General features: G+C 40.4%; 5 protein-coding genes across 8 annotated transcripts; 3 read left to right on the top strand and 2 right to left on the bottom strand.

Annotated features, from left to right (window-relative positions):
• Positions 1-6463: 6463 nt before the first annotated feature.
• hrh2b (histamine receptor H2b) lies at positions 6464-14091 on the top strand. The gene is made up of 3 exons (XM_035178890.2): positions 6464-6580; positions 11678-12479; positions 12673-14091. The coding sequence occupies exons 2-3, from the start codon at positions 11769-11771 to the stop codon at positions 13150-13152; spliced, it is 1191 nt and encodes a 396-aa protein (XP_035034781.1). The 5' UTR covers positions 6464-6580; positions 11678-11768; the 3' UTR covers positions 13153-14091.
• A 10850-nt stretch (positions 14092-24941) lies between these two features.
• kcnip1b (Kv channel interacting protein 1 b) lies at positions 24942-48441 on the top strand. 2 transcript variants are annotated; one of them, XM_035177730.2, is made up of 8 exons: positions 24942-25792; positions 43477-43601; positions 45135-45204; positions 45295-45365; positions 45458-45565; positions 45649-45753; positions 46036-46098; positions 46974-48441. In XM_035177730.2, exons 1-8 carry the CDS (start codon positions 25705-25707, stop codon positions 47019-47021), a joined length of 678 nt encoding a protein of 225 aa, XP_035033621.1. In that variant the 5' UTR covers positions 24942-25704; the 3' UTR covers positions 47022-48441. The 2 variants fall into 2 exon arrangements, with proteins under 2 accessions (XP_035033621.1, XP_035033622.1); XM_035177731.2 differs by lacking the exon at positions 24942-25792 and adding an exon at positions 37144-37538.
• A 1033-nt stretch (positions 48442-49474) lies between these two features.
• npm1a (nucleophosmin 1a) lies at positions 49475-55935 on the top strand. Of its 2 annotated transcripts, none has more exons than XM_035178846.2 (11): positions 49475-49656; positions 50918-50997; positions 51746-51865; positions 51968-52061; positions 52162-52277; positions 52372-52427; positions 53723-53774; positions 53863-53949; positions 54026-54136; positions 54244-54318; positions 54767-55935. In XM_035178846.2, the coding sequence occupies exons 1-11, from the start codon at positions 49608-49610 to the stop codon at positions 54815-54817; spliced, it is 891 nt and encodes a 296-aa protein (XP_035034737.1). In that variant the 5' UTR covers positions 49475-49607; the 3' UTR covers positions 54818-55935. The 2 variants fall into 2 exon arrangements, with proteins under 2 accessions (XP_035034737.1, XP_035034736.1); XM_035178845.2 differs by having other exon boundaries at positions 49476-49656; positions 54023-54136.
• Positions 55936-60090: 4155 nt separating this feature from the next.
• Positions 60091-64728, bottom strand: LOC118122598 (claudin-7-A). 2 transcript variants are annotated; one of them, XM_035179423.2, is made up of 4 exons: positions 64235-64728; positions 61750-61914; positions 61578-61662; positions 60091-61091 (listed from the first exon to the last, which is right to left on the bottom strand). In XM_035179423.2, the coding sequence occupies exons 1-4, from the start codon at positions 64455-64457 to the stop codon at positions 60941-60943; spliced, it is 624 nt and encodes a 207-aa protein (XP_035035314.1). In that variant the 5' UTR covers positions 64458-64728; the 3' UTR covers positions 60091-60940. The 2 variants fall into 2 exon arrangements, with proteins under 2 accessions (XP_035035314.1, XP_035035313.1); XM_035179422.2 differs by having other exon boundaries at positions 61578-61914.
• A 10782-nt stretch (positions 64729-75510) lies between these two features.
• fgf11b (fibroblast growth factor 11b) lies at positions 75511-117571 on the bottom strand. The gene is made up of 5 exons (XM_035179258.2): positions 116573-117571; positions 96568-96678; positions 95475-95578; positions 83681-83879; positions 75511-83063 (listed from the first exon to the last, which is right to left on the bottom strand). Exons 1-5 carry the CDS (start codon positions 116763-116765, stop codon positions 82927-82929), a joined length of 744 nt encoding a protein of 247 aa, XP_035035149.1. The 5' UTR covers positions 116766-117571; the 3' UTR covers positions 75511-82926.
• Positions 117572-144179: the final 26608 nt, after the last annotated feature.

The following is a 144179-nucleotide window of genomic DNA, read 5'->3' as shown; positions in this document are numbered from 1 at the left end:
GCAAATGTATTATTTCATAGTAGCTGTTATTTTAAAGCTTTGTTTAAAGTTGCATTACAGGAAAAATCTAAACAAACTTAAGCCTTCTGATATGGTGTTGTCTTTATATTATTTGAAAAACTGCGTTAATACTGATTACCGTGATCATTTTTGTATCTGTTATCATGATATTGGCTGATGAAATAAACACAAGTAAGTTTTAAATACCAAATATGACTTTTCATTTTCACTCTTGTCGAGGTTTTAGTGTCTAACATGTTTTCTTTGTATCTAAATTAAAAATCTCGCCTCAATTACAACAGAACTTTATGCTTATTACCAGAAAAAGAATTACCACCAGATGATGACTCAACCACCTAATTATAAACTTCAAGTGAAAATGTCTGTTTGAAGTTATAGAAATGAAAGAATTTTTCATTCGCTACAGTCTGTTTTTATTTTTATTTTGATCTAGACGACAGCTTTGATGACAGGAGACAGGGCGGGTTCGGGGGTGCAGAAACACAAAGCAGGTCAGATCAGCAGCCTTGAAAACGGCGAGGAACAGCTTGTTAGTCAGAAACATCACTTGGGGCTCACTCACATCTTGTTAGCGCGCCCATGTGAAGGAGCATGATTGGCAGACGACGCAGCTGGAAGTTGGTTTTAATTCCTGTTATTGGCCAAGAGGAGTCTTATTCCTACGGCCGGGATAATCTAACACAGCTTGGTCTCCTCTGACGTGCACAGATGCACACGTTTGTCACCAGTAGCTTTACAGAGTATCGGTGGTGTACAAACAAGTGGGACGTGACGACAACAAGCGAGCGACGACACAGCACCATCCTCGTGAAGGTCATTTGAGTGAACTGTAGATAAAAGCTGGAGCCCTGGGTGGGTTCATATTGCCATATATTTTCCATATGAACGTATGTGGATGTAACACACTGTAAAACGATAGTTCTTTTAATTGTATTTTACCTGTAATGGGAACAAGTCTTAGGATCTAAAAGTAAAGTGAGGAGGCTCTCAGATATAATGCCATCGATATTTTTTATTTTTCAATTATTGGAAAAAATTCTAAACCACAGCTCACTGTCTTCTCACTACTATGCAATATTTTATTCAGAAATGTAGTGGAATTAAAGGGATGCACTCAAGTATAGAGCACAACTGATTAGTGCATTAACCCATTAGTCAAAAGACAGAAAATGTACTCACTGCAACTGTATAAAAAGAAATTCTAAATGTCTGTTAACTGAATATCTTTGGAGGATTGTTGGTCAAACAAAATCAAGCACAAACATACATAAAGTGAAGTTAATGACACCTACAATACTGTTTTAAAGTGCAGTTTCTGTATAATTCAGTTACTTATTATTTATTCTATAAGCACCTGGATTTTTGCCTCTTATTAAAAAGGTTGCTTGATGATCTCACTTATAGTTCAATAGCTGGGACCAAACTGCAGTATCCAAGTATGTCCAGCAGATGGAGGAAAAGAGTTGTTTTGATTTACTACAGTGTCACATTCAACAGTTTCCTCGGTGAAAACCATGGAAACTGTATCACGCTGTAATAATAATAATTTTTCATTACTAAGACAAACACCCACATATGTTTGTATCAGAACAATCCAATATGAGTTTTGATCAGATCTATTTGTGTCGGTTCTTGCGGTTGTGAGAAGTGATGTTTCTCTTTTGGATGATGATGTAAATACTGACTTTGAGATTAAACTTGTCGGCCACTTATCTGATTCATTGATTGAAATAAAAAGATTTTCACTATTGCTGCAGAAGGTTTGTTTATGTAGCGTAACAGCAAACACTTTCTTTCCATCGTCATATTGTTAATGCCCACGTCGCTCCTCGCTGAAGTCGTTTGTCTCCGTTGCCCTCGCTGATCAGGTCAGTTTTATGGGGCATATTGCACACTGCTATTTCTAGATAAACAAATATTCTGACCAGGCTCAGTGATTCTCTGGCCTTTCCCTCCTCCACAAACACACAGCTTTTATGGCTCCCAGTTGGATTCAGGATATTAACATTCCAATCAACATCCACACTGATCTTCCCGTCTGCCATCTTTTTATAACTCATTCATTTAGAGCAACAAGGTTTTTTTTTTGGTTTTTTTTAAAGGATGTTTAGTTTGAGAAACACATAACAAAAGTATGTGGCTACTGTGCATGTGACTTCAGAGCCAGATGCCCTTCACTGAACTGCCTGAGGAGACTTTTGAAGGGTGATGACTTTCTCCCACATAAATCCAAACATTAGCGCGGCTGAGTGACACAACCTCCGAGTTAGTCCTGTTATTGTTTAATCTCTTTAGTCTGCATGATGAAAACTTCATTTAATTCTTAACTCGTTCTCGTTCAAGGAGAGGGAGGTGTTTTTAGCTGCTCGGAAATGTTAACCGCACACACTTGAATTTAAAAGAAACCATTGACTCATAGTATTGTCACGTGACAAATATTTTGGAAGAGGCTTTTTGCTGCAATGGCGGAGGACACAAGGTAATATCTTGACCGAGTTGATGATCTATAGAGCCTCACAATAGTTGAGATATTAACCCTTGTGTTGTTCCTGGGTCGAATTGACCCAGAGTGTGTGTGTGTCTGTGTGTGTGTGTGTGTGTGCGTGCGTGAGTTCATGCGTGTGATCATACGCAAGCCCTGGCCGGTCAGGGTTAGGGTTAGGGTGACCCAAGGATTGTCATTATCCAATTCTCCTGGGGTAATTGAGACCAATGGATTGTCATTCTCGATTGTCATGGGAGGGGTCATTTAGACCCCCAGAGAGGGCGCTGTGGTGCTCTGTGGGGTCATTTAGACCCACACCTGATTCCAATTGAAATCAAGGGGGGGTAGACCGCGAGACAAGACGCACGAGACGAGCCACGGACAAATTGGCGGCCGTGCGAGAGGTCTGGGACGCGTGGGTGTCGCGGCTACCGCACCTCTACAACCCGGGGCCCGAAGTGACCGTGGACGAGCAACTGGTTAGTCTTTTTTTTTTCCGGGCTACTCGCGGTCAAGGGAAGAGAGGTGTTCTCATCCAAGTTCGCATTCACGCCCACTGCCACTCTTGTGTCCTACATCCCAAAGAAAAACAGGAATGTGGTGCTCCTGAGCACATGGCACCCTGAGGCCGACATCAGCGACCGCGAGGACGGGAAACCGGTCATCATCCTGGACTACAACCGCAACAAAGGTGGCGTGGACAACCTAGACAAGGTGATCGGAACGTACAGCTGCAGGAGGATGGCCGCGCGCTGGCCCCTGGTCGTCTTTCACAACATTCTCAACGTCTCTTCCTACAACGCCTTCGTGATATGGAGAGAGATCAACCCAGACTGGATGCCGGGCAAGCGGAACAAGCGGAGGGTGTTCCTAGAGCAGCTGGGAAAGGCTCTCGTGACTCCGTTCATCGCACGAAGGGAGCGCATCCCCCGCACGGACGCGTCCGCCGCGGTTGTGAAGGCTGTAAAAGCAGCCGCCGCCGCCGCACAGAGAGCTGTTGACTACGACGCTCGACCCGAGTGTCCGGCCTCCTCCATAGCCCTAGCAGCAGCCCCGCTCGGGGCGAGTAAGAGGAAGAGGTGTCAGATATGCCCCAGGAAAAAGGACTGTAAAACTCACACCATGTGCCACGGGTGTAACAAATACATCTGCAAGGGCTGCTCACTTGTCTATTGCGCTACGTGTGCGTCCTAATATGGGGTGGGCTATGTGAGGGGGCCAACAGCCGGGGGAAGCAGGGACAACACAAGGGTTAAAGCAATATTTCACACATGTTAGGGCAGTTTCTGTGGGTAATACACACTGATGTGGTTTGGAAAGTTCCTATTGTCTATGGGGGATGAGGTAGGAGTTTCACAGGCAAGTATCTTAAAGTGTGAATTGACCGAACGTGGCTGTAAACATGATGTGGACATCATCAAAATGGCAAGATGATTCTGTGTCCCATACTGTACGATATTGAAGTTGTGATCCGCTCTCTCTTGTTACGTGAGACTCTAAATAATAGCTGCATTTAAAATAAAACCATGAAAATAAAAATCTCTCTACAGCCTTCGGATTGTCCTTGTGCCCACATGACCCCTGAGGCTACTACAGCAACAGCATCAGCTGCAGCAGGTCAAGTTACAGCACCACAAGAAAAACGTTATGTAGATTAGATTTGATCAAACCAGCTCAAATCACTCTTCTTTGTAAGCTTCCACAACCTGCTTCAGTGTCTCTGGCATTGTTATTTAGGCGGTGTGGGGCTGGAAAGTTTGGCAATCTGTGACTTACACCAACCATGTACTCACTGTACATCAAATACAAGAGGCTACGAAAAACAACAGTGACAATGCTCATGCGGGTAATAGATGAATAAATGCACTGCAGCGGGACTAGGGAACCATTTTTCCTTTCAAGCCCCATTTCAACTTTTATAACATTCTTGGAGGGCCACACATGCATCACACTCACCCCCTCGACTGAGATGGCTGCAGCTGATTCTCTTTGGCAAGGCATGCAATGTCAGATGGTAGTGATGATGATGATGATGATGATGCTACTGGCTGATGGTTTTTCAGGTTTGGGTCAAGTGAACAAGTCTTTGCAAGAATCAGTTATGAGAGGAACTGCTCACGGCAGTGAAGGTAGTCCCAAGCAGAGAAGCAAACTTCAGTGTGTCCTCAGTTTGGAAAAATCCTATGTTTGTAAATACAGTTCATAGAAGTCCAGTAGGATGTTGTACCCAGTGTGGCTAAATGTAGTTTTAACATGTTGTAGGTTGTCAGGCTTCTTTTTCTTAGCTTTTAGCTCACTCACCATAAAACCTGCCTGTGTAACCTTGTTTCTGTTGTGTCTTGTGAAAGCTGCTTGTTGGACACAAAAACTCCCCTGAAGAGCTTTAACTTTAACCGAGACCATTTCTCCTTGTTACTTGTTGTTCAGCTGATTAAGAGGAAATTTAGCAAGCAGGCTAACACCAGAGGATAAGTCTTTACTTCCAGGAGTCAGGTGAGCATGTTGGTTCAACCAGGTGTCATCAGTGCCACCTACTGGTTTAATATATATACCATGCATGCGCCAGTCTATACCAAATATCTCATCCAGTTTATCAGCTGTAAAAACACTCACTGTGTGGGGGTCCTGCTAATTACACACACTGGCTTTTCATTTACTAAAAAAACAAAAAAGAACAATCCTTCTGTTTCTTAAAGCGTGACACTCTGCATCCACTTCCTGTTTCTCGACAGCTGCCATGTAACCGCGTGTTTCCTTCACCCTTCCCTTAACTGACAGGCCTGACCTACATGATTAATCTTGATTAGCAATTGGTTATTTTTAACATTCATAAATCAAGGTTTACTCACTCCTCCTCAAACTTTAATAATTGTATGAATGAATTTAATTTGTACATGGAAACAATAACCCTTATCGTAGCAAAAAGCGTACACACTGTTATTATTATTCATCATATTTAGATGTTTTATTTATTTATTCTTTTTTTTATTTAACTTGTTTGTTATTTGACTGATGTTGAATTACATTAGATTCATATTTTATTTGATTGATCTTGCATTGTTAATTTGACTGTTCTGTCTATTTTGGGTTGATTGTCTAAATATTCCGCATATTTAGTACTTTTGCAAATTAAACCAGTGAAAAAAATCATTCTAACTTTAGTGTGTTCATGTGCTTTGAAGCTGAATGTAGAAAAAATATTGACGCTGTATACAAATGTGTTGTATTCACAACATCTCGACACCTCTTTCTGACATTTGCATCATAACAAAGAGCAAACAGAAAGGAGCAGGTGTGACAGACGTATAAACAAATTAAAACGTACCTTTATCATAAAAGTGCCTCGTCTCAATTGGCTGTGGGGAGTTAGGCGCCTGTGAGGGAATGACAAAAGTGCAACATTTGACAAGTTGACATTAAAAGCTACTATTTAGAGCTTTCGTTTTTTTAACGTCATAAGTTAACAAATTTACTGTAATTATGTTGATTGGTTTATTAGTGATCACTTCAGGAACTCAATACAAATAGTCACAAATACTTATGGACTGACGATATATTTATACGTGTTGAGTGAAATTTTAAATTTTTAGAAGTTTGATTTATCTTTTTTTGTTAAGTATGTATTTGTTTTTAAATTGAATCATAATTATTCTCTTTGTTTTTCCAGTTACTTTGGATATGTATCCTTGGCAGAGACAATAATTGTCAGCTTTCCCCTTTTTCTGACTTGAGATGGGGTTAAAATGAATTTTCTCAGGCAGGAACAAATTTTCCAGATTATTTCCGACACCACGCGTCACACAAATAGTAAACAATGCTGTTATGAGTATTGTTTTAATAATGAGTACGTCAAGGCCATGGCTTCCCCACTCGTACACTAGAGGGGGTGATACGTGTGTGTGCCTGCATATGTCTGTGAGAGGAGGGAAGGAGGGAGGAGAGAAAGAAAGAGCGTGAGAAACACAGAAGTAAGTTCAGACACACATGAGGAGGCTCTGAGGAAACACAGGAAGACATCAGTGATGTGGGAATAATGTCAGGACCCTGATGCGCATTCAACACAAACCATGTGAGGTGAGTGCACATCTTTATTTTTAATGTGGAGAATTTAGAGTGAATATTTGAATTTCACTGAGATGAAGCTTCATACAAGAGCTGAGGTTCATTACATAAATGTGTGTATGTGTTGCTTGGAGATTCATCCCTGTGTTATTTCCTTTGGTTGCACATTCACAGAAGATTAGCAGGTAGGTAGGTGGGTTGTTTAGTCTGGACTGTGCAGCACCATGCTGCTCTATGCTGTGTGTATCGCATGTCTGAAAGTTTTTTGCACATTAATATACTTTTGGGTTTGAGATAAGATGTAGTTTAACTGTCGTCGTTGTGCATATTAGTATCTTATCATAAGTTTTAACCCAAAGTGAGGGTGCAAGGTTTGGACATACAGTAATGCTGGATGGAGAGTTTATCTTGATGGTAGGGTTTTCTTGTTTTCGTCTCATAAGGCAAATCTATTGTTTTATATATCTTTATTAATACGTATATTTAAATAATATTAGAATTGTGTTTATTTCCAAACCCAGTTCAGATAAAGGCCTTTCCTTTACTCCGTGTGTGTGTGTGGTATAGTACAAGAGCATAAGGCAAATATACGAGTACACTGTACACCAATCATGTAACTGGCCACAGAGGATTTACCATATATTGCTCTGAGCAGTTTCACTGTTCACTTTGTTACATAGTTCATTTACATTACTCGGTCACCTCCTTTTGTCCTCATGGGCCGGATGTATTGCCACAGTGTTATCTCACACTGTTGACTCATTCAACTCACCGGCCAAACTTAATTTGCTGCTCAATGCAGACCCCCTGACCGTCGTGGGCTGATAATTTCGTTTGATATTGCCGAGAGCTAAACAGAAACATGTTTTAGGATTAGATTAGATATACAGATGCACTTCTCATATACACAACTAAGACACCCATCTATGTTCACACCCCAGAGACTGTCTCCCATCTGTTCTGGTCTTGGGATCATACTCGAAGTCTGTATGTGGCAATGCATCAGTTGTTTTGTTTTGGATTATATTTATGATGCTTTTATATTTAAATCACAAATATATATATATGTAAGTGTATGGCCCATATGGAAAGTGCCAAATGAGTCTTTAAATATGCTGTGTATTACTAACACGTGACAACATACATTTTATAACACTTTCTCCTCATGCAAAATAAAGAGCTGATTATTTTATGTCTCTGGAAAACAAACATTGAATTAATTATACAATGGTCTCAGGTTCTCATCATGGTGCGACAGTGTCATGTTTCATCATCTGGTACCACACAGCAGCAACAGATTAAATTGATGTGCAGAGGATCATTTGCTTTGCTTTTGTTTGAGCTTCACATTATAAATAGTCTCTGGCTCTTTATGGCCTGCATGTGAAACCTGCCGCTTTGCCCTTGTAGCACCGAGCGAGAGCAGCAGGAGGACTGGGGACACGGCTCCATCTAAACTGTGAACAAAGTCGCCATGGAAACGAGAAGTGTTTAGCCCTGAGGTGGAATCTATTGACTTCATTAAAATGATCAAAACCTTGAAAATCTCACCCTGGATGGTCAGGTAGAGCTGAAACAATGGTTATACTTTGACTAATTAACAGATTGCTTTCGGAGTCGTCATTTGAGATGAGCTATTTAAACATTATACACAGCCACTGAATCAATATACACATTTGTTATCATTATTAGATGCATTGTAGCCATAGTTCATGTCGTGCAACATGGCAACATATTTGTCAGTCACAAATAAGAGAAGCAGGAATGTTGGAATGTTCTAATACTTCTTAAACTGTTATAAGTGTGTAGAAATACAAAATACTGCAGAAAATGGAGAACAGTTTCCAAGCAGCAATAATTAGAGCGATTGATTAGATTAACAAAGTAAATGGATTAGATTAACTCAGTAAATGAGCTTTGAAGTGTGCTTGCTGCGGTTGTCATAACAAATAGAAAGTTGTGGTTCTTTTTTACTCACACTTCATCAAACTTTTTAATTTTAGAAATGGTTATATTAACAAGTCCACTGTTTTCGACGTAACTCTAAATTGGTGGTTCTCAATGTTGTCATACTTCATACATTATTCGATCTGAGTCACAGTAATTGTCGGGAAACAAAAGATAAAGCAGATCCTGAAGGAAGCGGAAATCGATACCTTTGCTGCTGTTTACGGTTACTGTAAATTAGATTTTCTTTTTTTATTCTGGATTGAGGCACCATGGAGCGGCCTGGTGGTGCAGAGGGCAGGATCTGTTTCACCCCACAGCAAGAGGGTTACGTGTTCAATTCCCACTTTGGCCCTGGCTGTAGTTGGAAAGTCAAAATAATCTCATTTCCTAACAACTATTCCTGGAACCTGATTCAGTTAGGAAAGGAGACAATCTGACCCTACTTACACTCTGTGTTTGTGTTTATAACAGAAGAAGGTGAAGGGACAAACTGTGCTGTACGCCTACAATTCAGGAAAAGTTACAATTCATATACTAATGAAAGATGTTTTCAGTTCATACAAAGGAAACACTTTAACCATCAGTTACTCCTAAAAAAATATTTTATTTAGAATAAAAACAAAACTGAAATGTTGAAAAGATATAATAACATGAGGAATATACATGAAAAAAATGTATGTATGTGCATTTGACAATCAGGGGATGAAAATAACTTATATTTGTATTTAGTTCTAATGATGATATTTTGAACTATAAGTTCAATATGCTTCTTGTTCACTGTGACTCCTGACTGGACAGGTCAAGATGTCTGTTTGTCTGGTAGTTAGCAGGATTACGCAAAAACTACCGGACAGATTACGACAAAACTTGGTGGAAGGAAGGGTCAGGGAAGAACCCATTACAGGAGGCAGATCCAGGATTTTGAACATTGTGAGATAGAGCGTTTTTAACATTCACCTTCATTAAGTGAACTACTGAGCCTTGGTGAGAAGATCCACTAGAGGGGCATTCTAGTTTGTCTCTGTATGTTGTCCCTGCGATACGCTATCAACCTGTACAGGGTGTGCACGGCGTCATGTCAGCTGGGATTGGCTCCAGCTCCTCCCTCCTCAAAGGGAAACTGGTATTGACAATGGATGGATGGATGTGACGACATTTACAACATAATAATATATTGTGGTACACAGAGGTCTAATAATAACAGATGATATGGGTAAATCTGTTGACGTAATTTTTTATCATCTCAAATAAGCTGTTGTCTATGTATAGTTATAAAAGTCATGTCTGCTTCCTGTTATAAAGACGCAGAAAACAACACTCACTCAAACAAACCAAAATCAAACACACAATACAGCGTGTATACAAGCAACACGTGAGACATAGAATGACATCAGTGAATTATATAAGTGCATATTAGTTTAACTTGATTATTATTTAATCTGCATTTATCACTATATCCTTGGTGCAAGAAAGTTCAGCTGTGGCTTAGAAAGAGCATCTCACACAAAAATCCAGGTTATTCATATTGAAAATCTTTTTTTATATAATTATATACATTTAAGATTAGATTTGAGTGACATCCTAAGACTCAAATCCATCATTTGAAACAACTGGTGTTTTTGATTGTCTGTAACAATTGAGAAGTGGTCAAATGACATGTCGGGGTTGAATGCATGGGAACCTTTTTCTGGTTTTAGATTCATGGGTTTTCTTAAAGCGCTCAGTTCTGTTTACTTTACTCCTCTGACAGAATGTTTTATGTGTGTTTTTAAGATCTTGTCATGCCCACTAGGGCAGTCGTGCTTTTAGAGGTTGGTTTCTCAGTGGAGGTTGGACGTTCTCTATTTCTCTCTGTGTTGTTGACCATCTTGGTCAAGTGTCATGTGGACCTCGACACCACTTACTGCCAAAGTCCTTCAGGAAAATAGTTTAATGTATAACCTACGGAATATAAATGAACTGTGCCTCGTGAAAAACAAGAATAACCTGCTGGAATCAGGGAATGTCTATGAATCTGGTCCAAGTGTTTTCAATGAACATCAGTAGATGGATGTGTTTTCACCCCTGTCCATTTGTTTGTTGGTTGGTTGGTCAGCAGGTTTACACAAAAACTACACACCAGTTTTCCACAAACCTTGGTGGAAAGGTGACACATGTGCAAAGAAAGACAACATTTTGGACAGATGGACAATGTTGTTGTTTCTTTTCTTACATTTCCACGAAATTATTCAGGGATGATGAAAAATATCTGGCTTTTTTCATCTGCTCTACGTTCTTAAATAGGCAGAGAAACCTGTAACTACAACATATGTGTAGCTGAGGTAATGTGGATTCAGAGGGGAATCAACACTTTGTCTCAATAGTTTTAGAACTACGTCCAAACGAATGTGACTTGGTGCAGAAGTTAAAGGGGACTGTTGGGCCTAATCGGTGAAGGTATGCACTCTACTGAATACCATTCTATTTTTAACATGTAAACTGATTAGAGGGTTTATACTACATGGTAATGAGCTGGTAATGAAGGGCAAGAATGTCGCTGTTGTTTAACTTGGCAGATGTATTGAAACTTAATGGTATTGAGATGAGGTATGTCAGTATGTCCATAAGAGGGTGAAAGATGATGTGAGTGCTGATGTGAATATTAACTCCATGTTGCTTTGTTGTATTTTAATAGTTTCTGGTTGTATGTGTACGTATACAGTGACTCTGACTGTACATGTGCGTCAGCAGCTAATCTTAATAAAGCCATTGCAGCCTATTTCCTGTAAATTATTTCTGTTTGCTATTTATTATAGCAATTTATCATCATCTTTAACTTATATCTAAGTCTACAAGGACATTGCTGCCCTTCTCTGGTATTACCACTTTATTTTTCTGTAAGGCAAGGCAAGTTTATTTGGATAGTACATTTCAACAACAAGGCAATTCAAAGTGCTCCACATAAATCATCGGGCGGCTGCAGCTGCATTTAGGTAATTTCATTAAATGACAGGACGAGAAGTCCTATTCTTTTGAAACACACAGGTCACATGCCTTATGAAGCAAATTGTGATTTGTGAATGGGCTATAAAAATATTTGATTGGTTAAATGATAAAATGCTTTTTATTGGTAAAGTGTGAATTATTCAGATGATGACTGTTCTTCTCCTTCTTCACCAGGGACATCTTTGCCTCAGAGGCCAAAGAAAGAGATGGCTGGGAAGTGCTTTGACATCAGTGATCTACTTCTGAAAAGTTTGGAGATACTTGGATGAAGCAGTTGTTACTTCTTTCTTTTTACTGGGATTCGAACAGTAGCACTGTTTCTGTGGCTGAGGAGGAGCAGGAGGAGGAAGGCACCATGATCTCCACAGCCCTCCGCTGGCTCGTCCTGGTGTTGTTCATCATTCTGACCATCAGTGGGAACATGCTGGTGTGTTTGGCTGTCGGGCTCAGCCGTAGACTGTGGTGCATCGCCAACTGCTTCGTGGTGTCGCTGGCACTGACGGATCTGCTGCTGGGCCTGCTGGTGCTGCCCCTGACTGCTACCGTGGAGCTGCGTGGCGGGAAATGGCCCTTCGGGGGAGCCCTGTGTAACATCTACCTCTCGCTGGACGTCATGCTGTGTTCCTCCTCCATCCTGACCCTGATGGCAATCAGCGTGGACCGATACCTGGCCATTTCAGCTCCGCTCAGCTACTCCCGGAGGGTCACCCCTCTGAGGGTGACGCTGGCCCTCATCGCCATCTGGGCCTTGTCACTGGCCGTGTCCTTTGTGCCCATCCACCTGGGCTTGAACACGGTGGACTACAAAGTGCAGCACGTGGACTGGGGCTTGGGGGATGAGGACAAAGAGGGACGCTACTGCCAGTTTGAATGGAATAACAACTACGTTCTTATTTATGCCTTCGGCTCATTTTACCTGCCTCTGCTGCTTATGAGTGGAATGTATCTTTGCATATTCAGAGTGGCACGAAAACAGGTCAGTGTTTATTATTATTCTGTAAAACATGCTGAGGGGGGATGTGAAAGGTCATAACTCAATGCAGTGCATAACCTTTTTCATCAGTCTGAGGCTAAAATAAATTTGTGATTTCGTATCAGTGATAAAAACCTAAAAATATGATTCACATATTTTTTATGTTTCTTAACCTTTTCTCCATCGATCCGTCCAGGTGCGGCGTATTCGTGCTGCCATGCCGTCATATCCATGCACAGCGTCGACCGCAGCCATAGCCCACGAGCACAAAGCCACAGTGACCCTGGCAGCAGTACTGGGGGCCTTCATCATCTGCTGGTTCCCTTACTTCACTTTCTTAACCTGCATGGGAATAAAGGAAAAGACAAACCCCCCCAACACGCTTCACTCTGTGATCCTGTGGCTGGGCTACTTTAATTCTGCCCTGAACCCCATACTGTACCCAGCCTTCAACAGGGATTTCCGCAGGGCCTACGGAGACCTCCTTCGCTGCAGGGGACAGTCTCGCAGAAAACTAACGTTCACCTGCTTGTTCGTGCCTAAAAGACTGAGCTTTACGAACGGACAGAAGGTGACACAGCAGTCAGAGAAACGTACGGACAAAGTTATGAAAGAAAACGAGGGGAAGAGCCTCACGCTTCATGAGAGAAACGGTTTCCCTGATGAGCCGTGGTGAAATGCTGGACTGTAGACCTGCAGGAACTGTAAATACAAAGTCACTACTACTCACAGAACTAGCCTAGCTGAGCATTGTAGGTGATTAGTGTATAGTGCCAACGGTGACACAGTTCATGTAAAAACCCAATGCACAACATCATGAGTGTTTTCTAAGTGTATAAGCTGAATAAAAGCTTGTGCGTAATATAATAGGTGGCCATTATCTTCTTGATGACTTTTCCAGTAAAGAAAAGCCACAGTTCTGAAGTGTCTGTTTATTAGAATGTATAAAAAGCAAAGTGTGGACAGAGCACAGCAGAGTGGAATGAATGGATGACTCAGTAAATGGACCAGAAAACTGCACAGAGGTTAAAATGTTGCAAATTGTTTATTTTGCTCTGGTTCCCGCACTGCAGTTAAAGTGAATTCCTGGACTTTTCAACACATTAACTGCAACTAAATAGAACATCCATTTTTCAAAATAAAGGTGTATTTTTTTGTTATTTATGCGTGCAACATGGTCCAGGGTTGTTGCACTGATTAAAACACATAATATATAGTAAAGCTGCTCAAGTCTTTTTTCCAAATGGGCACACTGCACCTCATCAGATACATAATACCTTCAATACAAGTTCATTATTTGTATGTACATGTTACCAGGATTATTGTCAGACAGCCCATTGACACTTATATATAAGAAATCATGTAGAAAAGATGAGAATAAACCTGGAATCTCCTCAACAAACTCTGTTGACAAAAGACATACGCATAAAACAAATTTTGAATTATAAATCCCTGGGGTCCAATTTGTAATTTAAAGCTACCTACTGTGGTGAATGAGTGAACTTAATCCCACCTTGATCAGGCGGATAGTCAGGATGTACGGCTTGTGGCAACTTTTACAGAAACATATCATGTAAAGTTGAAAGTTAACTGAAAGTTAATAGCACACTCAATTTTAATCGCTTTTCATTTATTTTGCATGTTCATTTATAAATTCAGTATTGTCTTGCATGAGGCAGAATAATAAAATGTATTTATGTTTAGTTTACTTTGTAACTTTTTTCTTTTATTGATTGCATGTAATTTTATTTCTAAATTGTTTGTATCTATTGATAATTTATAAATTATTTAATAAACATTTTATACATTTGATTTGTACTCTTGAAATTGCACATTGGCACATCTAAATGTGGGTGAACATGTTATGTATATGGTAAAGACAGTGCTTTGAAAATAGATGAGGTTGGTTCAAAAATCACATTAATTGAATTGATTTGGGATGAACTGATAACTCCGCCCAATAGAAGAGAGGATGCTACTGAGATTATTATTCACTAGTAGAAGGTCTGAAACTGGATGTGATCAAACATTAGCATTAGCGACATATGCAGGACCATTGATACATATGATTAAAATGCAGCAGAATTATTTGAACTGAGGAGAATGGATCTTGTCATTTTTTTCTGAATCACGTTCAGTACCGACTTCAGACACTTACCTTTATAACATGAGCTGGAATCCATCAGAGGAGCCTCTGTGAGTGCTTTTATTTACATGCACCACGTCTGACTTTGTGCAGACATGGAAAACCAAAGTAAAAGAGATGGGATGTTTACACGCTGCTGTAACTACTGTACAGTGGGAAACATCACATCACTGTTTGCAAAGTGACTTTCCTGAGTCTCCATCGGTCGGTAATGTCAGGGACAAGACTCCAGGAAATCTCTCTGAGCCAAGAAGTAAGTGCAGCGCATGATTAACCACAACAGACTGTTGTCTCTGTGCTGACCTGGACCTTCTGCCTCATGGCTCCACAAACAAGAACTCAGAGTTATGAGAGTGGTTTTAATTTCCATGCAGGACAAATAGAAGATTAACTTCCGCAGCCGCACTGTGAATGTGCCTTATATCACGATGCCAAGCGATGCGATGCAATATATTGTAATATAAGTCCTTATTCTAACAGATAAGACACCATTTAAACCTGACTGTGCTTTTAGTGTTGTTTTTATATTGACACTACACACACAATATTCAATATTATTAATTTCACAACATTTGCACCCTATTTTCTGGATGTGCACATGTTACGATGAATTATAGAAGAGCATTCCCTTTCAAAAGAAGGACTGAATCAAACAGTATTTAAAAAGGTCTTTGTTGGTTGTCACAAAATAGAAAAAAACACATTTCCATATATTAAAGCTAAACGTTATCTATGTGCGTCGTGCATATAAAAACAATGCTTTTCACATAGTCTACATAAATTATTACATACTGAAAATAAAGTAAAAAATGATGTTAAGTTGAATGCATGTATAGGCTCTACCCATTTAAACCTTATCAAACTGGGTTGTGTGCTTATGTAAATGTTTGGTAATGAACAGAGCACTGCAGCTGAACCTGGACTGACAAAACAAAAACACCACATGATAAAGGTGATTTCCCCTAAGATAATCAAGCTATTACTTTGTTTTACACTGTCATAATGTATGAATAATAAAATAAAATGAAAACTATTACAAAAATAACCTGTTGACAGACGTGCAGATCCACAACGGGAACATTGACCGTGCGTCATCACACTGTTTACAAGTGTGTTAATCTAATACCATGATTTTTCCATTATGTAAAAGACCCAGGCTGCCGTCTGTGAGTCATTTTCATTCGGGTTATCTCAGTTTACTCTCACATTATCTATATTACCTATGTCACAATTCTTAAGCACAACAATAAACAACGTCCCACCTACTGCACAAAGAGCCGAATATTTTTATCTCAATGTCTCTGTCATTAAGATACTATTGTTTTGGTGAGAGTGTGTGTGTGTGTGTGTGTGTGTGTGTGTGTGTGTGTGTGTGTGTGTGTGTGTGTGTGTGTGTGTGTGTGTGTAATCGGTTATTTATGCCTGAGCACAGAGCCAGGTGTTTACAGTGCCAGCAGGGTCGAGCAAGCGTTGATACTGAATCAGTGTGATAACAGTATGAGGCTTTGTTCACCTTGTGGGTGGCTGTGGCGTTGTGTGTGGAGCGGGTTGTCCACTTGCCAAAGGGTTAGTGGTTTGATCCCTGGCTCCTCCATCCTTAGGCAGGACACTGAACCCCAAACCGCCCCTGATGGCTGTGTGAGGGATATGATAGAGCACAAAGTGGTAGCACATAGGTGCACTGTATAAATGGGTGTCTGAATGGGTGTATGGCAAAACTATGAAGCACTTTGAGTGGTAGTCAAGCATAGAAAGCAACATATATTAATATATATATACAGATTTTTTACCTTTTGTACACTATGTACCATTAACATAAGAATTGAATCAATAAGCATCATGCATCCATACTTCATCTCCACAGTTAGCTAAACTTAACAGATGTATTTATTCATTGAATACATTATATGTATAGCAAGGCCTTTGACCAGCCTTGTTTACTGAACATACTTATGTTTTTATATGTATCTTTAACATTTCAAAAAACGTTACTTTATATTCTACATATTCATGACTTTATTTAGGATGTACCCTGCAGGAAATAATGCATCATACTGTTGTTGGTGTCTGAGCCTTCAGCTGCAGGACACTGTTATATACAATGGATTGTAATATGATATATGCTTTTAAAAGCACCCTGATATAGGTATTAGACTATAGTAGTAGTAGCCATTGTGTATTTCTTTGTCTGTGAATGCAGAAAACAAAACAAAACAAAATTAATCCGTTGATGTACAAATGACAAAACAAAAACATATTGAATATTTTGTACTATTTATGTATTTAACTACTTTGTGGACATGTTGCAATGACACCAAGGAGACTACATTTTGGTTTGGGTTCAAGTCAGCCATGAATGAACACCAGCCTTTCCAACAACTTAGGATCTGGGAACCAAGAGGGGCAAGAATTAAAATATTTAATCATGAAAATGGTGAAGACATGCAGCCATGATGAGCCTGGTTTCCTTTGTCTGCCTTCAGAGGAAGGAGAAGGTGCACTGATGTGTGTCATACTCTGAACACAGAGGCAAATCACTGACAAAAAGCTCACTGCTGCCAACAAGTTCTGTAACAGTGGTTATAGACTACTACTGCTGGGCCAGAGGCACGTCGGGGAGACTCCTCGGCAACCAACTGGAGAAGCCTTTGAAATGGAAAAGTGGAGAAACAAAGGAGTATTTCTCCAGGGGCCACAGACCCCGAACAAACCCGGAGCTTTGGGTTGAGGTAGCTTGTGAGAGTCCTGTCTTGATGATCTGTCATTTGCAGTAGAGGAGACCCTGGGCCCACAGCCCCTGAGTGGGTATATCTGGCCAAGGTGGGGCTTAACTAAGCAGAACTCATAGATTTGAAGTGGTTCATTTCAACTGACTGATAGATCACATGAACATTTTTCAGTGAGTGTGTTCACAAAGATATGCGGCCCAGCCTGTGGTGTCCCTATGGGGTCGTACTGGAGCTCCCATCAAATAGAACAGGATGGTATTTGATGGTATCTATATTTCCACCAGATGGCAGTATAAAACTGGATTTGCACAGAAACGTTCTTCTCAAGGCCTTTTTTCCTCAGTCGACATAGAATGCATGGCCTCAAGGCAAAAGTAAACATGTTGACAGTAGTGGATTATTCTGATCATTCCGATTATAATACAGGATAAAAGGAAACAGAGAGAATTGGAGACAAGATCCACTGACATTATGTCTGGGTAATGACAACGATAAAGTCATTGTTGGAACATGTCATCAAATGTTTGGACTTGGAGTTTAAGAAGTCGTTATTGTTCATTAGAAACTAATCAAGTCGAAAAGAAACGGAAGCGAAGTAAGCTTTGACGTTTTGGAGATTTTAGAAAAAGTTCAACAGCTACTCAAAAGTAAAGTCCAAGTCTCTTGATCGCCCCCTTGTGGCTAGCTGCCATATAGATTGTAAACCCTGCTTCCTCCATGTGAGTGGAATGGACATGGACCAAACTAAAAAGTCAAAGTAGATGTTAAATACATTTTACTCAATGATGGTCTCTACTTATTTTATAGCTATTGTATCTCAAATTGCTAATTTTTCTGATAAATTTGGTTTTATTACATTGACTGATGCTTTGGAAATGGGCTGAAATGTAAAGATTGACCGAACGTATCGACAGGACCTCAATACTGCAGCTCCATCCTCCTTGGCTTCATTTCTGGAAAGTGGGAGGAAGTGGAAATGCGTCATCCATCTTTATGTGCAATGTATGGTTAGGCATGGCGGTGCAGTATGGCGGACTATGTATAAGAAGACGGACGGATGGATGGATGGATGGATATTCCATTTCTGTAAATATACGTAGATCCAGCCAATTCCTTCACTGTGGACCTTTAAGATGCATATATAGGGAAAGTGGAGATGTTTAAGCAGAGCAGGAGACTTTGGAGGAACTTGCTGATAAAATAAAATCACTTCAATAATTTTGATTTTTGGAAGATGTATACGTGTCAAATTTGTTTTAACAGAATTGATCAGAAATTACTCTTCTGTTCACTTGTCAGTGTCTGCTTGGTTTGTGCACCTAGACATTTATATAAGTATATATACTTCTTATCATAGGAATGTGATTAAAGTTCTCACATCAGCAGCTGAGTAGGAGGTGAGGTGGGCGGTGAGGTGAGGAGCTTTAAAAAATATTCTCTCCTTCTCTGGTTTTCTCCACAGCCATTTGCGCCTGCATTGAAGGGTCTTGAATATATCGCCTTTGAATGTAACTGACTGCTGGCTGGTGTCTGTGAAGTCACATGTCCTAATTGTACCCAGTGGACCTGAACAGGGGCAGCAGCTGCTATGGATAATTAAACAAATTTCTTCTGCAGACTGCACGGGGAGCGAGTTTTGTGGAGCTTTGCCAGTTGGTCGGAATAACAGGAGCGCGGTTAAATCAAGTTTCAAATTTGATTACTGTGGCTGGTGCCTTTTGAGTGTCCGGTCTCAGTTTTCTTGTCTTTTAGCTCAAACAGCTGTGGTGTAAATCTTTGGCTTTAACTCTGCTGCCACAAAGTCTTGCAAAAGTAACAGATACTTTGCAAAACTTTTCAGTTTGAGAGCAGAGCTCAACGGTTTCACTTTCATATTTTGAAATGCTTTGTCTCAAAACCCTGCGCTCGCACTCAAGTAACCCCTGCTTGTGCTTAGATTTGTTGTCTATCGCAGCGCTTGCACTCAGATTTCCTGCGCTCCCGCCTCAGCTCTTCTCCTCGTGCTCATGCCACTTCTCTGTGCGTGTGAAATGTCTGCTCTCAGATTTCTCCTCTGCTCTCAGATTTCTTCTCTGGTCTTGTATTTTGTTAAAGTGTCAAATTCCCCAACCAATAGAATGCCAGGTGTAGTGTTGATGAGTGAAGCTGCCCCTCCCTCGTTGTGGGTGTGTTAGCTTTACTAGAACGTGTTGTCTTTTTTTCCTCAAGAACACCAATGGGAAGCCTGGTTTTGAGTAAAATGTGCAAAATTGACTGACGCCACATCATCCACCAAGAACTCTGCTGCTCGCCTGCTCGCCTGCTCACCCACTCCCGCTCCCGTGATCACATCACCTCTGTTCTCCAGAATCTCCACTGGCTGCCCATCCCACAACGCATCCAATACAAAGTCCTTCTCCTCACTCACAAAGCCCTCCATAACCAGGTCCCCCTCCTACCTGACTGACTTGCTCCACCACCACACCGCATCCCGTCGGCTCCGCTCCTCTGATGCTAACCTCTGATGTTCAAATCACAAAACTCACCTTTTCAGAACTGCTTTTAATGTGTGATGTATGTTGTGTGCTCTATGTTTTTTAGTGTGTAGGTTTTTGTCGTTGTGTATTTTGAAAAGTGCTCTATAAATAAAATGTATTATTATTATTATTCATCTAACGTCATAACCCTGTTAATGTGTTGATAGACAGAGAAGTATTGCTGGATATGTTTTTTTTTACTTGGTGAAAGGGTGAGGTATGGGCCAAGGTATGTGCTTTGATAAGTGCCCTTCTATAGTTTCAATGTGTAATATTCAACATGAAAAAGATGTGTAGCCATGTTAGCTGAATATTACAGATAAACTTCCCTTTTACTTGACTTAATATTAATTAGCAGATTCCACAAAATACACGTTACTAACATTATGTTTGTGCCTCTTACGTTGCTATAATTTGTATTATTGTGTACTGACTGAAACCTGACATGTAGGTTTAGTCTCTTCCTACATTTAATTTAATCTTCTCTATTTAAAAAATGATATTTTGTGTTTTCAGCATGAACATGTCCCTGTGTGTGGGTTGAGAAATACTGTCACACAAAAGCGGCTGTTGGCACGGCGGCCTCACAGTGGCAGATACCTCAGCTCAGCGGCCTCCCCCTGTACTTGTCACCTCTCATCGTTCCATGTGCAGATGACTTTTCTAAAAAAGAAGCTGCAGGAGCAGGTTTGTGTGAGCGCGCTCAGTGCAGAGGCTGGATGAATGTGGGAGGCAACACATGAGCTGTGTGCTGAGTGTGTGTGTGGGGGGGGGGGGTCAGCTTTGTGGCTGCCTGTTTTCTTTCTAACAGCACTGAGCAGTCGACCCTGGAGAAATCTAAGGCTTTTCTCACCAGGCTTATGCAAATGAGTGACTGAACTGTGGGTATGGCTCCCAAAGCGAAGCAGTTACTATGATTAAAGACATGTAGCTTTTTCTTGATTAATTCTTAAAGCACTCCTTCTTGTTTCTTCTACTCAGCTTCACTATGGCAACAACAATTTCTGCAAGCAAGTGCCAAAGGATTTTTTTTTTTTCTAAATTCAAATACCATGGATACTGGACTTTTTCATGTTGGCTAACTGCGCTTTATTTTTTTTTTTTCTTTCTACTCACCTTGTTTGGCTTTTCCATTAATATAACGACAAGTGTGGCAGGATATTGATGCCAACATGATCATCACAAGTTATATTGCTATATAGTTTAATCCTTCTCCAATTCTATAAAAAACATTGGTTATTGGAGACTCAAACAAGTCATCATAAGTGGTTCGACGATAGAGTTGTTGTACTGATTATTTAGTTTTGATACTTTTTTGTTTTGTTTTGTTTGTCCAATCTCTCTAATTGTCGTGTATGTATGGATTTCATTTTCTCACGTTTATGTCTTTATATTGTTTCTAGTGGTCATTTGTTATTTGTGCTTTCCATATGCTACGTGCCTTTGTCTTTGCCTCTGCTTCTATTTTTATACATATGTTGATTTGTTATTTGATTATAAAACGTTTACCATCACCTGCTGGGACTTCAGAGGAAAAAGGAGCTTGTATGGATAATTCTGCCACATTTACATGTACGCATGTTCATTAATGTGCATTGCAGCAGTCGTCCTCCAACCAGAAGGTCGGTAGTTTGATCCCAGTCTTTCCCATCTGCATGCCGAAGTGTCCTTGGACAAGATGCTGAACCCTGAATTGCCCCTAATAGGGAAAAAAAGTGGTGCTAATAGATGAATGTGTGTGTCAATGACAAACTGTACTGTAAAGTGCTTTGAGTGATCATCAAGACTAGAAAAGCGCTATATAAATACAAACTAAACCATTTATCATTGTCCCTTTAAAAACATACATATATAATAAGAAACCTCTTTTTTGTCATCAAATCAACGTGGATCTGTCACGATGAAATATCCATTAGGATACACTAGGATATATGTGCTGATGGATGTATATTATGGTTGTAGGAGGCAAACAGGCTCAGGATCAATACGTAATATGCTTAATGATATAATGAGATGTAAATGCTTTGGGTGAAGCTTGCGACTGTACATGTGTGTTGACACGTACCATGCCTGCTAATGGTTTCTATAGAGAGTGGATATGGTTACATAGAGTAAGTGGTTGAGCAAATGGGAATGTCTGCTATTACAGGCTGGTGCGCAAAGTGTGAAACATGTGTCATATTCAAGTACAGTTTTAATGTACATGGACTTTACTTGAATTTGTAATGCAGCCGAGCAGTTCAGCTGTATTACATTCCAGGGAGATACAAACAAAGAGTATGAGCTACAATGCGTTGTGTTCGTTCACAGTTTAGACGTCTGTGATCTAAAAAACGTTGTTTGATCAAAATATTCAAATGTTCCAACATGTAGAAGAAATTAATTTGTTCTCCTTTTTTCTCGCAATAATCATCAAACCTCAGATTTATCGTGTGACCCTTTGGGAGGAGGCCCCTACTCCACTGTCCTAAACTATATTAAACTTAAAAACTAGCTCCATTATCAACAATCTAATAAAGTTATGCATTTGTTTGATACTTTTGACATCAAGTGCATTTTAAATGCAGGACTTTTCTTTATAAGTAAATACTTTCCATTAAGTTTGTTCTGGTAGTACTTCAATTTTATTCTAAAATACTTCGATAGAGATAAAAATGATAAATGTCTCTGTGTCTTTTCATTCTTCTTCCCTCATCCATACCCACATCTCTTCATTGTCTATCCATCATTCCTATACCACATCCCTTCATCCTCCTTTCCTTAGCCAGCCACATCCCTTCTTGCATGTCATTGTATGCACTGTCATGGAGGGGCCTGTCATAAGCTCCCTGCATCCTCCCAGATCAGTCACATCTTCACCTCAACCCTTTCCCTCAACATCCATTCAATATTCCTCAACATCCAATATACCAGTTTCCATTCAAACCTTTAAATCACATATTGTTGTGGTGTGGTCTCTGCTCTTAAGCCCTTAAAAAATTCTAAAAACTGAGTCAGTGTGCTGGCATGATGAAAAGCTGCTTTTTCACTGTTTCAATTCCCTCATTAACATTTATAATTTAACAGTAATTACTAATCCTGTACATATACATATATTGTTCTTGACAGTGAGGCCATGCTGCTATTTTTAACTCCACCACTTTGTGAGTAAAGTGCTCCTCCCCTGGGTTCTGAACAGGATTGTGCCAGCAACCACCTCAAGTCACGAAAGCTATAAGCTGCGTTATTCCTCTTGCTTTTTTTTTGTATACTTTGTTTAATGTAACAGATTCATGACATTTAGGAAAGAACTATACTGCGTATGACAATGGGACTTCCTAAAATCCCACGGCGGCTGTGAGGAGATGAGTCCTTGAGCATTAAATATGGACAGAGGGTGTGCAGGAGGAAATAGACAGGGGAAGCACTGTGTCATGCTCTCCTGGAGCATCTCCCCCAGTTCAGTGGAGTGAGAAACAAAAAACTCCGTCTCCTTGAGCAAACTGTGGGCTTATGTAACCTGATTTGACCTGCTCGTTTCGTGACGGAGCTGTCTTCAGATACTGTATGAGAATCTGACACAGCGCCTCCGGTTCTCTTTCAAACACGATACCCTCTCGGTTCTCTCATCTCCATAGCGACACAACTATTTGCTCAGGATAACAGATGTACTTACCCAGTAGAGATGCACTGATAATGGCAGCGATTAATATCACTAATGTGGACAGAGACTCATTCTAAATTCATTTTTGGAGTTACCTTCTTTTGTTTGCTTTTTTTTCTATTTATTTTCATGAATATATTACATTACATTTCATTTAGCTGACGCTTTTATCCAAAGCGACTTACAATAAGTGCATTCAGCCATGAGGGTACAAACCCAGAACAACAAGAATCAAGAAAGTACAATTTTCTTCAAGAAAGCCAAACTACAAAGTGCTATAAGTAAGTGCCATTTAAGTGCTACTAAATTGTTAGTTTAAACTTGTATTCAAGGTATAGTCGGAAGAGGTGTGTTTTTAAAAGTTAGCAATATACTCACATATAGATCCACATATAGGTCAACTTAATTTATAGTAGAGTATATATTGAAAAAAATGTATTCATCCATAAGTCAGTCACTTGATGCACTGCAAAATGAAAATGGTTGTATCAACTTAAAAGTTGACTGTACGTTGAAACTAACACAATTGCTAACTTTGTATTTGACATAACTTAAATCAGTTTTGTGTTACTGAGTGTTTTTTTTAAGTTGGTTTGCATTAATTTACAAAAACAAACAAAAATGAAACATGATAAACATAACAATAAAAAGAAAGACCAACTCATTCACTGGTTGACCATGCAAACAGCCAGATTTGATGACAGAAAAAAAAAACATACACTGAAATAGATAGATAAATAATTAATGGGTAAAGACATAGTTTCTGATGATTCACCATAACTTCTTGCAAGAGGAGATGGTGATTAATATTACTGCTGTAGACAGAGACGTATCTAATAATGTATTCCATAAGTATACTCAGATATGGATTTTCATAGGTTATTAATATATAGATATAGATATAGATATAAAGAGAGAGAGAGAGAGAGAGAGAGAGAGAGAGAGAGAGAGAGAGAGAGAACATTTATAACTAAACTACGTTGTATAAAAATGCATTTTCTAATCTTTTATTTGAACTCTATAAACTTACTGTAATTTGAGACAGAATATTGATGGGTATGCATTGATGGGTATGCATTAATGTACAATTGTAAAACTAGAAATCTTAATACCATCAGCAAAAATTGACCTTATACGAACAAAGTAATCTGTCTATGGATTGTACAGTAAAACGCTGCAGGTTCCATGAACTTAAGAAATACCTTTGCCACAAAGATGTGGGCTCCAGCTATAAACCATGAACCATCAACTTTAACCTACTCCTTTTTATCTCCTTTTCATGGTGCGTGGAATTGTGCAAAGGCTCTGGAATAAGGCAGAAGAAATAGCTTGAGACAGACTGAGAGTGAGGAGGCACCAATGTACGACAGGAGGAGGGAACAGAGAGGAGAGAGGGCGGGTACGCGGTGGTGGTTGCTCTCTGCAGTACAGATCTGCTGAGAGCGCCAGAGCAGAGCTTCTCCACAGACCACAGCCGCAGGGCTCCCACTGCAGAGAACAGGAGGACATATACATGCTGGGAGGAAGGGAACTGATACCTCTCAAGACTACAAGAGAGAAGAAGAGACAAAGAGCAGGCGAAGAAAAGGTTGATCAGAAGAAAAACACCAGAGGAGGAGGAGGAGAGAAAGAAGTGGACGAGGTTTTACTGCTTGTTTCTTGGACATTCAATAATTTATCGTCTGACTCATTTTGCTTTGTGGAACACAACTTTGCTTTTTTTTTTTTTGTTTGACGTACAGGACGGTATTTTTCCTCCAACCTCTCCAACTATCTGACTCCTTTTGGGCAGTTTCAGCAATACCTGCTTCTAAACTTCACCAATGTGCCTGTGATTTTGTTTCTTTGGGCGTGCGAGCATCTTATTCTGACTGAGTGAGAGAAACAAGTGACTTCACAGGTAGATGTGGAAGTGAATACACACTGTTTTGTTTTTCATCTCCAGTTGAAAGCTTCACTTTGATCAACTATCTCAATTCTTTTTCATCTTCACCTTCATCATGACGTATGTCACAAAAACTACTGAGACGGACTCCTCTTTGCTTTAAGGATTTTGCTCCACACTATAGCAACTTTACATCCTGAAGGAGCATCTGCAAATTCAACCCTTTTTTTTTTTTTAATACACTGGAGGAAGCATTTTTTTCTGTGGTGAAGCCTTGGCCCCATCTGCCCCATCGGCCTCTACCTCAGGATGGCTGGCTGTACCAGACGCTGCAGGCAGGGGGTGCTCAAGTTAATCCAGTCCCTGCAGAGATTGGTCTCAGGCACCCTCACAAAAGGTACTGTGGCTTTTTACCCTGACACCCTTTCACTCAGATCTTCATTTACACACTTCCCATCTTGTGATTTGATACAATATAGTGATGTGAGAGGACTACAGCTAACCTTAAATGAATTATTAGTCTCTGCTGGTACAATCTACTGGTGTTGTCATACAGCGCAAAAAACTGCAGGTCACTGGTGCAGCCGAGTGGACAAGGTCAGGACTCAATGAAGAAAATGTTGTAAAGTTTCCTTTGAGATTCTGCTGCACGTCGACATGATTGCGTCACTTCATTTCTCCAGATTTAGCTGATCTCCTGTTCTACCACATATCAACAGTGTTTTCACGGATTCAGATCTTGTGACTGGGAAAGTCACTGAAGTTCAGCTTGACACAACTATTGCTGTGATACAGTGTGTTATAATGCTGGGAATAGCCAGTAGAAGATGGATTAACTGTTGCCCAGACTTATAATGGGTCAGGGTTGTGGTTATTAGGATTGCTGACCGTGCAGGCCATAGGGTCAGCAACAACTCTCACATTGATCGGTTGTGAGAGGGCCAAACTGTGCCAAGAAAATATTTCCCGTCATCACCACCAACAGCTAGGTTGGGTCCGTGGATTCCTGCCGTTGATGCCAAATTCCTTACAGGTTCACAAGGATTGCAGACTTGGATTTTGGCTGAGAGGGAATAACTGCACATGCTTTTTTAAATTGTGAGTCAGTCTCCGTTTTTTAAAGCATCAAAGAAATAATTCAAACTAAAGTTATTGGAAAATGAGCCCTTGAACTAACATCAGTGTGATAAAAACAACCTAAAATGACAGAAACCGTTGTCTGGGAAATTGTATTTGCGGTGACACTGCAGCCAGAAAGTGGTGCCGACCAAAGACTGTATACAGAGGGACGGCACGACAGCTCCCCAAAAGTTAAGCCAAAGCATCAATGGCCCCCTGGTGGCAGGCTTGAGTATAGGTCATAAACCCTGCCTCCTCCATGTTAGTGGAGGAGGCATGGGCCAAAGTGAAATGTCAAAGTAATTTTTCACAAAGCTGGTAATTTAAGGCCGCTCTTATCACAATGATGTTTGTTTAAGTGTTAATTGTTCCAGTAAGTTTGGTTTTAATTAGTTATTTGATGCTTATAATATGGGCTGAAACATCAAGGATTCACGATTGGTCAAGCAAGAGCATGGGCGGGGCCTCGATGCCGCATCTTCATCCCCTGATCACTACTGCACAGACTCTGTCTCTAAATGACTTCCTATACGAGGAAACTGTATTTACAGTTCTGGTACAAACAAACTCGCATCTAACGCATCAACCTCTTAGTTTTGGGGGTAAAAGTTGCTTTATGCAGTAAGTTCTCGCAATTCATCAGGTCATGTACTGTCACATTTAAGATCTGGATGATAAGGACATGTCTGCATCATCTGTATGCATCTCTTAAACATCATTTGTGTCACACTCTCAGCCTCTCATCAGGTTCACTATGTTTGTGTTAATGGCCTGAAGCCCGACGTTCTCCTCTTGACCTCTTCACCCTGTGGTTGAAAGTCTCTTTTCACCTGAGCAGCAAAAGAATAACTGCTGAGTCAGAGTGCAGCTGAGTGTCAGTCTCGACTGATAAAACACTGTCACAGGCAGAAAACCCCATCATGTCTTAAAATGTGAAAATGTACACACACACATACACACACACACACACACTGTTCCAATACACATAGTCACCAGTTGCTTACTTCACATTCAGAAACATTTGGATCATGTCACTATATAGCTGCAAATCATTCAGCATCATTTGCAGTCATATCCACTGCCAGGAACTGATTTATTACAGGGCATAGCAGCCTAAGCAGAGAGGCGGGCAAACCACCTTCAACAGAGAAAACAGCCAGGAAAACACATACAACCAGGGCCGTCACATTGTTTATTCAAAGGCAGTTAGGTAAGGTGGGCAGGGAGGTGTCAGGTCCTGTTCCATTGGTGAATGAGGAGGAAGTGAAGGGAAAAGGCAGACAGGTGAGGCGATGGAAAGCAGGCAGGCAAAACGCTACAGGCTTAAAAGACAGTATATTACATTGTAAAAATCCTGCAGAGGTTAACTGAGAACTTAAATACACTATTCAAGAGGTCTACTCTAATGAGGTGAGCACATGATCTGGCCAGGAGTGGATGTAAGGGGCAGGGTTTAAATACACTGCAGGGTAGATTGTAGATGAGAAGCAGGTGCACGGCAAGGAGGAGGAGGAGGAGGAGGTGGAGGGGCTTAACCAGGTAATGAGGAGGCAGGACTGGAGACTGATCAGCTACGAGGTTGCCACCATGGCTGTAACATTATTTCCAGTGTAGCAAGCAATTTTGAAGAAGAAAGCTGAACCTGTTTTATTTTTAATGATCATATTCATGCATTGCCTAGTTCCTGTCAAAAACATGAAACGTGAATGCAACTTGACAGGAGCAGCAATATCACCGCTTCACGGATGAAGTTTTCCCCCGTTTCATCTTCATACTGATGAAAGGACCAGACTCAGACAATTTACACCTTGTTGTGACTGTTAAAATCTATGTAACCTATAAGACACTTCTGGTAATTGTCCAGTATTTATATTCTATTGCGTCATATTTTTGCATCTGTTATTTAAAAGAATAAAAACAACAGAGAGGAAAGTGCGGTGAAAGCAGCTGAGAGTGAAACTACAGTAGACACTCTGAACTGGAGAAGTTGTCTACTGTGCTATTCTGAAAATAATGCCTCCTACTCATGGCTGCACGGGTTGACAATCTAGGTCATGCAACGCATCTGTAATGTCTAAAAAACCGAGGGACTGTGCGCCCGCCATCCTTTTATATTACAAATTATAATCTTTCTTTACTTACTGCAAGGTGACTCGTTCTCAATCACACGGACTAATTACCAAAGTAAAATTCCTTTAGAAGGAGAAAGAGGGAAACTGCTCTTCACCGTGACCTCTGCGTCTCTGACGTTATTTGTGGATGGCTGCAGTTTTGTCCTCTGTGTTCTCAGAGGATGAGCAGTTTGTGAAATGAAGTGTGAATTTTTATTGAACGTCTGGTCTCTTCTCCCCCTAAATGTTTTTTGTGCTTTGCTGATCACAGTTCATGGGCCTGACCTTTTTTTACTTAAGGATAAGATGGATTTTGGCAGCACAGTGGCCCTTTCTTTATTTAACACTATAATTAAATTTCACTGAGTTTATATCCTCTTGTCAAAATACCAAGTTAGAAATAGTGTAAAATGGGGCCCATTGACATTCTTTAAAGCTTTACAATTCATAACGTGAAAAGAAATGTGTATAGTTTTATAACAAAGCAAAAGTACACAGTGTAATGTACAGTTTGTGTTGCAAAGTGTGAATTGTGCTATTGTAGCTTCCTGTTGTAATGTATCTCTGATATATCTCAGATTACCTTGCTCAAGCTTTTATTTTTATTTCATTTAAAATGGATTGACACACAAACAGGAAAGCTTACAATGCATTAAATATAAAAGTCCAAAAAGGCCTCAAGAAGCAACCTGAAAAAAGTCTCTCTGACATAGACTCAATAAAACCTGAACATAAATTAAAGATATTATATAGATATACATAAGATATAATATATTTATTTTAAGGCTTCGGTGTTTTATTGTGTCATAATGTACTCATGGCAGTGTGATTGTTTCCATAAATGGAAAGAAACCCATTAAAAAAACTAGAATTCCATTTGAAAAGTAAACTAATATGACAATTAGATGCATAATGTGAGGATATAAAGGCTCAAATAATAATTTCTGTTCCCCATGAACATAAGAAGTTTGAGTTAAACAGCAGCTTATTAGAAAATCAATATTTACATCTGATGTTTTTTAACCAAATGTTCAGGCCTGTTGATTAATGATGAACGACCCTGAGTCTAATGTAAAACAAAACATATCCAGAGTTTCAGACCCAAATTCTATGATGTTCGATAGCTAGTTCACATGCTGAAAGATCTGGGAGTCACTGTGCATAATGCAAGCTTGCAAGTTCTTGTTTATGTTTGGATCATATAGATTGAGCCCTTAACCCGTGTTAAAAGTACATTTTTACTATGTTCTTAACCAGAAAAAAACACAAAACCTATGCTTGATTTATGCTATAAACACTCTTCTATTTAATTGCAATGGTCTTGTGAAGTAATATGCACCATGGACACTGTTATGTAATCGTTGGGCACATAAAAGACAGATTCAAACTAGAAGGGCTCTCAGTAGAGCAGAGTGTGTACCTCCGCCAAGGCCAAACAGTCCCCTGAAATTCAATCAAACTTCACCGAGATTCACACACTCATAGATATCAGTCACCTAAATGTGCAGGATTTTTTTCTGATGATCTGTGAATCATCCTTGAAGAAATTGGTGAAAATATCAAACAACAAAAAGTCCAATCTTGCAGATTTTCATGGAAATTTTTGCATTATCTTGCCGACAAACAAATCAACAAACCAACGGACAGGGGGGGAAACATCACCTCCTTGGCTGAGGTAACAACAGAATAGAAAAGAGTTGATCTCACACTGTAGCAGTAGAGTTTGAGACATGGCCTTTGTTCTCTCAGTGTGCAGTGGTTGCATTCCTGATAAAAAAAACTTTCTTTGCACCATTTAATCCCAATCGTGTCTCCGAGCATCATCTCTGCACATTGCAGCAGCTATTGTATATGCATGGAAGAAGACATGAAAATATGCACACACATTCAGTTTCGCACACGCGAGCTTTGTCAGGTAAGCCCCTCATCTCCAGCACCGATGTACCTGCAGTAGTTTGGTTTGTCGTGCACACTTGCCCGCACACACTTACAGTACATGCATATACATGAAGAATGAAACTATGCTTGTTAACCTTAAAAAGGCTCTTCTTACAAACTCTGCAACATGCACTGCATATGCATATCCTATTAGTCATTATTCTGTCCTTTACACTTCTGTTTCACATTGTTGCTTTGAGAAATAGAGTTTTGTTAGTGGAAAGAGATTCGTTATGATCTGTAAGAATGTAACCAACTGAGATGTAATGAGAAACCATTTTTTGTGGGGTTGTCTATGTTAAACGAGACGGATCCCGGTTCAAATCCCAGCTCGGCCGTGGTCGCTCTGTGTGAAGTTTGCATGTTTTCTCCGGATGCTCCGGCTTCCTCCCACAGTCAAACACATGCAGATTGTGGCCTGGTTGATCGGAGACTCTAAACTGTATGTTGGTGTAATGTGAGAGGTAATGATTATTTGCCCTGTGATACACTCCCGCCCATTAAAGGATATACAGTAGATAATGGAGGGAGGGATGGAGGGATTGATGGAGGGAGGGAGGGACAATAGGACAAATTGGAAAAAGTGTTTCCCGGGACAACTGCAGCTTAACGTTTTAAACAAGGTTGTGACTGATGATTTGTCTGGCTGATAAGTTTTGAGGTAGATAGTGAGGTTTGGCTTAGATATAATGACTGAGAGTAAAGAGTCCCCTCAAATACTGTATATAGGCCGTTGGGAGCAGGACTCAGATTTTGAAATGCTTTCACTCAAAACCCTGCGCTCACACTCAGGTAGCTCCTGCTTGAGCTTAGATTTGCTCTGATTGTGCTCAACCTGTGCACTTGCACTCAGATATTTCTTCGCTTTAGCAGATTTCCAGCTTCATCTGTGCATGTTTGAAACATCTGCTTTTGGATTCCTCCCCTGCATTTGAATACTTTTCTTTTGTTCTCTGATTGTAAAATTCCCCAACAAACAGAACGCATTAGTGTGTAGCGTTAACGTAGTGTTGACCAATGAAATGATCTCGCCCCCAGAAAGAAAAAAAGTAAAAGCTCTATGAAAAGAAGCTTTTAGAGGCTAATCTTACTAAATGTGAGCCAGCTTTAGGTACATTGTGCTACATTACCACATGAATAACACACTGTGTAAGTGCATGGATTTTATCTTCTCCACATGTGCTGTCACAATAGCTTTGGATATTTAGCAAAAACGCTAGAAGCTAGTTAAGCGTTTAACTAGGGCTGGGCGATATGCAAAAAATCTTATCACGTATCACATTTCAGTCGGTATCGATATATACCACGTAATAAATCAAATAGTCATTTCTGCTTCATTTGGTAAAAAAAGACTAGTGGTGTTAACTGTCTTTGTGGGAACATGCTTTTGTCGGACTTTAAATAGCCACAGTATCTCCACACTACCCAATTCCTCAGACCCTTCTTCTCAACGATGACCTCGTCTTGGGCTGTGTCCGTTGGGTTGTCTTCTTCGGTTACGCTGTCGCCCAAGTTTTCGTTAACATTTCCTGTCATTTTCTCTTTTATCTCGCTCCCACTCCTGACGTACTGGTGTGCACGGCTGCTGTAGCCCAAACATTAGCATGTGTGCTGCTGCTGGGTGCTGCTCCTACACTCTGTGCTGTGTCCGTCAACCTAACCTGACGTGGCTGTAACTCTATTCCAGCCACATGACTGGTTCGGGGCGGCGCTGTTCTCATTATCATTGTCTGTTGGTGTTGTCTGTCCAAACATGGATGGAATTAATTCCTTCGACGTTGCATAGATCATGTCGAGGAAAAGTTATTTCGCGATAATTATCTTTATCATTTTATCGCCCAGCCCAGCCCTATGTTAAACTTTAAAATTGGGATTTGTCACCTTACCTTAATGTTTGTATGAACCAAAAGTTATTTTGCTCAATGCACCATCTTTCCTGTCGACTCATCGGAAACAGCAGGAGCGAAAGGTGAAGGCAGGAACCCAGTCATCCGGACTCGTGCTGCACCTGTCTCTCGCTATTACAAGTCACATGTGTCCTCTAAGTGCATAACCTTGCAGCAGGAGTCACAGCGTCCCACACTGCAGAGGCAGGTTCACAACTCAACTCCTGCACCACCACCATAAATTTACTGTTCTGACCGAAACTAAGGCAGAATTTGTCCCTTGCGCTATGCTGCACTTGTGAACTGTCCTTCCCCCAACTCTCTCCTTTCATTCTCTCTCTCTCTCTCTCCCCTTCTTTCTTTCTGCAGCTGTAAAAGCAGCACAAGGAGCTGACAGTATGTGTCCCTGCTTTTAATTTTTTACATCGCCTCACTACACTCTTTTATGTAACCGCCTCCTTCAAGATTTATTTTTACCTCTTGCCTCCTGTCTCTCCCTGTGTCTTATTCCACACAGTAACTCTTTCCAGCCTCATTGTTTTACTGTCTGACACAGAATCCCCTGTTGATGCGGTACAGGTGAGGCTATATGATGCAGTGGACACTGTGTTGACAGCTGAGTTGTGTGGTACTGAACTAAAGGTTCTGCCCGGATGTTCATGTTGTTGCACTTTGTTAATTTGTTCCCCATGTTGTATTTAATCCAGAGAAAAATGTGCTTAAAAGGCACAAACAGCTGGTTTATTAGCAAGACTATACTCTGCTGCCACCTGCTGTTCAAAGACTCACACTACAAGCTAATGATAAAGGAGTGAGAGCTGCATAAGTGCTCTGCAGCTTTGTCTGCACAGTAACTTCACAGTGTTTCCTCAGTTTGCTTACTCAGAACTTGCTTTCTTTTCCCTCTGTGCTCCTGGCGTCTGTGGAAAAGTAGGGGGGGGTTGTCCACAAACCAAAAGGTCGGTGGTTTGATCCCCTTCTCCTCCAGTCTGCATTGTATTGTTAAAAGCTTTCAGTGGTCGATAAGACTGAAAAGCAAAGTGCTATATAAATACTGTGCATTTATAATTTACCATTTAAACATAATCACATAGAGTCACTGGTATATTTTTTCTCAGAGTATATGTGTTGTTTTGAACATGTATGGGCAAACATTTGTACACAGTGTGGGAGATAACAGCACATTTAATATTGAATATTGAATATTTTTATATTTTTATGTAACATATTTGGGTTATTTTTAATAAAGAAAACTATGTCAAATTTGAGTTTTATTTTAAACGATCCTATTAACATAATCCACTACTGATAGAAATGTATTTGTGACAGTACATATTAATTTGCTTATTTTTGTCCAACCAAAAATGTCTAAAATAGTAACAATAGAAAACAAGGACAAGTAGCCCTAGATGGTGACTTATTTATTTCTTTTATCTGTTAATTTTATATATTTATCTATTTGTGATGGTGATGCAGTGGTTTGCACTGTCGCCTCACAAACAGATGTCTGAGTTTGAACCCTCGGCCCTCCATTTTCCTCCCACAGTCCAAAGACAAGCAGATTACATTATTTGGACATTCAAGGTCACGTTTATTACTGAGCTGCATGGACCCAAATGCAAACAAAACCAGGAAGTGCAGGAAACATATTTAATCAAAACAATGCAGACTTACAGTCAGTACACAGGCCAAATGGAATGCAGAAAATCCAAGAAGGTTAAACTCTGGTAAGAAAATAGGTCATCTGACGAAGGAGACTAAATACACAGTTAGAGATAAGCAGGCACAGGTGAAACACGCTAGAGAGGAGGCGGGAAAACCAGACAAAAACAGGAAAACACACAAGGAAAATCATTTCAAAGTAAGACAAATTAAATCAAAAACCAAACAACTGAAAAACATTTCTTTAGACTTTCGACACAGAAAAGTCTTAAAAAGTCATATACTGGAACAATCTAGGCCCTTTGTTGCTTGTAGCTGTCAGTGTGAATTGTCAGCCTTGTGATACGCTGGCGACCTGGACAAATGATACAGATGGATGAATTAATTTATTCGTTTTTTTAATGTTGATAGTAGCTTCAGTGATTCATCTGTGAGTTTCACTTATATGTTAAAACTAAGTGGGACAACTTTACAGGTAAATCCAGACTTGTCCCATGTCAGGGACCACATGTTGGGGAGAGATATAACATTTTCTAAACATGTAGCCTTCCGAGTTGATTCATCCTGCTGCCCCTCTCTCCTTCTCGTTCCATCTTTCCTCATGCAAATAGTTCTCATATGGAGTGTGCGGATGTTAGAGAAATGTCAAGGTGAAGAAGAGAGGTGTAGAGACCTAATGAATCTAATGCAAACTCTTGTATAAACCAAGAAACAATGCTCAGCCCTGAAAGAGCCAGCTCCTGTCAGAGAGGAAGGAGAGATCCTTTTCACTTTACTTCAAATTATAAACCTTTACTTCTTCAGACTTGAATATTTTCATCTTATTGAAAGAATGGTTTCAGTCAGTCAGTCACTGACTTGGTGGTTTAGGAAGTACTCAAACATTTTACTGAAGTAAATAAAAAATGTACTCAGATAAAAGTGCCACATTACCTTTTCTACTCGAGTAGAAGTAACTACTTGCTTGTAAATATATATTTTTAGAATTAAAAGTACTTGCTGAGCGTAGCCTATTCCCTAATGTCTGCATGTACTACATCATCTTGGCTGAGTCTCCTCCAAAAGGGGTTTCCTCAGTGATGCTGCTGCACGTGTGTTTTGCTCTCATTGAAGTGAGTGGGGTCTAATTTAACAAAATGCAAAACAAATATAAAAATCAACGTAGACGTAAAGTAATGATTTATAAAAATGTAGCGGCCTGTAAGTACAGATATTTGTTGTTATATGTAGTGGAGTGAAGGTAAAAAATGAAAATCTATCTACCTAAGTAAAGAAAAGATGCAAGAAAAATATACTTTAGTACAGCAACAAAATAAATGTACTACATCCCATCACAGATTTTTTTCACCTTTCAAATGAATGAAAGATGATCAAAGATGCAGGAGAGTGAAAGGATGTAAGAAATACAGATGTCAGTGAAAAAGAAAGTCGTGCAGCACGTCTGACACACTCTGGACTTGTCTGATGGGAGCTGACGTGTGAAGCTCAAGCGCTTGGGACAAGAAAATGAAGGGATTATGAAGTCAGATTGCAGCGCGGTGTCCTTGATGCATGTCACAGTGCAGAGTGATACGGCGCAGGAAGGCAGTTCCAGATGGCACACATCTGTCATATCTGGGATTACGTGGGGTTTCTTATTTGAATCCTGTGTGCGTGTATGTGTCTGTGTGTGTTTGTGTGTGTGTGAGTGTATATTTCTGTCATAGGGAGACAAATTTCCCCATGAGGTCCACTGGTCCTGACATGATCTGTGTTTATGCTGGAAAAGACTTAACAGGACATTACATTGATTTCATGGACACTACCTAACCTTAATCATTCTGGCATAACCATTTAACCTAAACATAACCCTAAACCTTAACTTAACCTGAAACTAAAACTTACTTAAACTAAACATGTCTTTACCTTGAAATGTAATGATTCACATTATGAGGACTTATTCTCTCCCTATTCAAACAGCATTCATTAGGCTTAACTATGAGGTAATAAATATTCAATTAATGAATGACTACAGAGTTCAAGCTCTTAAACCCATGATGTAACAAATCTTATGTCGGATTTTTCTTTACTGTACTGTTATGCCACTTTACTCCTTTGACACGGCTGCTCTTGTAACCGCTCATGCTAAGGGTTTGAACGCAATTTTTAAGCAACAAGAAAGCTGAAACAGCATTTTTGTTTTTTAAAAGGCAGCGCATTAATGTTTTAAACCAAGAGAGGAGCCGTCACTTACACACATATAGACGGAGCGATGCAGAGAGAGCATTTACATTTCTGGTCTGCAGCCAGTGGCATACTTAAAAAGACATCCCCATCTTCTTTGTGTTCCACTCCATGCACCTCACACAGACCATAGCGATTACTTTTATAGGAGCATCCCAGACACATTTTATCATCAGCTTCTGTTTACAGCTGTGAGTAATATTGTTTAAGCAGAAAACAACACTTATAAACACTTACCTCGGTTTCCAACAGCCCTGTCTGATTCTTACTACTGAGCACTCGCAGGGTAATAAACATTAGCCGCTCCCACTGCTTTCCTTCCCCCAATGCACACAGTCGCACCATGAATATTCATTGACACATAATGTTCTTGTTGCTACCACAGTAATTCTCCATTGGCCACATTAAGAGAGATGGTAGTAAAGATCGAGAGCACACACACACACACACACACACACACACACACACACACACACACACACACACACACACACACACACACACACACAAGTGGGCAGCCTAAACATATATCTACATGCTCATTATGGTACAGACCATGCTTGACAAGGCAGAGGACTAAATTGAAATGGTAATGGACTAAAGGCATCATTAACACATTGTGCCGGGTGTGTGTACTTGTATTGGTGGAAGTGAAAAGACAAGTCATGATTAGGAGCAGAATATAAGGAAGAAAGGTTGAATTGTGGAGCACTGAGAAGCTTTAAATGAATATCCTCTATCTGCTACCATTCACCTGTCACTGTTGTTATTACTGAATTAGTTACCAGCACTCCCCCATAACACGAGGGCATGAGCAGGAAGGGAGCTAGAAAGAGGGGGGGGAAAGGCTGACAGATGAGTAGAGTGAGGCACAGAAGAGAGGGAGTGGCGCAGAAAGGCAGGAGCAGCTCGTGTGTTTGGAGAGAGAGATCAGAAACCAAGAGGATCAGCTCAAAGACGAGAAGCGTCCTCCAGTGGAAGATCTGAAGCCAGTGAGGAGATCCAACCGGGGCAAAGCCCCTTTAAGATACAGAGCAGCGGAGGCAGATGAAGACGGGACGACAACAGGACAACTAAATCCTGAAAAAAACAGCGGACTGTTACTCTCTGGGTTGTTTGACCAGGGCTGGTTTCCACGGTGACAACATGGGTGCAGTGGTGGGCACTTTGACCATGCAAACCAAGCAGAGGACATCGTCCAGAGGTACGTCAACACTGGTCAGAGAGAGATGGAGAGAAGGCAAAAGAGCCACAGAAAGACAGATTCAACTGAGAGAAAGAGAAAGAAAAAAGAAAGAAAGAAAACAGCCTCAACATAATAATTAAGACCAATTGATGTGTGTTTTTCCTGTGTCTTTTTTTGAAAAAAACAAAACATTTACATGCATGTAACCAGTTGATACCAAACTGTATGTAAATGTAAAGTGCTGTAACCAACAGCATCAATGCAACATTTTATATCTAAAGTATGAAAAACACATCCTTTTTCACGATCACAAACATCTCCTCAAGGGAAGAAGCAGCAGGATTGTGATGAAGAGATTCAAGTCGTCCACTGACACTGAGCTGGGAGGTAGAGCGTGTGCTGTGGTCATGATGGAGAGATTACAGTGTGCCACGGAGTAGGATGTCCTTGAGAACCACAGCAAAATCACTGACCCTGACTATATCATTATGGGTGTGTGTGTGTGTGCGTGTGTGTGCGTGTGTCTGTGTGTGTCTGTGTGTGTGTGTGTGTTGTTTGCATGCGTGGGTGGGTGCCTTATGGACGTGAGTGGCAAGTGAGCGAACGAATGAGAAACGGGACGCGAACGGAGGGGTCCAGGCGAGAGCATCTAAATTAACACGCAGCTCACATATCATACCTCCCTGGCCTTATGCTTGAGGAGCCTGTTGTCATGGAGACTGGGTTGTCGGGGGGGGCATGATAGGAGAGTGTGAACAATACTCAGCCAGGATGAATGATGAATTTACAGCAGCGTGAGATAGAGATAAAATAGATGAGGCAGCAAACAAAGCAATTACTCTCTGACACCGTTGCAAGGGGAGGCCGATGCTTTGTGTTTGTTTTTACTCGTCCTTGCTTTGATAAAAGCGTCTCGAAAAGCTACCAGGGAAAAAAAAGATGGGCAGGGGTCAACTTGTTTCTTTTTTTATCTCCATTAATGTTTGTGTTACGGTGCCAAGCGTGGAGAGGTATATGGCAAGATTCCCAGGAGGAAAAATAAGTACGGCAGCGCAGGAAAGTGGTTAGAAGGGTAGATCAAAGCCTGATACAAGTAACAACGTGTCTGTTAGATTTAAAATATTATACTGCAAACCCTTATGTGAAGAACAAGCCTTAATCCTTTTTTTAAATGAAAAGATGTCTATCTGGAGGGCTTGCTGTGTGTGTCATTGGCCACCTGTACAGCCATTTCAGCGGATATGTCACCAGGTGAAGACTGCGGCTTGAGAATCACAACACAAGTTTGAATGTCACAGAATAAAGTCCCTGCCATGAGCTCAGGGAATATGTGACCTACATCTTTTGATGCCTTTAATATGCAGGGATGCTTATGTTTCTTATGTGTCTCGTGTTTTGGGTTGGAAGTTGCGATCATGTCTCTCGTAAACCTTGCGAGTTTGGGGGGCAGCCTGACATGATTTATGGTGACCTACACTGTTCTCTGTTCCCTCCCATTTCCTATAAACACTGAAATGCATCTATTGTACTTCAGGGTTTTGGGTTTGACTGCACGTTGGACCAAGATTCTTCACTGCCGACAGATCTATGTTGAAGTAAATCGAGTAAATTTTATTTATTCACCACTGAGCACTAATTAGAGATTCGGCCATCTTTCATTAAACATCTGCACTGAAGATATTGGGCAATGTAAGTAAGTAAAATTTGACATAGAAACGTCATCATTAAAGATCATTAAAGCCGTTACTGAGCTTTAATCATGCTTGAAGGTGGAGTTTGTTTCCTTATGACAGCGTCAGACCAGCTGTTCCCCCATTTGCAGTGTATCTGCTCAGCTAAGCAGGGAAGCTACAAGGTGTCACTTCACTATACAGTGAGTGTAAGGTCAATCTTAATTAACTCTCAACAAGAAAGCAGATAAGAGCCCAGTACTTCAAGGTGAGGTAGCAAATACATCTTTGACTGCATGGACACCAATATTCGACTATTGACCCTATTCTGAATAAGACATTATTTTGATTAGGGTGTTTACATAAGTTGCTTCTAGCATTGTGCGACTCTGACTCCCGTCATTGTGTCCACTATGTCATTACGTCCGTCAACATTCCCCAGGTTTTAAACCGCCAGCCTGAAATAGTTTAATGTAAGATGCCATCCCTTTTTATCTTTTAATCTTTTAATCTTTATAACACCCAGGACATGTGTCATCAAGCAGTTGGGAGCTGCTGTATGTTGATGTCGCAAAATGCAGTGAAAACTCCAATAGGACCTTCTTATACAGTTAAGACGTATATATGTCTAAGGTAGGAGTGTTCCACATCTTATTTTGATAATTGCTTATTCCAAGTATGAGCTTATTTGGGTTAAGGCGATCAGAAAATGCTGTTTACATGGCAGTGTCTTATTCAGTCTTAATCAGGTTCTTTTTTAAAGCTGAATTTTGCACCAACAAAGTTGTGTTGATGCAAGTTGGCGTCCACTACCACCCATTTTGTTAACTTCCCTCATGTCTGTGCTGTTCTGAAAACCAACATGTCGATAACAGTCGGAAAACACCTTGGCTCTGGCGTTGCTCGGGGCGGGCCCTCGCGGCCGCACACCAGATGAGCACGCTGAATCCAATCTGTTCCAGGAGCAGTTGGGCCCGCGGCGCTGGTGTTTTGTTGTCGCCAGAGCTATAACAGAGCTGTGGAAAAGCAGCACCTGACACACTCCTCTCATTATCTCCTTCATGTCATGGTGTGACACTTCCCTTCTGGCTCGTGTTGATGAGTGTTTGTGTGCAGAGCAGCTGTTGCGCCATTCACATCAGGACTCCTGCCTTCAACACTGGAGAGAATCTGTATCGTCCCTTAGTTTTGATTTGGTAATCAGAATGAGCTGGTGGGATCCAAAGCTTGTTGCCAATAGGGTATCAAATAAACCACGAATTCTTGTTTTTCACTTAATCCCACATAATATCCTATTTTCTCCAGACATATTGCAATCTATTTCTGTCCTATGTTGTTCTCCTCTCTTTTTTCTTCCCACTCTGTCACCTCCATATCTCACTCCTCCTCTGATCAACACCTCTGCCTCTTTCTTTTTCTCACCTCCATTTGATTTCATCTGTTTCTGATCACACTGCTGCGTTTGGAGGAAAGCAAAGCGTTCCGGGCACAAAGAATACACAGCACCTCTGTTTTTTGTTGTTTTCAGTCATGTGATGATGTTTTTATTCCCAGGGCCAAAAATAAATGTAGGAATTGTGTTTGACACCTTTTTTTCCCCCCTCCTCGTCGAGTTCACCTAATTTACTCACCACTGCTCTCATTTATCATGTCTACCTATCTCCATGACAACAACCGTCAAGGAGATTGCACCAGGAGCTCAGAGGAAGATGGAGGAGGGATTGAGAGAAAGCAATTGACGTATGATCAGATGATAAGTGTCAGTAAGCACTGTATTGAAAACAACATATCTCTATATCTGTTGGGATTTACTAATATTTTGATTAAAACGGCTGCTAAGGAATCTGTCTGTTTGCGTATTAACATACATTTGGAAGATATTAAATTATGTCATTATTTCTAAATAAGCATAAAGCTGCAGCTTCAGAGAGAACAAACATTGTTGAGACCAACTTACATGGATTGAATCTGAAACGTAATAAACCTCAAACAGGATGCAAATAATGATGGATTCAAAAAGAATAAAGCAATTTTTCTTATTGTAAAACGAAGCATGTGTACTTTTTAATTGCATCTTACTGTAAAGAAATGATTGCTGACTTAGTTTTACTGGTGCAGTGTCCGTTCTAAAACTGCCTGTTTGGAATGGGCTGTTTGCTTGTCCTGTATTAATGCTCTGGAGCTACACTTCAGAATTATATCTCGCCATTAAATGTTTTGTGCAGAGCTTTTTATAAACAGTCGATGTGTGGTTTATATACAAGTTTGAATGATTTACAACTGGTGTTTATTACTTGTCGGCTATTTCAGAGTTAAGCAACCAACACAAACATCAGACCCAAATTCACAACTTTTCAAAATAAAAATATACAGCATTGTCGCTACAAAACAAATGTTGAACTTTCACTTTGAAGACAAATTGCCAAACAGAAAGTGAATCTATGAATGTTGCTGCCATGACGCAGATCAGTGCTTGTGGTATGTCAGTGTCAGTATGATATTGTGAAATATAAAAAATGAAATCATCTAAATCTGGTGGGTCAGATATATTGACCTATTTTGCAGAATGTGGGCACACTGCCCTGACCCAGTCACTGCTATAGAGCTCTGGTCACTTGTTTAATCACATTTTATTTAAATTGAATGCATCACTTGCCTAAATCCAAAATTGCACTTCCAATGACCACAACCACACATGTTAAGTGTGAAGCTGATAAGATGAACGGTTCACGAGATACACATCCCACATAGAGACGTTTGTGGAATTAGTTGTATGGATAGTATCTGTCTACAGTCAAGTTTTTTTATATATGTGGAATATATCTATAATTATTCTAATTATGTCAAATTATCTCTAAATAATGGTAAAGCTATAGAGCAGCTTCAGAGAGAACAAAGCTGTGCTTCTGATACTTGAGACCAATGTGCATGGATTGAATGTTGAACAGTCAAAGTAATTATTCCCCCACAAGGAAACAAATGAATCTAATTGCATCTTACTGTACAGAAATGATTGTTGCATTAGGTTCCGGCTGCATTAGGGTTCTGGGAACTGCTAAAGAGCGGATGATGGATCCAAAATTCAGATTAAGATCGTCTCTGGCAGGTGATGCATGATTCAGGGGACAGTTTCAGTGTCAAGGATTAATCCTGACACCTGAATGAGTCATCGCCGACATCCAACTGGCAGGATTATTACATTATATTTAATCTGCAGCTTTTAGTTTTTTTACTTTTTAAGGTTGACTGAGCCGCGGCCATGCGGACACAGCTGGCCTTGCATGCGTGTGAACGTCTGTCAAGTCATCGATGCTTCGCTGGTCAGCTGGGACAGTGGAATTAATGGGGTTTTGATTTATTGTAAGAATTCGTCCAAGGATAAATCATAGTATATCATTTGTTCTCCAGGAGAAGAAGATATATTGCTTATATATCTCAGGGCCCAGTTCGGATTTAAAAGCGACCGCAGACCAAGTGTAAATCTGCAGCTCTGCCTAACCAATATAAGAGTTGACACTTTCATTTCATTTCTTCATCATCTGCGACCTGTGTGAGCACAACTAAGTGTTTTCCAGCGAGCGTCATTTGGCTGTTTCCTCTCAGACATTTGCTCATGTTTGTGAAATTAGTTGTGTGTGTGTGTGTGTGTGTGTGTGTGTGTGTGTGTGTGTGTGTGTGTGTGTGTGTGTGTGTGTGTGTGTGTGTGTGTGTGTGTGTGTGTGTGTGTCTGTGGTGTGTGTGTGTGTGTGTGTGTGTGTGTCTGTGTGTGTGTGTGTCTGTGTGTGGACTGTGTGCACGCAGCCGGATGTCAGTGATTTTTAGTGCTGCCCTGCAGCTGGAGACAGTCACAGTGACGAAACCTTGCCCACAGCACAACCATGACTCTTCACATCATTAACCATCATCTCTCTCCACAGCGCCCGACACTTAGCACTGTGTTGCCATTAATAAAGCCCCTCAACTCCTCCCGGGTGGGGGGATCTATTTGTCGAGCACACGCACTTCCTCTCGATTCCACTTTTGTCTCCCTATCTACCTTTTTTGGATTCTCTTATTCCTCTGCCGCTTCACTCGCCTGTGTTTCTGCTGCCTAATCAGTTTCTTGATACATGTTTCCTGCCGAGTTAACATTTTTTTAGCTTTGCTGAGTTTTCTCTTTCCTGCTTATTACAGTTTTTAAAGGTTGGGAAGAGCACATGTTTAACTAAGATTAAAGATGTTGTGACATGTTTCTAAGTTATTAATATCTCCTGCTATTTCTATTTCGCCCTCTCTCTCCTCTGTAGATAGCATCGATGATGAGCTGGAGATGACGATGGTGTCTCACAGACCAGAGGGTCTCGAGCAACTGGAGGCCCAGACCAACTTCTCCAAACAGGAGCTGCAGATCCTCTATCGTGGATTCAAGAATGTAATCGCACACTCTCGGATTTGATTATGAGATTATGTTTGAGATTAAACACAACACACAGTAAATAGTGGAGAATATATATATATATATATATATACTTTTAATCAAAGTAAAATTTTTTAGACAAATAAAAAAAAGTCGAGGGATCATCAAAGTCATAGAGATTAATCCTCTGTGCCCCAAGAATATCGGTATCAAAGTTAATGGCAAAACATATAATAGTTACAACCCTGTGGTATTAAATGAAAAGTCTGGTTATAACAAAGGTCATTGAGATTCATCCTCTAGCAACCATTAATGTCTGTACATCATTTTAATCCATCTAATACTTCAATCTAAACCGAGACAAACTATCCACAAAGCATTATTCGCCTCATATGACTGAAAATTCAGCATCAACATTTCTTACCTTAAATTGTAGCTGATGTATCTCTTTCACGTTCTAGCGAGGAGAGAACCAAGATTCGGATGCATCAGCAGGTTAGGGTTAAAATAACAGAGAGTTCAGCACACAAGAATCTGTCCAGCAGAGCAGAAGTATCCAAAACAACTGGCTAAAGACAAAAGGTCTCTGGAATTAAAGGTTTTACACATAGGCGGTAAACTAAAAGGATGCTGGAATGTAGTACTTCAAGTTACAAGACTAACTGCCAACACAAGAGGGAAACACAGAGACTAAATACTGAAGTAAGAGACAATGAGACAAAGGTGTGACACATTAGGCTGCAGGCATAGGAAGCAGGACACAAGTGAAAGACCAGAGGAGAGTTACAAAATACAGCAAACGAGCCAACAAACGAGGAATGAGAAGAAAGCATCTTAACTTAGCTCAAGGGAGTAAACAACCAAGACGCAAATCCCAAAAAACGAACTCAAGGAAAACAAAGTAAAAGTCCATAAACACAAAAAGCTATGTCTCATTTTGAAAACCTCTTCAAATGTCCCCAACAAATGTGTCCATCTATCCCCGAGAAACAGAGGCTCCAACGGGCGGATCCTTCCTGGCCCGACATATCCCAGGATTCATTGCATGTCAGTGATGACAATTTTATTTTAAAATGAAAAGAGCGCCAGCAAAAGCCTAGATGTCCGATGCTTGAGTATCACGCTTCAGCTCAACTCAAAAGTTAAAGATGAACAAGTTTAAAAAAACAAGGAGTATTAAAACTTTCTCGGTGTGTCTAATGTCTGCTCAGTTGCTAAGGAACAGTGACAAGGGCAGGACATTTCAGTTTGGCCTTCGCGGTCTATCCCTCCCACGACTGAAGGACGCAGCCCCTGAATTGAGACACAGCAGAAGAGTCCAACTAAATATCCAATGTCAGAATAAAAAACATGCTATGAATGAACACCAGAACTATTTATCTTTTGCAGCAGCTAAAAAAGGTTAATTTGTGTCAGAGTAACATTAAAAGGTAGTAGTCCAGTGCTGGCTAAAGGGTCAAGTCACTTGAAATAAATAATTGTGGTATACTAACAAACAGAAAAAAGTATAAAAGTCACTGAATAATCATTTTATCTTCTCCTCCACAGGAATGTCCGAGTGGAATGGTGAATGAGGAGACATTTAAACACATTTATGCACAGTTCTTCCCTCATGGAGGTAAAGTCCGATGCTCTTGATCTTTCATTGCTCTGTGAAGCTTTTTGAGAACAGAAAACCTCACACGTTTATGTTTCTTGTGGCTTTCAGACGCAAGCATGTATGCACATTATCTTTTCAATGCATTCGACACTACAAACAATGGCTCCATTAAATTTAAGGTGAGAAAAATTTGTTACCGTACGTCCGTGTGCTGTGATGTTTTGAGAAGCTGGTTCCATTCCGTTCCGCTGTCCTTTTCTGTCGCTGCCAGGACTTTGTAATGGGCTTGTCTATACTGCTGCGGGGGACTCTGAGGGAAAAGCTGGAGTGGACGTTTCACCTGTATGACATTAACAAAGATGGATACATAAACAGAGAGGTGAGACCGCGTTGTCACAGCTTATACAGGGTTTCGTCTCTGTGTCCCACACCGTTATGTCAACCATTCTGCTTTTCTTTCAGGAGATGACTGAGATCGTGAGGGCCATTTATAACATGATGGGAAAGTACACCTACCCTGCACTAAAAGGGGATGTCCCACAGCAGCACGTGGACGCCTTCTTTCAGGTTCAAAATAAAGTTCATCTTTGAAATATCATATATTTGTGAACAGTGACAGGTTATTGTCTCTCATCACACTCCAGTACCTTTCCGTTATGAACCTGTTTGCCTTTATTGAGACACTTTGCCTGGTTCTTAGATAAATCTTATGAAGTTTTATGTCATTATTATTCCGTAGTGTTTCGTTTGTGTAGCAAAATGACACACTGCCACAACAGCAGAATTACAACTTATTGAATTTACATTTGGAGAAGATTCACATTTTGTTCTGTCACATTGTTTTTCCAGAAAATGGACAAAAACAAAGATGGAGTGGTGACCTTAGAGGAGTTCGTTATAGTCTGTCAGGAGGTACGTATTGTCCTTCATCTGTGATTCCCTTCATTTCCTATGTAACAACAAGGAAAACACTATTTAACCATGTGCTGCCAACTTTACAGAGTCAATATTTAGTTACACTGAGGACTGTTCCCAGTACGACTCATTTGTTATGTAAAAAAAACATCACATCTAATAGACGTTCATTCTTGATCTTTGAGAAAAAGTATATGTGACAAAAAAGTCTACTAAACTCAAACATTCACTTCCCGGCTTTTGGAGCTGTCGAGCACATGTCATTGTCTTCATTAAGTGAATGGATCACACAGTACTTCCACTCATTTCAAATTGGAATTTAATGCACATTTACATTATAAAAACATTATGTACATGATAAAAATGTTGTAATATGTTTAAAATGTATATAATTATACAGTTCAAAAAACATTTAACTCACACACAATTAGCAACTAGTATTCAGCCCTGACTTTTATTGCATTATATATTTCTTTATTGTTATAATGTCATCGTAATTTGTGTTATTATTTTACTACTGTCTATTTCTATTGTAAATATTATTACTGCCTTATTCTATATTACTGTATAGACCATGTTCAATATGTATAACTGGTGGGACAACAAATCCTGTTGCATCTTTAATCTTGAATATATCATGTTCATATTTGCAAGTTTAAATGAAGGTCAAATGACGTGATACATCAACGAAAATGGACTTAAACATGAAAGCATTAACGCCTCCAGACACACTCCTGTCCGGGTAAAGAGAAATGAATCATTTTGTTGAATATATTTAAATCCGCTGTCTTCGTGCAGTATTGCAGTGTCAAAAGTGCAGTGTGAGTCAATTCCATCATTCTGTCATGATGACTCGTCTTCACTCTCTGCAGGATGAGACCATGATGAGATCCATGCAGCTGTTTGAGAACGTGATGTAAGCCGAGGCGATGGGAGACGCAGACGTGGCCAACGAAAAGGGCTCGGTGCGAGTGCGTGTGTGTGGATGCATATGTGCAATGCATCCGGTCCCTCCTCCTCTCCCCCCAACTCATCCGGCTGTCGTCTGGATACACACAGCCAGGGAAAAACCTTGCACAGACGTGAATAAAGGGACTGGACTGGAATGCTTTTAAACAACAGGCCTTCCTATGGAGTTCCACCACACAATACAATACAGAGTGGCTGAGAGCCTCGGACATACACAGATCACTCTTCGCGATCCTGTCTTGAAGATTGCCCTGTTGCAGATAAAGATGCATTACAAGGCTGCTCCCGACCAGCAAAAAGCTATTTGTTCAACCAGCAGAACTATTTGTTTCCTTTTTTTTTGTGGCCAAAAAATAAATGCATGCTTTTGCAAGAGCTTTTGATTTATCTTCAAATCTTTAGCCATGAGGACTTTAGCCATGAGTGATATCGCATATTTCTAATGTCACGTATTGGCTCCACTGCTGCAGTGACCTCCCTGTACTGTTTGTTTTGGCCTGGCTGTTGCTTGCCTGCTGAGTCAAATCAATGCTTGTTGTTCCGTGTCTGTCTAAAGCTTTCGGTAGAAAATCGTACAATTTCGAAAGCAGCACATTTCGTGGGGTCTTTTATTGTGCGTGAGTGTGTCTGTCCATCTCTGCTTGATCTAAGGTTTTAGTGAAAAAGAAGGAAAGAGGAAGGGGATCCATTCTTTTATATTTTCACCTGCTGTTTTGCTTCTTGTGAACAAATCGATGTGTTGTCTAATAAAAGGTATTGTGGAAAAATGTTTAAACATTCGATGACAATGTGCAATTCTAAGATGTTAAATAATAATGAAGAATTTTAAATCATAAAACCAATGACTTAGTTTTGCACTTGCAGACGGCAACAGGGATGTGAATAACATATATTTGTATGTCATACCGATCTCTCGATGTCGGTCGCTGGATGGAATCCTGCTTTGAGAAAAGTCGTGAGAAAGTTGCAGGGAAACACGACTGAATGTGAGCTTTGGAATGTGATATTTGGACGACGCTGAGGACGGCTCCATCTGTACATGTGAACAGGTTGCGCTGCTTCCCCCCCTCCGAACCGAATCTGTGATGTCACGCTGATGTATACAGGCGCCTGCAGACTGTTGCAGCTCCATGCAGATGGTTTGCTGTGAGTCACGGTGCATTTGAAAGCACGACTGTGATAGAAAACTCACGAGGCTGTAGTAGTTTAAGCTTTGAAATATTAATTGCTGTTCTTTTTGCCATCGGTGGAGCAGCTCTAACATCACAGCCCCCCCGCAGATCTCTGATACCTTGGTTTGGAGCAGAGTTGTTATATCTCACAATCTAAATGATGCTAAGCCATACAATAATAAATATGTAAATTCTCAAACTGAGTTCTTTCCTTTGTGCAAACGTGTATGGTTGTGTGTCCATTGGTTTATGTCCGCGTGCATTTATTCTGTGCGCTCTTAAGAAACCAGCATTTCTGACCCTACAACATATAAAGTGATGATAATCATCATAGGAAAAACCAAATAAATAAGTGGAGAAACATGAATGCTGATACTTCTGTAGAGGGATTACTTTTACTAGTCTGAATGGTTTGATAGATATGAAAATTGCGTGAATTATTGTAGTCCCCCGATCACAATTTATAAGGTCTCCACTGACAGGTTTTCCTTTAATTCAATTTAATCCATATTTCTGTACACATTAATGTCTGGTCAGCTATTCAAAGAGAAAGCCTGCCAAGCCATGACACCCCATATTAATGCAGCCTACGCACAGAGATTCAAACTGGATGAAGCAGTTGCATTTACTCTCTGAAAAACTACACCTTTTTCAGGTTATAAATTTCCTGCCATCAACAAGTGAGGAACAGAGCATATATCTGCCGAGGCCTATACAGGCCCCCTATGAAACCACATTTAAAGTCAAAAGATCTGGGTTTGTATTTGGATCTGTACCAAATTGCACACATTCATAAATATCAGCCCCTTAAACACTTTCATTAAGATCCATGAATCAAGGAAAATGTGTGTGTGTGTGTGTGTGCTTTTCGTTGAGCACAAATAGTGTGACTGATAGCAACTGCAGTAAAAAGTGGTCTATCTAATCTATCTATAGTATCTATCTATATATCTGTCTGTCAGTCTATCTATCTATCTATCTATCTATCTATCTATCTATATATCATATCTATCTATCTATCTATCTATCTATCTATCTATCTATCTATCTATCTATATTATATATATATATTAATCAATAATGGCATAGAGATTAAATATTGATAAAATTAATAGATAGATAGAATAATACAAAGCTATCAGATACTACAGTACATATATATAAGTTAACATGTGGTCTTTCCCACACCGTCGCACCGCAGGGTGTCGCTGTGAGTCTCCGGCCTCTGCACTCAGCGGGAGCAGAAGAAGAGAGGAGGCGGGACACGTGGGTTCGCTGATTAGCTAGTAACTAGCAGCGGTAGTAGTTAGTTAGTCCTCCACATCCGAAGAGCAGCACCGGACCGACTCCGCATCAACATCCACAATGAACGGTTTAGACGAGGAAACCATGGCGCCACAGACGTTCCTTTACGGTGAGAAAAACGTGTGTCTGTGTGTAGTGTTAGAGAGAGTGTGTCCTCATTTGACTTCTGCTGGTAACACACACACACACAATCAGGACACGTGGAATGTAGCTGCGCAGGTTTCTGTAACATGTCTGGCCCGGTTGTCATTTTAACACTTGTATCACATTCACACACGTGATAATAGTACGTGTCAGTAACGTGTGTGTCCGTGTAGCCGCAGGTTCGCCGAGTCCCGCTCAACAACGCGGTCGAACACGTGTTCGATATCAACATGGCGGCGCCCGTCTCTCTTCCTCACTGTTGATATTTCACACGTTCCTCTCCGCCAGACTCTAAAACGTCTGTGTGGTTTTACCTGCGTGTTAGTGGGATTGAGGTCGAGCTCTGGCTAAAGTATGAGCTGATGGTTTTTTGGCTCGTCGGGTTCAAATCGTCTCAACGTGGGTGAAACTCGCGAGGACCACGTTGACTTCTCCTCTAAAACGTCACTTTCTTTGGCTTTGACTCAATCCAGTCAGTGAAATCAGTGTTAAACCAACGAGTTAAATCACAATACAGCTGCAGGACCATTGGTTTGGTTGGATCATCTCCCAGTCTGACCTTACATGATGGGTTTTAACAAGAGGAGAAAAACAAGATTATAATACAATGTTTTTTTTAAAACATCTTCTATGTTATAAATCATTTCCCAGCCTTGTTTAAAATGTAGTATTTAATTTAAATAACAAGTAAATCCGGAAAATCACTTTGACAATTGTCTCCCAGGAGGAGTATAGAGTATTTTGAGACACGTGCTGCCACTGATGTACAGCAAAGTACTCTTTATACCTTTACTTATCTTATAATGTAATGTCCTTCCATTAGAAATATCTTAACTTTGATTTGAACTAGATACACATGTAACTGCGTAAGTAGAGTACAATTAAATGGTGATTATCTGCCATTGTTACAACAGTAAAAACGTATTTTTCACGAAGCATCTTCAGTCTAACAGTGTGGAATTTTCACCACACAGACATAGTTTGCTGTGAAATGATTTTAAAGATGTTTCTCCTAACTTCCTTTTGCCCGGGCCATGTGGAGATATTCATTATCAGCCGTTTGTATGGCGCCCCCCTGTGTGCACTGGCAATACAGCACCTTACACTCGCCTACAGAAACGTTTTTAAGACAGTGACTAATCCATTAGATTCATATGCCTCCACTTTCTGCTGTTGGGAAACTTTGTCTTCATTCATTAACTATTATTTGAAATCTTTTGTAACAGGCTGCGTGCTGGAAGCTGGAAAAGAGGTGGTGTTCAATCCTGAGGATGACGACTTTGAGCACCAGCTAGATCTGAGGATGGTAAGTACCCAGACATCCAATGTGTCCGTTTTATAAGAAGAACCAAACTAGAAAGACACTCGGTAGAGCGCATCCGTCTGCCAAGGTTCAACATGTATTAATTAAAACCACTAACTATTCCCTGGGAAAACTGAGAAGATAGAAAAACTCCCCATCTCACAATGATAAAGGAAGTTAAGAAAGATAAAACAGAATTTCTTCCCTTCCCATACCACATCCTTCCAAGTTTCATGATGACCTGTTTTTGTGTAATCTTGCTTACAAATCAACAAACAATTGGACAGGAGGTTATATAGTTTTTGAATGACTTTTGGAGCTACAATTATTAGTCGATTGGAATTTTAAGCTTGACCTGCAACTGTTTTGCAAATTGGTAAATTCTCTAAACAATTATTTAAGAAAAATACTGTTTCCAGCTATTTTCAAGCATTCTGAAGAATTTGCTGCTTTTCGTGATTTGATATGAAACATGTTTTCTTGGTTTTGACATGTTTAAGGTCAATGACCCTGTCTTGTCCTCTAGAATATTGCAGTGGGCCAGTCAAATAAATAGATAAAATGTTGTGTATGGTTGCACCTTTCTGTTTATTTTACCAAAAAACGCTCTGTTTTCTAATGTATCAACAATTGATGCCCATAATGCAAGATCCAAAATGAGAGGGTGGTACTTAAGAAGATTGCTTTAGCACTTGATGGTCATCAGATGGGCTCTGAACATAGAATCACAGTCCGTTCTTGTCGTCTTTAGGCCTGCGTGGACCCCGCCACAAAAGACGAACTTCACATGGTGGAGGTGGAAGGACAAGACACAGAGGGTCAGAAAATTAAGGCAGCACTGGTTTCACTGAAACCCTCGACCCTGCCCAGCGTGAGTAAACGCCTTCTTGGCTGCGTTTTATGTACAGACGCACTAAACAAACTGCGTTGGGGGGAATAAAGTATATTTTAAAAATCTGAATTCTCGTTGCAGGTTTGTCTCGGTGGCTTCACAATCACACCTCCAGCAGTTTTCCGTCTCAAGGCGGGTTCTGGTCCGATCCATATCAGTGGACAGCACCTCGTCAGTGAGTATTTGTGACAAGAGTGTCAGGGTGTTTGACGTGATTAGGAATGTGCACAACCAAACCATTCTTCACCACTCCATCTATTCTTTTGTGTCTAAAGTGATGGAATCTGAGCAGTCTTTTGATGAAGAAGATGATGATGAGGAGGAGGAGGAAGAAGAGGAAGTCGCAACATCGAAGAAGAGACCTGCTTCCTCTCCTGCGGTCAAGTCCCAGGTTTGTTTTACAGCCTTTACAACTTCATCATTGTAGCTTCAGTTTCAAATCTGTCTCAGTTGAAATGACCAACTCGTGTTTTACCTCCTTCCAGAAAAAGATGAAAATGGAAATTGTGGAGGATGACGATGACGACGATGATGATGATGAGTGAGTGTCAGGGTTTCACATATTGACACGATGGTCAAATCCATTACAAACACGGCGTGGTGCACTATCGAAGATCAAAAACTATCTTATGCAGTTTTCGCCTGTGATGATAACACTTAACATCAGAAATAGTTTTATCATCAAATATTTTATATATATATATATATATATATATATATATATATATATATATATATATATATATATATATATATATATATATATATATATATATATATATATATATATATATATATATATATATATATATATATATATATATATATATATATATATATATATATATATATATGTGCCTGAACAGCTTGACCCCTGGCATCAATTTAAGATTTGGGATCAAACACTCAAAGTTTCTAACTGCATGTTGAGGTCGCTCCTCCTGGAACATTCAGCTGATTCAGCTCCTCTTGAGGCCACCAGGCGTTACTGATATCAAGAGTTTCACTTTCATCAGTTTGTCGGTTTTATCTTTTTTGTTCATACTATTAGCAAATCCCTGCTGATGCATGTTGAGGGGATCGTGGAAGATCCACAGTTCTTCCTCCATTCCAACAAAAAAATTAAATAATTTCAACAGTTCATCAGAATCTATGATTGGTGTTCTGCATTCAGAATTGACGACTCAAGTGGACATCTCTATCTTAGTTTATTGGATTGATTTTATCATTGCACTACTTGTTCTCTTGATCCATTGCTTTGCCTTTGCTGTGATGGTAAAGCAAGGGATGGTAGAGAACTTTTGTTCTCTTCTTCCCTTGGAATCAGAAACCGAATCTGTCACTGGCCAGTGTGAACAGGAGCAATGATAACAGCAAGTAAAGCCTCTTTCAGTGTTTATAACAGCAGCTGACTGTTTTATGACTTTGGCACTAAACGTGGTCGTCTTTGTTCAAGACTGCATTAATGGGATTCTGATGTGTTTAACTTTCCATTGAATCTGTTAAGAAGGTGATTCTTTATAGATGTTCCTGTTTTCTCTCAATGAAAAAGACACGTAAATTTGAGTTATACCTGTGACAGGTTGTGGTGCAGCACTGGGGACAATAATTTGGACCGGTTTGGTTTTAAATTTTTTGGTTAAAGAAAACGGGTCACATTGAAGAGCATCTCGTCATGTGTACAGAGAATATTGTAGCCTCCTACATATGAACCACAACTGTTTTAGAAAACTTCTCAAACATACACTTTTTATAATGGGTCAGACATTTGAGTGCGACTGTCTTTTTGCAGGGGTTTTTGTTTTTGTTATCCTGATGGTTTTTTCTTTCTTTTAGGGATGGTGATGATGAGGAGGATGAGAGCGAGGAGGAAGAATCGCCTGTTAAGGTAAATTAACAGCTTTGACAGTCACTTAGTAGCAGCTGAATAAAGCGAAGTGTTCTCCCATTAAAAGTTGCATGTTGTCTTTTTACAGGCCAAGCCAACACCATCCAAACAAAAGACCCCTGCTCAGAATGGCAAGAGTCCCAAACCCAACACTCCAGCTAAAAAACAGGCAACGGTTCGTACAAATTAACTTCTTATTATCCACTGAATAGTTTGTGTCCTATGTAAGAAATGTTTTATGTTCTCAGCAGGAGAAGACCCCTAAAGGTAAAGGTACCAGGTCACCTAAAACTCCAACAACTCCCAAGGCAATTCTCACAGTTCCTGAGATTAAAGCCAAGATTATGGAGGCAGTTAACAAGGTTGGTGTCTTTGTCCTTTTTTATTAAAAAATGCCTATTTGTTTCAATACTGTTTGTAAAAGTGTTGAATTTAAATCCGCTGATGAATTGTAATTGTTTTCTTACAGGGAGTGACATTACCCAAAGCTCAGCCCAAGTTTGAGAACTTCGTGAAGCACGGTTACAAAGTCTCTGAAGCCAAGGTATAGTACTGAGTTAAAGTTGCTTTAAACTCTTAGGAACCCTTCTTCCCTACTTATTAGGAACCCACTTGTTAACATTAATATATTTGGCATATTTACTGCTCCTCACTCCTATCATTTAATTTTTTCACTAGAGTAATAATAAACTACTTCTATAGCACTATTCGCCACCAGAGTTACAAGGTTCGTCATAAAATCTAGGTGCAAAGATGGCCAATCATAGAAAAGCCACAGATCCCTCGGACACGGTTGTGGTTAAACGCTCCAGTGTGTTCTGCTTTACAGACCATGTAGTTCTTCTTACCACCAGGGACTGTGGAAGAAACATTAAATGAAATACCCTAAATTATTTAGTTGTGCAGATCTGGATTTGATTTAATATTGCCAACTCAACTCCATCAAGTTAACAGCCTTTTTAAAAATGTGTTTATTTTTATTTTTCCCTTAGGACGTTGCGGAGCTGTGGAAGTGGAGACAGGCGGTGACGGATGCTAAATAACAGCCTACACAACAGTTTTATTATCTCTTTTTATGACTCGTTTATATCATCGCATCTCTGTAGCCACACTCGGTTCCTTCCAGTCGTCATGAATCCATTCAAAGTCTTATCCAGCCTCCGTCTGCCCTCCTGCATGAAGAGACTGTACAGGTAGTGATGTGGCTGACGAGCGTGCACGATGATGTTGCATCATGTTTCCACCTCCATATTTCTCACTGGGGCAGAGATATTATTTGGTTTGTTGAATAAACCCTAGGAGAAAAGACGTACAAATTTGCATCTTTGTAGATGTGTAAATAAATTTCTCACTAGATTTTTAAATTTTTTTTTGGCAGCATTGAATGCAAAAACAATTAAAAAAAAAATACATTTCATTACACCTAAAATGACACAGACTTGAAACAGGGCAGTTCAAAATAACTTCTTTTCATTCAATAAAACATCCGCTTTGGTGAGTTGCCACCAAGCACTTCAAAGAACTGCACTTTTTGGAATGTGTTGACTTTTTATGCTGCTGAGATTCCTTCACATGCTTTTTTTCAGTTGGAAGATTTTGTCTGAATTCAAAGGTTCTTGCCATTTTCCTCCATTTTACCGTCCGTACATTGTCCACCATTTGGTTTAAAGCTCCCATCAACCTTTTAGAGCCAAGAGAAATAAGAGCAGCACCTTCCACCTCTGCTCTCTTGGTCTATCTGCTTTATGTTGCCACGACTGCTGATATCCAACAGGCTAGAGTTTAAGTATTTGCTCATCGGGTGACAGACTGCATGAAGGAATTTGAAGGTTTGTTGTTTTTTACGTTGCTAAATCTCTTCAAACCAGATATTGCAGGTGTGGAGATGTTCTATACAATAAAATCCCACCTGCTGTTATAATTCAGTCCATTTCTCTTGATCGTTTGAAGTTGAATTGATGGTGTAAATGTTTGTGCATTTGGCCTGTTAGAAGCAGCTCATTCCATGTTTGCAAGAAACTAATGCGTTTGTTTGATTTAAATATGCTTTGGGTGTAGGCTCGCCGTCAATGAGATTGATTCAATAAAGGATATGGCTTCATTACAACTGTTCTGTTTCTGTGCAGCGAGAATAAAAAGCTGTGGACATGTTGAAGACAAATCTGTTAATCATTTTACTAAATGCCTCCTTGTTAAAATTTCAGGATGTTCCAATTCAGTACGTTGATCTTTGGGTTATATATGGGAATGTCCACTTACATCTTTTGAGATACTATATACATAATTGTTGTCTATTTGCATGTAGGCTGAAGCCTGCAGAATTTGTAGTTTGAGAACCACGTGGACAATCGTGTAGATTATGTACTGATATTCCACAAAGTACACATGAAATTAGTCCATCTTAAATTCTTTGTTTAGACTTTGAGCTTGTATGATTTGTCATCTCTGAGTATGTTTAGGGCTTTAAAGGCTTCCAGTACTTATCCCTTATTAAGTAACATGTTCTCTCAGGTTTGTGTTAGCTGACTGCCGATCAAGGGAGAGTAGCAGAGTAGGTCAGTAAGAACCCAGTTAACCCAGTTTCCCTGAAGGCGTCGTGCTGTGTCACCTATAACTATAGCCCAGAAATGATGACTAATAAATAGACTGTTTCCTTATCAGTACTTAACAATATAACTATCAAAAGTTAAGAAACTACAAATCTACCAGGATTCTTATACAAACGTACAAGACTAACATTTTTTAGATTATACTGCACCATTTAATATTCCCGTACAGACATTTTCACAATCTATTACCAAGGATTTATTTAGTGTCAGAACATTAAAAACATTGTGACTGACAATGTTGGATAGTGGTCTGTTTCTTTTTATACCAACTGCATCTGCTTTGATTAGAGCAAGGGTCGCCTATTGCAGACTGGCACACAGTGTTTAATGTGCAGGTTGTTTGCACTATGTGACCCTTGATCAAATGTTTTTTATCGCCGTGCAGTCATGTGACAACTGAATGGTCCTGTACTGTGTTATAAAGAGATACAGAGAGAGTGCTTGAGGTGGGAGAGGTTTTTTTTTTTTTTAATGCTCAAACTGCAGGTGTTTACCCATTGAAGAAAAACTAAAGATGTTTGTTAGCAGGATTTCATTCATTTTAATACCCTTTTGGAAGTGTTTTTCCTCAGTAAAAATAATGTAACAAAGATAATGCCTTTATTTGCATAGGACTTTTAAAAACTGTTGTTACAAAGTGCTTCAAAAAGAAGACAAATACCCATTCAATTTTGGGGATTTCTCAGAGAATTAATTGATCTTGATTTAATACAAATCTGACATGTTGAGGGGAACGATATTTATGAGTTTGTGCAATTTGGTGCAGATCCAAATAAAAGTCAGAAGTCAGTACGTAAAATAATTGTCATAAAGGGACTGTTGGGCCTTGGAAGAAGTGTGCGCTCTCTGAGAGCCATTCTAGTTGACATCAAGGACCGCTTTTTTCCTAGACAGTATCTTTCCCTATTGCAATATTGTATATAGTATCTGTTTTTATATATGTATGTTTCCCTAACTAAAATCTATATATAGGCACAATTTTCAATTTTGTTGTATAACAATAGAGTTCCTGAATCTTGAAGTTATCACAATGTAGATACAACCTCAGTGTATAAAGAAAATAACATTCCCCTCTAAGTTTTTATGACAGTGGCAGAGACTTTGGGAAGAAACTATTAGCTCTACGACTTTTGTGATCCGGCCGGACAGGAGGAAAGAGTAATGATTCATGAGTGGCAGGCAGAATGAGAATAAAGGAAAGGCAGAACTAGAGCAAGACTTCGCTGAGTCTAATAAATCACGAGTGTCCTAACTTAACCTGAAGACACACAATGACAAATTGAGTGGAGATGAGACACTGAAAAGACAGGGGCATAAGGGGAATTCAAACACTGCTCTGTGATGAAATATTACTATAACCCACATTGTGCAAAATCTTTAAAATGCTTTTGAGAGCAACATGACACATACTATAGATAAAAGTGCATCATATTAATGAGTCCATGCGCTTCATACAGTCCTGCTCACCATTATTGGCACCCAAGAAGTTTAAGTACATAATGTGGAATATCTCCTGAAAAAAATGAATCAAGTGAAACAACTTTTTTCTGTAGATAATTCGTGTTTGATACAAAAGAGCAAATGATAAACAACAATTTAAAACAATAAACAATGGGGGATAGAAAAACTTAAAGCTTGCTGTGTCACTGATGTGTCCTTTGCTGTAAATCAGTATGGAAACACATTATGACTCACCTGTGGTAAATCACAAATGAGAATCACCTGATAAATTGTCTGTGCCCCTGTGACATTAATTAGCCAATGAATGATGACTTCCGTGTTTTAAAAAGCCACCTGTTATTCCCTGTTCCTTTGTCACAATGGTGAAGACAAAGGAGCTGTCTGAGGACATCAGAAGGGCTATTATTAGCATACACAACACCTCCAAAGGGTATAAGGCCATCTCCAAAGACCTTGGTATCCCTGTTTCAACAGTGCGTAATGTTATTAAGAAGTTTGCCAAGCATGGAACTGTCAAGAACCTCCCTGGACGTGGGGGGGAAGAGAAAAATTGATGAGAGAAGTCTTCCAAGGTTGGTGCAAATGGTGGAAAAAACACCACGTCAAACATCCAAAGACCTGAAGGCCAACCTGGAACAGTCTGGGGTCATGGTTTCAACAAGTACCATACGCCGCACACTAAACCAAACAGGGCTTTATGGGCGAAGGCCAAGGAAGACACCATTGCTGAGGAAAAGACATAAAAAGGAATGACTGATCTTTGCCAAAGAGTACCTGGACAAACCGCAGTCCTTCTGGGAAAATGTTCTGTGGACAGATGAAACAAAAATAGAGCTTTTTGGCAATGCACACCAACAGTTTGTTTACAGACGGCAAGATGAAGCCTACAAGGAAAAGAACACCCTACCAACAGTTAAGCATGGTGGAGGATCCATAATGCTGTGGGGCTGCTTTGCTGCATCTGGTACTGGAGGCCTTGACCGTATCACAGGAATCATGAAATCAGAGAATTATCAAGAGATTTTAGAGCGAAATGTCCTACCCAGTGTAAGAAAACTTGGTTTGAGTCGAAGATCATGGGTCCTCCAGCAAGACAAAGACCCAAAGCACACATCCAAAAGCACGCAGGAATGGTTGAAAAGGAAAAAATGGCCAGCAATGAGTCCTGATCTCAATCCGATTGGAAATCTTTGGGGTGAGCTGAAATCTGCTATTGGGGAAAAGAACCCTGCAAACGTTCAAGAGCTTGAACAAATTGCAAAGGAAGAGTGGGAGAAAATACCGATTGAGAAGTGCAAGAAGCTTATAGATGGCTACAAGAAACGTTTGGAGGCTGTCATCACTGCCAAAGGGTATGCAACCAAATATTAAAGAGGGGTGCCGTTATTGCTGCACATGATGTTTTTTCTGTTTCTTCTTTGAAATTACAATATGCAAGTTGAAAAAAACAATTTTCTTTGTTAAATTACTTTGGACCTCCAATTAAAAGATCCTGATGATATAAATTTGGTACATTTCCATTTATTTCTGAAGATATTGTACAGGTTATGCAAAAAATGAAGGGGTGCCAATAATGGTGAGCAGGACTGTATACAGTCACTTCATGTCCAACTAAAAACAGTAACCTGTATCTACCACAAGGTGGCAATAAAACCAAAGCAACTTTCATTTTGTCATTATAAAGCTGCGTCTCATTCACTCACAGGAACATGGCTTCCAGCCAGAGTGTGGCTGTGAGGATTTCAGACTCCTGCCTGAATAGGATTTGATGTCTGCTCAATTTCTAAACGCCAATAAACCTTTTGTTTGAAGAAAGTGTTTATGACAAAATGTTAAGACTATGTCAGCTGTTTGAGTTGCAGAATGAGTTGTTCGTGGATCTGTTTTCTTCAACGTTATGACATGGACCAAAATTACGTTATGTATGTAAGGGATTTCTGTGGAATGCATCAGACTGAGTGCAAAAAATAAATACCTCAAGTCTCCATAGCTTTTTGGTCACCAAAGGTGAAATTTGATGCATGTACTTATTGTAGCCTCTTATTTTACATTTTCAACTGCAACATAATAACTTAACATAATAACTCCATAATACCTTAATTTAGATTCTATGATTTGTTTATTGTAAATCAGGCCAGATTTAAATCATTTAAACTGTTTTGAGATTCTCATTTTTTAGTAAAGCTCCTTGAGTGGCATGGTGTATGAAACAAGGTTAACTCTTGAATTAAGGTCCAAAACCGAGAAACAGTGTATTTTTCACTTTTATTTTATGTACAACAAAGACAAGAAACACACAACAAATCACATGTTAAAAAGTTTTTTAAAACTGAGAATTTGATGAGTGCAGCGATATTTATGACAAATAAAATTCTAAAAAAAAACAAAACAAACACGAGCAAAGCCCATTTTACACAAACAGTAATCATTACAGAACGAGTTGAGAAATGGCTCTCAACATTTGTCACGCTGTTTGATATTGGCAATAATAAGGAATCAGTAAGTTGCGATTTATATATTTAAAGTTTCACTGCAGCCTTTTGATTAAAAAAAAAATTAGTCTGAACTGTTGAATGATTGTCTTGTTCATAAAAAGAGGGCACAAACATGGGAACAAATGGGAGCACATTGTTATGCACGTAGCCAACACAGGAATAAAATGGCTGTAGAGTTGACCACTGACGTATCTGATCTCTGTTCAGTGCATGCAGACTATTTTCCTAACACATTGCATTCTCCAATAATGCAGAGCACACTAGCATGCAGCATGTGAAAATATGTACTGCATACCAGTGGAACAACTTAGAGTGTTACAGGTGGCAGCTGGATTGTTTCACTCTGCAGTTCCAGATAAGGCAAAGACAGTGAGCGCATTCTTAGAAGTAAACTGCTAATATATTTAAAAACTTTAATGAGTCTGTTAAAATAATATTACAGTAACATCACAGGGCAGCCTTGAAGAAACTAAAATACAAAATAAAAAACAAACAGGTACTGATCGTCGCCTGCTGGATACATATTTTTCAACGTTGTTAAAATCTCCGAGTTGGACAAGCACAAATGTCAAAGTGTCCTTTCATTGAGTCCCAGTCCCATTCAAACGTATTCCTTGCTGCTGGGAGGTCTGGAGATGGGATACTTGGGTGAGGGTTTGCCCCGTGGGCAAGACGCTGAGAGCATGGCACCTCCCACTACGGCCAGGAAAGCGCCAGCCCATGCGATGAAGATGGCAGACCCAAACTCGTACCTTGAAAAAGAGATTTACAAGCATTAAAATAGTAGAAATAAGCTATCAGCGCTTGAATCATGGATGTAAATGTGGATGCAGATATTTAGATAGAAAGGATAGACTAGTATCTTATAAACCAGCATGTTTGGACACAATGCAGTCTGCTGAAAACGGCATCTGTCCCAGTTAAACTTAGCAAATTTCATTAAATTAAAAAAGACAAAACAGGACAAGCACTACGGTGTTCAAAGTGACCAATCGAAGGAGGGGAACATCAGCCACTGTCCCCAAGCGAACAACGTCAGTGTTCAGGGAAGTGCTCAGCACTTTGCTCCCAGAACCACTGTTGTTACCATAGAGCAGAAATGCTAACTCGTGAATATACCTTTCCGCTCACGGATTCTGTTCTGTGCAATCAATGATCGAGGTTTTTTATGTGGGCGAATTTTGAGACGAAATAACAGCACAGAGTACACAAGAACATACATGTTGCCATTGACTTACTTGGTATTGACAGGGGTGAAAGGGTCGTAGAAGGCCCTGATGATGTCGTGAGCGTACCAAGAGCAGGCCACAACGGAACACAAAGCTGTAAGAGAGTGAAGAACATTAGTAATGAAGCGCTTACAGATCCAGGGATAAAATAAAAACAGGAAATGATTAAATGCCTTCTTACATCCAATCAGGATGATGATGCCCCCAATCATGGCGATCTTGGACTTGCGCGCTTTGTCATCTCCTCCACAGTTGGTGCACTTCATTCCCATGCATGCTACACCCAGACCAGCCAGCGAAACGATGATGCTAACGATCATGAGGGCGCGGGTTGCCTGGAGGGCACCTGGAAAGGAGGGCGGGAGACGGTTATTCGGTTATTCTGACAAATATCAAACAAATAACAGTCAGAGCATTGTGCCGGGGTGTGGCAAGTCTTAACAGGTGTTACTAGACTAAAAAAGAAAAAAACAATTATTGGCATTAGAGTTCAAATCTACAATGATTTGATTTAGACACTTGTATCTAAAAGTCTTAATATTGTTGCAGAGTCGCTTTCATGCGCCTAAAAACAGTCACTGTTTGTGTGTAACAGACTGGCTTCTGTCTCTTGGGTCTCTTCGCCACTCCCTATAACAACGCACCACAGAAACTGGCTCTAACAGGAAGGCCAAAGAAACTGCAGCAGGAGGAGGAGGGGTTGAGGGGAGTGGGTGTGTGGGTGTGCAATGCGTGCAAGTCAGAAACAGGTTTAACCAGGTTTCAGGTTTCATTACAAGGAAGACACTCCCAATTTCAGGTGCACACAGGCCGCTTTTCAGCAGGTGGACGTTTCCGAAATCGAAGCTACGCTAGAATGTGAAGAATGTCCAAAAGTGGCTTTTAAATGCTGAAGCAGCAGTTCAGGGGTTTCGTTGTCGTAAACATTTTCCAACCATTGTCCCATGTTTTAAAAACTACACATGTGTGTTAGTAGATCCTGAGCAGGTATTTTCTGAGTAGTGAGTCATTATTTGTGCACTTGCGCCATATCTTAACCAAAGCTTTACTTACACAACGTTTATCAAAGTTGGTTTGTATTCATGTTTGAAGAGGCGATAAAGACGCATTGTGCTGTAGATATATTATCAAATGTTTTGATAAGCAAGAGAAAAAAACCATTTAAAAATACACTATTTGGGGGAAATGGCCATTTTGTGAGCTACGCCACCATAGCCAACATGTTCTTTAGAGCAGTAAATGTAGAAAAAAAAAAACATGTTGAATCAAGAGGAACCTGTATACAAAACGATAAAAAAGGCACATTATGCCTGAGGGCTCTCTACCAGTCAGCTGAATTTGAAACCAACCAACCATCGTGCTACTAGTGACCCATTTAACCACTGGTTTTACGATAGCAGACAGGAAGATAAAGAGTCATAAAAGACACCTGAAGTTCCGTGCGCTTTTTCTTTTTGGTTCCTGGCCCACACGATGACCAGTGAAACAACCAGTGTGCAGTTAAATTCTACTACTGCCCCTGAACCACCCACACCACCACATAAGCAGGAAGCAAGGCCGACTGAACTCGTTTAAACTTTACTTTATGTGTTGTGCTCAAACATTTGGATTAATTAAACTAAAAGCTACATGCAATATATTGTATTAAGACATTTTGAAAGAAAAAGTTGAATATTTTCAACTCCTGAACGAATGCAACGAACGCATGGTTTTGTGGCCAGCAGGCCGAAGACAAAGCAACTGTCTGTTGAGGGGGAGGCTGTGTTGAGGGGAGGCTGTTTAGAGGCTGTGTTGAGGGGGAGGCTGTGTTGACTATACAGTGATCCATACTGGTGTTGGTTAACCTCCACCTGTGTAATTTAAGTCCCACAATGAGGTTATCCACACATGCAGGAGGAGGAAGAGGAGGTGGAGGAGGGGTGTTGGCTTTACTGGCTACAGGATAATCATTGTCCAGGTGTAAGAGTAATACACCCATTTCCACATAAAAGAGGAAATGAGTTCAAATTGAACATTAGTCTATATTTAAAAGACGATATCCTGCAGTGACATGAAGGCGATCTGCGGCTCTGTGAAGGCGAGGCCCGACTGTGTGGCTTCAACAGTGTAAGCTGCACTTTCCGAGGGAATAAAAGGGGAGTTAATATGTGACAAAACCGGTTAGTCCGAGCCACAGTGATCTGGTAAGAGTTCACAACCAACTGTAGAAAATGGCCTCAAGAACAACACCTTACTGCAGTCTCCGCGCCCGGCCACACGTTAACTGAAAGCACAGTTTAAATAAATCGGAAAGCAAAATAAGAGATTTAAAACTACCTGAGCAAAAAGTAATAGATTAAGAGGCTTAAGGATAAATACAATTTAAAAAAAAGATAAAATCTGTATGAAAGCTGAAAACAATAAGTTGAGGGAGTGAAATAATTTGAATAAAAACGGTATGACTGTGTAGAATTAATACTACAATGAGAACTTTAGAGTTTGAACTATAGACTTTGGTCATTAAAAGAACTCTGCCATGATAAGTTTCTCTTAGATATGCAAGATAGCGAAGGCGCTCATTCAACAGGCCTGTCCACGACTAACAATCCGAACAGTCTCCATTTGGGACGTTCTGCTCCAGAGGACACAACTCATCGAAAACAACTTGAAAGAGCGGAGTTACTCACTGTTGAGCTGCAGTATGGAGTCGTACACCTTGCACTGGATCTGCCCGGTGCTCTGGAAGGCGCAGGTCATCCACAGCCCCTCGTACATGGACACCGCCGTGATGATGTTGTCCCCCACATAGGCGGACATCTTCCACTGCGGCAGAATGGTCCCAATGATCAGTCCAATGACTCCCAACAGAGCCAGGGCGAAGCCCAGGATCTGGAGCCCGGAATTGGCCATTTCCCTCTTCTTCCTCTGCTGCTTCTTCTTCTTCGAAAGAGAGTCGCTCACCTGCTGTGAAGGTACAAACCCCCCACTCCTCTCTGGCTGTAGTTAAAGTCGCTCGGCTGCTCACTGGCTCGCTTCTTTAGTTTAAATAGGTTGAGTTTCTCTTCGTGTCTCTGAATAAAGTTAAAAGTTAAAGATGTTTTTTATTCTCTTCTTCTCGGGAGCTCCTTGCGCACCTGTTCCTCTTCCGCACCTTGAATGGTGAGGAACCAGCGGGGACGAGCTTTTTTAGGCGGTTTCTGTTGCTGGTGGGCGGGGACGCGCACGTAGTTTCGACTCATCAGGTCGTGGCGTCGAACACCTGAAGTTTCATGATGTCAGGGTTTACTGAAACTGAACCACACGAGACACCGTACACACAGAGATACGTGTTCATCACATACAGTCTATGGTTCATCATAACAACAAGCAAAACTTCATTTATATATATACTACTATTTATAGTATGTACATACATTATAAAAACAATAACTTCAGTTAATATCTACTTAAATATAGTTAATAGTTAATTTGATTTTAAATGATTATGCTATACAGACAATAATATGTCATAATTATATTTATATATCTATATCTATATCTATATCTACATAGATATATATTTATTTGTTAAATATATAGTCATTAGTTAAATATTTAGTGCATTTTTCATTCTTTAATAACATATTAGTGTGTATATATTAATTATTAATTTGGTTTATAATGATTATGCTATACAGACAATAATATTTCATAATGTATATAGTTAAATAAATAGTCATTAGTTAAATATTTAGTAACATTTTTCTTTCTGTATTTATTAATTATTAATTAGGTTATTAATGATTATGCGATACAGACAATCCTATTTCATAATGCTTGTAAAAATGTGTGGAGTATTTTTTTAATGTATCACTAAACGTCATATTATTTCCAATAGGGCTGAGCAATAAAACAATATCAATAATTATCGCAGTATAATTTTCATCAAAATCAATAACAAAATGTATTGATATATAGTTATTTTGCACTGTGTAAGCAGAGTGGGGGGGTATAACACACAATTGATCGACCTCAGATTTGTAAAACGTTTCGCTGGTTGTCAAGTGTTTGTCAGTCTCTGTCCACAGATACGAGTTTAAAACCGCAACCTTCACTCAGGAGCAAACATCAGTATGTAAACGAAACAAAAATAATAATGTGGCATTTATTGTGATAATTATCGATATCAACTGATATAAAGGTTTTTATCTTTATCTTTTATCCTATCATGTTTGGTCAAACCGTCCTGGAATAATTTTAAATATTTCCAAAACAAAAGTTGACACTTGAGCCAGTATTAGTAATATACTGTAATGACTGTGAGATATATAGTAAGGAGAAAAAGTTTAAAAATTTTAAACTACACATTCTTTTTCAACAGTTAACAATTACAAAAAAAAACACCCAGTATATGCCAACAATATTAATGGCACAGTGCATATTATATATAGGCTATTATAACTTCAACCATAAGATAGAGACCAACAAGTGTTTTTAATGCTTTTATCTGTAGTACATGTATTTTCATAAATACAGCACCATCAACTATCCATGATTTCTTTGTTTAGCTGCAGGCCAGATATATTTCAGGTAAGCAAAGGCATATTACCCTGTTGCCCTAAAAAGAAGTGGAGCTGCACAGAAGAGCAACATTACAAATTGTGTAGAATGGGAAGTTGCATTAACATAAACGGAAGTGGGATATTGCTTTTCATATAAATACAACATAAAAATTAAGAAATTACATGAAAGGTTTTATTTCTGGGAGAAACACTGCATGACTGCAAAATAGTTTTAAGTAAACTAAGCATTGTACTCATGTGAACTACTGACCTCAGACTTATAGGCTACTTTTAGTTATACACAAACTGAGCAATAAGCATTTTAACATGTTACTAACAGGGTGACACAGGTATCCACTACATGTAAGCAAACTATTTACAAACAAAACCGAAAATGTATAGGCCGTTTTGATAAATGATGTATTCATGACAGCATATAATACATCCAATTAATAATTAGTACGAGTAGGAGTACCTTAGAGTACAAAACAAAACTGTCAACCATTAGTTACCATTATTACTTGGGAAGCAGATGCTGATCCCTGATACTCCATTCACTAGTGAATGTATGCCTAAAAACCTCCCTGCTAAAAATGAATGGAACACAGACCACTTCCTTATGCAAGTTCTTTCCATCACATTTGCTCTGTGGTCAGGACAATGGACAATGTGGCTGTAATAATCAGCTCCCACTTCATACTGTGTTTATTGTCCTTTACTCAACACTTCCCCAAACACTTGTATTGTCTATTGCAGTAAAACAAAGAAGAAAAAGAGCAGAACCTTTTCTCCTTCAATCTTTACTGTAAATAATAAATCGGTTTTGTTACCAATATTTTCCATATGTTCATATTCTGCCTTTACTTATTACTATTTATATGTGAGCCAATGAAGGCACCTCTATTCTCACTACAACAACATATTATGCCATCTACACAAGGTGGAGCTCCAAGAAGAATTCCCGGAAGCTCACACTTAGAGCTTTCATTTCAGGAGCACTGTAACCTGAGGGCGAAGTGTGATCAGATTACATCACTGAGCTATTCAACATGACAACACGAGAGCAAACCAGGAAAACTTGGCACTTTTGCACTTTTTAGTCAGATAGAGATAAAAAAAATTATCTTATTTCTGATTTGCTCTGATTTTGTGCCCTAGAATTGTCTTTTCAAATTAAGTATTTGTCAAATATTTAACTGTGTAACAAGGTTAATGTCAATCTACTTGTGTTGTGTATGGAAGAATAATTTATTCTGTGCTGTACAGGTACGTTATGGTGGCAATGTTAGCCTCTATTTTACAGTGGGAGTTGATTCAGTTATTTTAAGCCGACTGCTGCTGTCTTAGAAAACTTTAAATATGCCACAAAGAAAAAATTTGCACACACAAGCCTTGTAAACAAAGGCGTGTCAATTTCGGACACTCTATGGATTACTATGAGACTTGCGCAACAAGGATAATTTTTAGATTGATACCGACAGTCACTCTCTGAGTCATAATAGGTAGTACACTGGAATTACACTGGAAATATATTTTTTACTTGTCACATGTTTCTTGGCCAATCAGATGACTCATCTGAGGACGAAACAGACGACACTGTCAGTGTTTGTACCGCTTCCCAAGGCGTGTCCGCACAGGTATTTGTTTATACTTCTGTTAAAGGCAAATCTTAAGTGTCAATGAAACATTTACAGGAAACTTATTTTCACGGTCTGGACTGTAACACTTGAACTGACAGGGCCCACAATCAGAGGAGTAGTAGAGGATGGTAAAAGTACAAATAAATAGATACAAATTTACTCAAATACAGGGTAAAAGTACTTAAAAAAAAGTATTAAAGTAAAAAATACTAGCATACTGTAGCTTATTCCCTGATGCAACATCCAACTACATCATTACCTCTACCCACACCCCCTGTTTAATACAAGAATAGTACAGACTCTGTCATGTTAATAAAGAATTCTGCAGATGATGCTTCTGAAAACGCTCTGCATTCTCATTGTTGTAAATGGCTGAGTCTCGGTGGTGGCCTGTTCTGAATCTTTTTCAGGGGTTTCTTCTTCAGTTGTGATGCTGCTGCTGCAGGAGGCGGGGTCTAATGTTATTATATTTTTACCTGCCCACTCTGATTGGATCATTCAACCAACTCCCCTCTCATTATTTATTACTTTTAAAAATATAAAAAAACTAAAAACAATTTGAACATGTAGATGCAGTGTGTTGTAAAAAAATGTAGTGTTGTAAAAAGTACAGATATGTGCATATATATTTAATGGATTAAATATGATCAGTACCTAAAAACAATTACTAGGTACAGTAACAATGTAAATATACATTCCACTACTGCTAAAGAACATTTGTTTTCAGGGAGGATCATGTATGTGTATTGGCAATGTTACATTGTAAAATGATCAAGGTATTAATCAATCTTTTCCCCCTGAAAACGAAAGTTATTACCTACCTGAAAGTCCCCCCCCTAATTTCTTTGATATTTGAGTCATGTCTTTTAGCTTCATAGATTTTTTGCTCTGATCATGTTATTCAAACCTCAGCACTTCACTCTGGTAAAGTAATGAGTATCCTTTCCCCCTTTGTGCATGTGGTACCCATACCGTCTATGGTGGTACCGTCATTGTCAGAAGCAGGATATAAGAGGAAAGTTTACATTAGAGATGAAAGCAACTCTGAAATCCATTGCTGCCACCTACTGGTTAATGTGAACATGGGCCCAGGCAGCAAACAGCCATTTTAGCTCCTGCTCAGTGGCTGTAACAGAAGCCCCACCACTTTATGCTATTTACTCCTGTTATTTTATGCATTTATGTCAACAGTGTGAACAATGTGATACTGTATTGGAGGCAATATTGAAAAGGACTGAAGGTAATTTTTTTACGTATTATCAGTTAGCATAAAATAAAAAAATTAAAAGTTAACTTCACCAACCGATCCCAGATGATGGTTCCCAGGTTTGTTTTATGAGAAACATAGTCAACTACCTATTGTAGAAGATGATTAGAATCATGTACATGCTGGAACCCAGTGCAATTCAGAGCCTGCCGCCGTGCTTCATTAAGTGATTGATATTTAAAGTCTGTAACAATTCTTCATTAAAATGTCTAAAAATGACCAGACCTATGTTATTATTGTTATTATGTTGACTAGTGTACTTACATAATCCGAAATGTTACCAGCAATGTTCAAACCCAAAGAAATTCTGAATTTTATTAAAAGGTAATATGTTTATGTGTATGTTTCATTTCGGTGGCCTTTTAGTGTTCTGTTGTATCTGCTTCACCTTTGGCTTCGCTCGTCTCTGCAGTAACTCCAGAACGATGTATGACGGAGGAAAATCACACTGTTAGCCAATTGGTCAGTTGGTTGTTTTTTCCTTCAGCTGTTTCTATTGGTCACTCGTAATGGATCTGGAATATTCATTGTGGTTTGCTGCATAGATGTTCATTCACAATGGTGGTGAAGACAACAATTCCCAATGATCCCACGTTGCCTCACAACAAACTGTCTTTTATTATTGTTTTGATTAAGAGACTCCTTGTGGCCAAAGTTATATATTGAACGTTTAATAAGAAAATAATTATTTTAAATGGTCCTTTTCATGGTAAACATGTTTCTGTAGTTAGCCTAAGCCATGACAACGTGTAATCAATAACAAACGAATTCTGTTCCTTATATTTGTAAGTTGTTTTACTTAATATTACAATAGCTTTTCACTGTTATCTTTTCGTAGGAATTATTGATACTGAGGCAACATTTTTCATATTTCTTAACTTCCCTCACTTGCACTTCTGGTGACTTTGTTAATCGCATCACGGTTATTTCCCCACCATCTGATGCTGGTGTCAGTCAAAGAAAGACCCGTAGAATTGCGTGAAGCGAGGAGAACACTGGCAGTCAGTCATTGCTCAGAAAACCAAAATTAACATGCACATGCACATCAAACCTCCAAGGTTGAGATTTTCCCACATTTGTTCATATTTAGCATGTATAGACGCCTGTAACGGAAACATGCGCATGCTGAGGGTAATTGGCTCCTCAAGCTATCGTGAGAACAACATTTGGCTTAATGCTTTAATCCTTATTTGCTGCATTAAGAAATATAAAGCTCCATTCAGTCTGAGTGCCGACTGCTCCGCTCTGTGTGGGTTTACTGAGAATAATCTTATATAAATGCATGCGTCATGCTTCCATGAGATTTGAGATGCCCCAGTAAAGCTCAGGGAGGATCAGAGTGTGGGAGAGAGGGCTGTCTGACCCTGACTGGGGTCACGTCACACAGGGGAACGGGTTGTGAAAGTCAGTGACAGCCCACAGCGCACCATAATCTGCCAGATCAGATGCTGCTCGACTTAGCTTGTTCCAGAGTTCAACTCGTCGCTTAATTATCCCTTTTCTGTGGGATATGAGCCCTTATCCATTTACCATGGTTATCACTGAGATATTGTGATGCCTAATTGACTGCTGGGTTGTGTATGAGAAATAATTGCGACTATTTATCCATCTGATAGGTTTTGGTTAAAAATAATCTTGGATCTTTGAAAAGAGAAGCTGATTCTTTAGGAGATCAGACAGTTTGTCAGTTGGTTCTTCTCAGACCAGATAAATATATTCTGACTGTCTGTGCTGGATGTGTCTGAAGTTTGTTTTCATGTTTTTCAGCTCTGCATTTACGTCACCAACATAGTGTCCGCCTTATAAGATGTATGTATGTTTCGCAAAATGTCAAGTATGCATTTGCAGCTTTCACTTTCACTGTGACATGCTCAGGTATTTGAGCATTTTTTACCTCCACCAAGGAGGTTATGCTTTCACCCCTGTCCATTTCGTTTGTTTGTTGGTTGGTTTGTATTGATTGTAAGAAAGATTACATTAAGACTACTGGAAAGATTACTACTAAACAGAAGGATGCAGAATGAGTCGAGGAAGAACCCATTCAATTTTGGTGTGGAACCGGATCATGGGGGCAGATCCAGAATGATTTATGTCAATTTGTTTAACATTACGTTTTCCAATAATTTCAATGAGAATAACTGATGGATCCCAGAAAAAAAAATCTGGCATATTTAGTAAACTGATATCTAGTTGTATAATTTGGTGCAGCAGATTTTATCAACAGTGCTGTTAAAGGAACTTTGATTTCGGACTTTGTTTCATTTACCCAGTCAAAATCGGACAAACCAATACATGTGTTTTTTCTTATTCTCTTCTGGATGCTTCTACAACACATGATACATAAATCCCAAAATAATTAAGTTCTTTAATTCCATCACACTGCAGTGGCTTATAGAGAGGGTCCTCCACTAATCGGGTTTGATGGCTCCTTGGGCAAATGCTGAACCCCACATGGGCCCTGATTGCTGTGCTGACAGTGTAGAAATGGTATGTGAATGGGTGAATGCAACTTGTGGGCTGTAAAATTCTTTGAGTGGTTAATAAGAATTGAAAAGTGTTACATAAATAGAGTCCATTTTACCATTTCCATTCACACTCTCTCTTTCTCTCTCAACCAGATGTGCTCTCAGGAACCAACATTTAATTTCAAATGGAATCGGTACTCTGTAATGTCAAAGCTATTTAGTTCTGAGTTCGGTCCCAAACCTAATTTAACTTGTGAGCAGTAGTGTCAAAGGCCTATTAAAATTTAAAGAGACCTTATATTCATATGGCAGACGATTTTGACTCTGCTGCCTTTATTACTTCCAACATCTCTCGCTATTTGCTCCAAAGGCCCATTGGTCATTGTCCAGGAAGTTATAACCTCCTGCTCAATAAACATTTAAAACTCCCATTAGTTATATTTTGACATGTTTTCAAACTTGTCTGGAGATGTTTAAATGAGGGCGTTATCTTTTTTCATTTCATCTCAATTTATGAGTTTATCTACATTTATCTCTCTTTTTAACAATCATTTATCGAATCTTCACTGCGTTTGAAAAATACAGTTTTTATATCAGTCCACCAAAGATGACAGTCCTCATGAGGTGACAGGCAAAATCTATTAAAGTGCATATTTTGTAATTGTTTGCACGATTGTTATAAAAAACATGTTCAGTGTCAGAGGCTGCAGGCAGAGTTCCTCGTCTTAATGGTCTGGGGGGCAAAACTTTTTCTCTCCGTGTGGAACTTGTGACTAATGAGACGTTCGTGTGAGCGAGTGTAGACGGTGGAATAGTTCACTGCAGAGGTGGTGAGGATCCTTCATAATCCCACTGGCTCTGGTTCTGCTCGTTCTGATACCGAGGTCGGGCAGAGTGGTAGCATTCAGTTGGGGGTATAAGCCCATTACTGAGACGCTTGCACAGGACAGTGAATGCACACTCCTGCTTTGGCCTCCAGGCTTCTCCTGATTCCCAGGCAATTCGTACCAGACCAGGGTCTCTCACAACGTTCAGGGGCCTGTTTAAGGGGGTGTCACAAACAACTACTCACCTATTTTTCCTCCACATTTACATAGAAAGGAGAGGATGCTGCTGTTCTGTTGGAGGATGAAAAGCGCTGAGCTGCAGAGACGCCCCACTTCTCAGATGGTTACAGCCGTTATATACAGTCTATGGTTCCAGCACATAACCTCCTCGGATTGAGGAAGCTTACATCTGCATGCAAGCTTCTTTCTGTGCTGGCAGCCTGCATAGGACCCACACTGTCATATATATGTTAGCAATATTTCTTACATGAAGCTCAATGGAAGCCCTGCATATGTGTTAAGTGCCTAAAGTTTGCAGACTGACTCATCGAAGATTACATTCCTGTGGGACAGGTACTGTGGGCGTTTTTATTACCGCACTGATGAAGTTAATTCCTTAATTATACCAGCTACAAGCTTAGCTGAGCCAGGGTTTTCAATAGACTGTCTTCAACCTTCAAAATGAAATATGTTGTGCTTTTTTTAAAAGATCCTTTGCACCACACATTTGGAAAGAGCTGCAACATATTCTGAAATTTGATGGCCTGACTCCAAAGGGTAATGTTAAGAACCTAGTAAAAACCGTGACTAGTTTTAACTGTCATTGTTTTTAACTTGCATCACTAGTCTTTTTATTCTTATTGTGTTGTAAGGATGTACATCTACATTTAAATGATTTGTTCCATGATGGACTAATGTAATCAAGTCTTCCTTGAAAATGATCTCTTGATCTCAATGGGACTTATCTGTTTAAATAAAGGTTTAAATGGAAACAGCGCGGAAGTAGTTTGTTACTTGCGTCATCTGAGTAATTGTACATTGAACAGAAGCGTAGCGTGCCCTTACTGTCTTCGCCTCAGGGTGGCGCTCTCACACACCCCTGTATCCTGTCAGTCAGATTTCGGGGCTGCGGGGCTACCTGCCCTGAAGACGGTGGGAAAACGCAACAAAGACATAAACAGAGGAAGAACAAGGCAACTACAACCGAGGAGGATGGAGGAAGCACCTGGGGAACTTGAAGGCATGGAGCTTCTTTGACCCTGCTAACACATGGGGACACTGGAGAAGAAAGCAGCTAGCTTAACTTAACTCGAGTTCACCAAGTAAACTTCTCACTGCACAGAGGGAATGCAAAGAAGCAGCGGCTGGAGGGAGGTAAGACAGTTTCCTCTGCTGTCTGCTAACCTTTATGTCTTCACATACTGTCTTTGGCACATGTTGTATTAGCATTGCAACAGGTTGTTTGGCCAGTGTCAGATCGTGTCAGGCCTGTTGTGTCAGTGTATGAGTTGTTGATATAATTCAGGTTTGACAGAGGTGGATTGTTTGAATGCTAAACACCATTTTTATCTCAGCTGACATGATTCTCCCCTAAGAGCCCCTGTCCTGTCTTATTTTGAAATAAACCAGTCCCTTAGTAACAATACTAACAATAAATTTGACAATTTGTTTTATAACCTTTTTTTGATGCTCGCACAAGGAACAATTTTCAAAATATATTCAGTGATACAGTAAACAAGGAGTGACTTAAATGTGCACCTTACTGAATCAGGAAATGTGCATGGATGTTGGACATACAATTGGCAACTTAAAGTGGCCCTTTGTGGCCCCTGATTTAGAAGAACTCCTGACCACTAGCTCCTGTTAATTATTATTTTAAGAAATCCTTAAGAGGTGACAAAGAATTTTCACCCCACGTCCATGTAAACTCCCACTGTCTGCATGTAAAGTTTCAAGAGATTTTACTGTAGAAAATTCAAGGGAAAGTCAGGTCATTTTTCATTATAGCTCTCATATCTGGCTCATAAATATTAATTATTATTATTTATTTAAAATCTGTGGGGGTCCAGATACTGGGGTCACCGTGGAAATTCGGATTAACCTTTCAAGGATTATTTTAAAATATGAGCAGGTGTTATAATGCAAACGTAGCTGACCTTCGCTTTAATTCTCTTTAAAAAAGTTTTTCATCTGTCGTTGATCACCACCTCACCTCTCACATCCACCTCTAAGATGAAGTGCACATTAGAGGAGCTGAGGTTTGTGTGTTTCTGCTGTAGCTGTGTGTGGAAGCAGACCCTCCTCAGGTTTAAGTATCAGTGTTATAAGCCCAGAGGGTCTGTTTGGATTAGACTGATTAGCAAATACACTTTGTTGAGAGGAGCTATATGAGCATCAGTGTGTGTCACTGAGAGACTGGATTCGTTTGTAACAAGCATTGAGTATGGCAACGTCAACCTGTCCAATTTCAATACATCGAAATACATGAGTGTGACATCTTGAGTTATATGTTAATGGGGATATCCGGGTGACAGAGTGGTACAAAAATGGAGGACGCTAGCAAGCAAAGCAAACCTAAGCGGACAGTCATGGCGGCGTGTGGAAGTATTTTGGGGTCTACAGCGTACATGGCACAGTAACAATCAAAAGTGACGTATTAGTCGTCTTTGTACCATGCAACTGCCTCATCACAAATCTGTGGGTTCACCTGTTAGCAGCAGTTGGAGGCACCTCAGGCAAGCGGAGCAACGTCAAGTGGTCAACCTTGTGTGACTGCATTGTGTGTGTGTGTGGGAGGGGTTATTTGAATATATTCAAACTAGAAATTGTGTGTCAGTGAAAAACTCACAGCCCTATTATTCACACAATTCCACACGACAAAACTATTCCATCAAAGATGGAGAAAAGAGAGACTGGGCTGTAGGTTCAGTCTGCCACCACTGAGACCTGCCAAGCCACCGGTTAAATGGCTCCTCGAGTCATTTGGTTTAAAACACTGACATAGCAGTCATAGCTTCAACTTGGATAAAGTAACTTCTTAACAATACCTTCCCTTATATTCTTGAATATGTATTTTTGTGACATATATTTCCACCAGCATACAGATCATTAGGTGAGTGTTAAAGAAAGAGGATGGACAAATAGATGATTTATAGCATCCTGACATTAGAGGGAACTAATACAACATCTTTAAATAAAAAAGAAGACAAAAAATGGCCGCGGCTTACAATCATACAAATATATGTTATTTTATTGAATAATATTCCAGAATAAGACCTCTCCTTTCAATTCATGTAGGAGGTATCGTAGAAATGTACACAGGTCTGATGGCAAACACAGAGCGAGGGTGAATCGAGGGCTTGATACTGAGAGGGAGTCGTCCTTAAAGAGCCAAATGACGGTGACGTATGCATGCTTTGCAAAAAAATAAATCCCCATGTCAGTCCAGACGATTAGTAATTATTGCGGCCACTGATTGCCTTTGTAGCCTGCAAATCCTGATTGTAGTTCGTTAACCTTGCGGAATTTGTCTCCACTCCTTGAGCGCTGCAGGCCGTTAGCTCTCATTGCATATTGCAGGTCTTCTTTTCCTGCTGTGCTGCTGTGGTCAAAAAAAGTCATTATGTTCCTGCTGCTTCATTTGGCTCTTTCTGTAAGGAGTCCAACATACGTCCAAATCCCTGGTAACACTCGGGAGCTGCCTGAGGATTCAGGCCTTCTCTCTGTGGCTCGTCAGTGCCAGGGCCCATTTTTATTTATGGCTTTTTTTTTTTTTTTCAAAGTTTCTTTCTTTTCTTTTTTTCGGAAGACAAGAAGATTGGCTTGAAAGAAATCCAAGTCCTTAACAGTAAGAGAGAGAGGTTGGGGGAACTTTCTGGAAGACTTGCGTGACCGTAACTCGAGAGACCACCAAGGTCAGTGAGTGGGTACGAGAGGACACATGTTGGCTTTAGATGCTGCTGTTGTCCTGCCGTTTCCACTCCAACGCATCGCATCTTTCACAAACAAAAAAACTCAGGTGCACAGTGGGATTCCGTTTCGGGTGAAGTTCACTCGGGAGACCAGTGTGGATACAAATGTCCACCAAAGGAAAAAAAACCACACACACATCAAAGGGAGGAACATTCAGGGAGGAGGAGGCATGACATGGCAGAATTAAAATACAATACAAAAACATCAACAACGATTATTTAAGTACATTTCTGAGCAAAAGAAAATAGACCTGACATCAGATATACAGCATATTATTCACACAACATACATGTAAACTGGCAGCATTCCGAACATTTAGGTCATCCGGATAGGTTTTGATGTCTGTAGGTATACTGCCATGTTGCATGGCGATCAAGGGGAACACTCTTTTACATGTATCCACTCACATCAACAGGAGAAATATCAGCCTGCAGGAGCAAAACATACACATACAAAATAAATGGCTTCTGCGCTGTGCCCTTTAAAGGGAAGCGGCTGCTTATTTGATTAGACATATTCAAACAGTGTTGCACCCAAGACTCAACCTGGTCCATCAGTATTTAATCAGTATTTAATACTGAACAACAGTGAGCATTGCACATTTACATTTAGCAATGTGATTTAAGGACATATATATAATATTCAATTTTTTGATGGGGTTTGCAATAATCGGTTGTCATAGAATTAGATTTATATATTTTTTTACCGGATTAATCTTTCTTTCTTTTTTTTTTTGTACCCTTGACTAAGTGTGTTACCTTTTAGCTCCCAACTTCTTCCATTAGAGGGAGCTAGTTATACATAGATTTTCCCAGTTTTGATGGCACATCTCTCAGTAGACAGGTTTTAAGTACTAATAATAAAAATAGTGTTTTTTTAGACAGTGATAGAAAGCTGTTTAATCACATTGGTCTGCAGTTCAGCTCTTTTTTTTAATGTGAAATAATTCAAAATTCATTCATATTCCTAAGACAGAAACAAAAGGCTCCATAGAAAATAACTTGAGATGCATAGCTCAGAATGGTTGCATTTCACAGATGCTACTGTGTGGTATTGTTGCTGCGCTCAGTGCGATCAAAATGTGTTACTGGTTCTTAATAATACACCTGAAACCAAATGGTACCAATCTTTTTTTCCAGAGATTTCCCCTGGATGTTGGTTCCTTGTGCAGTGCAATGGAAGCTTAAACACAGGTGATGGCTGAACTGCAGTTGAATATTCATTATTGCCTGTTAGTCCCACTAACGGGGATGAATTGATTCCCTGGTTGTATACGACCATAACCTTTATAAGAACCTCCTAGTGATTTCCCTTTGAAATGCATTAGGCAATGCCCAGTGCTTGTAAGGTGCAACGTGCCTCCAGTTTTCCAATGAGTTAAGGTCTTTGCAGAACAAGTCCGTATTTTTCATGCATTTTTTTTAAATCTGTCATCCAATAAAGATCGTCATGCACAGGACAAAGACAATTTCATCTGCTGATCGTGGAGCTGTGAAATGATCCTGATCACTTCCAAGCTCCAACAGACTGCATATTAAAATGAAGAAAACTAATTTCTGTGATCGAATTGCTCCCGAACACCTCAACCAAACTCTCTGCAAACGCCTTTGACAGATGCGGAAATTCCAGCAAAGTCAATTAGTTGCAAAAACTTTAACGATAATGTATTTATTTTTGAATGTGCAACAAATTCCGACGAACAATTCTGACTTTATGTGCAAAGACCTTTACTCTCCTCGAAGTCTTATATTTGGGGAGATGGTTTATGTTTATGCACCTGCACTACCTTTATGGACCTGTATGGACAGTGTGGCTGCTGCAATTCACATTGTTTCAAGAGGAAGCTATTTGTCCAGGGCCCAGTGTCAAGGCCTCAAGAAATAAGCCAAACCCTTTCCTTCTGTTGTCGTCGAGTTGGCGTCTTCTTTTTTTCTTTTTCTTTCGAGTTTGCAGATCGAAATCAAACAACAGCTCTCCGAGTTCATTATGAAGAAATAGATTTCCCTGTCTCTGGCTGACCTTGGGGAGATTTCCACACCGATCCCAGGGTGGCTGTTCTCTCGTTTATGTTTTATTGAGTCTATCGATCACTGTTTCACTCTCATGCCCTTTCTTTTTCTCCTTGCCTCTGTCTTGTCTTACCTGACTCTTAATCACAGATACACACACACACACACAGACCTTATAAACACACTGTAAGTATACACCCACGCAGGCGACGACAGTGTTTTAAAAGAAAGTAGAAATAAAATATGGGGATGTGTGTAGGAAAGGGATTACGACTTTAAATCTCTTATGTGTGGGCACACATAATACATCTGCTTTTTTATGCTCCATGGTAACACCCCGCTGTCAAGACCTGACGTCACATACATGTATTCCCACTGGCAAAGTGGAGGACTTTCTGACTCCTTCAAACAGCAAAAACAAAGGTCATTTTAGTATCTGTTCTACTCTTTCGCTACCTCTCTCTCTGTGGACCTGCGGCTGCCATCTTCTCACATGACTTTTACATTCAAGAGCGTCACTTAACAACTGCATTCTGTTGCTTTCATTACACCTACTTGCTTTCTAAGTCTCTCTCACATTCATTGTCAAATCTCTGTTTACCACCTCCTGTTTACATTCTACCTCTACTTTACTTTTTCACATTCAATGTCAGACTACTTCTACTCATCAGACTACTTAACGTTACTCTCATCTCTGTTCTACTTGCAGTATCACTGTCCGACAACTTACTGTGAAATTCTTTAGCATCAGGACAGTAAAGACTTTTTTGGGGATTTAAGAGATCTATGGAGGAATTTTGATCTCTCTTATATTTAGACAAAACCAAGAGACAGATTTCTATTAAACGTGGTGGAAAGAGGGGGAATAGGTCAGGAAAGTATCCATTAATAGTTTTTCTTTAACATTGTAAGATAGGGCATTTTTCAATATTTTCTTTGACTTTGCAGAGAATAATTTTATGAATCTTGAGGGAAAACAATCAGGCATGTTTAGGGGACTGATATTTATGAATGTCCAGATATAGATTAACATATCGATCTAGTGAATTTAAATGTGTCTTCATTTAGACCAGGGTTACAGTTAATTATAAAAATATTCTTTAGATAAAAAACAAAAGTGAAAGTAAGAATAAGTCACAGCCCAAAGGAGAAAATGCCATGATGTCTTATTTTGGCTTGCAAAATTCCCTTGCTGTCACTTTGTCACTGCTTTGCACCGCCAAGTGCTTATGGAGTGAACTTATGATCAACTCCGAAGTGGCACGAAGGAGCTTCAGACGGAATACACAAACACTGAAGACTGTGGGAGTACTGGCTGCTAAAATAAGCCCATAACGTCGTATGCTACATGCTGTGCTCACGCTTTGATATCATACAGTAGTTAGTAACGCGCAGTTAGAAACCGTACCAGGATGTACCAAATCCACCGGGGAGAGGGTGAGTTGGCATCAAAAATAGATTTGTAATTCTACAATGCGAAATCAGCTACAAGGACAAAATATCTAAAATTGAAGCGAACGATTCTCCCCCTGGAAAAACCCAGAAAATTAAAAGGCGTAGTGGAAAAAAAATGCAAAGCCCTCCAACTAATTTCCTCCATAGACCCCCTTTCATAAATAGCGCACAGTGCCTTACATGCCCCTTTGTCTCGCGTTCATTATCATATCTTCATGCTGCATATAAAACCCTGCCAAGAATCTTGCTTACTTCACTGCAGAAATTCCTTATCAACATTCCTCAAGAATACACCTGCTAATCCCTCACTCTCACTAAATAACTGCCTCCGTGTGCTGACCTCTTTACGATTCAACGCACAATTTCAGACTTCTTTTTTTTTCGCCCTCGGTACAGCACATTCACGAAGCCACCGTTTCACCTCCTGTAACCCATCTGCACATTATTTCACCCTTAAAATGAGATAACCTCACTGCTGCATTGAAGCTGAGTTTGAGCTCCCATAATGAGCATTGCTCCGGCATCAACACTGCTTTTTCCTGACATAGCGAGGGACTGCTACTGCTGTTGTTGGTGGTATCCATGCGCATTCACTTTGACGGAACATTGTGGTGACATTTTTTTTCCCCTCAGTGGCTTAGCAGAGCCGACAGCACCCAGCAGCCGACAGCACTGAAATAACCTGACAGCTCCCATTTAGTAGCCTCGGCTTCCATCAGGCCATGGCTTATTTTGTCTAACAGTCGTCCCTGCTTGAAAAACCCAGTGCAAATAAAAACATTAGGTAAATGCATCTAAACAAAAATGTTAACGTAAGGAATTACTTCCTGTTGGTTCATCCCCATGAGATAAAATGGATGTTCCCCCACCATGTATATCCCACTCACAGACACATGTCAACGACAGTGTTGGGTCCTGATGCAAAACCATATACAGAAAGATGGACTACATGACCCTGGTGGCTGGCTGCAGTATAGGTCATAAACCCCACACCCTCCATATTAGTGGATGGGACATGTACCAAAATAAAAAGTCAAATTACACATTAAATACATTTTTCTTAAAGATGGTTTCTGTCAATTTAGGTCGGTCTTTTCACCCAGATTATTTTCCAATTTTTTAATTAGTTATTTAATGAAAATGTCATTATTGACAGCTTAGACTCACTCTCCATTGGTCAACAGTTTTTCCCATTAATTATTCAGACTGTCGAGGCCCGCCACTCCCTAATTTGCCTCGCCACAGTTTCATATTGACCCAAAACGTTTTTTACACTTCTCATAATAACACAAGAGATCTACCCTTTGCTCGTGTGCTACCTCAAGCTACAGTGTGCTCGTGCTATGGTTCATTACGTTTTTGCTGTCCACGCAGACAGTCAGACCTCATAGTTTCAGCTGCAGCTGTGGCATGCAATGCAGTTCTTTCTCAAACGTGAGGACTTATCTTTCAGTCTTTAGTCCGTGTACCTGTCACCTGGTATCATCTGTGCATGACCCCTGTCATGACCCCTGTTACCGTCATAGATTGAATAATTCTGTGAGAAACACTGGTCAAGTACGTTTATCTAACGTTTATCTATCCCCTGATTGCTACTGTGCAGTCTCTGGCTCCAAATGTGCTTGGGTACATGATGTTTTGGTTTCAGGATTGTGGCAGGAAGTGATAACCCTTCAGTCCATGTTTAAATACAGTCTGTGAAGCAAAAAGGCAGAGGTGACATCTGTATCTAACCTCTAAATGCTAGGGCTCATTCACACACAGAATCTCACAGGGGCGTCCACACCACAGAAGACATCCACACGCGGGGGTTAAAACACAATCACACAGAGACATTCGCTCAGACAACTGCATTTTTGAGGGAGATTCTTCCAAGGTGAATTGATAAAGCTAGTGCGTGGATAAGCTGCCAGACATCCTCGGAATAACAAGTGCTCCAGCGCAGAGGCTCCTCTGGCTTTGATGTTTGGCTTCAAACCTGGCTTTATGCTGACAGCAGATGCTGAGTGAAGTATACACTACAGCTCCTTCTTCAGGTGACTGAGTTCAGAAGCACCCTGGGTTTTAAAACATGACCCACTTGCTCATTTGTTGCCTTTGATGAGATGGTGCCTTGATAAGTGGCTCTCACTCATTCACACACTGACTATTATTTCTTTCCTAGTAGAATAATCTGTTGCCTTGTTGGTACAAATATTGCTCAGGCCTTTTGATCTTATTACTGTGAGTCTGGATTAAGAAGACCTAGACATTTAAAATATATTTTATGGCTCATCTTTCCTGGAAGAATAGTTATTTTATTTTATTTCATAATTTTGCAGGCAGCACCTCTCTTGTTAGCTTCATGAAATATTCACAACATAATTTCCAACCTTATCACCACTGTTCCGTTGTCTTGTTGTTTTTGTTCTTATCATGTTAATCGTGTTTTACAGTTACCATATCCATGACTTTTTCCATCTGGCTGACATTAATCAAAAAATAGTTTGAAAGGTTCAAACCCCAAAACAAAACAAAACAAAAATTACCTCTATTAGTTTGAATGTCATAATCTAAATTTTCTGTTCACAATCTCTCATCCACTCATCTTGCTCCGCTGACCCGACCGGACCCAGGCTTCCTGCACATATCTTTCCCCCCTCTGGGCTGTTTAATCTCACTGAGCTTTAGTTGACCTTGGTGATTAGCTTAGCTGGTCGGCAGATGGTGGGTGGAAAAGCTGGCGGCGCCACACTGTCACCAACTTTAGGGCTCAAGAGGGGGCCCATGGGTGAGGATTATGGTGCAGAGTCGGCGCTGGAAGTGCGCGAGCGGTGAATATACAGTACAATAGAGCCGACGGGTGGGTAGGCGTGTGTGTGTGAGAAAAGATGAAATTGTCAGCGGGACAAAGAAGCTGGAGTATGACAGAGAAATGAAGGAGACTGTGCATTAAGAAGTCATAGGGGGCAGAGAACAGTGGAAGGGGGAGGTGGTAGTAGTTCAGGCTGGGGCGCTGGACTTTTCTTTCTGTGGGGACAGGTGAGGGGGGGACTCCTCTCTCAGGCCTTCGCGGCTGCTGATGGACGGCTGACCCTTTTGTCCCTCAGCATCATGTAGTGCACTTCAGGAACGTGGTGGCCATTCCCTCAGCCACCCTCAGCATATTTTAGTGACTGTGTTCCAAGTGTCACTGCTCTCTGTCCCACCCTCAGTCTCCTGTGCTATGAGGCGTCAGCCTTGGGGGCTTCTTTTCGTCCATTCTTTAGAGAAGGCGAATCAGACGTCTTGACCGTCTTTCGAGGAGGGCTCACCGGTTCAGCGGCGAGCTCGTGTAGAGATGGCTCCTTATACATCGCAACTGTGAGACAAAGACAGACGCTGTTGGTTAATAATCAAGGAGTTGATTCAAGGAGACGTATTATGCTTTTTCAGTGTGTTATGGGTTTTTTGTGTAAGAGATCGGCAAAGTTTAAAGCCCAAAGTCTGTGTGATCCTCTACCCCTCAGAAAACTCTGCTAAATCTGTAGTGCAGCCGATACTTCCTGCACATCATGATGTCACGTTGCATCACGTTGACCTACATTTGCATAATGCACACCTAGCGGCTACTTTGGCCCCGCCGCATAACAATGCCAGGTAAAGCGAGAGCAGAGGCCAACATTTTCCACACGTGCAGGAAGGAGTTGACCAGTTACCACAGAGGGGGCCATTAGCCAATCAAAGCAGACTGGGCTTTATTGGGAGGGGGGGCATTAAAGAGACAGGCACTAAAATTAAGCTCTTCAGACAAAGGCTGAAAAGAGGAGCTGCAGAAATGAACAGTATGAGTAAAGTGATGCATTTTCTGAACATTAAAACATGTCAACTTTTTAAAGTAAAATTAAAATGATGAACCTGAAAATTAGTATAATCTGTCTCCTTTAATAACTGAGAAACAGATTAAAATTGTGCTCAAGTGGCATAAAGGACACTAACCCTCTATAACTTTAGGCAGGAAGTGTGCAGCTCCTTTGTTCTTCTTTACCCGGTTGCCTTTCATGACCTGGCCGTCACGATTGATACCGATATACCAGGAGCGGCCAGACTGGGTCTGGCGGTACAGCATGGAGGAGTATGTAACATAGTAGTTCTCAAACACGCTCTCCTTGAACTTACACTCTGGAGTGAAGTGCTCCTGGAAAGCAGAGGGGGGAGAGGTGCATTCGTATTACAAACAAACGAAGAATAATGTTCAAATGTCACAGGAAAACCTTTTTATGATTCTTTGAACATGAACTCCAGTGCCTGTCAGTCCATACAAGAAGAACAAGTACATGGACACAGGCAGTGAAATACATTAATGAGGTGACTTTTTCCTGAGGGAAAGGATGGATATAATTATATCTGGACTTGTGTGCCTTTAAAAGCATGAACATCCTGGTCCTTGGGGAACAACAAGACAGAGCATACAATATGATGAACAACAGAATTAACATCTCTGCTAAACATAACACATCCCCCAAGGAAAAGAGAAGGGAAGATGAAAGCACTGAAATAATGACACCTATACACTAACATGCTAATAAATAAAATCCACACACATACAGTGCATTACATACTGTACATACAAATGATTAATTCTGACATCAAACTGTTTACTGCTTCAGTGGCAGGTTCAGAAAATAGACCTGCCTACAATAAAGAAAATAAGAAATCCCTGAAGATGAACTATATAAGAACAATCTTTTATGTGCAACATGCATATGTGTAAGACTACATTTCTCAGTATTGACTTTAAGATTTTCATTTTTTTATTGTTTTTGCGTATAGGTAAACTGGTAGGTTAATTGTGTAGCGTTGCTAATCAAGCTGCATTCCCTGCTTAGGAAAATATTTTGGTCCTTATATTCCAAGTCAGGGAACTCAATCATTGTGGTTAAAGTAAGGTTATGGAACAATCATGGTCATGCTTAAAAAAAGTAATGCCAGTCGCTTCATAAACATGTTGTTTTGCGGCACTAACTCAAACACCCGATCCCATCCTATTGATCAATGAGATGGAAAATATTCCAAGATAAATATCTGAAATTGGTCTCCTGACCCTGAAACAAAAGAAGTTGCTTTTAGTGCACAGACGAAAGCTACATTAAAAGTACGGCTGATTATGAGTTATTCTGGTCGTCATTACCTCCCCAAGGAGACTATGTCTGTTTGATTGTAAACAAGATTTCACTAACACTAGTTCCAAAAAACTGAAGTGTAGGTCAGGAAATAACTTTTATTAAATAAACATTTTCAGGGGACGGGTCCAGGATTATTATTTTTTCACTTTCTTGAACATGTATGGAAATAAATCTATGAATTCTTTGATCTTTAAAATGTTACAAATGTGGAAAAAGCCCAGCGTGATTTCCCAAAGGCCACATGATGAGTCAGGTTTGCTAATTTTGCCCGACACACAGTGTGAACCATGATAATTACAATGCTATATAATATAGAGGAATAAGAAAACAATATTAGCCCTACATTGGAGCAGTTTAACAAGTTGCAACGAATAAATAAATATTCAATTAACAGATTTCTTATGGATCAATTTATTGTATTGTCAGCTGTTTCAGCTTGAGAAGATGACTGCAGTATCTAGTCGAGTGTATTGGTTAATAAACAAGATCTTAATCAGGGTGTAAAAAGGTTTATCGGAAAAATGTCTGTTGATGGAAAATGATTAGGGGTTTTAACTACATATAACTTTATTTTCAGGGGTCACGAGTAAAAAAGGGCGAGAACCATGCACTGAAAGAAAGAGAATGATCCCTTTTAATATAGACTACTCTCCCCTCCTGTCAATCGTCCACGACTGCCTAAATCAAAATAGACATTAGAAAATCTAATTATCCCAACTTGGATCAAATCCAGCAGTTCAGCTAGTAGCTGTAATTGATCACGTTCTCACAGCACGACCCCTCCCTCTCTGTCCTCAACATAAGGACTACTGAACCCTGCATAATGTTAACGGGTGATATTAACCAATACCGACAGATATACATCTCTCTTAGTCTCCATCAGGGTCTCGGCAGGGTCCTTCCCCTGTCAGAGAGCAAAGCCAATCTGCCGGATTGATTAAGTGGGAGCAGCAGGGCAGAAATGGCTGAGTGGAGGATTTCTCCGAGACTCGGGATGACAGAACAGGGCCAAAGGATCAAAACTTGGCATAGACGAGCTTTAATAAAGAGCCAAAGGTAGATTGAGAGGGTGTAGGAGACCTCTAGTTTCACACTTATCGCAGATCATCACCTTTCTCCTTCGCAGGGAGGCGTCATCTTTAGCTGAAACGACAATTACTCCCTCCCATCTTCCCTCCCCTCTGCTCCGCCACAGTTTATGCCTGTGTAACTGCGTTCTTAGAACTTGAAAAACAAACAAACAACAAGCCCCTACTTAACGCGACAAACTTTTCTTTCATCGCCACTACATCACAGAGCTATTTTAAGATCCTCTGACAGGTTTGATATCTTCTGCTGTGCTAACACAAAGAGGACGGATCGATAGATGATCCGCTTCATTCATTATTAATCAGGGCAGCGAGCAAGAGGGGTGGGAAGTGTGGGAGACAGAAGGAGAAAGGTAGGAGGGACAGGAAAGGAGAGCGGGAGATCACTCGGAGAGGACAGAGAGGTTGCTGGGTAATAAGGAGATTAGTGAGGAGGAGAGAGGGAGAGTCCTCCTTCTTTGCATCTCCCCCAGGACAAAAACACTGCATGGCCACGACCAGGGCTTTAGTTGCCGGCACCCCATGATCTGACACTCGCGTCCCTCTGGGAAGAGTAACCATCAATCCAGTAAAATACCCGTCAGCTCAACCTCTGAAATGACACCAGCGATAACCCCTCTCCCAAGTCCTCCTATAATTACCCTTCATAATCAGTCCCCTGGAATTAGCCTAATGATAGAATGTATAACTTCTGTATTTCATCCAAGCAGTCTCAAAAGGTCTGGAGTGAAAAATTTAACTGAGGCTAGACAATGAAATAAATGTCCTTATAATAAAGAGAGTTTTTGTAGTAACTAAACACAATGGCCAATGGACCTGCCCCTAACTTGATAGAACTATGATTATTTAACCAGCCTTTCCCAAAGAATTAATTTAATCGATGGCAACAACTGATAGAGTGACAGGTACACAGACTAAAGAGTGAAAGATAAGTTCTATTGTGAGAGATAGAACTGCATTGCATGCCACAACCGCGGAAACTATGAGGTCTGCCTGTCTGCATGGGCGGCGGGACAAATTAGAATATGGCGGACCATCATAGTCTAGATGATTAATAGGAAACATTGCTTTAACAATCCCCATCTCTGGACCTGACCTTGAGGTAACCTCCAGACCTCCTGCAGAACCACAGGGACAACCCAGCGTGCTCGCACTGAGGACATCACCCCAACCACCACATTTACCTGTGAAGTAGAATAATTGCTGGAGATGCGTTTGAGTGTCGCACATTTTTAAGAGTGATTTCACATCTCCACCTAAACGACGGTTGCTCAGACTTGAAATTAAATAAAAACCTCCTTCTCCATGACTTTTTGAAAGACCTGGGCAGCTTCCCTTCCATGGGTCTCAAGCCAAAAGTGAATTTAAATGAAAGCATACGAGAAAGGTAATAAGTAGCATCCGTGCCGAGAATCCTCAAGATGGGAAGAACCTTTTTATGATGCAGAGCGCCGTCCCAACTTCCCCCCCGCCCACACACACAGCGCCTCCCTCCCCTACCCTCGTGCCTGATTACATCTCTTCTACCTGCTTCAGGAAGCTCCTCCATGCCACCATATACTGGGATTGCACTCCATACCAAATAAGGACGGTGAAGTACTGATAACACACACTCTAGCACTCACCGGGCAGAGTTTCTCCAAATCTGACTAATGTCTCTCCCTGCATATAATTAGGATGTAAGAACAGGAATGATAGTTGTGACTAAAAGGATCGAGAATCCATGAATAAAATTTAATATCTTGTTTACTTTCATTTCATCATGCGTACACAAGCATGAAATCAGAAATAATGCCCCTGAAAATGTAGCTCTCTTTCTGAAATTCACAAAAAAATATTTTTAGCATTTCTGACATGCAGTTATTTGCAGTCCCCTGTTTGGACACCAGGGGTCACAGTGTCATCTATTGACTGTCCCATCAGCTCCTTGGGTAATCTGTGGGAAGATGTGAAATCTGCCCAGCTGCAGTAATCCCACCATATTCCCACTGTACTGCATTACTGCTGCAGCGAGCCGCCGAAATGTAAAGCCCATGCACAGCAATCCTCTGATGCACATGCACATAATCTGTGTGCATGAGTGTTTCCAGTGCAGGGCGACCATGTTGCTGATGTTGACGAGCCAGATGTAGATGCACAATGACACGCCGCGTTACGTAAGTCGATAGGGCACAGACGTGCTTATTAAGAGGGCTTTACGGAGGATGAGACTGGCAGTTAATACTGTCTAACACCACATGTGCATGGCATGTCTCTGATGCTTTATGATAGCCCGGGGGAAGCATGATACTCGCATGACAAGAGCATGAGTGGATGATAATGTGCTGGGACTCTTGCCCCTGCCGAGTTGATTGACAGCTTGAAGGCTCCTGTCAATATAAAGCAGCTGAGAGAGGAGTGGTGGCTGACGTCCCCTCTCTTCGACCCTCAGTGGCAGAGGTGACCGGCTGCACGCCGCCTCTGCTTTTAATTTTCTGGGACACCGAATAATAGTGATTGATTATGTGTCATCATCAGCACCACCATTATATCTGTGCATATCACAAGAGCTACACTCTAAAGCATCCCCAATTTTTTTAAAGGAGAGAGCTGGTTTGAGGTAGATGACGAGTCTGTGAGAATGAATAGGTTTTGCCTTTCCTAAGTGCTCCTTATTGGCTGCCCAGCAAAAAGTCTCTTTATATTCTTTAACATTTCTGCACCTCATCTCTTTTTTACTTGCTCTGTCCATTCTCTCAGCCACTCTTCCTAATGTCCAGGTTTCCTGCCGTCCGGTGATAAAAGGGATGTTATCTGGCCGCTGGTGTTGTCCTGCATCTCAATGCAATCCTCGGTCCTCGATGACAATCCCTTTCATACCCTCTATTCTCGCACGCACTCACACACAAGTGTCACAGGCCTACACAGATCACTATTCAATCCGTAAATTTTCCTATATACTCCAGAGTTGACAGCCGTGTGACAAACATTGTGAACCTATGTCCAATTGAAAAAAAGGTGGTTCTAGATTTCACTGTGAATGTTGGAGCCTTTGCTCCCTGTCTCCAGGACGTCATGGTTTACTTTTAAGTTCATCGAATAATAATTACTCAAATCTTTGTCTGTCTGTATGTGGTTCACAAATCTTGAGAACTGTTCATCTTATTGCATTCCCACTAAGGGCCCAAGGAAGTTCAATGTCAAATTTGGTGCAATTTGCACAAATGCGATACGTTCAATCTTAATAAACTTTGAATAAACTGGCGAGCAGCCCTCTGTAGCAGCGGTGGCTGGGAGTCATCAACGTCAGTGACGTTGTGATCAACAAGAGCTCGTTCACAAAGGCAGCAACAACGGATTCCCCAATTTGGGAATTTTGAACTTTCTATTCTAAACAGGCTGGTTTAGAACAGGCACTGCACTAATACACTTTTATTGTTTTATTATTTATTATTTTAAATTACAGATCTGAAATAAATGAAAACTTGTTAGGGAAAATGTAATTCAACACCATTAGCTAAGAGATCTCACTCGACTCGAGTTGTTTGAACTATAGTTGGGCTACGGGTAATGGTTATTACTTATAGGGATTCATATTTCTTTATTTGGTTGATTCATATTTTGTCAAATTAATCAAAAAACCCATCAAAGTTGTCTGTAAAACGGTGTCACCATATTGCCTGTATTGGATTTTAGTGTTTGTCAAAAACACTAAAATTCAATTATATTTTATTGAATTTCTCACAAGACACTGAATAGTAGTATATCCACACAAGTGACGAATTGGAACTAGATACTGTTTAAGATGTCTTTATTTTGCTGTTGATCGACAAATCAATTAATCATCCAACCATTGCAGCCAGGCACTACAGAAGCACTCCACTCGCAGTGGTAAGTACAACGGAGGGTCTGCTCTCACAAATAATCTTTGAACATTAATTAGTGACAGGTGATTTGATCTGCTGGCGGCAACGTTTATCATTTTAACCAGTGAAAGTGACGGACATCACCGAGTGAGAAATAAGAAGCTGCTACCAGAATGTTTTCTACACTGCTCTATGCTAATAAGAAAGATCCATTAGTGTACTTGTATCTTTACAATCTGTTTGTCTGAGCACAGTCACTCACTGGTGCACCCAAATTATTTTTTTCTCACGTCACACACTCTAATTTTCACTTGGGTATGCAGCGTAGTGCTCGATCTGTTGAGGCAGCTGTGGTAATGGAGAGCAGCTCTTAGGGGAGCAAAAAAAAAATACAGTAGATAAAGAAAGGACTAGATTTGATCAGCTTTGAACGTTAATCATGGTCACAGACATTTGGAGTATAAAATGATTGAAATAAGAAAAGCTCATGTCTAAACTTAAACTGGCACAAAAATGTGAAACTTGTCAATAGTCATGTCAGTCTCCTTCCACACACACACACACACACACACACACACACACACACACACACACACACACACACACACACACACGCACACGCACTGTGTCTGTTTCTATGAGGAGTTTTCCAGAGCACATAGATTATAAAATGGGGGCAGGAATGAGCCAAGCTCTATTTTTGTATCAGGATCAGCCATTTCCTGTTGTTACCTACAGGTGGTGAGGCTTGTGAGATTTATGTTTGAGACGAGGCAGCAGTGAACTTCCTCTGCTTGTTGCAGAGCCGGGCCCAACAACCCCATCACTTTGTGTGTGTGTGTGTGTGTGTGTGTGTGTGTGTGTGTGTGTGTGTGTGTGTGTGTGTGTGTGTGTGTGTGTGTGTGTGTGTGTGTGTGTGTGTGTGTGTGTGTGTGTGTGTGTGTGTGTGTGTGTGTGTGGGGGGAGGAGAGGGATTCAAGAGAAAAGTGTCAGCTTTCTTTCTTTCTTTATTAGGATCCCCATTAGCAGCAGCATATTTGTGTCTGTTCTTCAGAGGGGTCCACAACACATAAACAAGCAGTAACCACGAAAGACTCAACAAACAAAAACAGCTCATCTCATTGAACTAACAATGAAGGGAATATTACAGTGGCTGAGACGTCTCACACAAGCGCATTAATGGAAAAATACAAATAGCAAAAACAGAAACAACCACAAAGGAAGTAAGTGACAACGGATGTTGACAATGAAATGAGCAGAGTCACGTTATGTGGTCAAGTTACGGATGTTTGAGTCAAGCCAACATTTGTGAAAACCAGTCCAGTCGCCATTTAACATGAGATGCTTGTACATTTGAGGTGTCACGGTACAGGTGCTTGAAGCACCTCAAAAAGATAAGCATCAAACCACAGAAAGGAACCCTGCTCGTTTCATTGTCTGTTCTGTTGTTCACCTCCGTTGTGGTTGTGTGTCCGTCTTGCGGCTTTCACAGTTGTGTTATCAACCACGTAACACAAATTGTCATCCTTTCAACGGTCATGAAGTCAAACACAGAATTTTTGGGATCAATTTTAATTCTTAAAGAATTTATAACAATCTAGACTTTTCTTCATTCCAATTAATGAATAATAATTACAATCACAAATCTGTGTCTCAATGACCTTCTATTTATCCATCCTGCTCTTTCACTCCCAATCCCATGAAAACAACAGAAAACATGCTTTCATGAGAAAGCAACATAATAACCGTCAGTAAGCAGAAGCAGAGGCAGTAGATGCCAGAAGATGAGGAAATGGCTGGAGGGAAGCAATGAGTCTCTCTGTCAGTCACTTCGGTTTCTCTGAGAGTGACAGTGATGTGCTTATTTATCATAAGTGAAAACATCCCTAGTCGTTGACATGCACTCGCTTGGCTTGCCTTTAAATGTAACTGCGAATATGAACATGCGCTTACAGCGCAGACATATGGATAAAGGACCATATCACGCCATTTGCACTCCCTCGTACTCCAGCAAATTAGTACATCACACACACTATAGAGAATAACACAAGGCCATAAAACCAAACATCCATAATATTGTACAAGAAGGCAGCTGTTATACAGGACCTATTACAAATCCTTCCTGTAAATGTGTGTGTGTCATGGAGAGGAAACTCTGTGAAAGAGGTCAGCATGGGATTCAGTGCAGCTATTGACTGCTGCTGAGGAAATCCCTTTTCCTTGCTGTTCACAGAGGCGAGGCACCGGAGTCTAATGCATGCTAATCAAGGGCTCAGAAGATAATAGCAGATGGTGTATTTGCCATAAATCAAGATTTAACTCACATGTACAGACAGCGCTCGCTCCTTTATATCTCATATGCATAAAACCACACCTGCTTTTGCCGCTTTTGCATACAATTTTCCATACGTTCTGCTGAAAGCGACACACAAATATCCACAGAAGAGACTTATTTAAATCATATTTATCTCACAGCACTGACATTCATTTTTACATATGTGTGCAGTAAACTGTGCAATAGTGACATCCTCTTTGATATTTTATTTTTATTTATGAAAACTTTCAAATACACTTCATCCAACTTACAGGTACTCTGGTGTTTTAGAGGTATAAGGATATGCTGTTATTTATAGAACACATGTCTAACTTTATTACTCTTGTGCTGTTATCTTTTACAGAACTGGAAAGATAACAGTAAGATAAGAATAGTAAAATGTCCCTGTAATAACCACGTATTATTCACCATGTCATGTAGCCATGGTTTGGTGATTTGTTTCTGATAACGTGTAAACAGTGTGATGTGATCAGACTACATGGTTTGAGACGATGACACTAACTCTGTAAAGGCTGCTGATTGAACTGATCAACCTTGAAGTTTGGTTCTTGGTTTAAAAAGGAAAAACAAATATACACAGCTCTACAAATTCCACAAACATCTGTCTGTATCTGGAACGCATATCTCGAGAACCTTTCATCCTATGCAAAGTTTGGTGCGATTTGGACACACAATATTAATAAAAATGTAAAATAAAGGTCTGGGGGCGGGGCAGTGTGTCTTCAGTCTGTGGACCGAGTTGAATCTTCTTCTACGACCCTCAACCAAACCGCGGGTCTAAATCGGTGCAAGATGTTTTTTTACGATTTGATTTGTTTTTTATTTCAACAAAGCAGACTGATACAGACATTCACGGGTGGCGTGGGTCGTGGCAAATAAATTCCATTTTAGCAATGTGTCTTCAAAGTAAAAGGACATCATTCAGTTTTTTTTGGCAATACTTTGTATTGGGCTGAATTGCAGAGCTTTTATTTTGAAAAGCTGTGAACTTTACTCTGAAGACTGTGTTAATTCCTTAACAGACCTCTGAAATAGCTAATGTACAATGTATGTATATCTTCATGGTGGATAAACCAGGTAGGATGAACACAACATTTTCTAACTTCACTCTGCACTATAGACTGTTTATAAAAAGCTCTGCACACAACGTCCAGCACACAAACAATCAAAAGTGACAGTATATTGTAGAACTGTTTGAGGAGGACTCACTAATGACGAGGAATAATTCTGAAGTAGCTCCTGAGCGTTAACCCAGGACAAGAAAACAGTCCATTCCAAACCGGCAGGTTTAGAACGGACACTGAACTAGTAATTATAATACCGGCAACATGAGCATGCTAAAGAAATGTTAAAAAGCACTGTCCAAGGTGCTGATCAGGCTTGTCTCCCTCAAACTGCCACATGCTCTGTCCATGGTGCTGATTAGACTGCACACTAGAACTACCATGTGTCCAGGAGCTAATGGTTATTGAAGAGAATTCCTGCTGCTAATAAGGCAGCCTATCTCCCTGTTTAAGTTGTAGATTTCATCTAATTTGCAACTTAACTGAGTGAAGCCCTTATGGCTACTTACTAATACCCCTCTGACACTTTATTTGGCATAATTGAAATTATGCATAGGAGCTAATGAAGTGCTTTGCAGAATTAAATATATGAGAAAAAAACAAGTTGTGATACTAACACTGTGCCATGGGTATTACACTTCAAAGAGGCTCTCCATCTCTCTTTTCACCCTCCTGCTACTGCTTCAGCTGTGTTTTCTACCTTTGTAATATTATCTAATCGACCAAAAAGTCACCTGAGACTAATATATGTTGATCTAATAAATCAATCGGAACAGTTTTTATCTGCAACTGATTGCTTCTCTATTTGCCTGCAACATCAGAGACACATAATCTAACGCACTAATTAATGAATAACTGCAGAACTACAACCTGACCAGACACAGTCATTATGTCAACATGCTTTCTATCATCTAGTCTTGTTTTGCCTAAAAGCACCTCCCAGCTAAGTATTTAGCATATGCATTAAAGGTTAATGAAAGTGAAATAAATTTACAGGGCTGTAAAAACTTTAAATATACAAACCTAAACCATAAAACACAAGATAAAAACACCATAATGTGCATAACTGCCACTGTTAAAATTGTCTTCAACAAATTAATTAATATTATTAATAATTAATCCAGATTATGCTAAATCTTGATTGTTGGGCAGAAGTTATAGTACATGATATATTTTGTCCATATGTAAGAATAGTTAAAAGGAAAAGGTTCCCAACACATTCAGAACACGATCCAAAAAATACATCTTCAGGGCATTTAAGCAACACATATTTTTGCAGGACAACTATTTCCGATCTGTCCTGATCCCAAACAGTCAACCCTTCCTGCAGTCAGCGACCTCAGAACTGCCGCAGACATATTAATGTTTGAAACCCCTGCTGTCTCTATTCCTCCCTCCTCTCCTATACTAACTGGAAAAGTCATGCAGGTAGTCTATAACGTTGTCTATCTTTTACACCTCATCTCTATGGATCACCTTTCTCTTTCAAACTTTTCTCTCTCAAACATTCATGTACACCTGCATACAAAACCAAAATGCATGCACCGCTTTGCTTTGATAATAACTTCATCCATAGGTTTTAGCTGACGTGCCTCTCCCTGGAAATTCAAAAAATGTCAGATTGAAAATGAGCACATCTTTGTGTGTTATCCTTTCTAAATATATATAAATGTCATGATGTAGAAACATCCCAAACAGTTGAATCTTGGTAAGCATTGGCCCTCAGGGTCCAAGACAATTTAAAACCTTAGGTGGCGTCTTGAGCCATGTTTAACACATAAATGTGGATCTATTTACAAATTTGTTAATAAATTTGATATTAAAACCAACATTAATGTAATGACAGTGTGCAGTATTACTCTTACCTTCTTTATTTTCCCTTCTAGATTGTTAGTTTCAGATATATGTACACCACATACTGTATTTACACATAATACAAACTGTGTAGGTTATTTTATACAGGTTAAATACTCAAGTTATGGCAGTTATAGCAGTATGACACTTAGTCCGTACACTGTACTCAATATCACCCATAAATATGAGGAGCACTACTATACCCTTGAAATGAAGATGAAAAATGTCTCCTTCGTATATTCTCTGTACATTTCATTATCAGTGATGTGGACAGTTAACAGCTTCTCAATAGTGCGTAAACAGAAGGCTTCTGTCACAACCTGCATGCTTAGTTATGAGAGCAACCATATTTATGTTTTTGATCTGGTATCATGGTGGTTGATGAAATGACAATTAGCTTCTTGTTTATACACACACATACCGAGGTGTAGAGGTATCCTTCACTATTCATGGCGAGGTACAGCCCTGTCTTTGCCCCCTGGATCGCCACGATCCGCAGTCCCACTGGAATCAAGTTGAACTGTGCTAAATTGGGGAATAAAGTAGGAAGGAGAGAGATAGAGTACAGCAAGGAGAGAGAGAGAGAGCGGGACGGAGAGAAAAAATAGAGAGTCAAGAGAAGATTGTGAAATCAAATTGCAATACTGAAGCTGTAGCAGGCTGAACGGCTGCAGCATCCCTGCCGCATGCTATAGCTCTCTTAAAGCCAAACGCTGTGACCTCTCAGAGTTTATGTTTGTGTAAACACAACACCATGTCACCTTCACTGTGCTTTGCACTGCCTCTAAACCTGGGTAATAATGGAGATGCTCTGCCACACCAAACAGAGCCTAGAGCAAAGACAGTTGAAAGTGGGCAGGTGAAGGATAATGTAGGTTAGAATGGATAAAAAAATTTAAATTCTTTTAACTACAGTTTGAAAAAGGGCTTACGTCTGAGTGTGGAAGGTCAAATAGGAAACACAAAGAAATGATACTAGGAAAAGAACACTATTTTCTGGTCTGAAAACCAAATTTAGACAGCTAAAGGTCACGGTGAACATTCATCTCAGCTACTCAGAAGCACTTTAAACTCAAAGTTGTAGATTCAGTTACAGTTTAGATGGATCTTAGGGAGGAGAACCAAGCATTTCTGAGTGTGAGCAAGGACACATTAAATTTGCAGTTTTTCGGGCAGTTTGACGTGATGGTCCTTCCCATTAAACGACAAAAATAACATTACAAATTGGAGCAAATTTGACAGATGAGCTGACAAAACCCTAATTTCAGCTGCAGGGATATAGTACAGTGCGTCTGTTTAGCCCACTGAATACAGGCCAGCACTTTGCCAAAGCTGGAATTTGTGCTCCCAGTGAGGGTATCAGCTGCTCCAAACTCAAGCAGAAAACTGAGTGTTCCCCTGCTTAGTTCCTCTAACTGCTGCTATAGAGACTAGACTGTGAATAATTTGATTAAAATGTCAGAAAACGACCACAAGCAAAGACATGGAGCCTACAGACAGAAACACACACTCACAAAATGAGCTGCTTTCATCCCTTGTGCTGTCCATGGTGCCGTCAGGCTGCATCTGCAGGTAGTATCCGTGTTGGCTGTATAGCCGGGTAACAATGCCTTTCAGCTGCGGCTCTGCAAGGGAGCACAGGAGAACAACATTGTACTTGACAGGTTTTGCGGTGAGATGTCGAGAGCAGAAATTACGTTCACAGAACCTGGAAAAATAATGGGTTAGTCAAACATATCTGAGTTTAGAGCATAGACTGTATATTAAGATGGAGGACACGTCTGCAACTCCTCTCGTTGTCCAAAGATGAAGGCAAAATATACTGAATAGGGGTGGTTTGTGCTTTTGACATAATTTGGAGCCAGAGTCTTTGCAGTAGTGATCATGCAGTGGAACCGATACACATGCTCAGCGAGTCAGTGGATCATGATATTTCACCTTGTTTTTTATAGCATCAAATGACCAACTAAAGCCAAACTTACTGGAAAAATTAGAATTTGAACATTTATCAGTGTGATTAAAAATTACCTAAACTTATATAAACCGTCTTGAGCAAAAGTTATTTGATGGGTACGTTGACTTTTTGGTTTGGTCCATGTCCCGCCTGCTAACATGGAGGGCGGGGTTTATGACCTGCACTGCAGCCAACCACCAGGGGGCAGAAGAGGTTTGTTGAAGAGGTGAAGGTTGAAGTTAGATAATGTTTTATATGTATAAATGTAGGTTTATGTGTAACTATTGGATAGATTGTAGTGTAGTGTAAACATGCATGTTAGCGTTGTCATTGTGAGCATGTTAACAAGCTGATGCTCACATTTAGCACAGATCAGTGCAAAGCTTAAGTATAGCTAGCATGGCTGTGTTAAAGGGATAGTTCACCCAGAAATGACACCACACGAGCAGTATGGAGGCATGTTATGTTTTTTCTGTTGTTTTATTGCGTCTGAAGATAGGTCACTAATGTCTTCACTTGTATTGGATTCGGCTGCTACCCCTGAGACTCCAAAAGTGTTTTGTGGACTCAAACACTTCACCCACCCCTCCATCAGCATAGGGGTGAGTAGGTAATGAGGGAATTTTAGTCTCTGGGTGAACTATCCCTTTAAACAGGTCGAGATACATTACATATAAGGCTTTTTTAACTCACACTCTTCTGCTCTTTTATTTCAACCATATAAACAACAAAAGCAGAAATGACCTTGCACACTTTAAAGTCACGAGAAAAGCCTATTGGACGTAGGTCTAATGGCTCAAAGGAGAATGATGCCTGGCAAAACAGGTGATGATTGATCCCTGACATCAATACCATAATAGAGGAACACTTATCCCTTCTTATACACACTTCATGATTCTGCAGAAAAAACTGAACACATCCATTTATGTTGTGTATTTGTTGTGAGAATGAGAGAATGGCAAGCGGAGAGAAAATATAAAGATATTTATCACTAAAATGTGGGTTCGGGCTTTCATTATTCAATAACAATTTCCTAGCTAATAAGTGAATTGCCCATCGTTGGGCTAATTCATATAACACTGTGACTATATAGCGTACAGTGCATCTGAAATGCTGTAGCAGTCAGCAATTCAGCAAAGTGGTGAATAAAGAGCATGTATAACTTAAGCAAACACATCTGTCCACAGTCTTGTTACCAGTATTTTTAGTGAGCGATGGGGCCATCAGAGGGTGAAGTCAAGTGAAAGAGCAACTCCGTCTCCCGCTAAATAAAATATACATAATCAAGGGGCCTGTGTGGTGGTGGAAGAGAGGGGATGGAAGGTGAAGAGAACGGTTGAATGTTTCATGAGTGGAGTCCCTGCAGCCTACTTTGCGTTCATTTAAGAAACAGACAGAATCCTCGCATGCAGAAGCTCTCAGGCATCGCCAGTGCCCCACTTAGTCTGGTCAGGCCCAGCGAAGTGACCAGTCTCCTTCAATGCAGCATTAATGAGAGCGATGAGACATGGGTGGAGGAGCGGTTTATAAAGCGGGCCTCCCGGAGGAGCACGGGGCCATCGGGGAGTTCCCCCTCCGCTCAACTCCACCCATGCCCTCGCGCACGCCCTCCAGGGAGGGACTGAGGGCACTGCGCAATCTACCTGTCGTCTCCGGACTAGCACGGGGAGCAAGAGAGTGGCAGAGGATGCAGGAACAAGATCTGTAGGACAATTTCCCACAGGAAGTGTGCCAGGGTTGAAACATCAGTGGAAGTGTGACCTACTCCCATTGTTCCATGCATATACATCTGCAGCACTCACCCACCCTCTCTCTTTCAAAGCTGCTTGTCAAAACATTTCAGTATCTCTTGCTCTTGCAACTTCTTCCTCCTCTTCTTTTCTCCCGTTTTCCATTTCATATCCTTTGAGTTATGCACACTTTCATCCCACCTAATAACATCATACATCATCCAATCAGAGCGGGAAAGCCGTTCATTACTTGTCCCCACAGATGCGAAAGAGAGGGATGAGAGAGAGCGAGGGAGAGGGAAAGAAAGGGGGAATGGGTGAGCAGAGGGACAGCGAAGAAACAGTGACTGAGATGACACTGTCATTTCATTAAGAGCGACGGTTGTACGTGCTCGGGAAAAAAAAAACATTCGGGCAGAAATTCAATAGACAGCTTTTGCAATATGGCTGCAATCAAAACTCCCTTGCTCTGTGTCAGGGACAGTAAAACTAATGTTTCACTTAGCGGATCCGGCTCCGACTTCAAACGGCTCATCCCAACGCACGATAAATTCTGGTCCCAAATAATGAAAGTGTGCTCCGAGCAAAAACCATAACAGTCGAGTTTTACTGCAACTGCATCAGAGATAACAAGACCTTTCTTCTGTGGACTTTTGGCACCTTATTATCATACAAATATTCACATTTGAACTAATTAGGCACAAACTCATGTTTTTAAATTGTCACACTATAAAAGTCTGTGTGTTTATATTATTCTGCGAGTCTGGACTACACTTTTGTTTTGCCATGAACATTGGTTGATTGTTGATTGCAACAATTAGTCAACAGAAAATTAATCAGCAACTATTTTCACAATAGTTTTTTAAACCAAAGTGTCACATTTTCCTGATTAGAATCTTCTAAAAGTAAAGTTTTATATTTGCACCTAGCATTTCTTTTTTTATCAATTAATCTAGCGATTCTTTTTTCGATTAATCTAACAATACATTATTTATTACTCGATTAATGTATTAATATATTTAATATATATTATTAAAAAATAAAATTAAAAAACTTGTGTCGTGTAATTTATATTAATTGAATCATCTTCTCTTAAATATAAACAAATCTGACTAAAAACAAAGGATGTTTTATAGGCGTTATTCCACAACAAAAAATCGCCCAGTCTGAAGTGCTAATCAGCCTCCAAAATAAAATACAAGCAAATGCTTGTTTCAATCCAATAAAAGGAATATATCAATCTACATTTAGCTGAAGCATTTATTAACAAAATAAATGCAAACCAAAGTAAAATCCAAGTAACTTTCCAGAGGAATATCAAAACACTGTAAATTCAATACATTTAATGAATAAATAAATAAATAAAAGAGCTTTTGGAAAAGGTATCTTCAAAATAAAGTGCTTAATTATAGATCAAAAGATTTGGTTTTGTTGGTTTGAGTTTCCCCTTTTCCTTTAAAAAAAAAAAAAAAAAATAGCGGATATAACGCTTCGACGCACGTTGTGCAAATCAAAGTATTTACATAACCGATGACTTCGATGATGTCGATGATGTCGACGCGTCACCTCAGCCCTATCATAAACTCAAGATTTTGGGGTTTTAGACAGTTGGTTTGACAAAACAGGACGTTTGAAGATGTGACCTTGGGCTTCTGGTTTTGGGGGAAGGTCCGCATCTCGCACTAACATCAGTCACAATGGAGAGAAATGGATATAATAATATAGAAATGCCATAATCAAACAATTTGCTGAACTTGGAGATGTGCCAGTTTTGTTTGGCATATCGGGAACATGGGCGGACTCTTTCCACATCTTGCAAGAGCATATTGAGCATATTCATTTGGAAGGCTGTTAGGTGGTCACATTCTTTGTCTTCCCACAAACATAAACTCTGAGAGGTCACAGCATTTGGGTTTAAGAAAGCTATCGCATGTGGCAGTGACACTGCAGCCATTCAGCTTGCTACATCTTCAGCATTGCAGTTTGATTTCATAATCTGCTCTGACTCTATTTTTTCTCTCTCTCTGTCTTTGCCATACCTTATCTTTCTCTTTCCTACTTTATTCCTCACACATTTCATAGGCTACATATTGACATAATTATAATTTTTCACACAATTATTATTAGCACCCATATGATCAGCAGCTGCATTTGCCTGTACAACCAATAATACATGTACATGTAGTTTTGACTCTCCTGAGATAAATGATGACATCATCGGCTGTATGACTGATTTAACAAGAAGCTATTCTTGATGTTGGTTCTGGCAGCTTTGAAGAATTGTGATCTTATGTAAATAAGACGTGTAAAACTAAAATATTTAAATTCCAAAAGATATTTTATGCCTTTCTGTCCGTATTTGCGTCGGCCATAAACTTGTGAGGCTCCTCTTTTTTCCTCTAATAGTTCAGTGCTGCATCAAGGCTTTTAACAACATGCAAATTAACAAAACTGTGCATAATCATAACACTGACTCAACTCGGTGTCATCAAATAGCAGAGATGCACTACATCCCCATGTGTATTGTGCCAACTGCTCCCCTCTCACTGTTTTGACAGCACGTGTCTGCATAATGCAGTCGCACACACACACACACACACACAGAGAGAGAGACACTCACCAGACACCATTTCACTCTGCCTTTGTCGTTAATGTTGCAGTATGTAGGTATTGGGATATATACATCAGGGCTCTGATAAAGCATGTTACATTGTCACCTGTGTAACATATAGCTTTCATCATCTTCATTTATTCATCATCAAATACAAAGTGAAATGCAGTACACATCTCACCAAACACCAAGGTCAGATTAGTCTTTTGAAGGAGTTGGAGAATACATCTCTCCTACAAACAAGACCCACCGCTGAAGATTTGTGCAAACCTGGATATCCTTTGCCCTTTACAAATGTAAAAGGCACATTAATTACCTTTGCTAAGGAGGTTTTCACCCCTTAACTTTTTTGTTGTTGGTGTCTTGCAAGCTAAATTAAGGAATAACTACAAAACGGATTACCGAAAAACGTAGGGGAAGGATGTGGTAGAGGTCAGGGAAGAATTCATTAAATTTGTCTGTGTATCTGGATCAGGGGGCAGATTTTTTTGGCTGTTGGGCCTTGGCGTAAGAATGCACTCTGCTGAGCCAAGTTGCAGTTTACATCTGTCTAGACTAACAAGATATATGTAAATGTGATAAAGGAATTTAAGAAAAGGTATTGTGGATGGTTTCGTAGTAAGCAAAGGAGGGATTGAGTGATGGCTAAAACCATGTTTTGTAAGGTCACAGTGACCTTGAAAAAATTTAAGAAATTCCATCCAGGCATTATTGAGGTTTCACGTTCTTGAGATTAGGGCAGACGGATGGAAAGATGTACCAATTGAGTCATAACAATGTTTGATACCAGATACTTGGGTAGTATGTGGATTATAGCACTGAACACCACTTTTATAAAGTTGGGGAACTTGCAACAAAACCTTGACTTTTAGAAGAGTCTGTCTAGCAAGGAAAGCATATCTCGAGAACCGTTCATCTTAGGGTGCTGATCGCTGTCATGGCAACAACATTCATTGAATCATATCTTCTTTGGTAATTTGTCTACAAAGTCAATAATGTTCATTTTGTCGCAGCAATGCTTTATACTTTATATACTTTTTATTTTGACGAGTTGTGAACTTTGATCCGAAGATTGTGTCGGTTGCTTAACAGACCTCTGAAATAGCCGACATACAATGTATGAAAAATGACACCTGTTAAATAAATCATTCAGACGTACATATATCGTACATGCAAAAAATGTGATTGATAATAGGTCACTTTTACAATTTCATGAAGAAATCTTCAACCAACATCACCACAGGCCAAGCAAACAGCCCATTCCAAACAGACAGGTTTAGAATGTACATTAGTATGGATGCATTAGTAATTCTAAACAACACTAGTAACACTAACAACACTTAACTAAATTTCATGCCTAAAAGTGCTGCAGTGCCAGTGGCCCCTTTTAAACTTATCTGCTTGTGTCCGTGCTTCATAAGAGTGAGCATGCATTACAAAGCATGCCAACTTCCCCCTGTCCTTCATAAGCCCTGGAGAAGTACACTGACAGATACTGACACACTGTGACAGCAGTCTACCTCTGGTTGGATTAGCAAAGCACACAGAGTTGTTCACGAGCAGAAAGCCTGTGTTTGTATCATGAGGCTGCGCCGAGTGCGCATGTAGCCTCGGCTGCTCCACAGGGGTAAACAGAAAAAGAAAAACTCTCCAGACTCAAAGGTCATGTTTGCAGATTTGGTTATGTTAAGGCGTGCTTGTATTCAAACAGTATCTCGCAAGGGGCCAAAAGCAATCATAGGTTTAAATAATGTATAAATGCATTGTTTGAAGTGGAGCATAAATTCACTGGTTGAAAGTACCTGAGTACTTCTACTTAAGTTGTGTACTACAGTTGAGTATTAACATTTCATTTGTTCTTCTAATGCACAACACCAGAGGGAAATATTGTACTGCATTTATCTGACAGCTGTAGTTACTTTTCAGATTAACGTTTCACAAAAAAACAAAAAAAACCCATAATAAGCTTAGAAAATTAAATGCTTTGATACAGATTAAATCAGCGGCTCAATCTTTTTTTAGCTTGTGACCCATTACAAAAAAGCATGTGTGTCTAGCTGAGGCCTATTATCACATTTCAGATGTCTGAGATCTAAGTGGTTCCACTTAAACGACTGTTAAAGGCACACAAAAGTAAAACTCTCTGATACTTTACAAAGATCAGAGAAAATCCAAAGAATAAAATAAATGCATTTAGAAGAACTTTATTTTTTCTTAATTTTTTTTATCAACTCATGAGCCCCCCAGATCTATTTGGCAGTCTTTGAAGTGACTCCGTTGGGAGCCAGTGGCCTAAAGTTTCAACTTCTACACAAAGAAGTAACTGACTGGGGTAAATCTAGCACTTCCAACAGAGAAATGCTATTCACATTTACATCGTTGCATCAGTATCAACAATAATAATGTCACATAATGATTTATATCAGTCATAGAGGACATTTCTCTATTGAACAAATACTTTTACTTCAGATACTTTTAGATTTATTTGATAATACCTTCCACACAGTGCAAATCATTCTTATTAATGATTTATCTGTAAGGTGCTTTCTCGAGATATGTTTGCTGCAGAGAACATGATATACCCTCATGTAGTGCATGTGGTAAAAATAGACTTTGTTCATTAGTGCATTGTTTGTACTTGTGTATTGTGTTACTTATTTTCAATTTTGTCTTTATTATATTAACTACTTGGTTTGGTTTAATGAAAGCTAAAGGAAGAAATATAAATATCTACTGTCTAGTACTGATAACTTTGGCATACTTTGAATTCTGATCTAGTCCTGGACCACTGCTGCAACCAAAGCTCAAAATCGTTTCTGATTTCCCCCCCCAAAAAACTGTCATACCTGTGCCCATTAATCCACACCCTACCCTACATATTCTTTACCTGCTACAAAACTTTTTGCAGGTCAGAAACTTTTCTGCGGGTGAGCACTGGGGGCCGGACCTTAGTCCAAGTGATATTGAACATAATTTAATGCAGTGATGTTAAATTTAGAGACAAACTTGTAATAAGACCTAGCAGTGCTAACCAAACGTAGAGAAATGGGTATATAGCCTCCATCGTTATTGTTTCTGGTGCATGCTCATTACACAGAGCAACTGTGGGCATACGTGAAGTAAACTGTGAAGTCATCATTTTACCATTTTACAAGCACACACAGATACAGCCAAAGTTTTAGAATATCTGCTATTTCAAAGACGTTTGTAAAAAATCTCAGTTTAAGTGACTTAAAATGCCTTTTGCATGTGGACGAGAGGCACTAACATCAAGAAAAAATGTTGTTTTGCTAAATCTGTGGTCAGATCGTATGACTGTGTATCATCATGATTATTACCGTTTGTATTCTCTCATCTCTCTGGTGAGGTGCATCCCAAGCTCAGCACAGCCTGTACATTATCTCTCGGGCTGAGCACACCTAAATCTGCCCTGGCAGAACTTTTCGATAAATATGCCAGAAACGCAACCTGCAGCCTCGACTGTCCTGGGTATTTCCCGTGGAGAGGAGGCGTGTGCCTACACTCATCACTCTGGGGACACATGTGGGCTTGAGTGACAGAAAACATTCCCTGATCCAGGTCAGTGGAGTGTGGGTCAAAGGGAGCTCGCTGTCTGTGTATGTACATCAGCACACAGGTGTTGTCAGCACAGCCAACAACATGTCGACTCATCAGCAGGCCTTTTCATTCCCAGTGACCTCTCCACACATGAACCAAGAACAAAGCAGGTGTGTAGATATGGAGGGCTTTAAGGCTTTAATAGATGGCGTATGTGTTGTGAGCTGTTAGTTACATTTTCTTCGTATCTGACGCTGAAAATTGCCAGTCGCTCAAAGATGCATAAAGTTAAATTCAATACCAAGCCCTTATTCGATGAACCAATACGAGGAGGTGTTTCTTTTGGTTCTGTAAGTGTTACACATTTTGCAAAAGCATCAGGCAGAGTCACAGGAGCATTTTGTTTATTAAATTGGGTTCGTCTCTAATCCCAGCCGTAGCCGCAGCTCGGTCTTCACAGGGATGCCCCTCATCAATTTACATTTGGTGCTGATAATCATTTTGAAAATACCATGGGGGAGTCCGCAGCCTAGACCTACAGTAAAACCATTCACACAGCAATTATGTATGTGTCTGTATAAATGAGGTCAGTGCACATAAGAACCCAAGGTAATCACTTCATGCATCACGGCTGCTATCAAGGACATTTAAACCCTTAGCTGCGGTGTAATTGCTCTGGAAAAATAAGCGTTGGTTGAGGTTTATCGCTAATCAGCGTAGTGTATAGCTATAGGTGTTGGTTATCATTACACTAATGTATTTATCTGGCCTGATTTGAGCTCAGTATGTCGCTTGCCGATCCTGCCGCGCTGCTCTTGATAAGGGTGGAGGTAATTACTGGGGGCCTGCATGACTGAGCAGCCAAGGGCATTTCTTCTCCGGCTCCGACCAAACCAAACAACAGGGGTTTTCCTCATCTTATATTTTCAGGACTCCCTGACTCCCCCCGTTCTCTCCCATCATGCTCGCTTTCACTTTCAGCCGCTCTTTCTATGTCTCCCCTCTCGCTCTTTGTGTATGCATGCATACATGCGCCTAGATGCATGTGCACTGCATGCATGCATGCAAGAAAGTGGGATTCTGTCTCTTGTGTGGTGTTTGACTCTGCTTCTAATAAAAGGAGAACATGGTTCCTTTTTTTTCTCCTTTCCTAAACTGGGCCATGTGCTCCACAGTGCTGCAAGTAATTATCAATCTTGTGGGAAGATAGAGGGCGAGAGGAGAAGAGTGAGGCAGGAAGAAAGTCATAAACGCTGGTTAACAACATGGAGGCAAGACTGAAGAAGGCTTCACGTTTTTCCAGTAATAAAGGAGGAAAGGATGGGGAGAGCAAAAGAAAAGGGCAACGTTAGAACGAGAGAAGGACACAAAGATATAGAGTGTGACAAGCATGAGAGGGAGGGAGAGGAGATAGGGGCAGACAGCTTGAAAAAGGATGATGTAGAGGAGGAAGAAGAGGGATCGCAGGACAGGGGGCGAGGTTAAAAAAGGAATGAGAGCGAATGAGGTGCATCATGTCTCCTGCAACTCCAACAACGGCCTCTTCATTTACATCCAAGGCTTCATAAATCATTTCTCGTGACAATGGCAGCGGTTCACCTAAGTGAAAGCGAGTTAGTGCCGCTTATTAACGGCGCTGACAGGAGCATGTCAAACACGGGCAGAAGCAAATAAGACTCGCACTGCCACCCTGGCACACATTCAATATTCACATATGTGAATCATTAACATATGACAGGAACATATCAGTGGCAGTTAACAACATGCTAAGCACAGGGGGATTGAGAGTGATGTGGTGTGGCCTCGCAGCCTCATCAATAACATAGTGTACTATACAGAGGCACAGGATCAGGACCACTGTGCCGAGCAGCTCCCCAACACACCTCACCTATCCTTTTTTTTCTCATGGACCCTCCAGCAAGGACACAAATAGGCCCTTTAATATATTCAGAACAAACAAACACAAACATTCCTCTACACTCCCAAAGGGGTCCGGACCTCTGTCAGATCGTGTGATGATCACACAAGTAAACACACAACTGAGCTTAAACTGCACAGCAGACGGAACAAGAGAGGACTCGGTATTTGAACCTGCATTGATTTCTCTCGCTGAAACTCTTTTCATATAGTCCTCACACGGAGCGATTTTTTTCCCACACAGAAGAGGAGGAAGAAGGAGACAGAGGAAGTAAACCTCGAGTAGAGACGCTTAAGAGCAGCCTGGCACCAGAGGAGGGAATCCATTGAAGGATTGAAGCCAAACATTGTCTGAGATTAAGTTTAGCTGACACAGTTTCAATACTCATGCAGCTGTATTTGAATAGATACAGCCAGCAAAAGCCCGGACGATATGTTTCATCAAACTCAACAGGATTACACAAAGATTATTTTTTAAATGATACACTGTTTTACAAGCAAAAATACGGTAGACCTTTTCCTAAACTGGAACTTTGAGAAGTAGAGATTTTAAGGCTGATTTATGCTCCGTGTTAGAGCCTTCTATTCGTAGTCTGCATCCTTTTTTTCACCTATTTGTGCACGTCTGAACAGATAATACGAACCAGTACTACTGAAAATGATGGGGGGCAGTATCGTCAATTATTCGAGCAAGACGGTCATGGAATAAATTTCAACAATAGCCTAACTTCGAGAGGCGTGGAAGTATGTCGGCAGTGTCGGTTGCATCTTTTTAAACATCTGCATTTCTTCACGTACGTGAAGGCAGCATTAATGAGCCTTCAGAATGTTTTGCTTTTGTCTCCAGGGACTTCTCTCTGCTTTCTGAGTCAATTCCTAAACTGAAATTCTGAGTACTGATTAAGATAATGTAGGTCAGGACGTGTGATTAAATAAGCCCTGAAAGGAAAATTTAGGTGGCTTTCTGATTCAAAATATACGACATGTGTTGCTTTGTAATACACTTGTCCATTTAAACTGTAGATTGTGTTCACAATGCCGGGGAGTTTGTTGTTTGTAGTAGTTTATGTACATTTCCCTCTCAGAAGTATATGTTCATAGTCATGTGTCTTTCTGAGTGAGTTATTTTCTCTCCTGTAATAGTGCAGTGTAAACAAACTGCTTTCATTTCTCCAGATGAATAAGTTGCTCAGAGACAAGATGGTCAACATTACAGCTTCCCAAAAGGCCCGCCAAATCATCTTGACCGCCCTCCCCATGTTAGTGGATGGGACATGGAGTAGACTTAAAAAGTCAAAATACATAGTATGAAAAAATTGTTTTTTTTCGAAGATTTTCTTTGTTGTTATAGGTAGTCATTATCACCCTGCTGGACACTCAAGTGTTGATTTATCCATTAAGTTTGGTTTTAATTCATTATTTGATGCTATAAAAATGGGGTTAAACATCCTGATTGACAGCCAACAATGACTCATGATTGGACAAGCATGTGTTTCGACCCGGATAAAAGGGACCTTCCCGACGCCATTGCGCAATATGGCAGCGTTTGTATTCAGGATAATTTGGCTTCATTTTTGGATGGCGGGAGGAAGCTGAGACGCATCTTCCATCTTAATTTACAATCTAAGTTTCAGAAATATTTCAGACTGTCTGATTCTCTCCATCACTTTCTGTTGTCAGATTCAGGACGGAATTGAGCAGCATGATGACTTTTTCTTTTACCTGTGGTACGGAGAGAGAACAGGACCGGCAGCTGCAGGTGTTCCGGATGATGTGGACCTCCAACTACAGGTGAGGGTATTTATATCGATTTAACAAATCTTATTTCTAAAAGTCATCACATGTAAATGTTTAAGGAAATTTATAGTAGCAACATTTTTCAGCTGTCGCCTGTTTGATCAAAATTGGCCGATATGAACCTTTAACAGACACATGGTGTTTATGTTCGCTGATATGCACCAAAATAAAAACTTTTATTCTACACAATAAACAATCTGTGCAAAGATTACATTTCGATTACATTTCTTTGTCATGAGGGTTAGATAATGACATCTTGGGAATGATTGGCAATTTAAAAAAAAAAAATCTATATTTTACACTCTAATTTTGTTATTGCTATTTGCCCCCAAAAATCCACAATCCGTTCAGGCTCTTCTTCCTTTTAAACAAGGAATGTTCTGAAAAGGTGAAAACTAGAATTGTGTAATGTGAGATTTTAATTAGGTATTTCATAAATGTAATGATTAGATTTTCATAGTAAAGCCTTTTTTTTTTGTCCATGTGCACTCATATATCTTTTTGCTATTAAAAGTAGTCTGTGCTTCCTGCTTCTCTCACAGCCGTTTTGCCATTCATGACCCTCTCCCTCTCTTTGTCTTGTCATCGTTACCTCTCGTCCTCCGTCCTCGCTCTCTTCCTCTTGTTAGAGGTAAATTCAATCTGTCCTTGTCTGCGTTAATCAAAGCGCCCGCAGATTCAATTTAGCAGGTATGTGTGGGAGATTAAGGTGCCACCCTCCGGACGACAAGAAACAAAAGGGTGCTCTTTGTACACACGTTCCTCCGCCGCCCGGCTCTGAGTAAGACTTAAGGCCATTGTCAACAGCCTCTCTACGGCTGAATATCTTTTCACAGGCCAACTCTAAACTCTGACTGCAGTAATACTCGCAGAGAAAGAAACTGATCCCCCTGATCCCCTCGTGTCTACCGTCTTTATTTGCAGAGTGTCTGAGGAGCTTCTCCAGCCCAGAGACACAAAGTCAGATAAACCTTTAAAACTAAAATAATATATAAGTGCGTACCTTAATCTTGAATGGATTTTTGCATCATATAACAGACTTTAGGAGATTAGAGCCAAAACTTTGATGTTTCACTGTGGTTTAATCTGATGGGTATATCTTGGACAAAGTTTAAGCAATAAACTAGATCGCCTACTTCTTAACGCGTGAACAGCTGCCTCGCCATCCTGCCGTCCCCATCAACACCATTTGGTACCAGACATTTTAAATCCGGCCGATGAAACGAGGGTTGTTCAAGACGCCCAGACATCACTGACCCCAGCAGCAGTCGAGCACTAATCTTTTGTTTGTCCTGACTAGATGTAAACAAAACAGAAATCTGTTATTTGGAAATTGTTCAGATTTCGTTTAACACTGGATATCATTTGAACATTTTTTAGTACTTGTGCTTTTATAATAACCTATTTCATCACAGTTACCATAAAGATAATTTTTCAGTATTTTACGAAAAGGTTTACACTCAACACTCAAAAACTCGGCTTATTCTCCTCATTGGGACTGTATGGGTGTGGTTTGATCAGGGTTCATTGACTTCCTACACACTAAGCCCTGCCCACTACAAACCAGTGCTCAGACAGAAAACGATTATGGGTGTTCGTTTGTTATGAGGCAGTGCATGTAATTCTGGGACTCCTTCATATCCGTCGTACTTGACATAGGTTTTACGTTTCACTCTTTACAGTCTTGAAAAGGCCTTAAACCTGCAGTAACCATGATAAATCTCTTATGTGAAGCCAACAAAACCTCTGCGGGAAGTCGTAGGAGCCTATTTCTTACTATAAGAAGGTAAATGAGATTATGTGTTTCAGGGCCTATAATGCAAACGCTAGGTCTCAAGTGTTAAGAGTCCTTAAAGAGAACGCAACACTTCCTGGCCTCCGATAAACAAACCAAAAAAACATAGCTCAAATTTGTAACTAGAAGGACACCATGAGTTTATACCTCCACCAAGGCCTGACATTCCTCTCACAGAACCCCATTCAAATTCACCAGATACAGATATTTATTTGGATCTGCAACAAATCACACACACTCATATATATCAGTCCCCTAAACATGCTTGATTTCTTTTTTATAAAGTCCATGAATTTTCCTCAAATTCAGTAACAAAGTTTAAAAACGCCTTACAATATTAAAGAAAGTGGGAAAAAAGTGCTGGATCTGCCCCATTGACAAGCATCTGCACCAAATTGGAGTGGAGTGGAAATCTGCTCAGTACTTATTGCATAATCCTAGGAAATAACAAACAAACGAATGCAGACAAAAAACACAACCTTCCCGGTTAATGTAATCAAAATCACACTAAAGGTACTTTCTAAGTTTTCATTTCTAGTGATGTTTATTCAAGCATCTGCAAGCAAAATATCAATCCCTGACTTAACCCACTCACCCGACTTTATTCAACTTAAACAGAAGCGTCATTCTCGACCCTCAGTTAAGGACTATCCGTGTTCTTGGACAGATTGTTAAACAAGAGAAGTTCATGTCTGGAGGAAGCTGTTTAAAAGTGCCGCTTCACATCCATCCCCACGGTTTCACATCTCATCTTCTTCTCCACATGCTGCCTCCATGACGGGCTGACTCACAGCTCTCTTCAATTCCACCCATCGTCCCTTTAATCTCCGACGGTATCTCTCAACGCTTTGCTCTCTGCATTTCTGATTATCTCTTCATCTGTGTCCACCCCCGTGATTGCCACCCGCCTCCACCTTATGATACAGTTTTCTCTGACATCAGTGTGATATCTTTACTTTTCTCCTTAAGCCTGTGTTTACCTTCACTAACTCCCTCCCTCCCTCTTTCCCTCTCCCCCTCTCCCCCTCTCCTCTCTCTCTCTCTCCCTCCGTCGCTCTCCCTGACCCCTGTCACAGTCAATGAAGTTCTGATGAGAAGCTACCTAACACTGCATTGTCTGATCAGGTGTTGTCGAGTAAGCAAGTTAGCGGCCCCGATCTCTCGGGGTCAGCTTAATGCTATCCCCTGTTGGATCTCGCCTTGTAACCTGGTCTGCTATTCCTCAGCCGGGGGCCTACCCTAGTGCTCCGAAAGTGGACTGGCCCCTCGGATGCTTACACCTACAACATACTACAGTGCACCTCCACGCCAAACAGCCCACTCGATGCTACAAGGTGTCTAGGTCTGCACTATATTTGAACACACTCGTTTCTAATGAGTCAGCCCTCTTAGGTCTGTTCTATGGTATTACTACCATGAGTGGCATTTCCAGACAGCTCTTAAAATGATGTACTCACATATGTGGCAAATTTTAAATCCAAATATCTGCTGTGTATTTTTCAGTGGTGGACAGTAACTTGCTCTTTATTACACATTTTGTACTTTACATTTGTATTGGCATTTGTGCATCTTTCTACTTCTACTCCACTACATCTCAGAAGGAAATGTTTAACATTTTACTCCACTACATTTGTCAGGCACCTTTAGTTCCCTTACAGACGCCAGTGTAAGCCATGGTATAGTATCGTAGTAAAAAAAGCTTTTGCAATAGCTGGGAAATTCACCATCACAAAAATGAAAACAGGTTCTGCTCATGAAAATTGAAGATACATGGTTCTCACAGAGATATGACAATCTTATAGAATATGATGCATTGCTTTAGATTAATCTATCCAACAGTATATAAATGAGCTCGATGTTAAACATCAGCAGCAGTAAAATGCAACATAATGCAGCAGTTATATTAATCTAAAAAATATCAGATAGAATAGTAAAAGTTTACAGTTTACTACACTATAAGAACTTTTACCTGACTAAGTACATTTTGTTAAAAATACTGACATACTTTTACTTTAAAGTTTGAATGCAATTCTTTTGATATTAATACTTTTACTTGAGTAAATGATCTGAATACTTCTTCTACCACTGATACTTTAATGTTTCTTCAGTTCCATGTACTCATGAGTTGTGTTTAAGACTCCATTGCTCTAACCTAGAGAAAGGTATTAAAGGTGATACACAGGGCAGGCGGCTCGATATCGCTCCCTTTTCAAGTCAGATTCCACCTTGAACAAACCGAGAGGGTGATTATTGATTAATCGCTATACATTAATTAGCTGAATTGATCTGAAAAGAGGGCAACAGTGCAGATTACTGACAGTGGGAGAGGTTTTTTTTCCCACCGGTCAGGTCAGCTCTTGAAGGGGTCACTGGTAAGGTAGGCTGATGAAGGGGAGAACGAGGCAGGTTGAAATGCTGCGGTTTGCTGTGGAACGCGTCCAGTGTGAGATTTGCGCCGGCCACATGTTTAAGCAGCATGGCTTATGTCCATCTCTATCGCTCGAGTAGGCTTTATGACAGTTGTAAATATAGCTTATGTGTGCGGGTGTGGTGTTAATTCGACAGCTGAGAACTCTCCTCTCAAAAACCTCACATCTACAGAATCCTGCGACGATGTTGAAATGGAAATGTATCTGCTTCCCGCTAACAAGGCATTAACTCGAGCAAATGACAAACTGCAATGTGCACATATTGAAAAAAAGTATGCCCTTGTGATGAATACATGTGGAGGTATAATCTCTAATCTCTAAGCCTGTATCAAACCCACAGACCTTTTCAAAGTAAATATCTTCTCAAAGTCTGAGAAAGTCTTTCAGACGATACTGTAAAAAAAAAAAGTATAATAATAAAAGACGATTAAAATGGATTTTTCTTTCGTCCCAATTTGAAACCAAATAAGAAGAATAACACTCACCGCCGGTATTTAAACTGCAGCAGGTATTCATTTACATGCCTATAGGTGGCAGCATTAACAGCTCTACATTACAACTGTACGATAAATGACGAAAATACAATTTTTTGATTTAATTATTTTGAGATAATGATGCATATCGGGATAAAGCAAACATTTTATGTCAAGTTTACTGCAGCAGTTATCTCCTTCCATCTTAGAAATCCATCTTAAAAGCTTCTTTCAACGTTTGACTTTAGGATTTTTTTCAAGCACTCGATTGTTCTGTGGTGGTGCCGACTCTCCTGTTTGACATAATTATTACCTCCAGATTATGATTTTGTCTGTGTTTGGCATTTAGCACGATTACGAAAAATCAAATCAATCGATTTCCATTAAATGTTGTGGAGGGATAGAGCTTGACCTCATGAAGAACCCATTACATTTTGGTGCAGATGTCGATCAGGAGGTGGATCAAAGATTCCCCCCCCCCCACTTACTTCAACATTGCAAGACTGGCAGGCGTTTTTCAAAATTTTTCACAGGGGAATAATTCAGAGGTTCATGAAAAAAATCTGGCATATTTAGGGGATTTATATTTGTGGGTTGGTGCAGATTATAATATAATTCGGATCTAGTGGAGTTAAATGTTGATTCATACTGTGCAATTCTAGCTCCATATGTGGTAGAAGGGGATGGTTGTGTTTGACTCGGTTGTGGGGACTGGTCTGCAGCATCATTTTTAAGGTTTTGACCTTGTATGTAAAGTGCCTTGAGATAATGTATATTATGATTTGGCGCTATACAAATACAATTTTATTTAATTAATATGTGAAGTACAATTTTCTGATCTGCCTCAGCTATTTGTGTCACGTTCACGCTCCTACATGGTTATTTGTGCTGCAAAAATCCCTGAATGCAAAGCGACATCCAAATGAAGAAAAAATATTGCCGTAGAGAGTTGTGTAGCAAATTTGCATATGTAGAAGAGGATTGACAGTAACTGAAAATCACTCCTCCTTGTGGAGAGAGTACAGACTGCCTAGAGTGAGTAAGAAGATTTGTGAGTTTGCGAGTTGTTGAGCCTTACAGAGCCTTATGGCTCAGGCAACAAATCTCAGGGCAGGCCGAGTCACTGATACCATTCTCATGATAATAATGATAATACTGTGAACACAGGGCCCATCATCCACCCCCTCGCTAGTGCAACCCCAGACCAACATCTGGTATCATTATGTAAACAACCTAACTTTCATGAAAAAAAAAACATACGTGGACTAAACACAACAGATGCAAAATAATGGCTCTGCACGTTTTTTCCAAGAAATAAAGCTGCGGTTACACAGTATGTTGTCATTGTTATGTCACATTATTGAAGTCACCAAATCCGGGTGTCTGCAACAGAGAGATGGAGGTTTCTGTACCACTGACATGCAGGAACCTGATTGGCAGGAAGCGATTCTCCTTTTAATGACAGAGGAACTTAAATGCACTGAGCCAATCATTCTTTAAATGAGAGTCTATTCTGTTACTTCTCTACAAACTGCCACTTAGCACGCTGTCAGGACTTGAAGCAGTCACCGACAGAGCAGATTCAGTTGATGAATAGTCGACAGTATCATCTTCTGGCCATGTGGTGTATCTAAATTCAAAGTTTTTTGTACTTACAGAGTGTTATGGAGTGGTGCAGAAGGAAATTGAAAGTCCTCATAAAGCACAAAGCTCTGCTCATCACTCATCATTCTCACGTTCAATCTGCTCAGATGCAGTCTTTACCCCCCGCAGGGAACAACAACAACAACAAAAAACAACTCTAAATAAACTGTTCCTGCCTCAATCAGCCATGAAAGTATTTGGCCTCTGGTTTGTTCAGTGGCATTTCAGTTATATGCATAATTTAACCAAAGCATTACTACACTTATCAATTGTGCATGAATAAAGCAAAACACTTCTCATCGTGAATTAAATAATGAAGCAGTCACACCAAAGGAGAGAAGATTAATGATGAAAAAAAAAAAAATTGGGGGGAATTACTCTGTTCTGTCTCCTGAATTAGTTCATTTAGAAACAAAAGAGCAGTTATGAGAAACAACACAGGGGCTTTTACATGTCAAGAAGTTTTGATGAGAGAGAGAGAGAGTTTTGGCAACACATCACATACTTCTCTTTTCAGAGGCTCCGGGTTGAAGTTATGCTTTCAAAGAGAAACACATCAGAGAAGCTGACATAGTTACACAGCACAGCACTTGTTTACACACATTTAGTTGTGTTGCAGGTGTGGATGTATTATTTGACTTTGAGATGTTGTCCAGTCCACCAGAGTCAAAAGATTTAGTCAAATTTGATCCAATATTACAGGTATGTCATTCCACAACAGTATCTTCATTAATTTCCAAATCAGAATCTTATTAACCAATGGATTTTCTCCCTCATCCACATGTTGTGCTTGTGTTAGTGTGGCTGCTCAATGAATACATTCAAAGCAGAAATCTGTACATGTGCACCTCTATATGTCCAACTGCTGACATTTACTTAACATTTCAAGTTTGTGAACCCATGCATGAGAATATTCTTCGCTGTGAAACTGCACGTCATGTGTGCATGATAACATGAAATTGCAAATTCTGCTGCATGTGGAAAAAAATGGTATAATTGATTTTGCATGCATCTGCAGTTATGCATACAACTGCAGGAAGTACTTAAAGAATAAAACCGCAATTGTGTTTTTTTAAGCTAATTGCACAGTTGATTGTTTCTGCAGACTTCTGCATAATTATAAATTCAGGAATGCAAAAGCTCCACGAGGTGCATCTAAAGTCACGTCAGCTCAATTTTTCATTTGTTCAACTGCAAGATTGAGCTGCACTGAAAACAACTGCTAATAGGGAAATATTAGGGTTTATGATAATATGGCAGCAAGAGATTATTTAATATATGTTTTAAATTGTGAAATTAATGATTGAAAAAAACACATTTCATAAGCTTTTGATGGACTAAATAAACCAAATTAAATTTGGCTTAAGAGGAAAATTGACTTTTTACTCCAATAAAATGCAATAATTTAAAAAATTTATTGAATTATGGAAATGTCTAATGTAGATAAATGTTCTTTTATTTAGTTAATTGAGAAAATGTTCAAAAAGTGGTTGGATATTCACTACAACATGAACATTACCATAGTTTAGTTCAGCTTTCATTTCAGACCAAATGTCCCAACATAGGATCAAGAGAAGGAACAAGCAGAGAAAGATGACAGCGGTGACTCACCCGGTCTTTTGTCGGTTCGACTCTTTCGACCCCCGCATAGTCGAACTTTGGAGATCAGGACCAGGATCTGTTTCTGGCACAGGGACTTGTTGCTCTTGGGACAGGGCTTGCGCTTGTTGGCTACCGGTCGGTTGCCTGGGTCCTCCTTGACCGCCCGTTTCTGTCTAATGAGAGAGCTGGCGAGAGCTGCCATCTTCCCCCCCTCTCACCTTGGGAGGGGGGTGCCTTCCTTCCCTGTGCCCCCTTTTTGCTGGTTTAGCTCTTGTGTTCCTCAGAAGAAAAATTAAAAAATTAAAAAGAACTAGAGTAGGACGGTTGTTTCAGAGAAGCCCCCACAGGGGAGATTGAGCGTCTAAGTGGGTTAACTGGGAAGAGTTTAGTTTGCGGGTCCCCTTTGGAGAGGGACGGACTGGTAGAGGTGCAAGTTCACCTGCAGTCCACCATGGAGCCTCCACTCTGACCAAAAATAAAGAAATCGGGCACTAACAGAGCACACAGAGAAAAGTGCTACAGTCACATTTTCAGTTTTAAGAAAGGATGTTTCTACACCTCTTCCCCACTCATCTTACACATCAAAACGTGCCTGAAGAGCCAATTTTCAAAATGTTCTATTGCAAAATAAGTCACCTACTTTATATAGACAGCACCGACGAGGAGGAGCTCAAACGGTTTTACATATAAAAACACTTTCACTGAAGAAAAGTGAAATCATTTGGAACGCTAAGGATCTTCTAAAAGCAGGAGAGGAATCAAACTGATTGTCACCATTTTTCGTGCAGTCCACAGAGGTCCAACTTTGCCTCCCATTTAAATGTGGCAGGGTGGAATAATGAGCGGAGGGTCCGGGCGGTAATCCAGCCGACTCAGATCCAGAGGTGGAGCAGCGAGTGGGACGCTGGCCGTCTCTGCGGGGAGGCAGCCGGGAACACAGCGGAGACATGGACACAGACGGACAGACATTCTTCATCTGCCTCCGAAGGCACGCTCCTTTCCCACAGTCCTCACCGAACCCCCTCCTCCTCCTCCTCCTCCTCCTCCTCCTCCTCCTCCTCCTACTCCTCACCCTCCACCTCCACCACCTCCCCCTCCTCCTCCTCCCATCCAAAGTCAGCGAGCGGTTGTGAGAGTGTGTGCGCGTGAATTCCAGCAGCCACCATCAGTAGAGGTGACATTCATGGGAGAGAGAGAGAAAGAGAGAGAGAGAGAGAGAGGGAGAGAGAGGGAGCGGGTGGTGGGGGAGCAAAAAAAAAAAAGAGCGAGGGAGACAGGAGGGAGGGAGGCACAGGGGCTGTGATGTGTGAGAATGAGCTTGGTTGGAGAGAAAGGGAGGAAAATGTGCGAGAGATGGGTAACAGCCACTTCACAGAGGATATAGTTTTGTTATTTTTGTTTTTTTTACAGCAACATCTCCCCCTCTCAAAAAACCAAAAAGAGAAAGCTCAATCATTTTGACTGCGATAGAGAGACAGAGCCAGAGGGAGGGAGAGAGAGAGAGTGCTTAAGATGCAGATTATGACAGTTCTCTGTCTCCTCCAGAGGGAGAGCATCACCCATGTGCTACCTTCCAGTCACACACACACTTGTACATCTATCTAAGTGAGGACACAAATTGGTAAAATGCATTCCCTAGCCACTTACCCTGACCTTAACCAACTAAATGCCTAAACCTAATTCTAACCCAACCCTAAAACCAAGTCTTAACCTTCAAACAAGCCTTTGAATGGTCCTCCCAATGAAGGTATTGAACCTAAATTGGCCCTCATAACTATTGATAGACATACACACACAGCACATCAGCATATTTTCTACTCTTCCCCACTCTAATTGTGCGTCTCCAGTCGGTCCTCCTCTTCGTCTCCCTCCCTGACATCCCCCCCGCACAGTCGTAACCTCCACAGTCTCTCCCTGATCTGTTTCCTTCAGCTCTTGAACATATGAAATGAAAACAAATTTTAAAAAATGTGACTTTGTTCCCAACCCAAAAATGGCATTTAGCGTCTGACATAGCTGACTTCTGGCTTAACGCTAAACCTGACAGAAACATGAGGTCGGACAGATTGAGTTAGACAGCTTAACCTGCCAACACACACACACACACACACACACACACACACACACACACACACACACACACACACACACACACACACACACACACACACACACACACACACACACACACACACACACACACACACACACACACACACACACACACACACACACCTGCTCTCTCCTCACCTGCATCCTTCTGGAAGTGCATGCAGTCTTTTTGCCTCCATTTGGATACTTGTTCAAGGGCTGACATAAGAGATTTTTCAATATTTGGGAAAAACAAACCAAACTTCCACAAGTATCAATGGAGAGCACGAATTATGCCAGCGTACTTTTGCAAAGTGGGCGCTGGTAAATGACAGTGCCCTGCAGTCAAGCATTTCGGATCCTGTCGAGTTGCAACTAAAGCAAGGTTTGTGCTTACCTTACTCATTCTGTGACGTCCTCATGTAAAAACAAACGGGGCATCTGGAGGAGAAGAAAATGAGGCAGGTCTAAAACAATCACATTTGATTCTGTAGAATGAAACGAACGGCCTGTGCTCTTTTGGCTTTGTGTGTTCGCTTGCACTCGATGTTAAAGTCCACCAGTCCATTACAGGGCATTAACATGATAAATCACGGCCATTATGTGAAAGGCTTGTTATTTTTTCCACCTCGAATCTGTAATACAACTGCTCATACAGTAAAAAACACTATCATCTGTCATCTGGTCCCGCCGACTCAAAGCTAATGAATCAACTTATCTGAGAGCCAATCAATCCAATTTTATTTGGCGTGGCACCTCTTTTACAGGCCAATTTCCAGGGAAAACCAGCAGCGGAAGCAACTTGAAAATGCAAGGTCGATTCAAATCGTTTCTAACAATGCCGAGCAAGGTCACTGTCTGTCAGGGCTTGATTGACAGGTGACAGCCGGATGTTTGGTCTCCGTGGAGGGACAGGAGGGGAGGGGGGGGGGCATGCGGCGGAGGCGGAGGAGAAGGGAAACACAGATGAGATAATGCACTTTGTATTGACGAGAAAACAGAAAAGAGATTCTTTTTTTTTCTTCTAGTGGTTCGTCCCTCCGCCGCAATCGTCATCATGCTCGTAACGAATCGGCCTCCTGACGAACAGGAACATTACACACGCTTGCCAAAGGTTGTTCTACGTTTTGCTTTGTCCAATCACAAGCACGTGCCAAGTTCTACCAAAAGAGAGATTAGTGGGGATTCATGGGACATTACAGTGTCTCAAGGTCAAGAAATATTTTCCATCATTATAATGAAATTTCCTGCCCAAAAAAAAGTGGACTCATTCAGACGAGAACAATTTGATTTCTTTATAAGAGCTCTCACCTGTATTAACAGCACAACTAGCAACTAGACACCCACTATGTCAGGAATCCCAGTTATGTCCAATATATTACCATATAAATTCAATTTTTTGCTTAATATAGAGATTAAGCACACCCATAGCTTCACTTCTCAACAAGGCTCTTTCACTCACATCTAATCATATCCAGGATTTAGTGTGCGAGCTACCTCGGTGCCAGTGTCCTTATTGACATATCTTTGGTAAAGTGGAGGGAAATTGTAACGCTGCATGAAAATCAAAGTAAGAGAATTAAAAATAGCAAAGAAGCCTATACTGTCACGTAACCGTATATGAATTCTCATCATCTGAACACGGCACAAAAGGGGATTAAATGCAGATGTTTTGCTGAAAACAATCCATAGCACACAATCCCTGCATGCGCATCAATTTACATGTGAGCCGAGGGCATTAACAGCACATCTGGTAAAGTGCTTTAGGTTAAAATGTTTTTTCTTGGGTCCCCAGGATAATGGTTCTCAGGTTGGATTGCATTCTGTGTTACCTAAGAAAGTCGCTGGATAATCTTTACGAGATGAGATGAGTTTATGACTTTAGGTTAGAGGTTGAAATTTGAGGGCTTTTTGCTTTAAGGATTATACGTCTCTATTTCTGTCAGTGGTGGGAAGTAACTATAAGTACATTTACTCAAGTATGATGCAATTTGAGGTACTTGTACTTTGTGCAGTTCATGCTGCTAACGTCTATATATTAACTTCTATATATTATACCTTTTCTCTCCATTAGGTTTATGAAGTTATTTTTTTCAGAATAAGATATTACATTTAAAAATAGTAATGTAGCAATATATTGTACATTCAAATTTTTTTTAAATAAAAAATAGAATACATCTTTGCAATTAAACTAGTGGCAACTTTGACTTTTGACCACCTACATAAATTCTGTTTTTTAATATCACCTTTGTTTTAGACGTCAATAAGTAATTTTCCATTTCAATTTCAAAAGATCTTTTTGTAATTATTTGAGTTATTAGAAAATAAACTGATCTAATATTTCACAAAGCAAAATTAAGAGAAATCAGTTTAATTAATTATGTTACAATCTTTATTTGTGACCCTTTGGATGGACCCTGACCCACAGGTTGTGAAGCCAAAGATTAAACTTCCAAACTGTATAAAATAAGTTCTAGCAGTAAAATGCTACTTCTGCAACAATAATCTAATTGTGTTATATAAAATGCACCTTTGCTCATGTAGACTTTCAAATCCAGGACTTTTACTTTATATAAAACCCCTACAAGGAACCTCTCATTTTTGTTGATTTTGGCAGCTCTGTGGACAGAACTGGTACTGTTTCCACTGTCTCCTGTCTTAGATATAAAAGCATGTACATTTGTTTTGGAAGGAGTGAAGAAAAGACACCCGGTTGTTTGCAGGATGCACAGCGATGAGTTAATATATCTTTTTGTTGCTGTATGATTGATAACTGTAATATGACAACATTATTATCTTGTTTTAGTCCCGTTACAATAACCCTAACCCTGCTGTGAAACATTTCGCCTGACGACTGGTGGTCCGACACAACCACAGACATTTAGAATAGTTAATAGAAAAACACAATTTTCTCCCTGATCGTCTTATTTGCTTTTGTAGGTCATAAAGAGGCATAAATATTTAAATTAGACAGTTCCATAACCAGTTAAATACTCATTCATAATATATCAATAATTCAAAGTCTCAATTTCAGCAAAAACAATTTTAATAATTGCTGGTCCAAGCCCTACAGATACAAATATGTTCAGCTTTTGACAGATTTATACGATAAATGATTGAATATCATTATTGGCTCGTTATTTGGACAAGACAAGATATTTCGGTTTTACCACAAAGGTACTTCGGGCCTTTGGGAAAATGAGGATCATTGTTATTGTTATATATTGTTGTCAGAAAGAGTAACAGACTAACTTGTAATGCAAATGGCTGTTGTTTACAGCCCAAATAAATACAATACCAATTAGCCAGAATGTCTCTTCACCTTTGTCATCCTCCCTCACTACAAGCAGTGATGTAGCAGTGTGATTAGATGTCTTGCAGCATGTCAGCCCAGACTGCAATGATGCAGAGTGGCTATGCTGAATAGTCACAGACTTACGGGCATGTGTACACAAACACACAAAGCCAGGAAGAGTTAAGCACATCACAACAATTGGCCTAGTTCTGTCTCTTTCTCCCTCTTCTTTTATCTCTCTCTCTCTCTCTCTCTCTCTCTCTCTCTCTCTCTCTCTCTCTCTCTCTCTCTCTCCTTCAATCCCCCGCTCAGCTCATCACGCTGTCCACAGATGACAGGAGGTATTCTTCGTTAATCCACCCCCCCCTCCCCTCCTCCATTATGCGACCATGTGCAATCTGAAGCCAGCTCCTTGCACACAGAAGTAATATTTCCAATGTCCATGACCCGTGGGTGAGTTGCTCATTAGCTTTGAGTAGCACATATCATTCCGAGCTCCATTCTTTATTTAGCCCCGTTCAGATCAGTCCCTGGTAATTAGGTTTTAATCGTGAGAATTAGCTGGTGGCTGAGACAGATGCAGATTCTGCTGTTTCCTGTGTACACTATCTCCTGATTCCCTCTTGCTGGGAGTCTGGCTTTTCTACAACAATGCACGGCTGAAATGCTTTCGCTTTTAAGCGTTGCATTGAGTTATGCTGAGTTTTCCAACTTAATGCAGTAGATATTCAATGTATTGTTGTGTTGTCTGGTGAATCAGAAACGTGAATCTATTACCAGTATTTTACCCATTTTATTGATACTAATTATTCAATTTACACACATCGCCCTGTGGTCGTAAGGGCTGCCGGCCCCCACTGCTAAAAGAAATCCTAGAAGAAAAATTAAGTGTGCTTAATATTACAATGTTAACTTCATATTACAAGGGAACAAAATGCTACATTCAGTCATCACTAAAGTAGAAATACAAATATGCACTTCATTAGACAAAAAATATCCCAGCTTTAATAGTTCAACATGTTTCCAACACAGACCTTGTCAAAGTACTATGAGAGCAATGTTAAACATGTAACATAAGGCAAAAAAAAGTTTGAGATCATAGTGATATTGATTTGAAGTCATATTTCCGAGCCCTAAATACAAATGCATATGCACAAACAGAAAAGAGCCTGACTCTGCAAAAAGTTAACTTTGTTGAACATGTATTTGCTGATATAACCTGCCTGTAACTAGACTTGTACCACGATTTCTTCCTGGTTTTTAAACAGAGTCGTGCGGTCTCTGTTCTCAACCTGCCTGTTTCGAATGGGCTGTTTTCTTGGCCTGTGGTAATGCTGGTTGCAGCTTTCTCTCTGAAAAGTGGCCTGCATTAACTGAGTCAGGTCAAGTAAAGACAATCAGTTGCCAGTGTCGACCATGCATGTTGTCATGAATGCGTGTGATCAACAACGTCACTTGAGTCCCAAGCACCACTTCTACAAAGCCCTGGTCGCCGGTTTATTCAAAGTTTATTAATATTGAACATATCAAGTTTCCAAATCGCACTAAATTCAACACTGTGGGCTCTTAACAATACAAGAAGTGTGTAGCTGATAAGATGAACTGTTCTCCGGATGCGAGCCACAGAGCCAGAAAACTTATTTAAAATTGACAGATGCCAGATTTTCATGAAAATGTTCGAAGAGATTGAATATATAAGAGCCTGTCAGCAACGTGCTATTCTGTTTAAACCAACTTTCTGCTGTGAGCCACTTCCCAAATCTCACCTGAGATTTAAAACTCAAGAGTTTGATGACAGAGACACATCAGTGCTCCTCTACCGCTTCCTGAATAATTCAGCTCCAGAACTTGTGGCAGGGATCGTCCACTATGACATCAGAGCTCAGCCGTGTGCGTCTGTGTGCTCTGCAGGCCGCCGAGGGTGTTCGCTTCTCCAAATATTTACCATAACTTACAGAAGTCCCAAAAGGTCAACTCTATATGAGTCATGAGCCTCTATGGCGTCATGAGCCATGTTCAGCCCATAAATGTAGATTTTATTTTTAATTTGGCAAGTGATATTAAGACCAGCATTAATGTATTTCACTAAAGAATCGTCAAACTCATTTGACTGTCTCGTGGTGTCACTGAAGATTCTTTTGACGTTTTATGTTTTGCATGTTAGTTACAATATGTGGAGTTAAAATGATCATTTGAGATTTATAAAACACGTTGGTGGGGATTCATTCTGTAACACCTTGTGCCCATTGTCTATAACCGAATCTATACTCTGCGCATCACGTAAACAAGAACATTTATAACAATAGTGATTTTTTGATTCCCAGTTTTGTTTGTTTTCCCGATTTTCGAGGGCAGTGCCTGAAATCTCTTCCCACTGTTTACATAGTGCGCTTCACTCACTGTTAGATGAGTGGGTGTTTTTATCCACTATGTAGTACAGACAAAGATTACACAACGGAATGAGAAAAATAAAATCACGCATGCACACACTACTTTCTGCTCACAATCCCACAATGCAATGCTTTGCCTTATATAGATGCAACAATTACTGTTGTTCTTTTTGGTTTTCTTTGAAATACAAATGTTTTGTTTCATTGTTCTATATATAACTACACCCACGATGTCTCTGGAGTGAAAGGTTGTGGCAGTTTACTGTTTACTTTTCTTTTATCTGCTTGTAAATGAATTATTTCCCAGGCTTTGATGTGTGTCTGTCGAGAATCCATCCTTCATGGAACCCGTGCTTCACCACATCATTGATGTTTTTCAAGTTATCTACAGAGTAAATTACGCGCTGTTGCTGCATATCAGTGACGGGGATGCACGTTTTATCTGTGCCGGTGCTTTTATTTTGACATGAATAATGTTATCGTTGCTGTCACGGCTATGTTTTTCAGAGCAAGTGTTTCAAATGATGGAAGTTCGCCTAATTTGTTAAATAAGCAATATGCTCGTATACGCTTTCTGCTTCTCCAATGTTTCTGTCAGTGAGTGAGGCTTCATCAAAAGTGTGTGTGTGTGTGTGTGTGTGTGTGTGTGTGTGTGTGTGTGTGTGTGTGTGTGTGTGTGTGTGTGTGTGTGTGTGTGTGTGTGTGTGTGTGTGTGTGTGTGTGTGTGTGTGTGTGTGTGTGTGTGTGTGTGTGTGTGAGCAAAGACCTGAATTCACCACTTACCCCGCTGCTGCACATAGAGCTGTTCAACCTCCAATAAAGGAGGCTTTTTTTCATCAGCATTTGTTGGCAGGATTATGCAAGAACGACTGAACAAGTTCCTATGACATTTTATGAAGTGTTACAGCGCTGCACACAACTATTCAATAGCGGAGCAAAACCACAAGTTTGAGATCTCTTACGTTATTATGAGAAGTGTCCGTTTTTTTGGTTCATTATGAAACTATGGCAGGACAAATTAAAATATGGAAGACCGCCACAGTCTGGATAATAAATGGGAATCACAGCTTTTACATGGCAAGATCGGGCATTAGCCTCGGCGGAGGTATGTGCTCTCAGAGCGCCCTTCTATTTCAAAGTTCAAAGTTTGGTTAAGCTTGGATGTGTATGCAAACAACCTGAACTGGGGAATCGATCTCCTTTGCTGTGATCGATGAAATCATTTAAAGTTGCCACTACACCTGTTTATTTAAAAGTTATTAATGTTGAACATTTTGCTGGTCCAAATTCACCAGTGATTTGCCCATCAACATACCTGCCAAGTTTGAAGTAGACTCAATGAGCGGTTTCGAGATACAGACATAGAGAGATTCCTTGCATTCTAATAAGATATATTTAAAATTATATTAAAAGTTTAACTTTTCTCAGATTTTTTCTACAAACCCAAAAAATGTAACCCAACTCTTCCAGTTTCTATTTGTATGCAGGATATTGTCTTGTCTCTCTGCCTTTATCTTCATCATTGCCTCAGGTAATGTCTCAACAGGTAAATCCAGAGGATTAGACCTTCCTCTCGATCAGTACGTTCAGATGAAACTTGATGAGTGCAGATTCTAGAAGGCCTCTGTGTCTGTACTCTTAAAACCCACTGTCACCCGAGCTGCTTCAGCTACCACCACCCTAACATTCTCACTCTCTCCCGTGTGATCTGAACTGTGTTCACTTTTATTTATTCACCGGCTTCCTTAAACTTTTACTCTCACCTTGTTTTGCAAAAGTTATTTTCACATCTTGTGTTGTATGAATGACTATAAACCAACACACTCTAAACTAATGTGAAATTCGAGTAAAACATAAATTTGAATAATTTCAAAAGCACCAGCGGTCACCAGCGGCGGATGTGGAAAATATGAGTTTGCCTAAACAACATGGTCAGCATGAAATAAGTTATTGCATTCTTTTATCCTCTAAATGTAACTGTCTGTCACTTGGCATTTGATGTTGAATTATGATATTAATTTCACTCCTCTTGGCATCTCGCATAAAAAGCTGCAGCTAACCTTCCAAATGCTTTCAAATGTTTTGTTTCATGTCACCGGCTGCAGGTAGAGGAGACGTTTAACTGTCAAGTCAGACGCAGCAGTAATATTTTAGTCTGATTAATGCGAGCCGGGATCTCTGCTGTTCAATCCTCAATCTCTTTTGCACCGCTCCACAATCTTCATCCCCCTTCAATTTAGGAAGCTGAATAAAAACAGAAATAGGCCTATATGTCAGATTAGGATGACCTTTCATTCCGTGGATTAGAAATGGAGATGAAATGTTTGGTTGGCAAATAATGACTCCTGATTTATGAACTAATCTCGCTAGAGCCGAATCGCATCATCCCTCTTAGAATACTCGCAGTAAACACAAACAGTGCAGAGAAACGTAGAAAATCAAAGTGTGTTTACGTGTGTGCGTATGTTAATACTGCAGGTTTCATTATTTACTGTGGTGTATTCATGCATATATGAAGAGGATCCACAGAGAATCAGAGCTCAGCTGGAATGCAGGAACAAGAGAGTTTTGTGCTACAAAATCAGGTCACATAAGTGAGTTTTGAGATTGGCTATGTATTCAGTATAAATATTGATCTTGTGTTTCCGGAGGTCTCACATGTGTCCCAACTGTCTTTTCAGCATCTCACCGCTCGACATCTTATTGCAGATTATAAGAATTATTCATTCAGAGTAACTTGTTTTTTGTCACCGTGACACTTTCGGAAAAAATTCAGAATTTGATGACGCCTACCAACTTCAAAATAAGTGAGCGTATAAAAAAAACCCCATGTCATTCTGTAAGTGGATGTTGCCAGTAGTTATTTACACCCAGTGATATAACTGACATGATTTCACTTCAGGGAGGAGAGTCGGATGCAGAATTGCAGGGTTGGATGATGGGGGAGAGAAGCGGTGGGTGAAAGCTTGTATGTGTCCTTGGGGTTATCAGATGCGTTCCTCCCATCACAGATGTTCTGCTGAATTAGGATCATAACACCTCAGCTCAGAAATATCTTCTAGCACCTAAACCACTCCACCTGCTCTCAACACTGAGCAGTTTCTGTACATTTTTACCATTTGTTTTATGTATTTTGCAAATATGTCCAGAAATCTAGCATGAGCGTGTGCAATGTGGTGCAGCTTGATTGAATTTAAGAGGACTGTTGGGCCTTGAGTGCTGTTCTGGTTTATATTGAAACAATGCCATTTGAAAATGATGTGGCCATGATGTAATTTATACAATATGATGATGAATGATTGGTTCATCTAAATTGTGTCTCTAATCTTATTAGCTGCAAAAGTTAATGCATGATTACACAATGTGATTTTTTTTTTCTGACTTCATAGTGACAGGATGATGTAATTCCTACCATATAATGTTCCATAGGCCTAAGCTTTAAGTGAAGAGATAATTTGATTATTGTATTTTTAAAATATGCATGCACCTATTCATGTCATTTATCATATGACATCATGTGATGGAAAAATCATTTTCTGATCAATATTCCTCTCTATTATTTGCGTATATATCTTGTAAAATTTGTTTTTCGGGACATGTTTTTTTCGGTGACCTTGACCTTTGAGGGATCAGCACCAAATATTGCACTTTAGAGCAAAATTCCTATCAAAGAAACAGATGTATATGGTAATTACAGATGTTCTGCTGAATAAGGTTCAAAACACCTCTTGAAGGCTCAGAAGTAACTTCTGGCATCAAAACCACTCGCAGTTTCAGTAGGGTTTTACCATTTGTTTTATTTTTGTCAATCTAGCACCAGGTTATCCCCGAATGTTTCTCAGTGAACGTACCTTTTTCATGGGTAAGTCCTCTTTCATGTGTGGACAGACATGTTCTCCATTGGGAACGCCTTTGTACTCATTAGCCTAGTATTAATGTTTTTTAAGCAAAAGCTTCCCTGCGTACATGCCAAGTCTATGACAAGATTCTGAGGCTTAGTGAAACAACAAACAGGCCCGACTGAGGAGCACAGCAAACTCCCCCTCATAACAAGTAAGATCAGCAATTTAAAACATGTTTTTCTCTTGAAGCTGTTTACCTCAGAATACAAATAATACTAAACAGATTTGAAGGAACAAATGTTTGTACAAAATACCTCTTAGCCTGGAGGTTTGACTTTAAGGAAATAATTGCTGGTGTTTCAGGCAGGTGGTCTACCTCTTTTGTCCACACTGTAATATTTCAAATACAGCCCCATGGAGCAGTGTGCACGGATATAGCGTTGCCAGATGGGATTGTTGGAGTATCGTACCAGAAACTTAAAATTATCCCATTTTGAGGGAAATTATCGTACGCAACCAGAGTAGGGATGGGAAGCTCAATACCGACATTTCGAAGCTGTGTCGAGATTCCGAGTCGATTCAGTGTACAGAAACGATCCATTTCAAGGCACAAGGCTCTTATTTTGAAACATGAGTCAGGAAGGACTTGTGTTAAGCTTGCGAGATGCGAGTCACGGTCATATCACAAACATGATTGGCTGAAGAGACGTCACGTGAGAAGAGATGTGTAGACGCAGACGTGATCCATATTTTACTATCCAGAGTACAACTGATAATACTAAGTGTCACAAAATGATCAAATTATGGTACATCATGCATTATTGATTGTACATCGTACAGAGGGCAAAATTATCGTACAAATACGATAATTATTGTACATCTGGCAAAACTGCTGTCAGGTTTAATCAGTTTTTGAATTTCTTTTTTGTTAACAGCTCTTTAGTATGTGTGTTTACATCTGACGGTAAAATGAATCCCAAATGTGTCCATTTATGCCCGGATGTCACCTCCCCCGTCTAAAGAAACGAGCTGTGTTAGGAGGAACTAAATGAATGAATGTGCAGCTATGAAGAAAGATTTCTGCCATTTAAGTAAGAATATCAGTCATTATGTGGTGATCAGTGTTGATGGCAGTGGCCACAAACAAATCAATATATGGACACACTAAGAAGCATACAAATATCTTTAAACTACACCAGTCAGAGGAGGTCAGCTCAGTAGGATGTCCTTCATATGTGGCCCAGGACGGATTTGCGTCCACACTGTGAAAAGAATGAGGCCACATGCATCCCACACCACCTCTGAATGTGAGTGATTAAATCTCAAGACGCGTTCAGGGGCGTGCAGACCTGAACGCTGAGCGGATCACTCAGGACGGATGTTAATACGAACTCTGAACAGGGTCTTAGTGAGGTGGTCTCAAATACAGCTCCAAAGAGCAGCTATGGCTGTCGACTGCCAGATGTCATCTGTGCTTTGCTGTTCACTCTACTTGAATATGTCAAACCTTTTATTCCACTTTGCTGTGTGAATGTTTTAAGCGTGAAATTATTTTAACCATCAACAAAAAGCATTGAAAGACAGGTGTAAATGTGAGTGGAGTTTGTTTTTACATCTCTGTGTGATCTTTGTCAAGAGGTACTTCAGTTCAGCTACAGTCGAACCAACCTGCAGTATTCTGACACATTGTTTTTCTCGCTCCACAGTCTGTTACAGTTTCATCTTGCTATAGGTTTTTGTTTCTACCTCTGATCTCTGTCCAGGACACACATCTCTTCTGTGGCATTGATACTGCTGCCAAGCCTTTCTTTTCATGGTCACTAAAGAGTCCACGTCCAGCTGTTATTCTCATCTGTCACATTTATCAGGCAGCAGCCATTCAACAAATCCACTTAAAGACTTCCATACCCATATAATTAATCCTAAAGTATGCTTTAATTTATTTAATTAAATGTATATTTGAGAGCTTTATATTAAAGCTTTAGTGGTTCGGCACAGTGGATATTTTTAGTCAGATTACAGTTGGAGACAATGGGCTCTATTTTAATGATTGAAGCACAGGGTGCAAGTGTGTTTAGTTTGTCCAAATCCACTTATGCTCGTTTACTGGCAGAAAAAAAAAGTTGTCAAAAGAGTCTCTTATGCAATCATAGGTGTGTTTTAGTAACATAAAATAAGCCAATCAGAGTGCCATCCTCCAAGCCAGGTACGCCTGCACATTTGCAGATTGATATTATAACAGTGGATTTTTCCAGGTAGAAAGAGAGAGTGCTTCTCTGCAGAGGAAACAATTTGCAGGTGAGCAGATCATCAGTTTTTGTAACAGAGTGTATGCGTGTCCATCCACCTATATTAATATCATATTACTATCTTGATAACACGCTCTTAAAATAATAACTAAATACTGTGCCGGGGACTTCAGCTCAGGTTTTTGCCGTTCAAGAGTTCAATCACTTTCCGCTGCCTTGTAGCAAGGCACCAACGAGGCACCTGACCACACCTCATTTTAAGACCAGCATGCCGATGGGCACTCAGATGGGTGCAAGTGTATTTGCTATTTAAACAACATGGGTGACAACTGCATCGGTCTAAAACCAGTGCAGGCACCTGGCTAGTGCTTGGCGCCACTTTTTGCCGGGTGTTTGATATAGGGCCAATTGGGTTCACAGTGGGATGGCACATGCCCAGGGGCAGATCCAGGGGGGGGGGCACTGGCCGCAGCTGTGTTTGGCCCCTGAGGTGCCCCCTTTCCTGTCAGTAGTCTTGAAGTACATATGCTTTAACAAGGAACATTTAAAAAATATATATTCAATGATGTTTGGCTTTGCTTGTTTGTTCACCTTACTGACTGCATGGAGTTGGACTGGATAATTAGTCCCTTTTGTGTAAATCGTGGCCCATTTAAGGCCCCTGCCTTAGAAAAATCCTAAATCCATCTCTGCACATGCAGGAATGGGATGGATGATGTAAGTCAAGACTCAAGAACCTCCACGAAACACACACGACCTTTACCGATGTGGAGATCTATAAGGTCAAGGCAATGAAAGGAAGAGATAAAACTAAGAGGAAAACAAATGTGCCTGACCTTTTAAACGACAAGACAATGATCTGCAGAATGAATGGCATGAACGGTTTATTAAATTCGCCTCACAGCATCACAGTTCTCAGGTGTCTAAATAGATATTTTATATATGATGCTGTAAGTGGCTTGATACTTTAATATTATATGATGATCTTTAATTCTAGTTTCTCTAATTTAACCCTGAGTAGTCACAATTCAAGTTAGTACAATTCAAGACGAGTTCAAACTTAATTTTAGGTATCTTAAAATGATGCGAATTAAAGATATCTTGAACTTGGAATATGACTAGTCTAGACTAATTAATTGTAGTTATCTGAATCTGGAATTATCATCATAATTAAGGTGCAGTTGTCTGTGATACATATAAAAACAACATTGTACAAGAAGATAAAGTTACTTTTCCAATAAACTACTGGAAAGGGTCAAATTTTGCTTTTGTCTTTTTATCGATTAATCGAAAAAGTAATCGACAGATTAATCGATTATTAAAATATTCATTAGTTGCAGCCCTTCTATTGTTACACTATTATGTAGGGCTGCGTAATTAACTGAAATGTATCAAAACCACCATTTTGAACCTCGACTTTCGACTTCATCTTGCTCATGTCGATTAATTTGTTTATACTTTCTCTAAAGTTTCAGAATAAATAACTGTGGCTTTAATTATACAGGTGGAGGAAAGTTTGGGGCCTCAACCACACGGTTACTAAAACCAAATGACATTCTGAGACAACAGCTGAAATCTGTATTTTTATGGTAACAATAAATCAAATGACCATGCAAAAAAACAAATTGTCCCCTGAAACTCAGCATGTCTCTGCTTTACAGTTTTGCATCGATATTCAGCTCATTGTTTAGCTGTGCGGCCCAAATGTCACCTCTTTGTTTCCCTCTCACTGCTCTATTAGTGCCGCTTTCAGCCGCAGCAGGCAGCCGTGCCCTCACAGGACTGATGATATCATTAGAGGGCTAGAATCAGAAGCATCTGTTTCTCTTCACCTTCTGCACGTCGCCAACGCAGAGGTCATTTCAATTAAAAACCCAACCTTCATTACACTTCCTGGTGAATCCCAGAGACTCCTCTGCAGCCTGGTAGATAGCTGAGCCGAGACTTCCTCATTTCACTGCTACCCTTCACAAGAGAGTACTCTTTGAAGTTGCACAGCTCCGCTGCAAGACAGCCTTTGAACCAGTGGGAAACCGCTGTGGATTAATGGATACTGCAGTCAAGTCTCTTGCTATAGGGCCTGCTCGTGCTATTGTGAGCGGACCGTGCAGATCTTTGTTATTATCAACTCACCACAAGTCATGCCCTACATATGGCCCAGTCAGAGGCAACGCCACAGGCTGTCATGTTTGTTTTTATGATGTAAAAAAAAAAAAGGCGGTCATGACACAGCCCTGCTCGGGGCAGCTGTAAACAGGAAGACACAGTCATTCGCGTTTCAGACTCCATGACAGTGTGTATCGCCGGAGTCCACATGGGCAATGGATTCGAAACACAAACTGTAACATGCTCCGGAGTCTACTGTCATAAGTGAGTCCTCCTCAAACAATATACTGTCACTTTTTATTGTTTGTGTGCTGGATGTTGTTTACAGAGCTTTTTTATGAACAGTTTATGGTGCAGAGTGAAATTGGAAAACTTTTGGTTCATCCTACCTGGTTTATCTGCAATGAAGTATTTTACAGTAATTTTTTTCAGCCGCTCAAGTCCCCACTGACTGAGCGCTGGTCGCCTGTTTATAAAATTTTGTTAATTGAACGTGTTGTGTTTCCAAATCGCACTTAATTTAACACTGCACTTTTCAGGACCATTAAGAATACACATGTCAAATGTGAAGCCGAAAACTGCATATTTTTCCGTTGAGTTCAGCTGCTGCACCTAAGACACATCTCTGCTACTGTCATCCAGGTTGAGTTTCATTGATTTTGATGTCGTGCTTTGGAAAACTGAAAATCGAATTCACGTTTGCACGCACACACTCCACACAAGCTCTCGCCCAAGGGCATGCGCGGGGGTGCGTGTTAGCATCACTACATCCGCTTGCATCGGCACTTCCGGTTGCAGACTTTAAGGCTTAAAACATGATGTGAGTGACACCGTTTTGAGTCGAATATGAACGACACCAAACAGTATGGAGGCATGTTATGTCTTATTTCTGTTGTTTTATTATGTTTGAAAAATTTATACCAGTTACTTCAATTGTATTGGATTCGGCTGCAACACTGTTTACCCCTGAGACTCCAAAAGTGTTGTGTGGACTCAAACACTTCCCCCACCCCTCCATCAGCTTAGTGGTGAGTAGATGATGAGTTCATTTTTTATTTTTCTGTAAAGTATCCCTATAAATGACATGCAAGAGTAAACGTAAAAAGTGCCACAACATATCCGAAAAGCAAACTGTTCTCTTCTATGAGAATTTCCTTTTAAGTGGCCATTCTCAGGGAGAACATTTATATTTATATATTCATGCTCACACTCATATTTATGATTGTTTTTATTACTAATTGTTTCTTGTGGATCTTAAGTGCACACAGGTTGAAATGAGTCAGACATGTTTTTCATCAGGAAATGTGTGCCGGGTTTGATTTGGTTAAAAAATATCTGTCGGCGCTCGTCATCCTTGCTCCGCTGTGAGCTCAGAGATTTGCTACATGGGAGTGGGTTACCTTTAATTTAGTGGTCAGAGCAGACTGTTTATCACACGTTTGCCAACTTTAAATCCAGCTTTGGTTGTATTGAGGAATAGGCTGGGGTCCAATTTGAGTTTCCCCGTGTGTGTCTCTGTGTGTGTGTGTTTTGTAGGGAACCTGTGCCAATCCCTGTTATGTTGTTTAAGTGGAACTGAGGGAATGCATTATGGATGAATCAGTCCTGGGTCTGCAGAGACCAAACTTGTGCCATTGAAGAGAAACTAGAATACGTTTGATTGCCTCCTCCGAGGATGTTAGTTGGTGTGTTTGTGTCTAAGCAGGATTACGCAGAAGCTAGAAGATGGATAACCAGTAAACCTGTTGGTGCATGTCTAGATCAGGGGGCCGATCAAGGATATTTTGGCATTTTCACAGATTTCCTAGGTAAATATCATGGGTCTTGATGACAAAGGTCAAGTACATTTAAGGAACTGATTTCTATATTTTGAGTGTGCAATTTGGTGCAGCTTTGGTATCAGAATTTAAGGAGGCATTTGCTCTTTTCTCTATTAAACTAGAGAATTGTTAGTGTTTTTTACTTCACGTGCCGCTTCTCGTGTAATTCAAGAAGATTAGATTAAAAAAATGGGATCATGACATGCTACCTTCCACCTCACCGAGGGTGAGAGCTTATCCCAGCATGCATTAGGCAGGCTGGCAGTTCATCACAAGGCTTACACAGATTAACACGATCACAGTCCCATTCTCACCCATGAGGAAGCAGCACCTTCATGCTGTGAGGCAACAGAGCGAGTCACTGACCCGCCAGGATGTTCAAATTGTTTAAAAAGCAGCTTCATTAGCACCTGTCCCGCGCGGCCGACTGATGGGAAACACACTGAGCAGGATTCTGTGGCTACAGCTGCATTTTCCCTCCAATGATACTGAATTAAACACAGTTTATGTAATGTGATTGCTGGTTTGAAATGTGACACTGGATATTGGACATCATGGCAAACGAGTACACAGCGTCCAAGCCCTTGGATTTGCATCCATGCCGCCACAGGCCAGGTGCCTTTCAGCCCAAACTGCAGTTTAATCCACCAACTCTGTCCTCTCAGTAACCGTGGAGCGCAGCCAAGTCCTTGTTTACCCCCTAACCCTCGTCTGTCACCACATTAAACCCGTCTCTCAACAGCAGCCTAGACACTGACTGCAATTAAAATATTAATGTGATACCTTTTACTCTCGCCATTAGATACACAGAAATATCCCCACAGATGCTCCTCTCCCACATTAACACAAGTGGATGTGTGGGGAGTGAATCCAGAGTCCAGATGTGCTGTTGTGCGCCCACACACACACACACACACACACACACACACACACAGACAAAGTTCAAATTGCTATGACAGCTAATCAGAAGAGACTGTGGATGTAATTGTCTCTCTTTGACTCTTATATATACGATGGAAATATGGAAATATCAATCCTCTGTACTCTAATTTTTACCTCCACTAAGGTGGTTATGTTTTCACCTCTGTCCATTTATTTGTTGGTTGGTTTGTATGTTTGTGTTTAAGTATGATTATGTAAAAACAACAGGACACATTACCACGAAACTCTGTGGAAAGATGCGGTGTATATATGGGAGAAACTCCTTAGATTTTTTCATCACTTTCTTTTTACATTGCAGCAATTTCCAAAGTGTTCTTTGATTTCTCAGGGAACTATTCATGGTGTTGATAATCAGGCATGTTTAGGGAACTGATGTTTATGAGTGTGTTCATTTTGTGCAGCTTGATTCAATTTGTTGGGCCTCGGATTCTTCCAAGGACTATTCTAGTTTTAGCATTTTACTTTTACTTTTTTACTGTGAGCATTATTGACATATACAATAAGTCGGGCAATTTTTATGCAATGCACTAAGTTTTTTTTATAGAGGGGAATGGAACTAATTTAAAGAAATAAGGGAAACTATGAGAGTGAACTTAAACATGAGTAGAGGCTGACACCAGCATGTTCTCAATGCTAACTGTTAGCAGGTACGATATTTCACACTATCTTAATTTTAATGTTATTAACATAGTCTAATCACCACTAGACAGAGAGTAGAGTTGAGGCAGATACTTTATTAGTTTCCCAGGTATTTGGTCATAAATTTAATTGTGGGACAAATTTAATTTCTGTATGTCTTTACCAAAGTGCATGACATTCTTTCCAATAGTTGGTGAAACATTTTAGCTTTGGATCCTCCGAAAACCCTCCTTTCTATTCGAATGGGTCTAATGTTGCAAATATTGACTCAGAAAAATCAATATACACATCCACTGGTATGATAATGGCTAATGACTTAAACCCTCCTCAGAGAATTCTCCTCACTGATTATTAGTCTTCATTTAGCCGCTGTGGCACGTGCAATCTAAAGCACCAGAACTCCACAGTGTTCAAACTGATACCTTGAAACTCGGGGCATTTTTACAGAGAGCTGTTTGTTTCTGGATCTGTGGAACAGAAGCTTTTGTTTGAGGAGCGGCATATATTGTAGCTCCTGCTTTAAAATTGAGCAGTAAAAATTTACATCCTGGTAAGATGGGGGTTTAATAGCCCACTGAATCTGCCTCTAAAGTAGACCTCATAAGCTTTTGGCGGTAAGTATTATAAATTGAGATGAATCTCAAGTCACAGACGGTTGGAAAGAGGAGCCGTAAAAAGCACCACACTCAAGACTTGTACAGTAGACTTAATAAACCTGAGGACTGGACGTCCAGTGACAATAAACTGTTTATTTGTATTACAAATACCTATGTACTCTAATGTTGTACGTTTCGTTTATTGTTTTTTTTTTTTGTTCTTCCCACTTATTTGTACACTGCTCTCATTGGATCGTGTGGGAGCGCTCCGGTTTGAGAGGGCTTCCTCGTCTAATTACTTCTCTGGCTTTCGGACTGCAGCCCATCTCGTGCGTCATGGCTTAAGGAGTAATTTGTCACACCCCACTACGAGTCTCTTTTCTTCTCTCGAGCTTTCTGTCTCTCTCCATCTGTCTATGCGTCATCCGCTGTGTGCGTGTGCATGTCTGTGAGTCTTTCATTCAAGGATGCCACCAATTGAGAGCTAATGAACATTTTATATTCACTTCTTTCATTTCATTCTTGGCGTCACCGTGCGACTCCTTGTGTGATCGCAAATCGTAGCAATACACTAATTTGCCCATGCTTCTTTTTGGTTGGGTGCTTTATTTAGTAGGGAGAACCACATGTGAAGGTCTCCTGATAGAGCTGCTCAAGTAGGAATACATAAAACGGCGCTGACCGCAGGAGTGAACACGCAGAGCAGAGTAAAGATGGTTGACGCAACCAGAGAAGGAGAGTGGAAGTCTAACGAGAGCAAGAGAGTGAAAGTTGATTGAGGATGGAAAACTGATTACTTATTACCCCCTTGACTCTTAATCCAGTTTACAATAGTCGACTTCACCCAGGCAATTTTACTTCAAAGGTTCTGAGCCACAGCCAATTATATCGCATCCAAGAGTTCCTTTTCGAACCGGGAAAAAAAAAAGAAATGTAGTCAAAGGGAATACTAATTAATATCAAGTCAGAGCCAGAAAATAAATCTTTTAGCCAGTTAGCAAACCTGAACATGTACCATTTACCGTCAGCCTTGCAAAGAATTGACAGATTAGGTTGTTGAAAAATTCCTAGCTGGAATTATCATTATTATTTTTCAACTTATCTAATCAAAACCACGGATACTGACAGAAAATTCTGTTTGATAGGCAAGATGCCTAATATGCCAAAGTATGGTTCTTATTTTGGCATTTGATTTCCGTCTTAGTGTTTTAATGAAGATATTAGTTGTAGTGGAATCGATTTTTGTAATGAGAGGAGAAGCCAAAAAATCTGATATTTTTTAAGTAACATTTTGAGGGCACTTCAATCCTGTTCTTTTGAGCAACACAATAAATGTCCCACTGAGCATAAACCTAACACCATGTCCACGACTTGCATGTTTTCTGAGTTTTTACAAGCGACTTGTTTCTGCTTCTCTTCTGACATGAATGTAGTCCTGATAATGTCACACAACAATAATGACAGAGGCAAAACATTAGTCAATTCTGGGGGCTTCTTCCTCTATGGAATTAATACAATATTTGCCACTGCCACAAGGTGTTGCAGTAGAGCGCCAGTGTCTTTGAGCAAAGCAAATCTTTTCTTGCCCCCTCCTTTGTGTTTTCAGCAACATGTGCAAGCAGCCCAAGCCACAATTGAATAAAGTTACCCTGTGTACATGAGACCCTCAACAAAACAAAATCCACCCACAGAAAACTGCAGCTAAACCATTTACTGACCGCTGTAATCTGCCCCCTCCGACGCCCCAAATGCTCCCTCTTTTTATTCTGTCCCCAGAAACTATTAATACTCTCACTGCTTTAATGGAGATTAATGGGCGCGGGGAACAAACAGACGAGGAAGAGCAGAAGAAAAACCATTGTGAGCGTTGCGGGAGGGGGTTCTGCACCTTGCGAGTGAGTAGAAACAAGGACGGACTGAAAGATGGATTGATTTCATTAGGAGGGGAAAAAGGAAACACTCGGTTCGAGGTGAAAAACACCTTCATACGTCTGTACAAAGGCCCTCCCCCCTCAGAGCAAAGTGTTCTACATATAATTACAGTTTATTTCCCTTCTTCTCAGCGTCAGAGGGTGATTGTCACGTGGAGTGCAGCACTTTATAGAATAACAAAAAGCTTCTTCATGCTACACGAAATTAGAGAAAAAGATCAGAAGCAGCCAGAAGGTACAAGCATTTTCTGGATTTGCGTTGTTCACAGTTAGCAAACGCTGGCTGTGTGAGGCTGATAAAGCAAATAAGATGGTGTCAAAGATGTCGTACGGGGGCTAACTGACTGCAAACAGACTCTCCCTGCAGGCTGGGCAACGTCAGGCTGGTGGAAACGGCGCCAGAGTGACTGAGTCGGGGCCGGTGCGCTCAGTGGGCAGCTTTGGGGACACGGGGGAGGACGGGGCCACGCTTATATAACCGCAGCCGTGGAAGATCGGGGCATCCGAGCCTGAGTCCTACACCACAGCCTGGAGAAGGAGAGCTGGAAACAGGGACAGACAGTGTTTTGTGTGGGTGGGGGAGGGGCGGTGGTGGTTGAGGGGGTACAGCAGAGAACATTCCAGGAAACTCAAAGGCATAATCTTCTTATCCGTGGCAGATTGGTTCAATGTGCGATGTGGTGCGAGCGTGCACGTGTGTGCGCGTGCGTCCATGTTTGTGCATGAGAAGGTTTGTTCGCCCCCCACCATTAGCATTACTTCTTCTTTGTCCTTCACTCGCTTCCTTTTCTTCCATTGACCCTAACTTTCTCCACCCTTCCACATATGCAATACTCTCTCATCACATTACATGGCACACACAGGACCGGAATTCGCTCATCTGCTTTTTCATCCTCATTAGTGCCTCTTCTTCCTCCGTGTCGGTTTGTTCTTTCCGTGCGATCAGAAGATGAAAGTGACCCCGTGTAGAAGGCAGAACGAAGGGAGGGTTCTCCCTGAGACTGCTGGTGTTCCTCTGCCCCTGGCCATGGTGGAGAATCGTGTGAGGAGAGGGGTGAATGGAGGAAGGGCGAGTTTGTGTGCGTGTGTGTGTTTGTGTGTGTGCTGTGGACCAGATACTGCTGATTGTTGGAAATCATACCCTCTAATTTCACCTGCAACTCCAAGAGACAAAGGCCTCAGGGAGAGAATAGGATAAGGAAGTATTTCACAGAGTGATAAGAAGAAAACAGAGACAGAGAGAGGGGGAGAGATAAATAGAGGGAGAGAAAATGGACATGGGGGTGCATGGGAGGGAGGGTGTAACACTAGAACAAAGTTTGGTCTGGGGCCAGTCAGGGAAGACGGAGAAAAAGGACAGAAAGAAGAGAGGAGGCCAGTCAGATGAAAACAGGCTCTGCCCAACCCAACCAAAGCATAACCATAAAGATCATCCAACCAGCTGTAGCACAGGCAGACCCCCACACACACACACACACACACACACACACAAACCTTATTTGGTGCAGCTACCCTTGCAAGGACATTATGGTTTCTGCCCACGAACTTAGACCAGGACCTTTACTGTTTCACCTCATTAGGACCAGGACTTGGTGCCCATGAGCAGGGTTTTCTCCAGCTTTCTGGAGAGAATATGCTTTCAGAGGTGGGAGAGAGGTTGGTCGTGAGGGGGTCTTGTGGGAAACAATTTTTTTAGCATCATTTTTGACCATTTAATTAATACAATATTTAGACATACATTATGCAACCTTGGTAAAACATGACTAAAGCCCCTTTTCCACTGGTCGAAAAAATCCCACTAACATCTGGCTTTCCCCTTTAATGGGAATGGATGCAATCAGCATTCAACTCACAGGCCCGGCTCTGATTGGCAGTGATGGAAACATGACACCTGGTTTAACTCGCCCATTTGGCGATACGGCAAGGTGAGAGAGCGCCTCGGTTTTCGAGCATTCGTGACCGCGAACATGACACGTCAAACTCCACTATTCTGTCAATGGGAGAGAAGTCGATCACCTTTTTAGCGGTATAGAGGTATAACAGTGAATGGATTTGTTCTACAACTTTCTTCTCCTCCAATAGATATCTGACAGCTTAACTGCATTTGGCTGCAGAGTCCCAACGTTCGGTTGAACCTCCGTAGACTGACTGTAGACAGCTCACTGTCCCAGTGGCCACTAGTCTGCTGACTGACTGTGTCAACTCACTGACTGGAGTTAGTGTGGTGAGTCGATTCCACTCTCACTCCTCTGCGTGATTATTGTCCCTTGGTTAATATTTTTCAGACTCTAGACTTTCTGTATATTCCTTAGCAAACACTTGACCTTGAAGGGCTGATCTCCAGACTGCCTGACCTCCATGAGGGGGCTAGAAAGTAGATAAAAGCATTTGAGGAGGAGACGGTGGGAAAAATTTGGGCGCTTGGTGACATCAAAGCTCTGTGGGCCAAAGTCGTGGGGGTGCCAGAAATGGAGGCCATTCTGCGCATGAGTGGAAATGCTTGAATGATGAACCCACAGGCAGACAGGACTGAGTTAAACCGTACCGACCCAGCCTGTGGGCGTCCCTGAGAAAGGAGTATCCGGTTGTGTTTGACCCCAAAGCTCTAAAGGGCGAGCCGATCTCTCTATACAGGTTAAACTGGACCAAACACTTGATTCAGAGGACGCACAGTGATGTGAGCACTGTTTGTGCTGCCTCACAGCAAGAAGGTTTTTGGTTTGAATCCCAGTTTCGGACGGTGTCTTTCTGTGTGGAGTTTTCATGTTCTCCCAGTCTAAACACATGCAGAAAGGAGAGAAATTGTTTTCTGTTTCTCTCTATATGTTGGCCCTGTGATACACTGGCGACTTGTGCAGGGTATTACTTGCCTCCCCCTCAAAGTCAGCTGGGATTGGCTGTGACCCTCAAAGGACAAAGCAGTATTGATAATGGTTGGTTAGATGGATGGATTCGCTCAAAGACATTCATTAGCCTAGCAATATCAAGAGAAACATAAGGCAACCTCCTTTTTAAAAACCAAATAGTCAGAAATATGATATTTCCTCTTTCTTCTCTTCATTTGGTTTTGGCGCTGCGTCTATGGCAGGGAAACCCTGTCCCTGAGGACAACTGGTCCTGACAAGGTCGGTGCATATACTGTAGAGGTCCCGAAGACGTAACAAAAATGCGTAGACACACACACACCCACCCACACACACACACACACACACACACACTGGTGTTCACTTTTACCCACCCGTCCCCACCTCTCATCTTAACACCTGACTATAGCACTATTTGCCTTGCCGCTCCCTGTGTATCCTCCCATCTTCCTCTTTCGATCCTGGTTTCCCTCTCCTCCTTGATAGTCTTACCCACAGACCGTGACTATCTCCCACTGACAGAGCCACTACAGGATTACAGGGACATGGAGAAAAACCGAGTGCAGTCAGCCAGCACCTCCTGCTGTACAGGAAACGCAACTGACTCACAGGTCTGCTGCATCCTTGGAGAACACGACAAGGGCATTTCTTGATTCAGACGCTGCCTTTCTTTCTTTCATTTACCAAATGGAAAAGTAAATGAATGGAAGAAAAAAGAATAATACTTCTGTATTTGTGAAAGATTTTTCTACTTATCTGTATTAAGATAAATATCATACCATTATTCCGTGTTATGAATCAATACATCTGATTTGGAGTCTTGAAGCATTGAACTATTGCCAATCATATAATATGAGATTATTTGTCGCATCACTTCTGAACAAAATGAGATTTATTACTGGAAATAAGTAGGTGATCAACTTATTAACTGATCGACAGACCACCAATCGTCTATTTTCTTAATTGATTGAATGTTTGAGTCACTTCTTGAGCAAAATGAACATCTCCTGACACCAGCTTCAGAAATCTGATGATAAGCTTCTTTTATTTGTTCCATGATGTATGTTTTATTACTTTAGGGTTTGGACTGTTGGTCGGTCAGAATGAACGATCTGAATACATCACCTTGACCCCTTGTTGTAAACAAAATGATGAATCAATAACGATATTTGTTGCCCGTATAAAAGAGTGTGACCCAAACATGCCATCATTTAATCCCTTCAGTACGGAAACAGAATTAACTGAAGGAAAGTAAAGCAAATATTTTAATCAAATCTACTTCACTAAATACTGTAGACGGATGATGACCCACGTGGCCTTTGTGTCCATCTGTGTTATATTTAAACAACTGCTAAATAGAACAAATCGCTCTTTCCAGAACATTGCACTGTGCTGTCATGTCAGTATTTAATCCACTCAAATTGGATTTCGACTGATTTGAAAAGGTCTTTGGCAAAATTTGGACACAATGAAGAAACTAGGGCATGGCTGCACATGCAGTACCCTCTGTCTCACCATTCAGATTCCAACTGCAGCCTCAAGTCGTGCTCGTCCAAACTAGATAGTATTTTTATTTTTTTTTCAATCCAGAGATTGGGACAGCAGCAGAGTCTTCTCTCCCAATATTTAATGGTACAAATGATTTTTGAAGCAGAGAGCTCTGGTCTGTTAAACTTTTCATGTTGCCCACACTGTACACACTTTGAAAACACACACACACACACACACACACACACACACACACACACACACACACACACACACACACACACACACAGAGACATTTACTACTCTACCGCGTCCCAGTGGGGGAGTCTCTGTTAGTGAACACTGTGAGCCAGTGCTAAGTAATTCAGATCGACGAGAGTGTTTGAGGAGAAACACAGAATGAGGAGCTGAGCGACAGAGAGCGAGCTTGGCAGAGCTACAGCGTTTCATTGCAGAGGTTTTAAATCCTTTAACATGATTTCCCTCATCCCATTAAAGACATAGCTGTGGATGGGGAGACTGTAAAGTGTTGCATGGAGAGGGGGACTGAGCGAGAGGGAGAGAAAGGGAGAGCGAGAGGGAGGGAGATTAAATGGTTGTTAAATATAGGGAGCGAATCATTGCGGTCCCATTTCTATCTCCAATCAGGTTGGAAATGTTCTCTGTCTGATCTGTTGTAGATTGAGCTGGATGACGTTTCACTCGTTTGCTCTCCTAAATGCTCATTCTTCTCATGGACATCGAAATAAACCCTCGTCAGATTCAACACAAAGGCACATTTGGTGATTTTCTTCTCTGCAAACCATGAGGAAACTAGAAACAGATGAAAACACAACCTCATTGGCACAAGTGAAAATATAATGTCATGTTTGTAGTCATCCCCTTTTGAATGTTTGTCATAAAATGAGTCATCAGGAAACATTCAAAATCTCCCACTGACACTCAGACATCTTTCACAAACTGTTGGCACAGCTGCAACATGGGAGGGTTCAGTGTCTTGCCCAAGGACACTTCAGTATATATTGGAGGAGCCGGGGATTGAACCACCGACCTTCTGTTTGGTGGACGACCCACTTCACCTCCTGTGCAGGGTATTCAGCCAACACATGGATATATCATGAGCTTCATCAGTTAGCTGATAAAATCTGTCACAATGTGCTATAGCAGCAGTTGTCATCTCAGCTCAAACACGTTCATTTTACAGGCCATAAATGTGAATAATGCTTTTCTATATTCTAGTCTGAAATCAAGGCCTCGTATGAGAAATCATCAAACATTTCAAACAGCAAAACTACTGTATATGTAAATGACCCATATCTGCTGGGTGACAACACAAAGTGTCACGGGGGGATTTATTTTATCA

Source organism: Hippoglossus stenolepis, chromosome 15 (assembly GCF_022539355.2).
Source record: "Hippoglossus stenolepis isolate QCI-W04-F060 chromosome 15, HSTE1.2, whole genome shotgun sequence".
Classification (NCBI taxonomy): domain Eukaryota; kingdom Metazoa; phylum Chordata; class Actinopteri; order Pleuronectiformes; family Pleuronectidae; genus Hippoglossus; species Hippoglossus stenolepis.
This window is presented reverse-complemented; position numbering and strand designations above follow the sequence as displayed.

What these genes read in the sequence shown, in the direction of transcription:
- hrh2b (XM_035178890.2), top strand. Translation starts at nt 11,769, where the DNA reads ATGAAGCAGTTGTTACTTCTTTCTTTTTACTGGGATTCGAACAGTAGC. An exon ending in TCAGAGTGGCACGAAAACAG is followed by an intron (nt 12,480 to 12,672) that starts GTCAGTGTTTAT and finishes CGATCCGTCCAG; the next exon opens with GTGCGGCGTATTCGTGCTGC.
- LOC118122598 (XM_035179422.2), bottom strand. Translation starts at nt 64,457, where the DNA reads ATGGCCAATTCCGGGCTCCAGATCCTGGGCTTCGCCCTGGCTCTGTTG. An exon ending in CTCCATACTGCAGCTCAACA is followed by an intron (nt 61,915 to 64,234) that starts GTGAGTAACTCC and finishes CCTCCTTTCCAG; the next exon opens with GTGCCCTCCAGGCAACCCGC. An exon ending in TTCACCCCTGTCAATACCAA is followed by an intron (nt 61,092 to 61,577) that starts GTAAGTCAATGG and finishes CTCTTTTTCAAG; the next exon opens with GTACGAGTTTGGGTCTGCCA.
- kcnip1b (XM_035177730.2), top strand. Translation starts at nt 25,705, where the DNA reads ATGGCTGGCTGTACCAGACGCTGCAGGCAGGGGGTGCTCAAGTTAATC. An exon ending in ACAGTTCTTCCCTCATGGAG is followed by an intron (nt 45,205 to 45,294) that starts GTAAAGTCCGAT and finishes TGTGGCTTTCAG; the next exon opens with ACGCAAGCATGTATGCACAT. An exon ending in ATGGATACATAAACAGAGAG is followed by an intron (nt 45,566 to 45,648) that starts GTGAGACCGCGT and finishes CTTTTCTTTCAG; the next exon opens with GAGATGACTGAGATCGTGAG.
- npm1a (XM_035178845.2), top strand. Translation starts at nt 49,608, where the DNA reads ATGAACGGTTTAGACGAGGAAACCATGGCGCCACAGACGTTCCTTTAC. An exon ending in GCCACAGACGTTCCTTTACG is followed by an intron (nt 49,657 to 50,917) that starts GTGAGAAAAACG and finishes CTTTTGTAACAG; the next exon opens with GCTGCGTGCTGGAAGCTGGA. An exon ending in CAGCTAAAAAACAGGCAACG is followed by an intron (nt 53,950 to 54,022) that starts GTTCGTACAAAT and finishes TTATGTTCTCAG; the next exon opens with CAGGAGAAGACCCCTAAAGG.
- fgf11b (XM_035179258.2), bottom strand. Translation starts at nt 116,765, where the DNA reads ATGGCAGCTCTCGCCAGCTCTCTCATTAGACAGAAACGGGCGGTCAAG. An exon ending in TCGAACCGACAAAAGACCGG is followed by an intron (nt 96,679 to 116,572) that starts GTGAGTCACCGC and finishes GCTCCCTTGCAG; the next exon opens with AGCCGCAGCTGAAAGGCATT. An exon ending in GGATGAAAGCAGCTCATTTT is followed by an intron (nt 95,579 to 96,567) that starts GTGAGTGTGTGT and finishes TCCCCAATTTAG; the next exon opens with CACAGTTCAACTTGATTCCA.